This window comes from Microcebus murinus, chromosome X (assembly GCF_040939455.1).
Source record: "Microcebus murinus isolate Inina chromosome X, M.murinus_Inina_mat1.0, whole genome shotgun sequence".
Lineage (NCBI taxonomy): Eukaryota > Metazoa > Chordata > Mammalia > Primates > Cheirogaleidae > Microcebus > Microcebus murinus.
In genome coordinates this window covers 63220005-63364183 of record NC_134136.1, presented here as the reverse complement: position 1 = coordinate 63364183, position 144179 = coordinate 63220005, and the positions used below count along the sequence as shown (strand labels likewise).

The 144179-nt window shown below is 39.9% G+C and overlaps 1 protein-coding gene across 2 annotated transcripts; it reads right to left on the bottom strand.

Annotated features, from left to right (window-relative positions):
• Nucleotides 1–80079: 80079 nt before the first annotated feature.
• On the bottom strand, nucleotides 80080–141575 carry SLC9A6 (solute carrier family 9 member A6). 2 transcript variants are annotated; one of them, XM_012752329.2, is made up of 17 exons: nucleotides 141226–141575; nucleotides 130803–131002; nucleotides 129351–129428; nucleotides 128991–129067; nucleotides 128571–128683; nucleotides 125775–125880; nucleotides 116390–116531; nucleotides 114316–114421; nucleotides 113946–114034; nucleotides 111058–111171; nucleotides 104555–104666; nucleotides 103152–103305; nucleotides 98620–98709; nucleotides 97408–97438; nucleotides 94112–94191; nucleotides 87054–87159; nucleotides 80080–82772 (listed from the first exon to the last, which is right to left on the bottom strand). In XM_012752329.2, the coding sequence occupies exons 1-17, from the start codon at nucleotides 141548–141550 to the stop codon at nucleotides 82500–82502; spliced, it is 2196 nt and encodes a 731-aa protein (XP_012607783.1). In that variant the 5' UTR covers nucleotides 141551–141575; the 3' UTR covers nucleotides 80080–82499. The 2 variants fall into 2 exon arrangements, with proteins under 2 accessions (XP_012607783.1, XP_012607784.1); XM_012752330.2 differs by lacking the exon at nucleotides 98620–98709.
• Between the last annotated feature and the right edge of the window lie 2604 nt (nucleotides 141576–144179).

Here is a 144179-nt window from a genome sequence, read left to right as displayed (position 1 = left end):
GTTTCAAGTCTTTGATCCATTTTGAGTTAATTTAAGTGTATGCTGTGAGAAAGGGTCCAATTTCACTCTCTTGTATGTGGGTATCTAGTTATTCTGGCACTATTTGTTGAAAAGACTATTTTTTTCCCATTGGATTCTCTTGGCACTCTTATAAAAAATCAATTTACCATAAATGTGAGGATTGATGTCTAGACTGTCCATTTTATTTCATTGATCTATGTCTATCTTTATACTAGCAACACACTGTTTTGGTTACTATGACATTATATTAAGTTTTGAAATTGGTAAGTGTGAGTCCTTCAACTTTGTTCTCCCTTTTCAAGACTGCTTTGGCTATTCTGAATCCCTTGAATTCCCATATGAATTTGAGGATCAGTTTATCAGTTTCTGCAAGAAAGCCAGCTGGGATTTTGATCCAGTCCGTGGATTTGGGTACCAGTCTGTGGCCTGTTAGGGACAAGGCTGCAGAGCTCTGCCGGCTCCCTCCCCTCCAGCACGCCTGCCCTTCCGTGGAAAAATTGTCTTCCATGAAACGGGTGCCAAAAAGGTTGGAGACTGCTGTTCTAATCCATGAAACCCATGCTATCTTGACAATATTAAATCATTTAACCCATAGGATGGTTTTCAATTTATTTAGGCCTTCTTTAATTTCTTTGAACAACGTTTTGTAGGTTTCAGAATATAGGTTTTACATTTTTTTGTTAAATTTATTCTTTTGATGCCATTGTGAGTGGAATTGTTTTCTTAATTTAATTATTGGATTGTTGATTGCTAATGTGTGGAATTACGATCAATCTTTACATATTGATCTTGTACTCTACAACTTGTTGAACTTCATTATTAGTTCTAAGGCTTTTGTGCGTCTATGAATTCTGTTAGATCTTCCATACACAAGATTGTGTCGTCAGCAAATAGTTCTACTTCTTTCTTTCCAATCTGAATGCCTTTTTTTCTTGCCTGATCTTACCGACTAAAACCTCCAGCATACTACTGAATAGAAGTGGTGAGAATGGACATTATTGTCTTGTGCCTGATCTTAGAGGGAAAGCTTTCAAGTTTTCACTACTAGGTATGTTAGTTGTGAATTATTTTGTAGAGGAATTTCCTCTCTGTTGCTAGTTTGTTGAGTATTTTTATTGTGAAGGGATGTTGGCTTTTGTCAAATGCTTTTTCTGAGTATATTGAGATGATTATGTGTCCTCTATTCTAGTGATATATTTCATATCAGTTCTATTGATTCTATTGATATTGTTGCAATACATTAATATCTTTTCTGATCTTAAATTAACCTCACATTCCTGGGATAAATCCTACTTAGTCATTGTTTATAATACTTTTGTTTTTTTGGTGAGACAGAGTCTTGCTTTGTTGCCCAGGCTAGAGTGAGTGCCATGGCGTCAGCCTAGCTCACAGCAACCTCAAATTCCTGGGCTCAAACAATCCTTCTGCCTCAGCCGTCCGAGTAGCTGGGACTACAGGCATGTGCCACCATGCCCGGCTAATTTTTTCTATATATACTAGTTGGCCAATTAATTTCTTTCTATTTATAGTAGAGACAGGGTCTTGCTCTTGCTCAGGCTGATTTCAAACTCCTGACCTCGAGCAATCCACGCGCCTCGGCCTCCCAGAGTGCTAGTATAATACTTTTTATATGTTGCTAGATATTGGTTTGGAATTATTTTGTTGAGAATTTTTGCATTTACATTCATAAGTAGAAATACAAAAAGAGATATTAGTGTGTAGTTTTTCTTTCTTGTGATATCTTTGTTTGGCTTTGGTATCAGGGTAATACTGGCCTCTTAGAATAACTTAAAAAGGATTTCCCTCACTCCATAAGATTTTGAAATTAAAAAAAGGATTCCCTCTTCTGTTTTTTCAAAGAGTTTGTGAAGAATTGGTATTAATTGTTTTTTAAATGTCTGGAAGAATTCACCAGTGAAACCATCTGGTCCTGGGCTTTTCTTTGTAGGAAATTCCTAAATTATTCATTCAATCTGTATTCAAATTTCCTATTTCTCCTGAGTCCGTTTCAGTAGTTTATGTCTTTCTAGGAATTTTTCCATTTCATCTAGGTTATTGAATTTGTTGGCCTATGCTTGTTTATAGTATACACATATAATTCTTTTAATTTCTGTAAGATCAGTAATAATATACCTTTTTCATTATTGATTTTAGTAATTTGAGTCTTCTCTATTTTTTCCTTGGTTAGTCTAACTAAAGGATTGTCAATTTTGTTGATATTTTCTGAGAAACTTTTTGTTTTTGTTGATTTTACTGTATTATTGTTCTATTCTTTATCCAATTGGTATTTTCTTTTTTCCAATTGATTTCTTATTGCCTGTTCTTGTTTCATAATCTATTATTATCATTTTATGTGTGCTAATTTCTTTTTTTATCCTCTGGAAAATTTGTTTGCATTTTTGTTTGTTTTTGCTCAACTTTTTATTTTGAAATATTCCAAACCTTCAGAAAAGTTGCAAGAACAGTATAATGGAAACTCATATACCCTTTACCTACATTCATGAATTATTAATATTTTTCTGCATTTGCTTTATCTGTTTTGTATGTCTATATCTATGAACTATTTGACAGCTGTAGTTTCAGACGATATGACACTTCACCTCTACTTCAGCATGTATCTCCTAAAAACAAGAGCCCTACATAATCGCACTTGGGAAATTTAACATTGATATAACAGTGTCATCACATTTACATCCATAATTGAATTTCCCCAGTCATTCCAATAATGTCCTTTATAAATGTTTTTAATCCAGAATCCAATTAAGAATTAAACATCACATTGTTTTTGTATCTCTTTAGCCTCCTTTGACCTAGAATAATTTGCCAGTCCCCCCGCCTTTTTTTTGGCTTTCATGATATTGACATTTCAAAGAGTTCAAGTCAGTTTTTTCTTTTCCCCAGAATGTCCCTCAATTTGGATTTGTTTGACTGTTCCCACTTTTGGCAGGACTACAACAGAAGTGATGTGTTTTTCTTAGTGTGTCACATCAAAAGGCACATGATGTCAGCTTGTTCCATTATTGTTAATGTGAGGTTTGATCACTGGGTTCAGGTGGTTTCTACCAGATGTCTCCATTGTAGGGGTTCCTTTACCCCATATAATTAATAAATATTCTATAAAGTGATATTTTGAGACTGTGTGGATATCTTATTTCTCAATGTGTTTTCACCTGATAGTTTTGGCATTCATGGATGATTTTGCCTGACTCAGTTATTACTATGGTGGTTATGAAATGATGATTTTCTATTTCTGTCATTTCTTCTATATTTATTAGTTGGACCTCTCCTATAAAGAATATGTTTTCGTTTCCCTCCTGTTTTTTTTAACTTTTATTTTTTAGTATCAGTATGGACTCATGGAGTCTTTCTTTATTATTATTTTTTTTTTTAAATTTTTTTTTATTATTATTAAATGTGTTACAATCTATTCCTGTCTTTATTCATTTTGATGCTCAAATTGTCCCAAATTTGGCTAGTGGGGGCCCCTTTTAGCTAGTTCCTGTATCTTTTTTACATGAGTCTATCAGGTTTTGAGCATTTCCTTGCTTTCTCACATTACCAGGTATTCCAGGCTTGTTTTGTTCTTTCCTTGCTCTGGACATGGGATCAGCCACTTCTCCAAGGAAATCTAATTTCTTTTAGCGTAACAGTGTGGTAGTCATGGAGATGTGCCATCCTGATCACCTTTTGAGAAAGAACTGGCTGCCTTGCTGTGGGGAGTGTGATCAGTGTCCAGCTGTCAGCTCATTCGGGGTCTGCTTCTGCTGCAAAACCCCTTCACCTAAGTGCATGCCCTTCCTGGGGCCTCCCACATCCAGTGACTTTTCAGCCTCATATGGGACACTGTTGGGGCAAAATACTAGGCTCCAAAGCTCCCTGCTGGGTTGGTTGAGGCATGTGACAATGTTCATCTTCTTTCTCTTCTCAGTCCTGCTTCCTTCCTCATCCTTACACATTTGTTGATCTCTAGTAAACATCTTGTACTTAAAACTCCATCAACAGCATCTGTTTCCAGAGACTCCAACCTGAGGTATGGGGCATTTAGAACACAGAAGTCACCCCTTATCCTTGGGGGTTACATTTCAAGACCCCCATTGGGTGCCTAAAACCTCAGATAGTGCTAAACCCTACACACACTATGCCAGTCGCTCTGTTAACCGAGATAGGCAGGTAGTGTCTACAGCGTGGAGACGCTGGAAAAAGGGATGATCCATGTCCTGAGTGGGACAGAGCAGGACTGTGAGAGATTTCATCATGCTACTTGAAATGGCACTCCATTTAAAACTTATTTCCAGAATTTTCCATTTAATATTTTTGGACTAACGTTGACCTCGGGTAACTGAAACCACAGAAAGTGAAAGCTCAGATAAGAGAGGACTACTGTACAAGATCTAGGTGCTATGTGCTTATTGCTATTGGGATGTCTTTGTTTTTAGGCCCTTTTAGTAGACAGATACACATTTTAAAACCACAAGTTCATGCTAACAGCTATATTCCAATGTAACCTTACATGGCTCTGCCACTCCTCCCATAATTTTTATTTCTCTTTTCCCACAATGACAATCCTGATTCTCAATGTATTTAGACATTTTCAGTGTATTTACTCATTTGCTCAATCCAATGATACACACCAAATAGCTTCAGAATTGCTACAACAATGTCATTACCAATAACAAATCACTAAGAAATGTTCAAGGATGCTTTGCTGTTATTTTTGCCTATATAATGTATCCCACTGAGTGTGCACAATAAGAGTACTATGTCAAGTTATGGGACTAATCCTTTTTATTCTATAGTGTAGTTATATTTTCAGTGTGATATGCAGCTAGGTTAATTTACTTGTTTATATTGAATTTTAGTTTTTTTCTTATATTAATTCAATTTAAAATTTTGAATTTATAAAATGTTCATGTAATTAAAAGACAAAATATACAAAAATATACACAGAGAAGTCTCACTACCCTCCCTCAAATCCCACTCACCCCCACTCCCTTTAGGTAATTAATTTTCTTAATTTCTGGTTTATCCTTCCTGCAAAAGATATTTTGCAGATATTAGCAGGTACATATATATGTTTTTCCCTTCTTTCTTACACAAAAGGTAGCATACTATATATAGTATTTTGCATCTTGCAAACACAAGATTCAAATTTAATTTAAAATTAAATCAAAATTTAAAATTTGGAGATTTTATGTGTTTATTTTTAGAGACAGTGTCCCACTCTGTCACCCAGGCTGGAGAGCAGTGGCACTATCATAGCTCACTGTAACTTTGTTTTTTTTTTTTTTGAGACAGAGTCTTGCTTTGTTGCCCAGGCTAGAGTGAGTGCCGTGGCATCAGCTTCGCTCACAGCAACCTCAAACTCCTGGGCTCAAGCAATCCTCCTGCCTCAGCCTCTCAAGTAGCTGGGACTACAGGAATGTGCCACCACGCCCGGCTAATTTTTTGTATATATATATACATATATATATATATATTTTAGTTGGCCAATTAATTTCTTTCTATTTATAGTAGAGATGGGGTCTCGCTCTTGCTCAGGCTGGTCTCCAACTCCTGACCTCGAGCAATCCACCCGCCTCGGCCTCCCAGAGTGCTAGGATTACAGGCGTGAGCCACCGTGCCCGGCCTGTAACTTTGAACTCCTGGGCTCAAATGGTCTCCCATCTCAGCCTCCCGAAGTGCTGGGATTACAGGCATGAACCACCATGCTCAGCCTAAAATTTGGAGATTTTAAACATACTTGCTTGAAAGTCCTTTTTAGGTCATTCTGTTATTTTCATTTCCTCCGATATTGGGTCTATTGGCCACTTTTTATGGTGCCCAACTTCTCCATACATTTTATAGTTTTGTTTGGTAACTAATTTTCCATGAGGATTTTCTTCTGCATGTCCAGCCCCATGGAGATGGTGTCTCAATTGCCTCAGTCATGGCCTTGCAAGTTATCAAAAGCTCAGATCAGAGTTTCTTTTTGCAAGATGTAGCAGTTCTAGTGCCCATACTCACATGCCTTAAACCAGGTACAGCTCTCATGTTAGCTAGAGTTTTCTGCCTCAGCTGCTGCCTAGGCAAGTAGGAGATTCTGACCCAATCCTGGTGGGTAGACAGGCCAGGCTGGAAGCATGGTTGTAGGCCTTGGCTTCACACTGGGATACTAGTTCCAGTCTCCTACAACATGCTGGGCAAGTTTGGCCCTATTTCCCCAATGACTTAAAGCCCAAGCTCCAATTACTCTTGGCTTACTATTGATTTTCTGTCTCTGTTCTGGCCTGTGACAATTTTCCTCTCACATTTGATAGTTATGTACTTTTAAATATATCTTAAAGACCTTGTAGCTCATTCCTATGTGTTTGAAACATTGTGGGGAGAATTACACTTATGCTCACTTCATTCATTTATTCAAAAAATAATTATCGAGACCTACTATGTGCCAAGCACTGGTCCAGCTTCTTGGGATGCCAAAATAAATTTTTAAAATTATCATAGCTAATCAAAGCTCAAGCTTCTTTCTCTTTATGCTTTATTAAGAGTGTGCAATTGGCCTTCATGATACAATAAAACTTAAAATATAATATTAATAGAATTGCTAGGCTATCTTGAAGGGGTGCCCATCTCTCCTACTTCCTCCTCTCCCCCACCTATACCTGGATATACATTCTCAGAATATTAATAAAAGAATCTTAAGAAAATAAAAGCTCACCCTGGAGAGAAGGCTTTTCTTTTATTCCTTTAATCTTTCCCTTCAATTACACTGATGATATCCTCTGAGTCCTTAAATGCTAAAGTAGATCACATAAAGCTGCTTCTAGAAAAAACCCCTGCCACCTACTCAATACTCTGTATTGGTCCCTAGGACCTCTTCCAGTGCAGATAGGAGTCTTGGATTTTTTAATGGTAAATTATTTTAAAGAATTCACTTGTAAGGATGAATTCCAGCTTCCCGGCAGACCTCTTACTTAGCTACCACCCTCCCAGCATTTTTCCTCTGACAAATGTGTACTTAGGCTGTGTGTGACATTTTTCCTGATTATTGTGTTTCACATCTTTTTATCCTCCTCTGGAAATGCTAAAATTAGATGCATTTTCAGCCTCTGGTTCAATGCTGAGACAAAAGGCCTCCTCTGCTCTTTGATATTTAACAGACTGATGTGCTGACTAATTCTGCAGCAGCCTCCTCTATTAGTTCACTTGCTAAATATAGCAGTGAACATGGTGTCTGATAAAAGCAAGTTAATTAAGCATTACTTTCATCCATTAATATTTCAGTTGTTCACTGTTTAAACACAACAATATCATTGTACAAAAAGCAATTCAAAGCAAAATTACATATACATATTCAGAATGTTTAAATGTAATATTCAACGATTTTTCTGTTACTTCAGAACTGAAAGCCACTGATAAGTGTAAAACATTTTTTTCCAAAATGAGGTCACACACACCATAGGCTAATGTTCCCTTTTTAGAATTATGGGAGCTGAGGGAGGCCAGAGAGATCCACCAAAGAACAGCCAGCTTCGGCTTTGGAGGTTTGTTCTGTTTGGGGTTAAATCATGTTGTAGTAATTATTTTCTGCATCCAAATTGTCACATTCAGACTTTTCCCCTATATGTTTATGGTGCAAATATACACACTCCTCTGAGCCTGGTATTAAATCATGTTTGGAGTTGGCTGAATATTAAGAGTAGTTGAGCTGAATTCTAAAGAGTTGGATAATTTATGCTGTTCATTGATTAATGGTTTTGGCAAAATGGGACAAAAATAGAGGAAAATGAATTCTTGACTTGTTTTCTAGACTGGAATGATTTAGGAGTGAGAGCCATTCTTAGTCAAGATTAGGCCTATATTTGGGAAACATAGAAGAGATGCTTCTCTATAAAGCTTGTTAGGAAGACAGCCACAAAGTATAAGCCAGTGACTGAAATTACTGTCACTTTTTCCCCAGAAAAGATAGCACACTATTAATTGCTGTGAATGCAATACAAATATAAACTGCCTTAATTCTTTTTTTAAAAAACAAGGCCAGACGGGCGGATTGCTCAAGGTCAGGAGTTCAAAACCAGCCTGAGCAAGAGCGAGACCCCGTCTCTACTATAAATAGAAAGAAATTAATTGGCCAACTGATATGTATATAAAAAAATTAGCCGGGCATGGTGGCGCATGCCTGTAGTCCCAGCTACTCGGGAGGCTGAGGCAGAAGGATTGCTTGAGCCCAGGAGTTTGAGGTTGCTGTGAGCTAGGCTGACGCCACGGCACTCACTCTAGCCTGGGCAACAAAGTGAGACTCTGTCTCAAAAAAAAAAAAAAAAACAAGGCCAGAATAAATAAATAAATAAATGTACTATATTATCCTGTTTTATAGATGAGGAAACCAAAGGTTCAAATGGGATTAAGCAACTTGCTGAATGTCACACAGTTATTAAAAGGGGTTACCAGTTTTTAAGCCCATTTATTCTGACTCCACTATGCTTGAATAGACAGACTTCTTTTAATATATATGTTCTTGACCACCACATCTAAATTTTTTAGAGACACTGGATAATGATTTGCCATTGATTTACATAATTATTTGGGGGGTGTTTTTGACCATAGACTGGGGAGATTCCCTTCTTCCTGCCACTTTTTATACATCAGTGAATGGAAGGCTCAGAAGTCTGAGATTGCAGCCCAAAGGAGTTCTCAGTGGAACTTTTTTAGTTTTTACTCAAGCTAATATTTGGTAACAGTCAGATACGACCCACATTGGTTTCTCTGACCTCTATTGGGAGGTTTCTTCCTTAAATGGTGACTGTTCTAAAGGTCAGAGCAGATTCCAGGGACCAACACACACACACCAGCCACTACTCACAATCCTCCGAGGGCTAGACAACAGGCTTGTTCACAGCCCAACACTGGAAGTCCCACCTGGTCACTGCTCCTCCACTTAGAGGAGACCTGTTTCTATTGCGTATATTCAAGAGGATGGACGCTGATGACACGTTTGACATCCAGTGACAACTTCTCCTTTCTCATTTGATGCGATGAGTCATAGGCTCACTTGTCTTCTTCCAGAGGTATTATAGAGTTCTCATGACACTATATAAGATGTGAAGACTAAAGTATTCCTGGCACTTGCTTCCGTTCCCCTTGTTTTATCTTAGAGAAACTGTCTCTTGCAAATGGGGCATTGCTAAGCCCTGCCATTTCAGGTCCTCCTAGTGATGGCCTGCTTCCAAAGGATTGTCCAGGGTACCTGACCCAATTATCAACTAGTCAAAGAGTTAAATATTTAATTCACTTACTACAACATGCCTAGCGCTATGCAGTCTGCTGTGGAAGACTCAGAAGAAAAACAATCAGCCCTCACTACACGAATTCAACCAATTGTGAATCAAAAAAAAAATTGTGAAAAAATCCACAATAAAAATAACAATAAAACAATAAAAAATAACAAAATTTTAAAATACAGAACAATAACCATTTATATAACATTTACATTGTATGAGGTGCTGTAAGTAATCAAGAAATGATTTAAAGTATACCAGAGAATGTGCACAGGTTCTATGCAAATAAATATTATATCAACTTATATCAAGGACTTCAGCATTTGCAGAATTTGATATCTATGAGTGGATAGTCCAGGACCCAATCCCCTAAGGATACCAAGAGAGAAACAACTGTATATATCATGGTCAATATAGCAGAAACCCCTCCAATGGCTTCTACAGTAGAATAAAATCTAAACCTATAGCTATAGCCTATAAGCCTGCATGCCTGGCCCTTGCCTCCCTCCCCCATCTCAGCTCCTACCAGTCTTCCCCTCTCTCCCTTGCTCCAGCCACACTAGCCTGCCCCTTCATTGAACACACTAAGCTTGTTTCCACTTCAGAGCCTTTGTGCTTACTTTTCTTCCTGCCTAGATTAATCTCCCCCCACATCTTTATATGACTGGCTCCTTGTCATCAAGTCTCCCCCCCCCACACTCTATCTAAATAGCAACCAACCCCAGGTCACTGTCACATTGTCCTGCTTTTACATCTCCATAGTGCCTATAACTATCAGAACTGATCTTGTTTGTTTACTTACCATTGCTTTCTCCCACTAGCAAGTAAGTGGTGCAAAGGATTTTTGTCCCTTTTGTTCGCTGTGCTATCCCAAGTTCTTAGAAAAGCACCTGGCATCTAGTAAGTTTTCAAATAAGTAATTAATTAATTAATGGACAACTAACTAACTGACTTGTTATCCAAATGTATCATCATACAGTAAATCATACAGTAAATCATAGGAGTTTGGAAGAAGAGGAGAGAAACAAAAGAAGGAGAATTTTAAAGAGGAGTTCAAGCTGGGAGAGAAGTTAAAACTGATGATTCTAAGCCGGGCGCGGTGGCTCACGCCTGTAATCCTAGCACTTTGGGAGGCTGAGGCGGGTGGATTGCTCAAGGTCAGGAGTTCGAAACCAGCCTGAGCGAGACCCCGTCTCTACCAAAAATAGAAAGAAATTAATTGACCAACTAAAAAAATATATACAAAAAATTAGCCGGGCATGGTGGCGCATGCCTGTAGTCCCAGCTACTCGGGAGGCTGAGGCAGTAGGATCGCTGAGCCCAGGAGTTTGAGGTTGCTGTGAGCTAGGCTGACGCCATGGCACTCACTCTAGCCTGGGCAACAAGTGAGACTCTGTCTCAAAAAAAAAAAAAAAAAAAAAAAAAAAAAACCTGATGATTCTGAATGCATTTTATTGTTTTTAGTTGTGATCAACCTTTGATTAACTATGGGTCCTTTAGATCCTCTGTCAGTTAATTGTATTTTATTTATTTATTTAATTTTCTTTATAATTTTTTTATTTTTATTTATTGTTTTTACTTTTTTATTCTTTTTTTTCTTCTTGATTGGGTTAAGGAATAAGTTAATTGTATTTTAAAAACCTAAATACATCAATGGCGGTGCCATTCAAGCAAGAAAATCCCTTGAGAATTTAGAATAATTAGCCCTCCTTGATCTTATCTGTTTTATAAATAATACTCTTGGCATTTGGGTCATTTGGGTCAAAACAATTATTGAGAAATTGATAACTAATTAGCTGTTGAGTAACTTTGGGCAATAATGATTTCTCCAGACCTCAGCCTCAAAAGCTCAGGAGGGTCCTAGCACTCTGGGAGGCTGAGGCGGGCAGATTGCTTGAGGTCAGGAGTTCGAAACCAGCCTGAGCAAGAGCGAGACCCCGTCTCTACTATAAATAGAAAGAAATTAATTGGCCAACTAATATATATAGAAAATTAGCCGGGCATGGTGGCGCATGCCTGTAGTCCCAGCTACTCGGGAGGCTGAGGCAGCAGGATTGCTTGAGCCCAGGAGTTTGAGGTTGCTGTGAGCTAGGCTGATGCCACGGCACTCACTCTAGCCTGGGCAACAAGCGAGACTCTGTCTCAAAAAAAAAAAAAAAAAAAAGCTCAGGAGGGGATTGAGTTAGCTCAGGTGTCATGGACAACAGAAAGAAATGACCCAGAAGAGGACCTTGACAAAGTGGAGCACACATGCTTCTAAAATGTGCCATGGCTCAGTGTGGGCCTGAGATGGTCAGGCTTACCCACTTTTCTGAGAAAAGGCAGAAATCCAGATTTTTATGTGAAACTGCCTGATTTTTAAATGTTGGCAACTAATTTAAATAGTTTTAAAATACCACAGGGGCCAAATAAAACATGTCTACAGGCTGAACTTGGCTCACAGACCCCTGCCCTGGCTTTATAAGGTTCCTTCCAACTTCTCAAATGCCTCTAGTCCATGAAATTTCTTTTTAAAAGTTGACACAAATTCTGGATAAACATTCTAAAACCCTGAGCAGCAGAGAAACTTTTTTTAAGATCAAAAGAAAATATTGTTTCAAATAAAATAAATTAATATGCACTGTATACTTGGGTTCTGGCCAATATATTAGATATTTTTATAAAGTTATTCATTATTTAATCAGGCGTAAAGCAAGGGGAACCAGCAATTTAAAGGGAGGGGACTATGCTAGCTGTCATGTTTTAATGCCAAGATGGAGAAGAAATGGAAGGACTAACTTTCTGGGTGAAGATTTCGTATAAATTTATGCCTAGGCAAAAAGCAAAATGCATCCAAACATTAACAGCAGAGACCTAATCTTGGTCCTTGAGAAAATTTTAATCTCATTGGATCTGATTTTCAGTTCATTAAAGAAAGGGAGAGACCAATGCCAACACGTAGGAATTTTCCATATTTTTTAGAGAAAGAACTATAATTATAGAAATACTTACCCAAGGAGCATATTAAATACGTTAACTATTAGTAGACATGTTTCTGGAACAAAGTAAACAGTTTCACATTAACTTTTCTCAGATAAGATGGGGTTGGCTTGCAATTTTTATGATAATATTAAATCCATTAGTGAAGTCAATTGTTTCCATATTACCAAAATATACTAATTGGATAATTTTTAAAGCTTTGTTGGTGTGAAAGCCATTATAAAACACTAGAATTCCTGAAAACAACAACCTAAAAATTTATATTAACAACCTTTGATTTTAAACTTAGGATTGATCATAGTGATTTATTTTACATCTTATTTAAAATATTACAGCAACAATCTGAAAATAAAATTAAGAAAACAATTCCATTTACAATAGCATCAAAAAGAATAAAATAGTTAGGAATAAATTTAACAAAAGAGATGCAAAACTTGTACTTTGAAAAGTACAAACATTGTGCAAAGAAATTAAAGAAGACCTAAATAAATGGAAAGATATCCCATGCTCATGGAGCAGAAGATTTAACATTGTTAAGATGGCAATACTCCTCAAACTGATCTACAATTCAGTACAATTCCAGCTGTTTTTGCAGAAATTACAAAGCCAACCCTTAAATTCATATGAAATTGCAAGGGACCCTGAATAGCCAAAACAATTTTAAAAAAGAAAAATAAAGTTGAAAAACTCATGCTTCCCAATGTCAAAACTTACCACAAAGCTACAGTAATCAAAACAATGTGCTACTGGCATAAGGATAGACATATAGACCAATGGAACAGAATTGACAGTCAAGAAATGAACACATACATCTATGACCAGCTGATTTTCAGCAAGGATGCCAAGTTCATTGAATAGGGAAAAAATAGTCTTTTGAACAAATGATGCTGGAATAACTGGATATACACACACAAAAGGATGAAGTTGGACTGCTACCTCACACCATATACAAAAATTAACTCAAAATGGATCAAAAACCTAAGTGTAAAAGCTAAAATATAAAAGTCTTAGAAGAAAATATAGAAGTGAATCTTGCTGACTTTGGGATAGACAAATCCTTCTCAGATATGACACCAAAGGAGCAAGTGACAAAAGGAAAAAAAATAGATAAATTAGTCCTCACCAAAACTAACAACTTCTATGCCTCAAAAGACACCATCAAGAAAGTGAAAACCAATCACAAAATGTGAGAAAATATTTGCAAATCATATATCTGGGAAGGTACAAACACTTACAACTCAATGATAAAAAGGTAAACAAACCAATTTGAAAATGGGCAAGGCTGGGCGTGGTGGCTCATGCCTGTAATCCTACCACTCTGGGAGGCCGAGGTGGGAGGATTGCTCAAGGTCAGGAGTTTGAGACCAGCCTGAGCAAGAGCGAGACCCCCGTCTCTACTAAAAAAATAGAAAGAAATTATCTGAACAACGAAAAATATATATAGAAAAAATTAGCTGGGCATGGTGGCACATGCCTATAGTCCCAGCTACTCAGGAGGCTGAGGCAGAAGGATTGCTTGAGCCCAGGAGTTTGAGGTTGCTGTGAGCTAGGCTGATGCCACGGCACTCTTGCCTGGGCAACAGAGCAAGGCTCTGTCTCAAAATAAATAAATAAATAAATAAAAATGGGCAAAGGACTCAGACATTTCTCCAAAGAAGGCATATGAATAGTCAACAAAGCACATGAAAAGATGCTCAACATCACTCATCATTAGGGAAATACAGACTAATACCACAATGAGATGCCATCTCATACCCAGTAGGATGTCTACTATTAAAAATTTTGAAAATAACAAGTATTAGTGAGAATGTAGAGAAATTGGAAGACTTGTCCACTGTTGGTGGAAATGTAAAATGGTTCAGCCACTATGGAAAACAGTATGGTAGCTCCTCAAAGAATTAAAAATAGGATTACTATACATTAGCCAGCAGCTCCACTTCTAAGAATACTGTATGCCCAAAAGAATTGAAAGCAGGGTCTCATAGAGATATTTGTGCACCCATGTTTGTAGCAGCATTATTTACAATAGGCAAAAGGTCAAAGCAACCCAAGTGTCATAGATAGATGAATACGAATGGCTAAACAAAATGTGGTATATATTTACAATGGAATACTATTCAGCCTTAAGAAGGAAAAAATTTCCAACACATACTACAACATGATGAACTTTGAGGACATTATGCTATGTTCAGTAAGCCAGTCATAAAAGGACAAATATTGCATGATTCCACTTATATTGAGTACCTAGAGTAGCCAAATTCAGAGGGATAAAAAGTAGAATGATAGTTTCCAGGGACTGAGAGGAAGGGAGAATGAAGAGTTACTGTTTAGTGGGTATATTGTTTCAGTTTTACAAGATGTAAAGAGTCCTGGAGATGGAAGGTGATAATGGTTGTGCAAGGATGTGAATATACTTAATGTCACTGAATTATACACTTAAAATGGTTACTATGGTAACTTTTATGTGCATTTTACCATAATTAAAAATATTTATAAATTGGTAAAGGAATAGACATTTCTCCAAAAAGATATACAAATAGCCGATAAGCATATGAAAAGATGCTCAACACTATTAGCCACTAGGAAAATGCAAATCAAAATCATAACAAGATAATTACTTCACACCTACTAGGATGGCTATAATACAAAAGACAGATAATAACAAATGTTGATGAGGATGTAGAGAAATTGGAATCTGCACATTATTGGCAGAATTGTAAAACGGTGTGGCCTCTTTGGAAAACAGTTTGGCAGTTCCTCACAAAGTTAAACAATTCTCCCAACAATTCTACCTATATGTATATACCCAAAAGAAATGAAAACATATGTCCAAAAAAGTAATGTTCATAGCAACATTATTCATAATGGCTAAAAATTGGAAACAATCAAAAGGAATGGATAAATAAAATGTGGCATATTTATACAATGAGGATGTTATTTGACAATAAAAAGGAATGAAGTACTGACACATGCTACAACATGGATGAACCTTGAAAACATTAGTGAAAGAATCCAGTTGCAAAAAAACCCACGTATTTATGGTTTTATTTATATGAAGTGTCCAGAATAGGCTAATATGTAGAGACAGAAAGTAGATTAGGGGTTATCTAGGGCTAGGGGGTTCGTAGGAAATAAGGAGTGTCTACTAATGGCTTACAGGTTTTATTTTGGAGTGATGAAAGTGTTCAAAATTGATTGTGGTAGCTGGGCATGATGGCTCACGCCTATAATCCTAGCATTTTGGGAGGCCAAGTCGGGCAGATCGCTCAAGGTCAGGAGTTCGAAACCAGCCTGAGCAAGAGCGAGACCCTGTCTCTACTATAAATAGAAAGAAATTAATTGGCCAACTAATATATATAGAAAAAATTAGCTGGGCATGGTGGCACATGCCTGTAGTCCCAGCTACTCGGGAGGCTGAAGCAGAAGGATTGCTTGAGTCCAGGAGTTTGAGGTTGCTGTGAACTAGGCTGACTCCATGGCACTCTAGCCTGGGCAACAGAGTGAGACTCTGTCTCAAAAAAAAAAAAAAAAAAATTGATTGTGGTGACAGTTACATAACTCTATAACTATACTAAAACCCATTGAACTGTACATTTTTTAAATGGGTGAATTATCTGGTATGTGAATTATTAATATATCTCAATAAAGCAATTAAAATGTGATGATATTCTTCCACACTTACAAAAATTGAAGATGTATTTATTTCACAGACATCAATACAGTACCTACTATATGCCATTCACTGTGCTAGGTGTTATTGGAGCCAAAAATGAAATTTTACATCACTGTATCAGAATTTAGAGTAGAGTATATGTGCATCAATAACTACAATACATGGAAGAAAGTGAAGACTGACCCCAAAGAGGCATCAAAAGTTATGATGAGGATAAGAGCAATTCTTTTTTTTTTCTTGTTTTGTTTTTATTTGTAGTAACTTTATTTGCAATAGAGAAACACTGGAAATTAACCTAATGCCCATAAACAGATAAATGGATAAACAAAGAGTTATATATCCATACAAGACAATGCTGTTCAGAAATAAGAATGAACTACTCATAAAGCATTGTTTATGAATCTCTTACATACCATGAAGGAAACCAGAAAACAAGTAAACACTTTATGATCCCAATCATAAAATTCTAGAAAATGCAAACCAATCTACTGTAAAGGAATATAAATCAAAAGTTGACTAAAGAAACAGGGACAGATATAAAAGTGCACAAGGAAAATACGCGGGTGAGATATGCCCATTATCCTGATTGTGATGATGATTTCATTGGTTTACAATTATGTCAAAACTTATCAAAGTGTACACTTTATCCCTAAAGAACTGAGGGTCCTGAGAATTTAACCATATCAATGCAGTCTTTTTACATTGTTAACCAAAGAAAAATCGCTGCCCTTTAAAGACTTTTTAAGATTAGGAAACCAAAAGAAGTCAGAAGAAGCCAAATTAGGACTGTAAGGTGGAAGCCTGATGATTTCCCATCGAAATTCTTGCAAAATTGCCCTTGTTTGATGAGAGGAATGAGCAGGAGCATTGTTGGAGTGGCAAAGGACTCTCTAGTGAATCTTTCCTGGGCATTTTTCTGCTAAAAAATCTTTGGCTAACTTTCTCAAAACACTTTCATAATAAGCAGATGTTACCATTTTTTGTGGCTCTCCAGAAAGTCAGCAAGCAAAATGCCTTGAGCACCCCAAACAACTGCTGCTGTGACCTTTGCTCTTGACTGGTCCACTTTTGCCGCAACTGGACCACTTCCGCCTCTTGGCAGCCATTACTTTGATTGTGATTTCCCTTCACGATCTCACCGGTAAAGCCACGTTTCATCGCTTGTTCCAATTCTCTGAAGAAAGGATCTTGATTCCATTGTTTAAAATTTCCATTGAAAGCTTTGCTCTTGTCTGTAGCTGACATGAGTGCAACAGTTTTGGCACCCATTGAGTGGAAAGTTTGCTCAACTTAAATTTTCCGTCAGAGTTGTGTACGCTGAACCAGTTGAGATGTCCGAGGTGTTGGCTATTGTTTCTGCTGTTAATTGTCAGTCCTCTTCGATTAGAGTATGACAAGGTAATCTTTTTCCTCACTAATTAATGTGGATGGTCTCCTGCTCTGGGCTTCATCTTCAACATTGTCTCATCCCTTCTTAAAATGATTTATTCATTTGTAAACTGCTGATTGCCTTGGGGCAAAAACTTTGTCCCCATAAACTTTTTGTAGAGCAGCAGTGATTTCACCATTCTTCTACCCAAGCTTTACCATAAACTTGATGTTTGTTCTTGCTTCAATTTTAGCAGAATTCACATTGCTCTGATAGGGGCTCTTTTCAAACTGATATCTTATCCTTCTTAGTGCCTCAAACTAGATCCTGTTCAGACATGTTATAACAAATTAGTATAACCTTATTTTAGTATAAAAATTTTTTGAAATCCATTTGTAGTTTATTCATAATACATACTTTCCATGAACCTTTTGAAGTTCCTTCATATAATTAAAATACAATACAACTGTATAGGGTGGGATTGCTAGATCTAGTGCTCTTCTACCATAAGAAGTCAATAATAGATGATGTCTGAAACTGATGAGTCTATAAATAACAATAAAATCATACTGTAAAGGAATATGGTCATAATAACTAGAAGAAACAGCTAGAAATATTTAAGTGTCTGCTTCTGTGGAGCAGAACTAGGGTGTTGTAAAGGGTGGGTAGGGGGACTGTGATTTTTTATTATATGACTTTTGATCCTTAATTAGTTTTTATTATATAAATATATTCTACTAATACATATTTTAAATTATCCAATTATAAAAAAAGAAATCTAACTCTGGATGTGTTGTAAAGGTTTACCTGGAGAAGGTAGAAACATAGTTAGAAGGGTACTTTCATAGTCCTGAAAGGATAAGAGTCTGAACTAGGCTGGTTAGGCAAACAAATATTTAACCAGATTATATTAGTCCATTTTGCATCACTATAAAGGAAGTACCTGAGGCTGGGTAATTTATAAAGAAAACAGATTTATTTAGCTCATGGTTCTGCAGGCTGTACAAGAAGCATTGTACATTGAACTATATCATAGTTTCTTATGAATGATCTGTGAAAATGAGTAAAAATAAAATTTAAAAAACTATATCATAGATTTATTCACTTCATATCCATGAAGACCTTTCTCAGTTAGGAGTCTTATTAGAATGTAATTTCCTGCAGAATAAAGACCTTATCTATTTTGTTCACTGCTGTATCTTCAGCATCTAACACAGTGCCTGCCACATATAGGAGCTCAATAAATATTTGTTGAAAGAATGAATGAACAAATCTTGACACATTTCTGCAAGGCCAAATTATATTCTTTCTGATTCCTAAGGTGATGCTTATTAATAAAAAGAATGCTTCCAGGCCGGGCGCTGTGGCTCACGCCTGTAATCCTAGCTCTTGGGAGGCCGAGGCGGGCGGATTGCTCGAGGTCAGGAGTTCAAAACCAGCCTGAGCAAGAGCGAGACCCCGTCTCTACTATAAACAGAAAGAAATTAATTGGCCAACTGATATATATATAAAAAAAAAAAATTAGCCGGGCATAGTGGCGCATGCCTGTAGTCCCAGCTACCCGGGAGGCTGAGGCAGGAGGATCGCTTGAGCCCAGGAGTTTGAGGTTGCTGTGAGCTAGGCTGATGCCACGGCACTCACTCTAGCCTGGGCAACAAAGTGAGACTCTGTCTCAAAAAAAAAAAAAAAAAAAAAAAAAAAGAATGCTTCCATAGATGACAACAAAATAATGATCATGCCACTCCTGTCTCTTCTTTCCTCAAACAAGACAGAAAGGGGAGGAGACCCATTTAATCTATGGAAAGCAGGGTGATATTCTCAGGAGCACAGATAAGATCTGTAGCTGTGATGTACATATTCCCAGGTAAATGGTTAGAGGGAATAGTGGGTAGGGCTTGTTTTATTTGGACCTAAGTGTTTAGTGTTTCCAAAATTCCATTCTCTTTCTCTTTAGCAAATAGACCTCGATCAAATGCATAATTGAAAAACTATAATCTGAATATTCCTCATGTAAGGTGTTTTAACAGAATTTTATACAAAATCACCACAGGCTTAGTTGGAATTTGAGAAAGTAATATTCAAGAGGCTAAGTGTCTGAGAATATATCAAGTTATACAACTGCCTATAAGCAGTGCCAAAGGAGTTCTGCATCGATATATTATCTTATTATAGAAAATAAGAAAGAGATGTTGGTTACTTTTAGCTGAAAACAACTGAACATGTGTTTAGAGTGCAAGCCCACTTCCTGAATCCTCTTGGAACTCTGAAGATTGAACTTTCAAGCAGATGTTCTACTGGTAAAGGACACAAGCAAGGCTAGATTTTTTGTATAAACCTCACCATCTCAGCAATTGCTAGGCAGATTATAAACAAAATTACCTCATTCATGTGTAGTGGTTGCACTCCCTAGACATCTAAGTTTAGGGGCTTATTGTTTTAGTATGGCACGATATTATATCCATAAAATAAAAAATATCTGTTAACTGCATAAGACAAGTTACCAAGGCAAGAAGCTGGCTGCAGGGGAGGAAGACAAGAATCATGTTAGTGGTAGTGAGGTGCAAACTGGAGACTCGACTTGGTTCCCCTCCTTCCCTCCCTCTCCACTTGCACACATCGATTTCCCAATGTCCCCAGCCAGGTCCACTCAGACACAACTCTCAGCAGCTGCTCCATCTCTGACAATACTCCTTCAAAATTTTGGACCCTCCTACTTTGCTCCAACTTGTAGCGATTAACCCTATTCATTCCTGTTAACCACTGGAATTTCTAAGCTAGTCAATGTAGCCTATGTTATGTGGTTTGGTTTCACTGCAACTTTTATAATATGAAAAAGGTTTTTTAAGTTAAGAGTTGGGAGAATGCTCAAAAATAAGAGATCATTTGTATTTTCACAGCACACACAAGGCATAAAATATGTATCTCAACATTGCAGCTGCTAAGTAACACAAATAGTTTTCCAGGCTCCTAAACATTTGCTTATGCACTTCTGCATTCCTATGATACCATTCAAAAGTTGTGCTGAAATCCTCCATGATTTAGGTGCACAACAGGAATAAGAAAGACTGTTTCTCCTTTATTCTTATGTGGAATCAGCAGTAATTCTTTGGAATTACCATCATAATTCTAGACTAAACAGTTGAAAGCAAAAGCAAATGGTGTTTATTCAGGAAGGGGGACCATGGTGTCTTGTCCTAAACGTGAAAGCAAAGGCTCTGTCATTCATCCGGTGTCAGTGCCGGGGCTGGGGACTGGGGATATGGAAGTGGACCGCATGGACCTGGTCCATGTCCTCACGGAGCTCACAATCTAGTAGGGAGAGTCAGATCATAACCAAAAACTCAAAGAAAGAGCCTTTTAGGTTGTGATCAGAGCTATAGTGGAAATAAACGGAATGGGATGGTAACAGTCACTGAGGGGTATTACTATGGAGATTTGACATTCTCCATATGCCTAGGATAGCCTTTCTCTGAGAAGGTTTCAGTCTGGTGAAGGATACAGACCAAAAACAAGTAGACAAATGAATAACCTTATTGCAGGTTATGATAAAAGAAACAAATATGAACAAAGGGTGATCATAGAAGCCCTCTCTGTGAGGAAGTGCTATGTCAGTTGAGGCCTCATAGAGCAGAAGGAACCAGCCGAGCCCAGAGCTGGAGAAAGAACATCCCAAGCAGTGGGACCAAAAAAATCTAAGATGTGGAAAAGCCAGACATTTCCAGAAAAGAGGCCAATATGGCCTATGGAACAAGACGGAGAATGGAACAAAATGAGGTTGGAGAGATGAATTAGGGCCAGCTTCCTTTTGGGCCTTCAAGCCCCACGGTGAGGAGTGGGAGTCTTATACCAAGTGCACTGAGAAAATGGAAAAATTGCCTACAGTTTCCTATTCCTTGGCCTTCTGTTCCAGAGGAGCTCCTTCTCATTGGGCAGATGGGTACCAGGTATCTGTTTAAAATGAGAAATGTCTGAAAGCATAATAAATTAGCATTGGCCTTAAAAATTTCAAAGATATTTAACTCGATATTTGAACACAGTAGTTACATGCAAGCCTATTCTTGGAGATTGTTATGGCCAAGTAACCTAGTAAGTCAAGTGGAGCCTGAGGCCATTCCCTTTTCACTCTCTCTAAAATGGTTAACAGGAATGGATGTGTCCAACACAGAGTAATATTTGTTATGTTCGTACTGCCTTCCGCTGTTAATAAGTAACTAAGGTAGTGGTTTGATCAGTTGCATGCTACCTCCTTCCAAAGAAGACGTGAGGTAAGTTACATCAACCTATATATCATATAATAGGATAAAAAAAATCAATAGCTAAAATTCATGACCAAGGGAAAATATACGTAGGAAAATAAAACGAACTGAAGGTAAAATTAAAATAGTGTGCTAGGATGCCATAAGTGGATCACAAACCTGGTTCTGGGTTTCCTGGTGGACAAAGGAAAGAAGGAAGCAAGACAAAGTTCATATCGTCTGTGAGTTAAAATATAGTTTTGCTCAGGATAAGTGCAGCTTTTCCTGGCATAGGAGCCTGAGAGAAATTTCTCTCACTGTTAGTTTGGGAACATTGTGCTCAAGTGGACCTATGTCTTTTTTCAAAACGAGCCTTATTAAGGTATATTCACATACCATAAAAGTCTCCTGTTTTAAGTGTACAATTCTCTATGTCTTCTTAAAGATTTCTACATGAGAACACCTAAGGAGGTTTTGTAATCAGAAGACAGAATTATTATCTTTTCTGCAGATAAAGTGATTCATACGAGTAATCATACTTTCTCCTAGCGAAAAGTTCTACAATTTTTCGTATTAACATATAGCTAATCTTATAGTATTAGTTCCATTTTATAACATGGCGAGCCTAAGTATCCGGAAAGTTGAGCAATTTAGCTGACGTCAGACGTTTAGCCATGGCTAAACTTCAAAACGGAAATGTTACATAAGCCATATTCTGATTCTAATTGCTTAATATGGGTTGATTTTCCCTGTTTACAGATTGCTACTCTTGGAGTGTGTTCATCTCACTCAATTAAAGTCTAGAAATGGGAAATGGGTCCAGGAATCCAAATACTCCTAAAGCCCTATTTCGGATTGCTAAACACAGATTAAGTGTAAGTAATACACTCCAATGCTATAAACCAAGAAATAAGATGTTTGCAGTTTTATTTTTGGATAAACATATGAAAAATTTGTTTTGAACCTTAAAAAAATAGGTAGAACATTCCATCACATTGATCCAGAGATCAGTTTCTCAGAACTTTGCTGATTGTTGGTTAATGATATATGGCACAACAGGAATGTATAGACAATAACTCATAAGCAGAATGTGAAATATGCAGATATTACTGCAAAAGACTTTGCTGTTTTCTCAAAGTATGTTAACAGAAGGATAATATGAAATCCAAAAGATTTGTAAATTCTTCCTCTTTGTTTATCCAGCATTTTGAGCTCCTTATAAAGTATCCTACAGAGCCAAGCAAAGATTTGACCATTCTGGAACCCGTGGTCTTGGAGAAGGATGTGTTTAGGATCACTCCAGACTCCAGCCAGCATCGATCAAGAGCTATAGAGGGATAGGGAGTCCAAAGGTGTTTGCTTGGATCATTTAAGAATCTAGCACAGTTCTGGAATCATAGTAAGTGCTCAGTGATTGGATTTTAACCTGAAGACATTGGGATGGGGACACAATGTTTTATTTTCTTATTTATTTATTTATTTTTTTTGAGACAGAGTCTCGCTTTCTTGCCCAGACTAGAGTGAGTGCCGTGGTGTCAGCCTAGCTCACAGCAACCTCAAACTCCTGGGCTCAAGCGATCCTCCTGCCTCAGCCTCCCGAGTAGCTGGGACTACAGGCACGAGCCACCATGCCCGGCTGATTTTTATATTATATATATTAGTTGGCCAATTAATTCCTTTCTATTTTTATGGTAGAGACGGGGTCTCGCTCAGGCTGGTTTTGAACTCCTGACCTTGAGCAATCCGCCCGCCTCGGCCTCCCAGAGTGCTAGGATTACAGGCGTGAGCCACTGCGCCCGTCCTATTTTCTTATTTTTTGTACTTTTTTTTTTAAAAAAACTTTTTATTCAGTGTAAGTGTAGAGCTTGGTGAAGTTTCACAACCTGACCACACCTGCGTTGCCAGTTACCCATTTCTAATGAAGTATTTTTAACAAGGGAATGAGGAAAATGAGAAAAAGACCTGCCCTGGGCTCTGGTTGTAGCCCAGGAGGGGAGACAGACAACAAACAAAAACAATGACATTATAATCAGTGTGCTGAGTTTGCTACTATAAGTATGTACAACATACCTAGGGACATGGTATAGTAAATGGCTCACTTTACCTTGGTTGTTAGTGAACTCTGCACAGAGGAGGGGATATTTGGGATGGGTTTTAAAGGATAAGAACTTGTCAGGTGGAAAAGGATGGAGACAGAACTTGGCACGTGGAAAGAACAGTGTGGGCAAAGGCAAGTTTGGGAGAACTATGAGGACTGTGGCAGGAACACTGGGGACATGAATATTCCTTAGTTGACCCCAAAGCCCTCCCCACTTGATGGTTTGCTCCTACTGCTTTCCCAGCTCAACTGCTCCAAAATCTGCTTACATTGTTTCTTCCTCCTCTCCTCCCATCCACTCCTTGACCTACTCCAATCTCTTCCAGACTCTCCACTTTGCTGAAACTGCTCTTGATTTTATGTTGGCAAGTCCAAGGAACATTCTTCTGTCCTTACATTATTTAGCTCCTAGCAATATCCAAGTCAGTCTTTCTCTCATTCTTAAGACAATCTCTATTCTTGGTTTCTGTGACATCCCACACCCTGAAGCTTCTGCTGCAATGTCTTTTACTGAATCCCCCTCTTCCTCTACTCATGCAAAGAGTAAATAAAACAATACATGCAAAGTGTTTAGAATAGTTCATGGTAAATAACAAGTACTCAATAAATAGTATCTATTATTATTTCTGGTCTCCTTGTAGCATCTTTTTCATTTTTCCAGTCTGCTATCAGTTTATATTCTTATTATAAATTATTACCCACCCTCCAAATATTGTTGCTCATCAGGGCTCGTACTTTAAATACCATCTATATAATTATGAATCACAGATTTCTATTTTTAGCCTTTATTTGTCCAATGTGCCATTTTTTCACATAGTAACCAGAATATTCTTTTTTTTTATTTTTAAAGACAGAGTCTTGCTCTGTTGCTCAGTCTAGAGTGCAGTGGCATCATCATAGCTCGCTGCAACCTCAAACTCCTGAGCTCAAGCGATCCTCCTACTTCTGCCTCCTGAGTAGCTGGGACTACAGCTGCTCACCACCATGCCCGGCTAATTTTTTAATTTTTGTAGAGATGGGGGTCTCACTCTGGTGCTCAGGCTGGTCTCGAACTCCTGGCCTCAAGCAAATCTTCCCACCTTGGCCTCCCAAAGTGCTAAGATTACAGGCATGAACCATTACACCTGTCCCCAGAATATTCTTTTTGAGACTTATGTATTATCATACTTAATGGTGAAATATTGAGCACTTTCCCCCTAAGATTGATAACAGGGCAAGGATGTCCATTCTTATCACTTTTATTCAGCATCATACTGGCAGTCCTAGCCAGTGCAATAAGGCAAGAAAAAGACAGAGTCAGAGAAAGATGTGACAAGGGAAGCAGAGGTCTGAGTGGTGCAACAACAAGCCAAGGAATGTGGGCAGTCTGTAGAAGCTGGAAAAGTCAAGGAAACAGATTCTCCCCTAGAATCTCTAGAAGGCCACAGCTCTCCTCACACGTTGATTTTAGCTCAGTGAAACTTCTGACCTTCAGAACTATAATATAATAAAATTGTTGTTTTAATTTTTTAAAAAGAAATAAAAGGCATACATATTGGAAAAAAAAGAAGTAAAACTTTTTCTTCAGACATCATAATTGTGTACAGAAAAAAATCTAAGGAATCTACAAAAAGACTATTTGAGCTAACAAGCAAATTAAGCAAGGTTATACAAGGTCAATATACAAGACTAATTGCATATTGGTAATAAACAATTGGGAGAAAATTTGAAACACATTATTATTTATGATAGTATCAAAAAACTTCAAACACTCAGAAAAATTTTAATGAAAGATGTTCAAGATCTCTATCCTGAAAAATAAAACACATTGCTAAAAGAAATTAAAGAAGACCCAAATCAATGGATAGATACATCATGTTGATGAATTGGAAGAGTTAATATTGTTAGGATGTCAAATTTTCCAGATTGATCTATGGATTTAATGTAGTCCTAGTAAATTTCTTTTGTAGAAATTGACAAGCTGATTCTAAAATTTATATGAAATGCAAAAGACCTAGACAAAACAAACTTAAAAAAGAAAAACTTTGGATGGCTCACACTACCTGAATTAAACACTTACTTTAAAGCTACTTTGTGGTACTGACATAAATAGACAAATAGGTTAATGGAACAGGATAGAGAGTCCAGAGATAACCTCATATATGTATTGCCAATTAATTTTCAACAAAGGTACAAAGGCAATTTAATGGGAGAAAGGATAATCTTTTCAACAAGTGGAGCTAGGAACAGCTAGATATCCTTATGGAAGAAAAGAAACCTTGACTTTCTACCTCACTACTTAATTAAAAATTAATTTCAGATGCATCATATACCTAAATGCAAAAGCTAAAACTCTAAAGCTTCTGAAAGAATATGTAAGTGAATATCTTCATGACCTGGGTGTAGGGCAAGGCAATGGTTTCTCAGATAAGACACATAAAGCACCGCCCATAGGCCGGGCGCGGTGGCTCAAGCCTGTAATCCTAGCTCTCTGGGAGGCCGAGGCGGGCGGATTGCTCAAGGTCAGGAGTTCAAAACCAGCCTGAGCAAGAGCGAGACCCCATCTCTACTATAATTAGAAAGAAATTCATTGGCCAACTGATATATATATATATAAAATTAGCCGGGCATGGTGGCACATGCCTGTAGTCCCAGCTACTGGGGAGGCTGAGGCAGTAGGATCGCTTGAGCCCAGGAGTTTGAGGTTGCTGTGAGCTAGACTGACGCCACGGCACTCACTCTAGCCTGGACAACAAAGCAAGACTCTGTCTCAAAAAAAAAAAAAAAAAAAAAAAAAAAAAAAAAAGCACCGCCCATAAAAGAAAAAAGTGATAAATAAAGCTTAATTAAAATTAAACATTTCTTCTTATCGATGACACCATTAAGAAAATGAACAATCATGTCATTAGGAAAAAATATTCACAGTATGCATAACCAACAAAAGACCAAAGACTTGAATAGATACTGCACAAAAGAAGATCTATAAAGGGCAAATAAACACATAAGGGTCTCAACATTAATTATCGGGAAAATGCAAACTAAAACTTCAGTGAAATACCATTTTACACCCTCTAGAATGTCTAAAATCAAAAAGACTGACAGCATAAAATATTAGCAAGGATGCAGCACAATGGAAAACCTCACATATTGCTGATGGGAATATAAAATGACAAACCACTTTGGAAAACTATTTAGCAAAGCCTTAAAAGATTAAACATTTATCTACCTTATGATGTAATAATTCCACTGCTAGGTATTTATCCAAGATAAATGTAAGCATATGTTCATGAAAAGACTCATATAAAAGTCCTCATAGCAGTCTTATTCTATAGTCAAAAACTAGGGGTAGGGGAACAAAATGTGCATACATCAACTGGAGAAAGAACAAATTGTGATAAATTAATGCAATAAAATATTACTCACCGGTAAAAGAAACCAACTATTGATACATGCAACAGCATGGATGAATCTCAAAAACATTATGTTGAACAAAAGAAGGCAGAGGTAAAAGTGTATAATGTATGATTCTATTTATATGAAGTTAAAGAAGAGACAAAACTGATATGATAGGCCAGGCTCACGCCTGTAATCCTAGCTCTCTGGGAGGCCGAGGCAGGAGGATCGCTTAAGGTCAGGAGTTCGAGACCAGCCTGAGCAAGAGCAAGACCCCGTCTTTACTATAAATAGAAAGAAATTAATTGGACAGCTGAAAATATATAGAAAAAATTAGCCGGGCATGGTAGCATATGCCTGTAGTCCCAGCTACTTGGGAGGCTGAGGCAGAAGGATTGCTTGAGTCTAGGAGTTTGAGGTTGCTGTGAGCTAGGCTGACACCACGGCACTCTAGCCTGGGCAACAGAGTGAGATTCTGTCTCAAAAAAAGAAAAAAAAATGATATGATAAAAATCATATCACTGGATGGGAGAAGGGAGTGATTGCCTGCAAAGGGGCATGAAAAACTTTTCTGGAGTGATGGAAATGTATTATGGTTTGATTTGGGTGGTGGTTACACAGGGGTATATAATTGTCTAAACTCATTGAACTGAACAATTGAGATTTATGAATTTCTATTGTGTATAAATTAAAAACCAATTAAAAAATTTAAAAAGGTGAAGCCCCCAAATCTGAAACAACAACTAAAAGACCTCCAACTGCTTAATTGACATCACTATTTGGATGATTAAGTAGATATCTCGAATAGAACTCAGATTTTTTTTTTTTTTTTTTGAGACAGAGTCTTGCTTTGTTGCCCAGGCTAGAGTGAGTGCCAGGGCGTCAGCCTAGCTCACAGCAACCTCAAACTCCTGGGCTTAAGCAATCCTACTGCCTCAGCCTCCCGAGTAGCTGGGACTACAGGCATGCACCACCATGCCTGGCTAATTTTTTTTTCTATATATTAGTTGGTCAATTAATTTCTTTCTATTTATAGTAGAGACAGGGTCTCGCTCTTGCTCCGGCTGGTTTTGAATTCCTGACCTTGAGCAATCCACCCGCCTGGGCCTCCCAGAGTGCTAGGATTACAGGCGTGAGCCACCACGCCTGGCCTAGAACTCAGATATTGAGTGGTGGTCTCAAACTCCTTTTCCAAGATGAAGAAAATAAAATAAGGTCATATGATAACAAGTTGCTAATTTAGATAGGGTAATTAGTGAGCTGAGGAAAGAATATTCCAGACAGATGGAAATCAAATGCAGACTGCAATAGGAATGAGGTTGGCATGTGCCTGGAACTTAGTGAGCAACATAAACACAGTGGGAGATGATATCAAAGGAGTAAAGAGAGGTCATATAGGGCCACACAGGCTATGGGGAGAAGCTTTGATTTTGATTGTGATGAGAAGCCACCAGAGGGGTTTAAACAAGCACATGGCATGACTTGATTTGCATTAAAAAGGATTACTCTGGGCTGGTTGTGGTGACTCACGCCTGTAATCCTAGCACTCTGGCAGGCCGAGGCAGGCGGATTGCTCGAGGTCAGGAGTTTGAAACCAGCCTGAGCAAGAGTGAGATCCCATCTCTACTAAAAATAGAAAGAAATTAATTGGCCAACTAATATATATAGAAAAACTTAGCCGTGCATGGTGGTGCATGCCTGTGGTCCCAGCTACTCGGGAGGCTGAGGCAGAAGGATTGCTTGAGCCCAGGAGTTTGAGGTTGCTGTGAGCTAGGCTGACACCACGGCACTCACTCTAGCCTGGGCAACAAAGTGAGACTCTGTCTCAAAAAAAAAAAAAAAACAAAAAACAAAACAGGATTACTCTGACTGCTCTGTGGAGAATAGATTTGGTATTGAAGGATGGGGAAGAATGAAAGCAAAGTGGCCCATCAGAAGGTGTGTTGGTTATTCCCCTTAACCTCTTTACCTCTTCTCCTATTATAGTCTCTGGCCTTCTCTAACCCTCAAGGCTGACCTTTGTAGACAGCATCTCCAGCGCTCCTTTGGTGGCTGGTTTCTGGTTAAATTTATCCAATGGAGGAACAGGCAGGAGATGAGAAGTGGGAGAAGAGAGGCCTTCCTCAACCGGGTCCTGTCTGTGCTATGTTGCTGCAGCTATAGGTCCTGTTTTGCTTGTTCCTGGTGTTTCACCATCTTTTAGTTGTTTTGTTAACCCTGTCCACACTTCACATCATTAAACTCTTTGGTTAATCTCTTTGGAGTGTGCTGTTTCCTGCTGGTTCTCTGAATAGCACATGTGGCTGTTGTAAGCAAAAAGATGATGATGGCTTGGACTGCAGTGGTAGTGTTGGAGGTGGTGAGAAGAGGGCAGATTCTAGATATATTTTGGAGGTAGGCTGGGCATGGTGGCTCATGTCTATAATCCCAGTGCTTTGAAAGGCTGAAGTGGAAGGATTGATAGCTTAAGGCCAGGAGTTTGAGATCAGCCTGGATAACATAGATCCCATCTCTACAAAATTTTTTTAAAAAAATTAGCCAGGTATCATGGCACACACCTGTAGTCCCAGCTACTTGGGAGGCTGAGGCAGGAGGATCTCTTGGGCCCAGGAGATATAGGTTACAGGGAGCTATGGTTGTTCCACTGCACTCCAGCCTGGGTGAAAGAGCAAGACACTGTCTCTAAAAAATAAAAATTAAAAGATATATTTTGGAGGTAGAAACCATAGGACATCCTTATGGATTGGATGAGGAGGATGGGGGAAAGAGAGAAATGGAGGGCAATCCCTAGCATTTGGGCTTGAGTGATTGGTGGTGCTGTTCACTGAGGCAGGAAGTCTGAGAGAGATGTAGAATTGTAGGGGAGGAGATGGAGAAATTCAAAATTCGTTGTCAGCCATGAGAACTTTGAGTTGTTGATTGGACATCCAGATGGGGGATGTCATGTTAGGTGTGTAGACATAGAAGTATGGAGCTCAGTAGAAATGTTTAGCTGGAGATAGAAATTTGGGAGCCATCAGTATGTCCTAGTATTTAAAGCCACAGGGCAGGGTGGGATCACTTAGAGAGAGTGTGTTGGGGAACCTCCATTGTGTGAGTCATCATGGGAGGCAGGGCCTGTCATCCACTGCGAAAACTAAAAAGGCCAGACACTCATTTTCCCTGACCTCTGGCAACCTGGGCAAAGGCATGTGAACTAGGCTCAGCTACCCTAGGACTCCTGTCCAAGACTTTGAATATGGAGCCAGTGTTGCAAAGACCAAGGGACAATTCCAAGTTTGTTCTGATTGTAGCAGCTGCATTATCCAGTGGTCATTGGCAGTGATTATCAGCATGGTATCCATGATCAGTGCTTGTGGTGCCAGCATCAGCATTTGGTGTCCAGTGGGAATGGTAGGGGCACCTGACTAGTCTGTTCCTGTGGTGTGAGCTTGGTTGGGACTTAGACCCTTAAGCTTCCCTCAGTCTCAGATTGTTTTCCAAGCCTGGTTCACCAGCCTTCCCGTCAATTCTGTTTGCAAACTTAACTTCCTGCCAGTGGATTTCTTTTCTTTTTAGATTAACTAGGGTTGGTTTCTGTTGATTGCAACTAAGAACCCTGTTAGTACAATGCCTTGAACTTGGTAGACATGCACCAAATATCTGTTAAATAAGTGGCTGACCTTTTCTCCCTAACTTGAAATTACTCAGTAAGAAGTCACATGTATTTTCACTATGGCTGCTGTGGTCCCCTGGGCCATGGACTGATTTCCCTCCACCTCCACCCCCAGTCTATGGAAAAATTGCCTTCCATGAAACAGGTCCCTGGTGCCAAAAAGGTTGAGGACCACTGACCTAATGGCAAGTGATCTTTTTCATTAGGTGACAGCTTTCCTTGGAGATTTTGAAGTGCAAAGAAACAAGAGGTCAGCAGCTGCAGTAACTGTCATTCCACTCCAAGAGGAATAAACATTGATTCAAGGATGAAGTCAGTTTCCTTCTGAAAATGGCATATGGGAATTGTGGTTCATGGAGAGGGATTCTTCTCTGGATCCTCTGGTATTTAATGATGCTCTACGTCAACTCACCCACTTTTTCCCATATTTCAAAGAGCAGTTAGAGAAACCTATGCACTCCTGATTTTAAGCTATGTATCCACAATGAAAGCAAGGATGCCTCTGTCCTTTGCAACTAGAATAAAGAGCTCACGGTTCACTTTTCAAAACTTCTCAAAGTAATTCAATTCCTCCTTCCCCTCCAGCGCTTTTAAGTGAAAGTCAACCATTGTCTTTTAGGAGACTTAAAGAAATTATTGGAACAACTGGAGTCTCAATCTGCTTTGGCAAAAACAAAACAAAACAAAACAAAACAAAACAAAACATGTGGAATCATCCTACATTGTTTTCTTTTACATTTTATTGATTTTGACCTGTGTGAGGGGCCATCTGCTGGGGTTGCTGAAAGGAAACCAACTTTCTGTCTACAGATAGCTCCAGACCCAAAGAGAAGGCCAGCTTCCCAGCTGCTGTGGGAACCCAGTCCAGGAGAGTGTGAGGTCAGTTGGACCTCTACTTAACAAAAAAAAAAAAAATATATATATATATATATGGAAAAGTCAGCAGATGGAGAAATAAGGTAATTTTAAAAGGCTCAATATATCTGAGGCTAAATTCCTGTCAATTCCATCTTAGCAACTCTCCCATGTCTATATCCTCCTCTTCATCATCATTTTGCCTTGGCCAATGCTTCTCAAACTTTAACATGGACACCAGTCCACTGGGGATCTTGTTACAATGCAGATTCTGACTCAGCAGGTGTGCGGTGAGGCCATGATGCTGCTTGTTCAATAAGCTCCCAGGTGATGCGCTTTGAGTAGCCACCATAACAGCTCTTATTACCTGGGTATTGACACCAGCTTTCTGACTGGTGTTCCCGCCTCCACGCTTGATCTTATTTTCAGCTGATTCTTCACAGAGAAGACAGAAATGATTGATGTAGAAACTAATCCTGAATCTGTAACATTCCCCTCAGCCCTCTCCACTTAAAGTCCCCCTTGGCTCCCAATGTTGCTGGAATACAGTCAGGACCCCTTTCTGTGGCCTAAAGGCCTCTATGACCAGGAGCCGCCAAAGGCTGCCTCTGCTCTCTGCACCTGTGCTTCAGCCCCACGTCTCTCCCGGGTCTGTGTCTTTGCAAGTCTTGCTCGCTCCTTCCATTGGCCTGCCCCAATGTCTGTTTGCCTGCAGACCTCATAGTCAGGCCTCCAATACTCGTTGGTGGCCTTATCTTTCCCTCTACGGCTCCTGCTCTCTCCATGGAGGGAGGCCCCCTTCCTTGTGTGTCCCTCCTCCACCCTGAAAATAGCTCTACCACCAATTTCATCACTGAGTTTTAATTGCTTACATGGTTATTCCCTAGTACTAAATTGTAAGTTCCTTGAGAGCATAGATTTACTGCATGCCTGCCTGCCTACCTCCCTTCCTCCTTCCCTCCCTCCTTCCCTTCTTTTTGTTCCCTCCCTCCTCACTCTTCCTTCCCTCTCTCCTTCCCTCTTTTCTGCTTCCCTCCTTCACTTTTCTTCCTTTATTCTCTCCCTCTTTCTCCATTCCTTCATTCCTTTTTCCTTCCTTCCTCCTGCCCTCTCCCCTCTCTCCTCTTCTTTCCTCCTCCATCCCTCCCCTCCCTCTTTTCCCCATTCCCTCCTTCTCCCCTCTCTTCCCTTCCTCCTTCCCTCCCTTCCTCCTTCCTTCCATCCCTCTCCTCATCTTTCCTTCCTTCTTTCCTTCCTTTCTTCCTGTCTGTCACACTGAACTATCTAACATTTCTGAAGTCTCTGGTGTCTGGGACTTTGCTACACTGTTTTTTGTCCCTGGCATACCCTTTCCACACTTTTTAGGCCTGGAAACTCCTTATTATGCAGGATTCAGTTGGGATGTAACTTGCTCCAAATCTTCATTAATAATTATTATCCCTGCTCCACCCCTGGTCACACTGGGGGTTCCCACAGCACCCTGTCCAGACCCATCATAGCAGTGATCGCACTGCATTGTAATTGAATGTTTACTTCCCCATTCAGTTGGACTGTGCATTCATTCATTCATTCATTTATCAGGAAATATTTCTTGAACACCTACTGTTCTAGGCACCAGGGATATCACAGTTCACAAAAGAGATAAAAATCCCTGCTCCTGCTCTCTGGAAGCTCACATTCTAATAGAGGGGAGACATGCAATACACAAATACATATGTCAGGTGGTGATAAAGCCCTTAAATAAAAATGAAACAAGTCAAGGCCATAGAGAGGGATGGGGAGATGTGCTGTTTAGGGTGGAAGGAAAGGCTTCTTGGATAAGATAGTACCTTTGAGCAGAGACCTGAATGAAGTAAAGAAGCAAGCCATGCAGATATCCAGGAGTGTTCTAGACAGAGGGAACAGCAAGTGTGAAGTCCATGCACATTTTTGAGGACCAGCATGGAAGCCAGAATGGCTGGAACAATGTGAGCCAGAGGGAGAATGGTGGGAGGCATCACTGAGCCTTGGAGGTGAACCAATTTCAAACATAAAGAAGATCATGGACTTGGGAAGTCAAGAGGCTTCTCTATGTTCCATACCCACCAAATAATAAAGCCTAGTGGATATCAAGAGCTGTGATTTATTGCACCTCTTCCATGGGCTTATTATCTCTAATGCTCACAACCACCGTGTAAGGGAGGTGCTGCTAACCCGATTGCACACATGAAGCAACTGAGGCTAAATGCCTTGCCAAAGGTCACTCAGCTGGTAGGTAGTACAGGAAGTACTTGGACCTGGGTCTGTCTGCCTGCAAAGCCTGTGCCATTTTGATTTCTATAGCATTTCTGTGCTGTATTTCATTATGTATCTCTATAGTTATAAAACAGTATTGAATAATGCCAAAGCCTTTTGTAGAAGGATAAAATGAGATATTCTCATAGCTTGAATGGTTTAAAAAAAGTCATAGTATACAATTTAAAAATTAGAAGTGTAAGAAATACCAAGAGCTTAATGCTACCATGTTCTGAGCAGGATGTGGACTCCTGTAAACACACGTTCTGAGTGAGAAGTCATGGTTGGTATATTAGTTTCCTGTGGCTGCTGTACCAGTGACCACAAACCAGGTGGCTTAAAACAACAGAAATTTATCCTTTCACAGTTCTGAAGGCCAGAAGTCCAAAATCAAGGTGTCATCAGAGATGAAGCTTCTAGGGGAAAATCCTTCCTTACTCCCTCCAGTTTCTGGTGGTTTCCAAGGTTCCTTGGCTGCATAACTGCTGTCTCTGTCTCCATCTTTACATGGCTTCCTCTTCTCCCTGTGTCTGTGTCTTCTCATCTATCTCTTATAAGGATGCTTGTTGTTAGATTTAGGGGCCACCCAGATAATCCAGAATGATCTTATCTTGAGACCCTTAACTTAATTATATTTGCAAAGACTCTTTTTTTTTTCACCCCGACAGAGTCTCACTCTGTTGCCCAGGCTAGAGTGCTGTGGTGTCAGCCTAGCTCACAGCAACCTCACACTCCTGGGCTCAAGCGATCCTCTCGTCTCAGCCTCCCAGGTAGCTGGGACTACAGGCACAAACCACCACGCCTGGCTAATTTTTTTTTTTTTTTTTTTTGAGACAATCTCACTCTATTGCCCTGGCTAGAGTGCCATGGCGTCAGCCTAGCTCACAGCAACCTCAAACTCCTGGGCTCAAGTGATCCTTCTGCCTCAGCCTCTCGAGTAGCTGGGACTATAGGCATGTGCCACCATCCCCGGCTAATTTTTTTCTATATATTTTTAGTTGTCTAATTAATTTATTTCTATTTTTAGTAGAGACTGGGTCTCGCTCTTGCTCAGGCTGCTTTCAAACTCCTGACCTTGAGCAATCCTCCCGCCTCAGCCTCCCAGAGTGCTAGGATTACCTAGCCAAGCCCTGGCTAATTATATATATATATATATATATATATATATATATATATATTTTTTTTTTTTTTTTTTTTTTTAGTTGTCCAGCTAATTGCTTTCTATTATTTTAGTAGAGATGGGGTCTTGCTCTTCTTGCTCAGTCTGGCCTGGAACTCCTGAACTCAAATGATCCACCCGTCTAGGCCTCCCAGAGTCCTAGGATTACAGGTGTGAGCCACCGTGCCCAGCCTGCAAAGACCCTTTTTCCAAATAAGATAACACTCATAGGTTCTGCAGGTTAGGAGGTAGACATACATTTTAGGGGACCACCACTTAACCAACTATAGTTGGTGACATAAAATTTAGACATTCATAGTCTTCCCATGACCATGTGAATCACATTTGGGTCCCAACTCTTCTCCTGAATCCTAGTCTTTCTCAAATGCCTCAGACCACAGCTACCAATCCATCAGAATAGTGCCCACTGTGATCAACAGGCACTTTTATATTGATGTCTATTGGCAGAATATTGGTAGTAACTTACTACTAATCCCTCACATTTGGGGAGAATTTTGGTTTTCAGAGTATTTTCATATTATTTGTGATGGTTAATTTTAGGTGAACTTGACTAGGACACTGGATGCCTAGATTTAACATTATTTCTGGGTGTGCCTGTGAGAGTGTTTCTGGGTGAGATGAGCATGAATCAGTGGACTGAGTGAAGCTAAATGCCTTCCTCAGTGTGGGTGGGCATCCATCCCTTGAGGGCCTGAATAGAGCAAATACAGGGGAAGGGAGAATTCATCCCTTTTGCCTGACTGTTGAGTGGGACACTGGTCTTCTGCCCTCAGATTGAGATTTACACCATTGGTTCCCCTGTTTCTCAGGCCTTTAAACTTGGACTTAACTATACCACCAGGTTTCCTGGGTCTCCAGCTTTTAGATGGCAGATCATAGGACTTCTCAGCCTCCATAAATGCATGAGCCAAATCCTATAATAAATATCTTTATAAACATGTATAAATATATTTATGTATCATTAGACCATTTTCCCGTTGTGTGAACACCATAAAGACAAACCTAGGTGGTACAGCCTACTTCACACCTAGGCTATATGGGATAGCCTTATTGCTCCTAGGCTACAAACCTGTACTGCATGTTACTATACTGAATACTGTAGGCAACTGTTGCCTACAGTAACTTTTTGTGTATCTAAACATAGAAAGGTACAGTAAAAATACAGTATTATAATCTATGGGACTACCATCCTGTATTATTTGGCACATGACTGTATATAAATATATAGATAGATAAATACAGGCAGAGCTAAAAATAGACAGATATAAAAAGATATGTATCTCCTATTGGTTCTGTTTCTCTGGAGAACCCTGACTAACACATTTTTATTTATACTACAGGTTGAGTATCCCTTATCCAAAATGCTTGGGACCAGAAATATTTTGGATTTTGCACTTTTTTTCATATTTTAGAATATTTGCAAATACTGTGGTTGGTTGAGCATCCCTAATCTGAAAATCCAAAATCCAAAATGCTCCAATGATCATTTCCTTTGAGCATTATGTCGGTGCTCAAAGTTTTGGATTTTCAAATTGAAACAAATTATAGACCGAATGTATCTAAGACCTGAACCTATGGAACTGCTACAAGAAAACAATGGGGAAACACTTCAGGACATTAGTCTGGGCAATGATTTCTTGAGTAATACTGCCAAAAGCACAGGCAACCAAAGCAAAATTGGACAAATGGTATCACATCAAGTTTAAAAGCTTCTGCACAGCAAAGAAAACAATCATCAAAGTAAAGAGACAACCCATAGAATGGGAGAAAATATTTGCAAACTACCCATATGACAAGGGATTAATAACTGGAATATATATGAAACTCCAACAACTAAATAGGAAAAAATCAAATAATCTGATTACAAAATGAGCAAAGGATCTGAATAGACATTTCTCAAAAGAAGACATACAGATGACCAACAGGTATATGAAAAAATACTCAACATCATTAGTCATCAGAGAAATGCAAATCAATTCTACAGTGAGATAGCATATCATCCCAATTAAAATGGCTTTTATCAAAAAGACAGACAATAACATGCTGGCAAAGATGTGGAGAAAGGGGAGCACTCATATACTGTTGGTGGGAATGTAAATTAGTGCAACCACTATGGAGAACAGTATGGAGGTTCCTCAAAAAACTAAAAATAGAAGTACCATATGACCCAACAATCCCACCGCTGGGTATATATCCACAGGAGGGGAATTTAGTATATTGAAATGATATCTGTACTGCCATGTTTATTGCTGCACTATTCACAATAGCCAAGATTTGGAATCAACCTAAGTGACCATCAATGGGCGAATGAATAAAGAAATTGTGGTACAGATACACAATGGAATATTATATAGTCACAAAAAGAAGGAAATCCTACCATTTGCAACAACATGGATGGAACTGGAGAATATTATGTTAAGTGAAATAAGCAAAGCACAGCAAGACAAATCTTGCATGTTCTAACTCATATGTGGGAGCGAAATATTAAAAACAATTGATGTCATGGAGAGATCAGACAGAGAGTAGAATGACAGTTACCAGAGGGCAAGAAGGGTAGCAGGGAGGGTGGAATAAAGTGGAGATGGTTAATGGGTACAAAAATGTAGTTAGATAGTTAGATAGAATGAGCAATATTTGTAGCACAGCAAAGTGACTATAATCAAAATTAAGTTACACTTTAAAATAACTAAAAGAGTGGAATTAGAATATTCCTAACACAAAGAAACGATAAAAGCCTGAGGTGATGGATACCCCAATTACCTTGATTTGATCAATTCATGTTATATGACTGTATCAAAACATCCCACATACCCTATAAAGATATACAACTATTATATACTCATAGTATTTAAAAATAAAAAATAAAAATAAAAGTTTTGGATTTTGGAACATTTCCAATTTTGGATTTTCAGATTTGGGATACTCAACTTGTATTTGAATTCTTCAACACTCTGTGAACATAGCAGAGCATGTCATGTCACAGATGAGCAAACAAAATCAGAGGAGTTAGCAAATGCACACCTAGAACTCAGGCCTTCTGATTCCTAGTCCAGTACCCCTTCTACTTACCAGGCTAGATCTTCTAGGGTAGATGTAGTTTCTTTTGCAGTGAATATAATTAGAGTCGAACATCTCTTTAGGAGCAAGGGTAGTGGTCAAGAACCAAAGTGTCTTTAGGAGTCGGCAGTGATAATGACTGAGACCACCTCAGAGTAAAGCAGAAAGAGTGACCGAGTTTGACTGATTTGGAGAGTACGTATCTTGCCTAAAGGTGTTTAAAATAAAAAAAATTTATAGCACTGAGCCATCCAAACAAAACATGTCTACTAGCCTTATTTAGCCCACAGGACACGTGTGTGTGTATCCTCTGATAGTCTAACCATCTCAATGACAGACAAAATTGAGATTCAGAGAAGTTAAGTAATTCACCCAAGGTCTAACAGCTTGTTACTGAGCTCTTCTGACTCTCTGCCCAGTCCTTTTCCCATTCTCATCCCCAGGCTGCTTTGTCTCTGCTGCGCCCAGATAGGCCTGCCACCCCTAGGACTATGGCCATAATCCCACCTTTTACTATCCCTGTGGTCTCAGACTCCCTTGCTCCTCATAATCCAAATTCCTCAATCCTTTGCCTAGTTTCCTTTGGACCCCATTCCATGTTTGGCCTAGCCTGAGAAAGGAATTCATGCTAAGGAAGCAATGAGAGGTGATGGCTTAATGTAAATTAGTACAGCCAGTTAGGTCAGGTAATTATGCCAAGTCAAATATTAAATCTCTTTATTGCAAAGTCATTAGGAAAGTCATTAGAGAACATTGTGGCTGAGAGTTTGGGATCTCTAGTTGTAGAGACCTGGTTTCAAATCCTGGTTGTGTGGCCTTGGGAAAGTTACTAATCCTGTCTGTGCCTTGGTTTCCTTCTCTGAAAATGAGTATAATACTAGTTTCTTCCTCATAGCATTGATCTGAGGATTAGAGAGAATGTATGCAAAGTTCTTAGCACAGTGTCTGGCATGTGGTAATTAATCATAAATGATGTATTTTCAAAAAATCTTAGACAATGAAAAAAGTTACATCCCATTGTGAGCATTAAGTTACATCCACTGTGAGCATTCCTTGGCAATCTGGACTGCTTCTGTGCTCCAGGTCTGGCTGGGGTTTAGAAAACAGAGGGGTAAGGAGTGAGAAAAAAAATTCTCTAAGTCTGGCAAATATTTTCTCCAAATTCATAGGTTGCCTCTTCACTCTGTTAATTGTTTCCTCTGCTGTGCAGAAGCTTTTAAGTTTGATACAATCCCATTTGTCTATTTTTATTTTTGTTGCCTGAGCTTTTGGAGTAAAATCCAAGAAATCATTGCCCAGACTCATAAAATACAATTATTAAAATTATGTATATATACACACAGTCATGTGCTGCATAATGACATTTCAGTCAACCATGGACCACATATACGACAGTGGTCCCAGAAGATTATAATGTAGCTGAAAAATTCCTATCACCTAGTGATGTTGTCATGTCATATCACAGCACATTATTCAGGTGTTTATGATAATGCTGGTGTAAACCTATTGCACTTCTAGTCAATTATGTATAGTACATAATATTGACTAATGATAACTATTTTACGGGTTGGGTGTTTACTATACTTTTTATTGTTATTTTAGAGTATACTTCTACCTATTAAAACAAGTTAACTATAAATCAACCTCATGCAGGTCCTTCAGGAGGTATCCAGAAGAAGGCATTGTTGTCATAGGACATGACAGCTCCATGTGTGTTAGTGCCCCTGAAGACCCACCAGTGGGACGAGATGTGGAGGTGGAAGACAGATACTGGTGATCCTGACCTGTGGGGGCCTAGGCTACTGTGTGCATTTGTAGCTTAGTTTTTAACAAAAAAAAATGCTTAAAAAGTTAAAAAAATTAAAAATAGAAAAAAATCTTATAGAATAAGGAGATAAACAAAGAAAATATTTTTTGCACACCTGTACAATGTGTTGGTGTTTTTCAACTAAGTGTTATTACAAGAGTCAAAAAGTTTAAAAAAAATTTTAAAGTTTAGGCCGGGCGTGGTGGCTCACGCCTGTAATCCTAGCACTTTGGGAGGCCGAGGCGGGCGGATTGCTCAAGGTCAGGAGTTCAAAACCAGCCTGAGCGAGACCCCGTCTCTACCAAAAATAGAAATAAATTAATTGACCAACTAAAAATATATATACAAAAAATTAGCCGGGCATGGTGGCGCATGCCTGTAGTCCCAACTACTCGGGAGGCTGAGGCAGTAGGATCACTGAGCCCCGGAGATTGAGGTTGCTGTGAGCTAGGCTAACGCCACGGCACTCACTCTAGCCTGGGCAACAAAGTGAGACTCTGTCTCAAAAAAAAAAAAAAAAAATTTTAAAGTTTATAAAGTAAAAAGTTACAGTAAGCTAGTTAATTTATTATTAAAGAAAGAAAAAAATTTATGAATTTAGTGTAGCCTAAGTGTACAGTGTTTATAGAGTCTACAGTGGTGTACAGTAATGTTCTAGGCCTTCACATTTACTCACCACTCACTCACTGACTCGCACAAAGCAACTTCCAGTCCTGCAAGCTCCATTCATGGGAAGTGTTCTCTACGGGTGTTCCGTTTTTCATCTTTTGTACCATCTTGTACTATATCTTTTCTGTGTTTAGATATGTTTAGTACACAAATACTTACCAATGAGTTACAATTGCCTATAGTGCTCAATACAGTAACACACTGTACAGGTTTGTAGCCTAGGAGTGATAGGCTATACCACCTAGCCTAGATGTGTAGTAGGGTATGCCATCTAGGTTTGTGTAAGTATGGTCTATAATGTTCATGCAATGACAAAATTGCCTAATAATGCATTTCTCAGAGCATATTCCCATCTTTAAGTGATGCATGTGTGTGTGTGTGTGTGTGTGTGTGTGTGTGTGTATAAATACTCTAGGTCAAATGATACTCCCACATGTTAATGTACATAGCCACCATCACCAGATTATTTTTATGTAAACAGGAGCTCTTTCATATATTTTATCAAATGGGGGTTATTTGTCAGTGCTATTTTGTGGTAGACCAGGAATAAACTCATAGAAACAAAATGATCATGGAATAGACAAATTGGAGCCAATATGTAAAATTAGGGGTGTCAGCTGAGAAGTCAGACATAGACTGGGATTAAAGCACCAAAATGAAAGAACTTTGAGTAAAGAGGCGCAGACTACTTGTTATGCTCAACATTTCTTATCAGTAACTGCAATAAAGACTGAGGTCAAAGTAATTGAATTTGGAAGTGGCTTAAATAGCTTGCATGACAGCATCAGGTTTCAAAAAGACCCAGAAAGAAATCTGACTTCCTAGTCCTATCAAGATGAAAAATCTTTCTTACAACTAAAAATCTCTGGGCATTACACAACAAACATACAAAGAGTCTAAAAGGTGGTGCTATAGTCTGAATGTTTGTGTTCTCCCAAAATTCAAATGTTGAAATCTTAATCCTCAAATTAATGGTATTAGTAGGTGGGGCCTTTGGCAGGTGATTAGGTCATAAGGGTAGAGTCCTCATGAATAGGATCAGTGCCCTTATTTAAAGAGAATTGAGGGAACTTCTTCATTCCCTCCACCATGTGAAGATACCATGAGAAGGCATTACCTATGAACCATAAAGTGGGCTCTCATAAGACACTAAATCTGCTGGCACCTTAATCTTGGACTTCTCAGACTCCAGAACTGTTAGAAATAAATTTATATTATTTAGAAGTCACTTAGTCTATTGCATGTTGTTATAGCAGCGCAAACAAACTAAGACAGGTGGAAAGGAGAAGGTGAACTTGGCTAGGGAACTTGGGACTTTAGGAATGACATAGCACTGTGTTTTCTGGGTTTCTTTTTTGCTTCTCATGTATCCTCAACAGGGTGCTGAAGAAGCCTGCAACCTCGACTGATAGGAACAGACAAAACAAACAAACAAAAACCTCCAAGAAGAGCCTGCTCTTCCTACAGAAAGGACCAGAAAAGGGCAGCCTAATGAAACAGAAAATCTTTTTGATGATACCTGCCTTACTCCAGCTAAACACCAATTTATGTGTCTATCCTTTCACCAGTACTACACTGTCTTAATTAACTATCTAGCAAGTCTTAATGTTGGGTAGAATGATTCTTCCCACATTATTATTCTTCTTCAAAATTGTTTTAAGCGATTCTAGGTTCTTGCCTTTCCATTTCAATTTTAGAATAAGCTTGTCTGTATCTACAAAAACCTTATTGGGATGTTGATAGGAATTGGGTTAAATCTGTAGATCATTTTGTGGATAATTGACATGCTTACTGTGTTAAGTCTTACTATCCAGGAGCATCGTGTGTCTTTCCATTCATTTGTCTTCTTTGATATCTTTCATATGAATTTTAAAATCTTCAGCATACAGATCCTGCACATGTTTTGTTAGATTTATGCCTAAGAATTTTATTTTCTTGGGAGCAATTTTAATTTTTTAATTATGTGGGTTATATTTATTTATTTTTATACTTTTTTTATTTCAAAGTATTATGGGAAAAAATGTTTTTGGTTACATAGATTGCTTTTATAATGCTCAAGTCAGGGTTATAAGTGAACCCAGATAGTGTTCATTGTACCTGTTAGATAGGTTTTCACCCATCCCCTCCGCTTGATTTCCTTTGGGATTTACTTCCCTCTGTGTACATGTATGATCATCAGTTAGTTCCAACTAAATAGTGAGTACATGCGGTGTTTGTTTTTTCCATTTTTTAGATATTTCAGTTAGGACGATGGTCTCCAATTCCATCCAGATTGTTGTGAAAGGCATTAAGTCATCCTTCTTCATGGCTGAGTAGTACTCCATAGTATACGTATACCACATTTTGTTAACCCACTTATGAACTGATGGGCATTTGGGTTGATTCCACATCTTTGCAATTGTGAATTGTGCTACAATAAACATTCATGTGCAGATGTCTTTTTGATAAAATGACCTCTTTTCCTTTGGGTAAATACCCAATAGTGGGATTGCTAGATCAAATGGTAGATAAACTTTTAGTTTTTTGAGAAATCTCCATACTGTTTTCTATACAGGTTGTACTGATTTGCAGTCCCAACAACAGCGTAGAAGTGTTCCTTTCCCTCTGCATCCACACCAGCATCTATTGTTTTTGGACTTTTTAATAAAAGCCATTCTGACTGGGGAAAGGTGATATCTCACTGTGGTTTTGATTTTCATTTCCCTGATGATTAGTGACATTGAGCATTTTTTCATATGTTTATTGGCCATTTGTCTATCTTCTTTTGAAAACCTTCTGCTCATGTCTTTTGCCCCCCTTTTTAATGGGGTGGTTTGGGGTTTTTTTTCTTGCTGATTTGCTTGAGTTCTTTGTAGATTCTGGTTCTTAGTCCTTTGTCAGATGTATGGCTTGTGAATATTTTCTCCCATTCTGTAGGTTGTCTATTTGCTCTATTATTAATAATTATTTCCTTGGCTGTGGAGAAGCTTTTTCATTTAATCAAGTCCCGTTTATTTATTTTTGTTGTTGCTGTGATTGCCACTGGGGCCTTCTTCATAAATTCTTTGCCTAGTCTTACATATAAAAGAGTTTTTTCTAACATTTTCTTCTAGAATTCTTGTGGTTTTATGCCTTACATATTAAGTCCTTTATCCATCTTGAATTAATTTTGTGAGTGGTGAGAGATATGGATTCTGTTTCATTCTTCTACATATGGCTATCCAGTTTTCCCAGCACCATTTATTGAATAGAGATTCTTTTCCCCAGTGTATGTTGTTGTCTGCTTTGTCAAAAATCAGTTAGCTGTATGTGGATGGTTTTATATCTAGGTTTTCTGTTCTGTTCCATTGGTCTATGCCTCTATTTTTGTGCCAATACCATGTTGTTTGGGTTACTATAGCCTTGTAGGCCTTATAGTATAGTTTGAAGTCTGGCAATGTGATGCCTCCCAATTTGTTCCTTTTGCTTAAGATTACTTTGGCATTCGGGCTCTTTTCTGGTTCCACACCAAGTGTAGAATTATTTTTTCTAGATCTGTGAAATATGACATGGGTATTTTGATGGGGATTGCATTGAATCTCTAAATCACTTTGGGTGGTATGGACATTTTAACAATGTTGATTCTACCAATCCATGAGCATATGTTTTTCCACTCGTTTGTATCATCTGTGAATTCTTTCCTCAGTGTTTTGTAGTTCTCTTTGTAGAGATCTTTCACCTTCTTGGTTAAATATATTCCTAGGTATTTTATTTTCTTTGTAGCAATTGTGAATGGTATTGAGTCTTTGATTTGACTCTCAGCTTGACTGTTATTGGTGCATAGGAATGCTACTGATTTGAATCTTTGGAGGTTGTGTGTTTCCAGAAATTTTTCCATTTCCTCTATGTTTTCAAGTTTATATGCGTAGAGATTTTCATATTATTCACAAATTATATTTTGTATTTCTGTGGTATCAGTTGTAATATATCCTTTTTAAAAAATGGTGTTATTTTGAAATTTTGTTTTCCTCATGTTCATTGCTGATATATAGAAATGTGATTGGTTTTTATGTGCTGATCTTGCATTCTGCAACCTTGCTGAACTCACATATTGATTTCAGAACATTTTTAGATTCCTTGAGATTTTCTACATAAATAAACATGTTATCTGTAAACAAGGACAATTTTATTTCTTCCTTTCGGATATGTGTGCATTTTATTTCTTAATACTGCCTTGTTATCTTAGGTAGAACTTTTAGTACTATATAAAATAAAAATGGTAACAGTGTACATCTTTGCCTTGTTCCTAATCTTTGGAAAAAGCATTCAGTGTTTTACCATTAAGTGTGACGTTATCTATTGCATTTTCTTGTAGAAGCTTGCTGTCAAGTTGAGGGGTTTTCCCTCTATTCCTATTTTTCTGAGAGTTTTTTAAATTGAAATTTTGTCAAACATTTTTACTATGCCGATTGAGATGATCATCACAATCATGTGATTTTTTTTCTTTAGCCTATTGATATAGTGGATTACATTGGTTGATTTTCAAATGTTGAACCAGCCTTGCAAACTGGGATTAAATTTCACTTGCTCATGGTATATAATTCTTTTTATACATTGTTGAATCCAATTTGTCTATAATGAGTGATATTGATATACAGTGTTTGCGTGTGTGTGTGTGTGTGTGTGTGTGTCTACTGTCTGTCAGTTTTTGGCATCAAGTTAATATAAGCTTCTTAAAATGTATTGGATAGTGTATTATCAGGGTTCTGCAGATAAACAATAGGTATATTTAGATCATTTACATGTAATGTAATTATCGATACATTAGAATTTAAGCCTACAATTTTATCATTTGTTTTCTGTTCATTCCCTGTGTTTCTCGTTCATCTGTTTCCCTTTTCCTGCCTTCATGTGGGTCCCTTGAACATTTTTTTGAGAATTAAATTTTGATTTTTCTATATTTGAAAAATGGGGAACGTAAAGTACCTTACCAATATTTTCTTTATAATGACTTATGTTTTTTCTAAGAATATATATGCTCCTGACTTTCTTCTGAGCCCTCCCTGGCAGAAGATTTAACATCCATATTTCTATCAACAAACGGTCTACCCAAGGCAAAGCAGAATTTTTCTATCATGCTCCTTAAAATTCTTCTAGCCTCTACCCATTACCCAATTCCAAAGGCACTTCCATGTGTTTAGCTGTTTGTTACAGCAGCAACCTACTCCTGGTACCAAAATCTGTGTCATTCAGGGTTCAACCAGGAAAACAGAACCAGTATGAGACATATATTGAGACTTATTGCAAGAAATTGGTTTATGCAATTGTGGGGTTGGCTAGACAAGTCTGAAATCTATAGGATAGACTGACAGGAAGTACAGTCTAGAACTCTCAGGCATGAGCTGTATCTGCTATACGCAGGCAGAATTTCTTTTCATTTTTTTAATTTCAAGGTGTTATGAGGGTACAAACATTTTGGTTACATTTTATATCATTGCCTCTCCCTAGCAGGGGTTAGAAGCATGCCCTTCCCTGCCACAATGTTCACCGTGTCTTTTAGTTGTGATTTTACCACCCCAACCCCCCATCCCTGGAGAATATTACTATCATGTGAGCACCATAGTGTTAATCAGTCAGTACCAATTTGATGATGAGTACAAGTGGAACCTATTCTTCCGAACTTTTGTTGCCTCACTTTGGATAATGGGCTTAAGCTCAATCCAGGAAAATATAAGCAGTACTAGATCGCGGTCGTTTCTTATAATTGAGAAATATTCCATTGTATACATATATCAAATTTTAATAATCCACTCATGAATTGACGGGCACTTGGGTTGTTTCCACATCCTTGCAATAGTGAATTGTGCTGCCATAAACATTTGGGTGCAGATATCTTTATTATAGAATGTGTTTTGCTCTTTTAGGTAGATTGCAGGCAGAATTTCTTTTTCTTTTCTTTTCTTTTTTTTTTTTGAGACAGAGTCTCACTCTGTTGCCCGGGTTAGAGTGCCGTGGCGTCAGCTTAGCTCACAGCAACCTCAAACTCCTGGGCTCAAGAGATTCTTCTGCCTCAGCCTCCCGAGTAGCTGGGACTACAGGCATGCGCCACCATGCCCGGCTATTTTTTTCTATATGTGTTTAGTTGGCCAATTAATTTCTTTCTATTTATAGTAGAGACAGGGTCTCGCTCTTGCTCAGGCTGGTTTCGAACTCCTGACCTTGAGGGATCCGCCCGCCTCGGCCTCCCAGAGTGCTAGGATTACAGGCGTGAGCCACTGCGCCTGGCCCAGAATTTCTTGTTCTTCTGAGAAGCCTCAGCTCTGCTCTTAAGGCCTTTCACCTAATTGAATCAGGCACAATCAGATTTCCTAGGATAATCTTCCTGGCTTAAAGTCAACTGTTTGTGGACTTTTATCGCATCTACAAAATATTATACCTTCACAGAAACACCTAGATTAGGGTTTGATTTAATAACTGGGGACTATAGCCTAACCAAGGATACATAAAACTAAGCATCACAGAGTGTGAATTGCCACAATCACTTCTGAAATGTTTGATAATACATACTAAAGTGAAATATACATTTACTCTATGATCCAGTAAATGTCCTTCTGGGTTTTTACTTAATATAAATGCATGTATCAACAAAAGTCTGTTCATTATAGCATTATTTGTATTAGTCTGAAATTGGAAGGGACCAGAATTTCCATCATGGAGAATGGATAAACAAATTGTATTCCATCCACTCAAAGGACTATTACTTAGCAATGAAAAAGAGTAAACTACTGCTATATGCAATGGTATGAATGAATCTCAAAGATATAATCATGAATAAAAGAAGCCATCCACAAATGAGTACATCCTGTATGATTCCATTCATATAAAGTTCAAAAACAGGCAAAACCAATCCATAGTGTTAGAAATCAGGACAGTAGTTACCTTGATTCAGGAGTTACTTACTGGAAAGAGGAGCGAGGGAGGCTTCTGGTTGCTGATAATGTTCTGTTTCTTGATCTGAGTGGTGGTTACGTGCGTGTGTGTGTGTATCAAGCTGTATACTTAAAACCTATTAACTTGGCCGGGCGTGGTGGCTCATGCCTGTAATCCTAGCTCTCTGGGAGGCCGAGGCGGGCGGATTGCTCAAGGTCAGGAGTTCAAAACCAGCCTGAGCAAGAGCGAGACCCCGTCTCTACTATAAATAGAAAGAAATTAATTGGCCAACTGATATGTATATAAAAAATTAGCCGGGCATGGTGGCACATGCCTGTAGTCCCAGCTACTCGGGAGGCTGAGGCAGAAGGATCGCTGGAGCCCAGGAGTTTGAGGTTGCTGTGAGCTAGCCTGACGCCACGGCACTCACTCTAGCCTGGACAACAAAGCGAGACTCTGTCTCAAAAAAAAAAAAAAAAAAAAAAACCTATTAACTTTACATAAGTTATAGCTTAATAATATTTTAACAATTAATAAAAAGATCCAGAGAGGCCAGAAGAATGAGTTGAAACCAACAAGATGATCTGTACTGTCTAATAATTTTAAAGTAGAGCATGAGGAAGACCTGGCAGCATACAGAAAGACTTGGGAGCTTTAGTTGACCACAAGGTCTGTGTGAGTCAGCCATATGACATGGCAATTTTAAAAGTTCATGTAATTTAAGCTGCTTTAGCAGATGGAAAGTCTCTGTTATATTTCATCTTTTCAGTCCAGCCCATCATTTTCAAATCTCTTTGAATCATAATTCTGTCTTGTAGGGCAGAATGGGATTATAGAAAAAACTCTTAACTAGGAAAATAAAGTAAAGCCTTGGAACGAACTCTCTCTCTAATGCAGATAATATTTTTTAATGTTGAGCAGAAGTCCAGTGAGTTATTTTCTTTATAGCTAGACTTAGGTTTAGAGACAAGATAAAACACTCTTAAAAAGTTGCTGAAAAATTTAAGAGGATCTATTGGCGAAGAGTTAAGATGGTAATGAGAAATTTAACCCTGATGTATATGGAGGAGCTTGAGATGAAAAACTAAAAAAGGATGTAGGAAGTTTTATATTTTGAATACTAGAAGGGCTGTCATATGGAAAAGGGCATATCTGTTCACACTCAAGGACAGAGTTAAACCTACAAGTAGGTGTGATGGTGAAGCCAACTGTATTAAGAAGGAAATTGCTGCTGGGCGCAGTGGCTCATGCCTGTAATCCTAGCACTTTGGGATGCTGAGGCAGGAGGATCGCTTTGAGGTGAGGTGTTTAAGACCAGCCTGAGCAACATAGTGAGACCTCACCTATACCAAAAATAAAAATAAATTTAAAGAAGAAGGAAACTCCTAATGCACAAGGTCTTGCAAAAGAAAAAGAGCTGGCCCTCATGGAAAGAGTTAGGCAGTTGCTGAATGGTCACAGACTAGATAGTGCTCCGAGACTCCTGCTAGAGAGTGCCTCTTTCCAGAAGTGAAGAAGCAGAGAATGGCACCAAGGGGAAGAAAGGTGGACTCTCAAAAATAATAAGAAAGGAAACATGCTAACACCTATGTTCAATCATTACTCTTTATTTACAAACTCTTAAAAGCGGTCATTGGGGATGCCTGCAAACATTTTTTAACTAGAAATAAACCAGAAATACATGGTAGGATTGTTACAGCTTTCCTGAGGTGCCTTTGTAAAATGGAGCTAATACCAAGCCCTGAGGTTATACTTTCAGAAGAAACAGACCAGTTCCAAATGCTGTTTAGATTCTCCAGTCCATTTATGTGGTCACCCCATTGGTTTGGCCTCTGTCAAGCAGCATAGAGAAGGTTTTATTACTACCCTTTTAAACACATCCTCCTCAACCACACTCTCTTTGCCCCTCCAAAACTGAAGTCCAGCTATGTGGAAAACCCAGTGAATCATTATGCTCATGATAAAGTGTTTTTGTTTTAACTATATCTATAATAACTTAGTAGAGTTGACATCCAATATAAAGGATTGTGCCAGCATGTGTTGGTCAGTCTGCCCCTGTGCAGAATGCAATGCTTATTTTATTATACAGCTGTAAAAATATTATCAAAAATATTTATGACTATTAGGTACATAAAGTTATTAAAATACATTCTCTTACTAAAACAGCACAAAAATTGCATAAACAAAGCTAGAAGCAAGCATATTTCATTTGTTTAGATAACACTAAGGAAGCCACTGAAGCAAAGCTTCTGATGGGCTGGCAGGCAGTAGGGAGATAATTTCAGTGATAATACGATATGATAAATTGCGGTGTACATCATTTTTGCTCCAGAAAAAAAATTCATCTCCTGCTCCTGTCACATTGTTCTTTCGTACTGATGCATATGTCAGTTCCCTTATCTCTGGAGTCTAAGCAGGACCAAGCTTGTCCTTTTGTGGCTGTAGCTCCAAAGATGCAAAACCACTAAAGAAAAATAAACCCACAAAGCATCGCGTGCTTTTAGATAAATTTGTTAGTGGAAAAACCCCAAACTCTGTAAAATAATTTGAAGAGGTTTATTCTGAGCTGAATGTGTGTGACTGATGTCCTGAGCCCATGGCATCAAGAGGTCTTGAGAAAATGTTTCCAAGGTGGCCAGGTTACAGTTTGGTTTTATGCATTCATGGAAATAGGAATTACATGTAAAATCATAAATCAATATATGGAAGGCATACATTGGTTTGGCCCCCAAAGGCAAGACATCTTGAAACAGAGGCTTGCAGGTTATAGGTGGGTTTAAAAATTCTTTGATTTGTAATTGGTTAAAGAAATGAAGCTTTGTCTAACAGCTAAAGTAAAGATAAGAAAGTCTGTTTAAGTTAAGATAAGAAAGTCTGTTAATCAGAGACAAGCCACTGAACATTACCAAGACTCAAGTGATCTGTTAAATAAAAAACTTTGTCTTGTGTGGCTTTAGGTCCTGTTAATGATTTAGTATCTTACTGTTACAAAGGGTAACTTCAAAAAGGAGGGGGCATAATGAGATGTGTCTGACCACCATTCTCCTGATGACCAGCAACTTAGCTTTAAAGTTTTTCTAGGGTCCCATTGGCTAAGAGGAGGTCCATTCAGTCAGCTGGTGGGGGGCACTTAAGATGTTATTTTAGTTCACAACTTCTAAAATGTAAATGTTATTGTTTGGGTCCCCTATACGTGTTTGCCTTAAGAGTTTGGAGATACCCACATAATAATAATCTTTTGAGGCAAGGCACCTCAAGAAGAGACAAAAGTAGCCATACTATGACTCTATGGAAACTTGATTGGTGGTTCTGGCTCTTATCGGATGTATGAGTTTGGGAAATTCACTCTTCAGTTTCCTCATCTGTAAAATATGGATAATAATATGGAAGGTTCCTGGGGTTGTTATGAAAAGTAAGTGATATCATGAATGTAAAGTGTCTACCCACACAGTTTGTGTCTGTTAATTAGTACCTGGCATTACTATTCAGTCATTTTTTTTTTTTTTGAGACAGAGTCTCACTTTGTTGCCCAGGCTAGAGTGAGTGCCGTGGCGTCAGCCTAGCTCACAGCAACCTCAAACTCCTGGGCTCAAGCGATTCTGCTGCCTCAGCCTCCCGAGTAGCTGGGACTACAGGCATGCACCACTATACCCGGCTAATTTTTTCTATATATATTAGTTGGCCAATTAATTTCTTTCTGTTTATAGTAGAGACGGGGTCTCACTCTTGCTCAGGCTGGTTTCGAACTCCTGACCTTGAGCAATCCGCCCGCCTCGGCCTCCCATATTATTCAGTCATTTAAGAAATATTTACTGAGCACCAATTTGCAAAACACTGTTGTAGGTACCGGGAATACAGCAGTGAATAAAGTAACCAAAATCCTTTCACTAATACCCCTTAAATCTACTGAGGGGAAACAAACAATAAACAAAATAAATAAGTAAAATGTGTAGCTTGTCAGAAGGCAATAACTATGATGGAGAACAATGTGGCAGGGAAGGAGAATAGGGAGTGCTGGGATTGGAGGTGGGATGGCAGTTTGGGGTGGGATGGTCACCTAAGATGGTGACACGTGAAAGAAGTGAGCCAGGAAAAATGGGGATATCTGGAAAAAGTTTGTGTTTCAGGTAGAGAGAAGAGCAACTCAAGAGTCCTGAAGTAGAGGCATGCTGGGGAGGTATTTCAGAAGAGCAGGGAGGTCAGTGTTGAATGTAAGAATGAATGAACAAATGACAGGGAGAGTGACAGGAAACAAGGTCAAAGAAGCAATGGGGGCCATATCATGTAAGGCATTGTCATGCCTGGCATGTAGCAAGTCCTGTATACAGTATGTAATAGGTTCTATTATAACACCACCATCATCACCTGATTGAAATATTTAAAGAATCACTCTTGGCTAGGTTGAAATATACTATAAAAGGGACAAGGGTGATAGCAGGGAGATCACTGAAATAACCAGAAGAGGGATGAGGGTGGCTTGGACAAGAATAATAACAGTGGTCAGATTCTGGATATTTTTCTTCCGCTCCCCTTCCCCCCCACCCCGGATATATTTTGAAGTTAGAGCCAACAAGCTTTCCTGATTCAGTAGATGTGAGGCATGAGTAAAAGGTTTTGGTGCCTGAACGATAGAAAGGATTGAATTGCTGGAATCTGAGATGAAGGCTATACAAGTGGAGCAGGTTCTAGATGATCAGCAGCTAGTTTTGAACATATTAAGTTTGAGATGTCTATTAGACATCCATGCAGACAGGTTAAGTAGACTATTGGATATCCAAATCTAGAATTCAGGGGAGAGGTCCGTGCTGGTGTTACCAGTGTGTATACAGCCATAGAGCAGAATGAGATCACCAAGGTGTGAGGATAAAAAGGAAAAGGGACTGAGCTCTGGAGCACTCCAATGTTAAGAAGTCAGGGAGAGTAATAGGCAAATCCACAGAGGTGCAAAGTAGATTCACGGTTGTCAAGGACTAAGAGTAGGGATGGGGGGATGATTGCTAATGTGTAAGGGGTTACTTTTTGGGGTGATGACAATGTTCTGGAATTAGTGGTGATGGTTGCACAACTCTGTGAGTATACAAAAGCTGCTTAATTGTACACTACTAAAGGGTAACTTTCATAGTATGTAAATTATGTCTCAATTTAGTAGTAACATTCATCGGGTGTTAGGCAGATGGGAGGGGGAGGAGGTTTTGGGTATATTCACAGCTAATGGGTGTGATGCACACCCTCTGGGGGATGGACACTCTTGAAGCTCTGACTCAGGTGGGGCAAAGGCAATACATGTAACCTAAACATTTGTACCCCCATAATATGCTGAAATAAAATAAAAAAGGAAGTCAGGGAGAAGAGGAAAAATCAACAAAGGAGACTGAGAAGGTGTGGTCAGGAAGGTGGGAAGAAAACCAAGAGTGAATTGTCCTGGAAGGAAACTGAAAAAAACAAATGTTGCAACAAGAGTATGTCCAATGCTGCAGACATTTCACATAAGTTGAGGACAGAAGCTATATCATTGCACTTAGCACTGTGAAGATCATTGTGACCTTGACAAAAGCCATTTAGGTGAAATTCTGGGGGTAAAAGCTTGACTGGAGTGAGATGGGAAAAAATCTTACTGGTCACTGTTGGAGGATGCCAGGGAACAAACTCATTACTTTGAAAACTGGAAAATAAAGGGAATGAATCAAGCATCTCTCCTGTCTTCCTACAGAAACGAGACCATTATAAAACCATATAGTAGATGAGGGGATACTTCTCTTTATAGAAGTATTCCAGCTACTAAATGAAGATGGGATTATAGAATTCTAATATCACCACTTTGCAACTCCCAGCAGAGCACCAACAGCTATTGACGTATCATAAAGAGACATCATTGCAACTCCATGCCTCCTAATGGAAGGACACAACACCACCAACAAAGTGATCTTGCCAAAAAAAAAAAAAAAAGAAAAATCAACCCAAATCTGATTAAGCTTCTAGATCCAACTAGTAATGTATAGGAAATTCAGTTGACAGAAGAGCATGTTAAATGACACCACAGGGATGCAGTCAGTAAACTCCAGGCTGTGGGAAATTCAGTAGGATAAACAACCAGTTTTTCCAACAAATGAATTTTAAGAGAAAAAAAGAGATGAGGGGAGAACTTAGAGATTAAGAGAGACACATCAATTAATTGCAATGTATGGACTTATTTGGATCCCAATTTAAACAAACTTTTTAGAAAAAACTTATGACATTATGAGCCACTATTGTAAATTCGAAGATAGATAGATATTAAGGCTATATTTTACAGATATGTACTGAATTATGTTTAAGTTAAACTTATACAAGGTATGGGGGAAGTGGATGAGGGTACAGGTGAAAAAAATTGGGGAGGGAAGTGGGTAAGGGGACAGATGAAAAATTATTTGCCATTAGTGGATCACTTGTGAAGCTGGCAGATGAGTACCTAGGGATTGATGATACTATTGTTTCTACTTTCCACTCTATAGTCTACTTTTATATGTGTTTAAAATTCTCAATAATAAAAAATTTAAATATGTGATGCAAATATGACAAAATATTAACAGTTGCAAATCCTGGATAATAGGAACATGAGTATTTATTATTCTCTGTAGTTTTCTATATTTTTACAATTTATCACAAAACCCCAACAACTATAAATTTTAAAATGCGATAGAAGAATCTTAATGTATTGCCTTATACTTTTCTATACCTATGGTGTCTAGGAATTTTTGCTGGTACAACTGGAATTCTTATTGTAGATCATAGGAAGTCTTATAAATTTCATGTAATTACATTTCTTAGAAATTCCCGACATCAGATTTTTTTTTTCATGTTTTTCTATTTCTCTTGGACATGAGGACCGATCCACTGTTTAAGGGAGCACTCGTTTGATCTTAACTTTGCAAAGTTTCTATTCCTACTACCCTCTAGAACTCTGCACTCCTTGTTGACCATCTTTCTGCATCTTTTTCATATGAATGATACACTAATGAGAGAGAAAGGAAGAGAGAATATGAATAGGAGGAGAGAATTTGGAGGCAATGAGTATAGACAACCCTTGTAAAGGGATTTAGTGTAAAAGGAAAAAGAAAAACGGAGCAGTTGCTACAGAGGGAAGTGGACCAAGAGACATGTTTGTTCACTGATGCAAATGATCTAGCAGAGCAGGAAAAATTGATGGTTTAAAAGAAGAGGGTTGGCCAAGCCCAGTGGCTCACGCCTATAATCCTAGCACTCTGGGAGGCCGAGGCGGGCGGATTGCTCGAGGTCAGGAGTTCGAAACCAGCCTGAGCAAGAGCGAGACCCCGTCTCTACTATAAATAGAAAGAAATTAATTGGCCAACTAATATATATATAGAAAAAATCAGCTGGGCATGGTGGCGCATGCCTGTAGTCCCAGCTACTGGGGAGGCTGAGGTAGGAGGATTGCTTAAGCCCAGGAGTTTGAGGTTGCTGTGAGCTAAGCTGATGCCATGGCACTCACTCTAGCCTGGACAACAAAGTAAGACTCTGTCTCAAAAAAAAAAAAAAAAAAGAAGAAGAAGAAGAAGAAGAGGGTAGAATTGTTATAGCCATGTTCTTCAGTAGGGGAGAGGGGATGGGAATCTAGTGATTAAGTGGAAGTGTTGCCATCAGATAGGAGGCAAATAGCTCTTCCATTGTGACATATTTGTGGAAGTTCTTTTTATCTTTTGATTGCTTCTATGCTCTCAACAAAATAGGAAAGGAAATCACCTAGTGAGAGCGAAGATGGGGGGGGGGAGGGGGAGGTATTGGAGGTTTGAGGCGAGAGAAGCAGATGTGGCACAGTGTCCAAGGACAATTGGAGAGGGAATATCCAGGGAAATAGTTTTGGTCAGGCAGCTGTAATGACCCACTTGGGGTCAGCAGTCATGAATTTAAAGTGAGACCAGTCATCAGTCACCGTAGTTTTGTATTTTCCCTGAACCACATTTCAGCTGCAGGTGCAGAGCAGGCAGAGAGTTGGATTTAGGCAGGTTTGGGGTTTTGCCAAGGGAGTATACAGATGTCAGAAGGGCAAGGAGTTGGGGTGCATCAAGAAAGTGATTACAGTGATGAACATGGAGCATAAGCTCGGGAGCCGAGCGTGGTGGCTCATGCCTGTAATCCTAGCACTCTGGGAGGCCGAGGCAGGCGGATTGCTAGAGGTCAAGAGTTCAAAACCAGCCTGAGCGAGACCTCTGTCTCTACTAAAAAACAGAAAGAAATTAATTGACCAACTAAAAATATACATACAAAAAATTAGCCAGGCATGGTGGTGCATGCCTTGTAGTCCCAGCTACTCGGGAGGCTGAAGCAGCAGGATTGCTTGAACCCAGGAGATTGAGGTTGCTGTGAGCTAGGCTGATGCCATGGCACTCACTCTAGCCTGGGCAACAAAGTGAGACTCTGTCTCAAAAAAAAAAAAAAAAAAAAAAAGCTCAGAGTTTCGGGAGAGAGGGTGTCAGTGGGTTAGGGACAGTGAAAACATAGGAAGATCAATGGATTGGATGTCCCATGCAGTCAAAGGTAGTGGAGTCACTGATGGGAATGAGCTGGACAGGTAGGAGACAGTAGCCTCCTATCTAGGCTTGCAATGAGACATTGAAAGTTTGCATGGAAAAATTGGTAATGACCAGGTCTAGGCTATGATCATGCTAGTGAGTGGCTGAGTTGGGGCTGGAGCTGCACAAAGTCACTGGAGGAGAGGAGGCCAAGGAATGGAAGTGGGTAGGGGGGTCTTCCTCATGGATACTGAAGTGGCAGCAGCAGCAGATGTCATTGTTACTGTTGCTATTGTGAGGAAGGAGACAAATGCAGCTCTGTTTCCTGCAGAGAGGTCTTCTCTGACCACCCTGGTTACATAAGCCTTTCTCACACCCGTCTCTCCCTCGCCCCATCACTGTTCATTCCATTACCCTATTTTCTTTTCTTTTTCATTATTTCTTTTTTTCTTAGCAGACAGGTTCTTGCTCTGTCACTTACGCTGGAATGGAGTGGCATGATCAAAGCTCACTGCAGCCTCCAACTCCTGAGCTCAAGCGATCCTCCTGCTTTAGCCTCCAGAGTAGCTAAGACTATAGGCGTGCGCCACCACATCAGGCTAATTTTTAAAACTTTGTAGAGATGGGATCTCACTATATTGCCCAGGCTGGTCTTGATCTCCTGGCCTCAAAAGATCCTCCTTCCTCAGCCTTCCAAAGTACTGGGATTACAGGCATGAGCCAACTCGCCTGGCCCTTATTTTCTTTTCTTTAATGAACTCATCACTTTCTGAAAAATAGCATGCTTATTTAGTTGTTTTCTTCTTTATTGTCTGTCTCTTCTGTTAGAATGCACACTCCATGAATCTATCTTCTCTACTACTTTATCCTCAGGGCCCATACAGTATGCTTAATAGTAACCAGTTGAAAATGATGAAAAAAAGAATGAATGAGTTTTATAATGTTTGTGCTACATCCTTAGCATACAAGAAGACCCTCTATGAGAACTTTGGAACGTTGGGAGAACAGAGTGCATTCAGGAAAGGGCGTGCCCGTGTCAAGTAGAGCTGAGAGGCTCTGTGTGTGTGTGTGGGGGGGGGGTTGTTAAGTGTGGAAGGCCCACTTAGGATTCTCCAATTTCTGTAAAGTGTGATCATTTTTTTTTCCTCTAGGAGAGTGTTAGGTGTTACATATTGAATGAATATAAAATTTAGCTGAGCGGTTCCCCTGCACAGCCCATTGAAGATTTAATCTTAGTTTCCAGCCAAAGAACTTGTAGCAGTGCAGGAGTACTGCAACCTCGGGCCGCACCCCAACCTGCAAAATGTGGCCATTCCTTCTGGGGCTCTGTCTCCACCTTTCACATCCCATTCTCTCCTTCACTGGCTCCAATCAGGCCACTATGCCCCCTCACCTCTACAGAAATAGCTCTTGGCAAGGACACTAATGGCCTCCCTGTAGCCAATGCAGCAGTCGTTCTATTGTCTGAGTGTTGATGCTCAGCGGTAGAATTAGGGACACTGACAGCCCCCCAAAACATTTTCTTCTCTCAGCTGCTTCAAACAAACAACCTCTGGGGTCCCCACCTCACTAGCTGCTGCTCCTCTTCTGCTTGACCTCTAAATGTGGTGATTAGGGGCCTCAGGGCTCGGGCCTTGGTCTTCTCCTTTCTCCTACCTTCCTTTGCTCTCTTTCTGCCCATTTCCCCTGGCATTGCTTCTCCACTTCCATGGTCTCAACTGCCATAGTTCCCATCTGTCTATGGACAGAGCTCTTCCTAGGCCAAAACAATCCCCTGTATTTCTATCTGCCCACAGGACATCTCCTCAAACTCAAAATGTCCCCACCCCCTCACCACATCTCCCACTCTGTCTCTGCCATCTCTTTAAATGGCACCAGTATATGTTCAGTTTCTTAGGCCAGACACGTAGGAGGCACCGTGGACTCCTCTCTCACCTTCACTCACCTCCATGTACAAGTCCCTCATCAAGGCCTGTCAGCGTCACCTTCTCCTTGTCTCAGGAATGTGTCCATTTATCTTCGTCTCAATGCACCGCCCTAGTCCAAGCCAACATCATCTCTCACCAGGGGGCCTCAAAGTCGTCTCCTGGCTGATCTTCCTGCCTCCACTCTTGCTCCCCCTCCAATCCACTCTCCTGAAAGCAGCCAGAGCCATGGTCTTTTCAAAACCTAAATCGGATTAGCTATCTCCCCTAACGTAACACTGTTTAATGGCTTCTCCGTTATATTGCCAGAAGCAGAATCCCAAACCCATAGCATGCCCATGTCTACCTCTCCAGTCTTGTCTCCCACATCCTTTTTCCCCTTCCTCAAACTGAGCATTTTTGGTCCCTCAGACATGCTTCTGCACTGTGGGCATTGGCCCTTCACATTTGTTGTCCTGTCTTCTTGGAAGGGGGAGCATCCTTCTCCCCACCCCACCCTCCCCTGTTGACCTGGCTAACTTCTACTCAGCTTAAATGCTACTTCCTCCAGGAAGCCTCCTCTGACGTTTGCACTCAGCCTTCAGAGCCCTTACTTTATGTTTCCAGAGCTTTCTGTCTGCTTTTCCTGTCATAGCACTGATCTACCTGCATTGTAACTGCCTGTATCTGTCATCTCATCTACATTATCAGCTCTGGAGGGCAAAGACCTCTTCTCTTTTGTTCCCCTCTTCATGTCAAGTGACCAGTTCATGTAGGCTCTTTGCTTCAGCTCATCCCTATACCTGGAATATTCCTCACCCTCATCTTTGAAAGTCTGGCTATCTCCCTTGAGATCTCAGGTTAAAGGTCATCTTCTCATGAATGCTGTCCCTGACCATGCTATCTGAGCTAGCCACCTGGTCACTCTATCACATCACTCTGTCTTCATTCTCTGTGTTGTACTTGCCACTCTTGGATGTCTTCCTTGTTTGTGTGTTTTCTTTTTTGTTTGTTTGTTGCCTATCTTCCCCATCAGGAATGTACACCCCATGGGAACAGGGTTCTTGTCTGGTTTTGCCCCACATTTTAACACAGCATCTAGGTGAAAGCTTGGCATGCGATAGGAAGAATGTTGGATGGATACACGTTGGATAGGCTGTACGAATGAATTAGTGAATGATGAATCGATCAATTAACCAATCAATCAAAGGTAACCCTCAGAGGAAAGCAGCAGTTCTCAAGTGGAAGCAGTAAGAAGAGCCTGGGAGGCCTCAGCTGGATTCTAAGATAGCTTTCCAGTGCTTACCTAAGGGCTGTGGCCTACGTTCTCCCAGCATGAATCATCCCTGGCACTCATTAAAGGAAGACACTGTTTTTTTTAAATTTCCAAATGGGGAAAACCCTTGATATGGGAAGAAGAATAAATAGCCCCCCATGGTGGGCTAAAGAGAAAGATTGACAGAGGGCAGCTTCTTGGAACTTTTGGTGGGTGCTAGAGACTGGTTAATTGGTAGCAGATAAGGCCTGGGACACAGATGTCACATGATCACTCAAGAAAAACAGCAAATCATTCACTTAATGATGAGACCCAGGGCAGGACCGAACTATCTGGATGTTTAATGGCCCCTTTGAACAGTCTCAGCTTTTCTGGAGGGCAGTAAAGAGGAATATTGGCTAACAGTCCTCGCCCTCCATCACTGTTCTGCCTTAAGCTGTCGTCAACACCCCACCTCCCCCCACGCCACATGTCCACCACCCCCACACTACCAACAGCAACAACAGAGAGTCATCACTCTACCTCCAGTAGCTCTGCCAACAGGAATGTGTCCTAAATGGAGCTCTTCACTCCTTGAATACTAAGAAGTGACCCTAAATGGGTCCCTTGCAAAGACAACTTCTCCTCTCAGCATCAAAATTGAGAAGACTTTTCCAATGAACAGTTCTGAAGTCACCCCCTTTCTTTTTTAAAAACTTCAAACTAAAGAGTTCTCTAGCAAAATGCCCCCCCCCACCAACTCCCACCCTTTGGTGTTGAGCCATGCCAGTTTGGACCTCTCCCAAGGACCAATAATGCCAGACTTCTGACGAACAAAGCACAAGTTCCTTCAGATGCTGGCTGATTGATGGAAGTCCTGTGGGATTCAACCCTTGGAGGATTCACACCCAAAGGCCACTTGATTAAGTACAACTGGAATAGACACTAAGCTCAAAATATAAAACCAAATTCCCCATAGCCCCACTTGTTTGCTATTTCATGTATTGTTGTAGACAATTAAGGGTATTATGTGCCCTCTGGTTCAAGGTACTAGTCTCTATGTGGTGCTGCACAAGCAATACAAGACATCATTCTTACTCTTGGGAGGGTCCAGTGGGGCCAGGTCACCACATGTGCAAAAAACATATGTATTCATAAAGAAACATGATGCACAAATATGGCATGACCAGCGTTCTCTCTCTGAAACTCTCTGGTGAGTGGGCTGAGGTTCTCAGCTTTCCTTTGGGCACCAAGACACAAAGATCTGGAGCCATAACATCAGGGCCAAGTGCTACTCCTCACCCAAGGCTAGAAATAGCAAGTTTAAATTCTTGTCCTTGGAGAAAGAAAATCTCAGAACAAAAGAGCCTCCCAACTCAAACTACTCCCGAATTGATTCAGGGCTGGGGTGGGGTGCAAACCCAGGAGCACTGGGGAGGCATTTACACTTGTGGTTGGCCCTACTCCTCCTTGCTTCTGAGTAATCCACTTGATCATTCTCAATCACACCAGCACATTTAGTTTAATGGGAAGTATATATACAAACATGGACCTGAGCAATTCCCACCGGAGTCCTGCATCTGACACTCTGGCAGCGCAGTAGTCAGTGAAGCAACTGTGAGCTCATAAAATTTAGACATTTCGTGTGAGAGGCAGTGGCTCTCGATGAAAAGGAAAAAAATAAAACAAACAAACAAAAAACCCCCAAAAGAAAGTAAGGAATGACAAAAAAACAACAACAACAAAAAAAGCAATTTGCTTAACTGGTTATCTTTTTGCTTCAGGACTGACCACACCAATCCCCCCATCCCCATTGCATAATGAATTTAAGGAAAATGAGAAAGCAGAAATGTGGAGCAATAAGTAGGCATTTCATGGTTTTCTGAAACCACCAAACCCCACACCCCCTCCACCACTGCAGTCTAGACCACACAGCGGTTCGTGAGACGAGAGGGACCACCAAACGCTGACATGCCCACTGCCTCCACTCTTTCCAAACAGTGCCAGGCCCGCCCACAGCACACAGCATTCCAGATCCAAGGGGGCTCCTTCCCATCCAAACTTGGCTGTGGGGATGGAACTAAGCAAAGGGTTCCTTGGCCCTTAGTCCATGCCGCTTTGAGCCAAATGGGTACAAGGCACCGAGCCACAAAAAAAATCCACTGACATCAGCAGGCAAGAGATGGGGAAATGCGGGACAGATGGTAAAGTCATTTGAAGTGTGGACACAGCCCCAAAACAGGGAGGACAGAGCCATATGCTAAGCATTTCATTTTGTGAAAAATAAAGTGGCTCAAATGCTGAAAACATGCACCAAAATCCCAAAAGAGATCTCCAAAGTGTAACCTTGAATCTCAATTCCTAGGGTGAGGCTACCTTGCCTCTGAAGACATCGTATGTTGAGTACCTTTTGAGGAACTACCATCAGAACCTGCAGCCAATTCCTTGAAATATCCTTAGTGCTCAATTTTTGTTATTTTTTTCTTTTTTAAATAGGCCAACATCGATCCATAGTAAATAGGCAGATGTCCCAGCAGGGCTGTACTCCATTGGGTCCAAAAAGAAGGTGAAGTGGATTTTCTCAGGTGTCACACAGGTTGGCTCTGAAGAGCAGCCCCTACAATGTCTGGCACACTGGCAGCAGCATCGGAATAAGTGTGCAATCTCCCAAGGGAACTTCTTGGAAGAACAACCCTCATTTAATAAATGTGCAAGTTCTGATGTCATTTAATAAACATGAAAGCTCTTGATATGCTTGTTAAAAAATCAATCTCTACTTTTTTGTTGTATACCACGTGTTTGGGGAGGAGGGAAATGGAATGGGCAGTGATACTCAGGGCCATAGGATGTCGCTAAATTCACGAGCCCTCTTCCTAGGGTTTAGGAGGAGAGGTTTTAGTGCCGGGTTCAGCAGACTGTTTCTGGTGAGGGCTAAATAGAACAAATTCTCAGCTTTGCTGGCCATATGGGCTCTGTCACATGGCTCAACTCTGCCGTTGTAGTGTGAAAGCAGCAGTAGACAACATTCAAAAGAATGAGCATGGCTGTGTGCCAATAAAACTTTATTTGCAAAATCAGCTGGGACCGGATTTGCTCTGTGGGCCAGATTTGGACAGCAGGCCCTAGTTTGCTGACCCCTGCTCTTGTGCAAAGCAGACACCCTCTTGCAGACTTCTTGTCCAACATCTCCAAACAACTGGCTGAAAGGTAAAGGGGCGAGCAGAGGTCCCTAGGCTCCCATAATCACTTCTCTTCAATCATTCTCAGTTTAATCCCATGATGTCATTCTGAAATGCAGTGGGTCATTGACAGGGTCACATTACTCAGAGAAAAACAGGATGTTTGACACCTAAAATATTCAGAACAAGCCCAGAGCTCATCTCTGCAAAAATGCTCTTATATAATGGGAAGCAAAAGGAGGCTGGGAGGGGACAGTCACTCATGGAGAAGGCGCACTGGGCCGGGTTCAGATGGTGGGCCTGCTGCCCTGGAGAATACATCTCTGCTTGCAGCTGTCACTTCAGTGGACAGATGACTTATTTTCAGCTCCCCTCGCCCCAAATAAAGGGTCAATAATCTCTCACTTGGGACAAATACCATATGGTAGATGCTTTGGAAAGTTGTAAGAAAAGTATAAAGTACTTAGGGAGGAAAAGCCACTTCCAAAAGCATGAAATTTGTCTAGAAAAGGATCAGGAAGTTTCTTTGAAATACCATAGCTTCCTAGAAAATTGAGTCTAAACCAGCAGGATTAGGTAACAAGAGGGGCATTATGGAGGCAAGTTAACAGGCAGATCTCCTTTCTCGTGTTTACATACCTTTAGTGCTGCTCAAGTCTGCAACACTCATTCCCAAAGCTCTCTCGTGACCTGCCTCTGCTGGAATCTCAACACCCACCACTCTCTAGCTTGTATTGCAGGTTCAAAAATACAGAAGGTCTTTTAATTCCCCAAAGGCCCAGAAGCATGTGGCCTCATGCCTCTGGGCCTTTGGTCATGCAGGTTTCTTATTCTTCCAGGACCCTCTGGCCCTTCAAAATTCAGCCTCCTTTGGTTGTTTCCTGGACCTTACAAATGTGTTGAGCACCCCCTCTTCTGTGCTGCCTTGGGGTCTTGTACATATTTCTTCTGTTGTCCTTACCATACTGTCGAGTTATTTATTTGCTTATATGACTTATTTCCTTCACTAGACCATGAGCTTCTTGCTGTCTGGTTAGTGTGTCTCTGGATCTCTAGAGCCTGGGCAGTGCTGGGTCCATGAGAAGAGCTCTGTAAACATTTGCAGAATTGAATGTCCCATAGTGGGGGCACCTCGATTGTCAAGTCAAACTCCTTTGGACCAGAGCTGTATATTCCAGGGATAGCCTAGGTTAGGGCTCCAGTTTGAAGTCTCTAAGAACAAAACCATTGATAGCCTTGGGTTCCTAAGCATGGGTCCTTGGTCAACCAAGTTAGTGGTACAGCTCTCTCAATCACTTTCTTTTTCTTTTTTTTTGAGACAGAGTCTTACTCTGTTGCCTGGGCTAGAGTGCCATGGCATCAGCCTAGCTCACAGCAACCTCAAACTCCTGGGCTCAAGCAATCTTTCTGCCTCAGCAACCCGAGTAGCTGGGACTACAGGCATGTGCCACCATGCCCGGCTGATTTTTTCTATATATATTTAGTTGGCTAATTAATTTCTTTCTATTTTTACTAGAGACGAGGTCTCACTCTTGCTCAGGCTGGTTTCAAATTCCTGACCAAGAGTGATCCCCCTGCCTTGGCCTCCCAGAGTGCTAGGATTACAGGCATGAGCCACTGTGCCTGGCCTCAATCACTCTCTTAACTTAAACTCTTCTACACCAAGATTTCCAGTCCAATTACTGAGAGTCCCCCAGCCAGCTCCTTCTTATCCTTTAGGTCTGATCTTAAATGTCCCCTCTTCCGAGAGGACTTTCCTGACACCCCAGCCTTGGGTAGGTCTCCCCATTACTGTCTTGGCCTAACACAGGACTTGGCATTTAGTAGGCATTCAACAAGTACCTGTTGAATGCATGAGCAAGGGCATGCTGCAAGGTCTGAGTAAGCTAACACCCATGGAATGCCTCATACAGACCCCTTGCCTATAGGCACACAGTGAATGTTTTCTTTATTAACATCTCTTCAAACACACTAATCCCAGGAAGCAAGCAGGATAACGAACAGACATATGCCTTGCTCCAGCACTTACAAAAATGCTTCCTTCCACATACGGACGAATGTAAAAGGAGATAAATGCCAAAAAAGGAAGGCAATTGTCATCTTTGATGTACAAATAAGATGTGCACAGAAGTTGACAGCATTTATGGTCCTTCAAGGGTAGCAGAAGCTAAGTTCCCCACAGCTTGAGCAAACAGGAAGACAAGAAATGCTCACACATAACCTTAAAAGTGGATCCAGCCATGCTACAGAGTGAGACAAGCCTGGTTTAGGAGATTATGCCCATATAAGGGCCAATAGGCAGCTCCCAGTGGAGCCTGAGATAATTTGGCACCTCTCAGCAAACACCAACAGGATTGCTTTCAGGGCTTTGTTCACAAACAACCCCAAGTCTGCTGTCTACATTTTCATCTAAACATTTGATGAAAAACCTAATACCACCCTAAACATCCCAGGCCTCAAAGACTCTGAAAGAAGTGCTGAAAATAATTAAAAGGCAGCTATCATCTGAAATGCTCACTCAAGGCACCCTGGAGGTCCTCCAAGTTGCTAAGGAATTGCTGGGGTAGGGCACCGGGCTCAGGGGGACCACCTGAGCTCAGAGACGGGCTGAGATCTGCTTGTTCTTCCACCAGTAACCTACTAAGCCAGAGGTTGACAAACTCTCCCTATAAGGGCTAAATAGTAAGTATTTCCCACTTTGCTGGCAGTAGGTCTGTCACAACTACTCAGCTCAGCCATTGTAGTGGAGAAGGCTTAGGCAGGACATAATGAATGGGTGTGGCTGTGTTCCAATAAAACTTTATTGATGGACACTGAAATGTGAATTGTGTATACTTCTTGAATGTCATGAAATATACTTTTGATATTTTTTAACCATTTAAAAATGTAAAACCAGGAGGGGGGAGAAAGGGAGGGGTAAAAAAGCCCCAGCTTAAGCATTATAAAAGGTATCCATGTAACAAAAACATTTGTACCCCTTTAATATTTTGAAATTAAAAAAAATTTTAATGTAAAAACCATTCTTAGCTCCCAGGCAGCACAAACACAGGGAGTGGGGCAGATTTGCCCTGTGGGCTGCAGTTGGCTGACCCCTGCAGTAGGCAATAATAACACGCAAAGAGCACAGCCTCAGGCACTTGGACTCACTTCAATTTTTCAAGTTTACTTTTGCCACTTTCTGTGACCTCGAGCAAGTCAGTAAAATCTCTAAGCCTCAGTTTCTCCAACTGTCTGGACCTCTTTGAATGCACATTCAAAGAGATAAGTATGCTGTAATCCCAGTATTTCGGGAGGTCAAGGCAGGAGGATCACTTGAGGCCAGGAGTTCAAGACCAGCCTTGGCAACATAGCAAGACCCTGTCTCTAAAAATAAAATAAAATAAATTAGCTGGGCATCATGGTAGGAGCCTGTAACCCCAGCTACTTGGGAGGCTGAGGTGGGAAGATTGCTTACGCCCAGGAGTTTGAGGTTATAGTGAGCTGTGATCATGCCACTGCACTCCAGCCTGGGCAACAATGAGACCCTGTCTCTTAAAAAGAAAGAAAGAAAGAAGAGATAAGGAATGGAAAACTCAGCATAGTGCTTGGCTCACGTTGTAAGCACTCAATAAATGTCAGCTACTGTTATCTGAAGTTCCCTCTGATTAGAGCTGTCGTTCTCATCTCTGATGGCTCCAGTTGTCTAGCACACTATCGGGCACACAGTAGATACTCATGAATTATTGGTTGAATGAATAAGTGAAAGAATGAATGAATAAAATCTCATTGAAATGTGGCAACTGACACTTTTTGCTCACTAGTTGTCCAGGCAATGAAGTGGTAGCCTCCCTAACTTTTAAACTTTTGGTTTGGGTCTGGTGTCCTAGTTGGGTCATCACTGGGGACAAGAGGTTAGGGCCGGACTTATTGCAATTTCAGATGTGCACATAGTTAGGTGCTCAATAGTTGCTTGATGGATGAATGAATGAACAGCCATTGCCCAAGCCAAGCAATAGATTCAAGTACTTGAAGTTCAAGAAAAGAGACCCCCACCCTAGGGCTCGTGATACTGGGGGAGTCGTTAGGATGATGGGACCTTCTCTGAAAGTCTCCCCAGGGAGGTAGAAGGTAATTGTCCAGCACCACCTGTTTGTCTTCTCCTGCTTTCTTGAGCTGGCCCCACAGAAGGAAGCTGGCCTGCTCCTCACCTGCCTCTAGAAGACACAGCTCTCACACAAACAAACTGGACCCTCTTAGAGCCAAATTCCTATGTGCATACGCATCCTCACCCAGTGCTCCAGCTGCTAAGGTATAAAGGGGGTCAGCCAGTGGTTCAGGCCCATGTGCTTCATGGGGAGAAGCCATTTATTTTTGTATAAACAGCATATGATGCTCATCTACCCCTCACAAGGAGGCTGTGGGGCTTCCTGGCATGTGAGTGATTTTAAGTTTCTAAGTTTCTCCAGGATCCTAAAAAAATAAAATAAATAAAAATAAGACTGCAGAAAACACGGAAAGGAAAATCATGTTGAGCTGGACACAGCAGTCCCTAAACCACAAAGAGCATCATGGGCGGATCAGAGGCCCCAGCAGAGCTGTCCCTGGAGAAAGGCCCCTGCAAGCCCAAGCCAGGCCACCAGGGTGTTGGTTTCCCACCTGGAGAACGTGCGGGAATCCACCAGCCACTGTGCTCTGCAGCTGACCGCGGGAGGCCCCCGCCTTGGGAGATATTGGGCAGGAGGCCGTGGCCTATGTGCGCACTGCCGAGACCCTTTAAGGCTTCCAGCTCTCCTCCAGAGGAAAGCTTGACTTGGCTCCCCTACAAGCACTGTCAACCACATCAGAGCTGTTTCACAAAGGCACTCAGAGAATGGAAAATGTTAATGGAATTTGTGGGAACCAAGGAGCAGCCAAACACAAGAATGGCATCATTCTCCTCACCACCCAAGGAGCCACCTTTCCAAGTCTTTAAGAAGCAGAAAGGGAAGTCAGGGTCTTCCTACCCCTTGGCGCAGGCCTCCGGAAGCTCCAGGATGCCTCTGAGAATCTGAGTCTCACAGCCTGCTTGGGGCTATGGGGCCCGTGGGCTGCTTTGAACTGACTATTGCATCAGTGATTTCTTTTTATTTATTTATTTATTTATTTGAGACAGAGTCTCGCTTTGTTGCCCGGGCTAGAGTGCTGTGGCGTCAGCCTAGCTCACAGCAACCTCAAACTCCTGGGCTCAAGCAATCCTGCTGCCTCAGCCTCCCGAGTAGCTGGGACTACAGGCATGTGCCACCATGCCCGGGTAATTTTTTCTCTATATATTACTTGGCCAATTAATTTCTTTCTATTTATAGTAGAGACGAGGTCTTGCTCTTGCTCAGGCTGGTTTCGAACTCCTGACCTTGAGCAATCCACCCGCCTCAGCCTCCCAGAGTGCTAGGATTACAGGCGTGAGCCACTGCACTTGGCCACATCAGTGATTTCTTATGATTAACAATAGTAACAATAACCATGGCAGCTACCATCGATAGAGTGTTCGCTGTAGCCCAGGCACTGTGCGATATAGCTGTGTGACCTTGGGCATTCACCGATCCTCCCCCAGCCTCAATGTCTTCCTTATCAGGAAGAGAGGGGATAAAATAGTCCTACAGTTTCTGGGTGAAGGAATAAAACCCTGCTGAGCTCAGAGGGTCACTGTGGAGATTGAATGAGGCAATGTAGGGGAGGGGCTTTGCCCTGTGCCTGGCCAGGTCAGGTGCTTCAACAAGTGGCAACTGCTACTACCATTATTACATGTTGGAAATAGCCAGTGATTCGGATCAAAGGGGAAAATGAGAACGGCCTTAACTCTGTTGTACTTCTCCCTTCCCTCACCCTCTACTTTCTCACCGTACCCTGGGTCTTAAACACAGATTCTTTCAATTCTGTACCACCCCCAAGAAGGACAGGTAGGACAAGAGCTTGCATGGCCATTGAGACACATGCACAAATCACTCACGGGTTTGTGTGTCCATTAACAGCAACTCAGAACAGACTGCCTCTTCCTTCTCCCGGCCAGATCCATTTTTAGCACTTCACATCTCCTTGACAATCCAACTTTGGCCTGGCTCCACAGGGCAGTGCATGAGGCATGCTACAGCAGTGGGAGAGGTAGTTAGTGAGCGATCTTGCCAGGCCGTGTAGCTGTCAGTCAGACATGCCAAGGCATTTGAAGGCCAAGTTCACCCCTTCTGTGATAGCCACCAAATTAGTGCTCAAAAAGGTATTTTTTTTTCTTCTGTGGGTAAAGCAGAAGAGAAAAAAAAGGAGTAGCAGTCACTAGTCCAGTGAAGGGAATGCTTGATTTTGCTTTGTTCATTTGTTCATTCATTACATTCTTAGTAAGTACCTGTATCTACTCTTTGCTGAATAACATGCCAGGCATTGGAAAAATGAGACGAATAAGACAAGGGTACCGGCCGGGCGCGGTGGCTCACGCCTGTAATCCTAGCACTCTGGGAGGCCGAGACGGGCGGATTGCTCGAGGTCAGGAGTTCGAAACCAGCCTGAGCAAGAGCAAGACCCCGTCTCTACTATAAATAGAAAGAAATTAATTGGCCAACTAATATATATATATAAAATTAGCCGGGCGTGGTGGCGCATGCCTGTAGTCCCAGCTACTCGGGAGGCTGAGGCAGCAGGATTGCTTGAGCCAGGAGTTTGAGGTTGCTGTGAGCTAGGCTGACGCCACGGCACTCACTCTAGCCTGGGCAACAAAGCGAGACTCTGTCTCAAAAAAAAAAAAAAAAAAAAAAAAAAAAAAAGACAAGGGTACCTATGCCTGTGGGGCTACCTGTCTACTGGGGGGTGGACAAAATAAGTGAATAGTTCTAACGTGGTGAGAACTCTGCGGGAGAGGGTGCTGTCAGTCTCCAGAGGAACCAGCGAGGAACTCAACCTGGGAGTGTGTTTGTTTTAGTATGAGAAAAAGTCAGAAGAAAGAAAGAAAGAAAGAAAGAAAGAAAGAAAGAAAGAAAGAAAGAAAGAAAGAAAGAAAGAAAGAAAGAAAGAAAGAAAGAAAGAAAGAAAGAAAGAAAGAAAGAAAGAAAGAAAGAAAGAAAGAAAGAAAGAAAGAAAGAAAGAAAGAAAGAAAGAAAGAAAAGAAAGAGAGAGAGAGAGAAAGAAAGAAAGAAAGAAAGAAAGAAAGAAAGAAAGAAAGAAAGAAAGAAAGAAAGAAAGAAAGAAAGAAAGAAAGAAAGAAAGAAAGAAAGAAAGAAAGAAAGAAAGAAAGAAAGAAGGAAGGAAGGAAGGAAGGAAGGAAAGAAAGAAAGAAAGAAAGAAAGAAAGAAAGAAAGAAAGAAAGAAAGAAAGAAAGAAAGAAAGAAAGAAAGAAAGAAAGAAAGAAAGAAAGAAAGAAAGAAAGAAAGAAAGAAAGAAAGGCTTTGATTAAAACAAATGGCACTCAGCAGCCTGGGAAACCAAATGCAAAGGGCACAAAGCCTCCAAAGGCAGCTTTAGAAGTTGCGCCTCTGTGTCCCTGTGGTTCTGTGCCTGTTTCTTGTCCATCTTTGAGCCCGCTAATTAGGCTCTTGCCTCGAACCCTCAAGAAAGAGTTAATCCTTAAGAAAATTCTCCCTCAGCCAGGCTCAGTGGCTCACACCTGTAATCTCAGCTACTCAGGAGGCTGATGTGGGAGAATTGCTTGAGCTCAGGAGTTTGAGACCAGCCTGGGCAACATAGTGAAACCCCATCTCTACAAAAAATTAAAAAAATTAGCCAGGCGTGGTGGGGCACGACTGTAGTCCCAGCTACTTAGGAGGCTGAAGCAAGGGGATCGCTTGAGCCCAGGAGTTCCAGGCTGCAGTGAGCTATGACAATGCTCCTGCATTCCAGCCTGGGCAACAGAGTACGACCCTATCTCCTAAAAAAAAAATGCTAGTGATAGTTACGAAATACAAAATCCTGTAAAGAATAGGATCCCGATTTTCTAAAGTTTATGTCTGTATGTGTGAGAGCATGTGCATATAGAGTAAAAGGCCTGGAAGAAAATACACTAAAATGTTAATATCTTGTTTCTTAGTTAATGATTTTAATTTTTCTGCAATGAACTCATATTAACTTTATTATTTGAAAAAGAATGTTATTAATTTCAGAAGTGAAAGTATGTCCAAAGCTATATGCTGTATGATTCTGTTTGTATGATATTCTGGAAAAGGCAAAATGACAGGGACAGGAAACAGGTCAGTGGTTGCCAGAAGCCTAGGGTGGGGGAAGAGATTAACTACAAAGGGACACAGAGGAATTTTTTGGAGAGATGAAAATGTTCCGTATCTTGATTGTGGTGATAGTTCCATGGCTGTGTGTGTTTTTCAAAGCTCACAGAGCTGTTCACTAAAAAAGATAAATTTTGCAGTATGTAAATCGTGCTTCAATAAGCCAGAGTTAAAAAAAAAAAAAAGCGAGTCTGGGTTATTCCTCAGGTTCTATTATCTCTAGAGAATCTGATGGACCTAGGAAGATAATGAAACCTTCGGAGTGTATGATGTAAAATAAAAAAGATTAAATAAACAGATAAGGGAAATTTTCATATTCCCGTCAGTCTCTTGAAATTCAGCCTTACATGGCTGGAGCTTGGGGTTTTTTTTGTTGTTGTTCTTTGCTCCTTTATTTTTTAGAGTCACTCGAGACCAGGATTTATGTGAAAGACATAGTTTTTCTTGGTATTTAATGAGGTGATTTTACTGTGTATATGATTTACAACTCGAGTGATCTCTTTATGAAACATTTACATGTGTGACAACACTTAATAAAACTTTTTATTGGAAACACTGCTTATATGGTTAGAACAGGCTGTCAAAATAATCCCCGTTGGGCCAGACACATCGCAAATTGATCATTGACGCTGTTGCCCTTGCCAGTAACATCTAAATTCAACCTGATAGGGAATAGAGAAAAAGACAAGCCGATGACATCACTTTCTTTCTTTCTTTCTTTCTTTCTTTCTTTCTTTCTTTCTTTCTTTCTTTCTTTCTTTCTTTCTTTCTTTCTTTCTTTCTTTCTTTCTTTCTTTCTTTCTTTCTTTCTTTCCTTCCTTCCTTCCTTCCTTCCTTCCTTCCTTCCTTCCTTCCTTCCTTCCTTCCTTCCTTCCTTCCTTCCTTCTTTCTTTCTTTCTCTCTCTCTCTCTCTCTCTCTTTTTTTTTTTTTTTTTTTTTTTGAGACAGAGTCTCACTTTGTTGCCCAGGCTAGAGTGAGTGCCGTGGCGTCAGCCTAGCTCACAGCAACCTCAAACTCCTGGGCTCCAGTGATCCTTCTGCCTCAGCCTCCCGAGTAGCTGGGACTACAGGCATGCGCCACCATGCCCGGCTAATTTTTTTTTTATATATATATCAGTTGGCCAATTAATTTCTTTCTATTTATAGTAGAGACGGGGTCTCGCTCTTGCTCAGGCTGGTTTTGAACTCCTGACCTTGAGCAATCCGCCCGCCTCGGCCTCCCAAGAGCTAGGATTACAGGCGTGAGCCACAGCGCCCGGCCCTCTCTTTCTTTTTGACAGAGTCTCGCTTTGTTGCCCAGGCTAGAGTGCCGTGGCATCAGCCTCGCTCACAGCAACCTCAAACTCCTGGGCTCAAGCAATCCTTCTGCCTCAGCCTCTGGAGTAGCTGGGACTACAGGCATGTGCCACCATGCATTTTTTCTATATATATTAGTTGGCCAATTAATTTCTTTCTATTTTATAGTAGAGATAGGGTCTCGCTCTTGCTAAGGCTGGTTTTGAACTCCTGACCTCAAGCAATCCGCCCGCCTCGGCCTCCCAGAGTGCTAGGATTACAGGTGTGAGCCACCGTGCCCGGCCTGACATCAATTTCTTTATGAAGTTTGGGGTTTCCATTTACTACACGGGACACAACATAAAGACTGTCTGTCTTAGAGTAAGAGACTACATGATCTAGAAGCTGGCAACTCCTGTCCTGAACTCCCAGGGCACACATTGTTGTTTGAATTCAGTCATGTCATTTAAATATTGGAGACCTGTTTTGTGCTTTATTTAATATGGAATTTGGTCACTGCCTGTAAGTACCGACACTAGATGCTATATAACTGGGGCTCAATCTGAAGCTACTCTTTTGTTTCTTCCTTAGGTTAACAGCAAGAGAAAGTTCCATAAGATGTCAGTGTTATGGAAAGGAGGTGGCCAACTGGACTAATACAAAGAAAAGCAACATTCCAGGTACTTTTGTCTTTAATTTACCTTATAAGCTCTTCTGTTTCTCCTTAGAAGTAACTCCAAATGTGTGGTATAAAAACTACATGAACAGATGCTTCTTGTTTGAATCAAATCAGTTGAGAAATCACAGAGAAATACCAAAAATACCTAATATATAAGCTATTAATCCCGGTAAAGGGCATAATGAAAAGATGGCATGGAGTGCTCTACGGAAAAATAAATTGGCCATTTTAGTCTATTATATTTATAAACTAGGAATTTTGAGCTCTAAAAACATATCCAATTACATCTAATTGTAAGTTTGTGTCCACTACTAGACTGTGAGCATGTTGAGGGCAGGAAGCACATCTTATTCATCTCTGTATTTCCAGTACCTAGGGTAGGTAAGAGCTCAGACAAAGGAAGGAAGGCAGGATTAGTAGAATGGAGTCATTGGTCTCCTATAAAAGGTAGACTACTCTTTCTGACCCTAATGGAGCCCAGCTGGATACAGCACAGTGTAATGATAACAAAGTTGCTGGCTCCATCATCACTCAGGCCAGCCGGCTTTGTCCCAGACTACCTCAATAGTTGAAGGCCATATTGTCTGAGGTTCTGGGTTTAATATATATATTTTAGGTCAATACATCAGTCCTACAATTTCTGGGTAAAGGAATAAAATCCTGATGAGGAAGGAATGTAATCATGGTTTAACATAAAAGCAATTTAAGGAAAGACCTGTCAGGACCAAAGCTACACTTTTTCAGAAAGTGACATCTCTCTGTGAATCTTCTTTCTCTCAAGGTAGTTCTGAAGTGACTTTTCTGAACTACTCCAGAGGCAACGAAGACTTCATTTTGGAAACATTGGCTGGGTGAGCTGGTGACTCACACCTCAGACGAATTAATAAAAGTTGATAAAACAAAAACCAGATGTTTCAATCATTTTTTTTTTTTTTTTGAGACAGAGTCTCACTCTGTTGTCCGGGCTAGAGTGCCGTGCATCAGCCTAGATCACAGCTCACAGCTCAAACTCCTGGGCTCAAGCAATCCTTCTGCCTCAGCCTTCCAAGTAGCTGGGACTACAGGCATGTGCCACCATGCCCGGCTAATTTTTTTCTATATATGTTTAGTTGTCCACTTTCTATTTTTAGTAGAGATAGGGTCTCACTCTTGCTCAGGCTGGTCTCGAACTCCTGAGCTCAAATGATCCACCCACCTCGGCCTCCCAGAGTGCTAGGATTACAGGAGTGAGCCACCGCGCCCGGCCATCAATCACCTTAATATAGGCCTCCATGCTTTCTTTTTTCGGTTATATTGTCACTTGCTGATTTCCTTCTAGTGAGGCAAAAACCAATTTTCCAAATGTTGTGTATCTATGCCTATTTGATGAACTCTTTCCCAACAGTTGCTATTTGGCTCTAACTTCTACAAAGACTGCAGCTCAGGCACCGACAGTTTCAACAGGCTAGTGGCACACAGTGTTTGACAACAGCATACCAGGGGTCTGGGACACTAGACTGGGTTTGCTCAAGAACTTTTGCAACAGCCTTTGGGGAAAAGCAAAAAAGGGAAGCAGTTTCTTTGCTTGCACATAAACCTCCACAGAACCAGAAAAGGTCTTGCCAAGTAGCTGCGGCTTCCTTTCCCTGTCCAGTTTTCATTCCTTGGCCTTTGACCCTACTGGAAAATGCTAGAAAGTGCATTGTAGAGAGCCCACAACTTATATTTTCTTTCTTCTGGCCAGACCAGTGGTAGATACACTGAAATCTAGAGTGACACACTTTTAAAAGTTTCCCATTCCCTGAGAATACCTTAAGCTTTTTGCTTTTTGTAAGGAAGGAAAATAATTTTTTTTTCCCTCCATCCATCATACTTTGGTTAAAGAAATTATTTTCCCTAGACAACACCCATAGCAAAAAGCTCCAGATGTTCTTAGGTTATAGTGGGAGAATGGATTACAAACTCTGGTGTTTTTCAAACTTGTATCTTTTCCCAACCTTCTCGTTCAGGGCCCTTAGTCCCTGTCTCCCAGCCCTATTTTCCCAGTTGGGCTCCATCTTCCCTTGTCTAAGTGATCCAGAAGCAAATTTAGATTTATGCTTTGACTGCTACATCTCTCAATATTTTGGTCCTACGTAGTTTCTAAAATCATAGTTCCTACAATTCTGTCCACTTATTTGTCCAATCCAGGTTGCTGGGAATCATTGTAAACTTCCCCCTCTCACTCATTCACTCCTTTTAGTCTCCGAGTCCTGTTAAGTCTACCAACTAGATGTCTCTTGCATCTGTCTCCTCCTCTCCATCCCCACTGACGTTTGTCTAGTTTGACCACCACTCTCTCTTTCACCTGGCTAAGCCTTTTCGCCATCATCTGTGTCCACTCTTGTCCCTGTCCAAATAATCCATCCTTCCCACTGTAGCCACAATGAAAGTGATCTTTCCAAAAACCCAATATGATCATGTCTTCCTGTGCACTGCCACTCCCTGGCAATGTAGTGGGCCTGGCAGCTTGGGAAAATTCCTTACACCAGCAAGTGAAGTGAAAGTGCTGGTTAAAGCTAACTAATAGCTTAATGCCATAGCAATGGCAGGGCCTCCTCCAGCCTCCTGATCCTGCCCCCTACTGTGAACTCTGGGTCTTACTCAGTTCTGTATCTACAGCTCCATGCACAGTGCCTGGCTCAAAGCAGACACTCAGAACTAAATAGTAACAGAGACAACACTCTCTCCCTCAAAGGCACTGTGTTAGTCTCCTGTTGCTGCCATAACAAATCACCATAAACTTAGTGGCTTAAACCAATACCCACTTGTCACCTGATGCTTCTGTAGGTAGGACGACTGACAAGGATCCCACTGGCTAAAATTAAGGTGACAGTGGGGCTGTGTTCCTTTGGCAGGCTCTAGGGGAGAATCCATTCTCTCTCCTTTTTCAACTTCTAGAGGCCCCCTTCCTCTATCTTCAAAGCCAGCAATGTAGCATCTTGCTGACCCTGCTTCTATTGTCACATCTCTTTCCCTGACCACAACCAGGGAAGGTTCTTCTCCAATTTTAAGGGCCTGTGTGATTAGATTGGGTCCTCTGGTATGATCCAGGATACTCTTCCTATCTCAAGGTCATAGGATTAGCAACCTTAGTTCCCTCTACATACTTAATTATCTTTGCCATATAACCTAACATACAGGTTCCAGGGATTAGCGTGTGGACATCTTGGGGGGACCATTATTCTGCCCACAAAAGGCAGCAACAGATGAGAGACCTGAATTCCACACAGCAGCCCCATTCTAATGCTTTTTGCACAATTGCAATGCTCTTACCTACTTGGCTGCATTCTTTTTTATATTAAAACCACAATTTAGCCACCTCTGCGTCCCCATTGCCTGGCCCAGGGTTCAGCCCAGGTGAGGTTCTCAGTGTCTAATGACTGGAAGTTAGTAAGTAAAATATTGTTTGGGTGGAGTGTTTAAATATCAACCTCTTGGTTCCTCTTAGAAAATGGAACTTTGATTGTTGAGTTTCAAGAAACTGTTAAAAAAAAACAATTTTGTTGCACAATCAGGGGGTCCAATTGCCATTATCTTGCTTTCTCACACTAAACCGGTTCTAAGATTGAAAAAACAGGCAACTTCCATTATCTGACATTCATCTGTTCAGATGAAAAAAACAGCTCACATGTTTTTTGCCTCATCCACATGGGAACACAGCTGTATAAGAAATTCAAATGAACAAAAAAAAAAATCATGCAATAAAGCCTCGTGACTCCCAAAGCAAACCAAGAATTGAATATTTCTCAAGCAATTTTTGTAGGATTAGTATTTAAACACACAGTGAAGCACTTCAGTTCCAGCAAATCTGGAGAAATTAAACCTTGTTTCCAAGAAGTGCTCACAGAGCTTTCAATACATTTTTCCATCATTGCAAGAGAAATAACTTGCACCATTAAGCTGCGTCTTTTTAGTGGGACCAGTGCCTGCCAGACAGCACCAAATGGAAAATGAGCCAACCTGGTGTCCAACTGGGACACAGAGGACAGGACTCCCCAAGCTGCAATTGCAATATGGGTTCATGGTAAGGAGAAAGGTTCTTTGACTCGGCAGAATCAGCCAGAAAATGTCAGGTCTTATGGAGTTCAGGCTCCAGCCATGACAGCCCCAGCTAAGCCAGCTCTCAGAGTTCAGTTTTCACTGTGGCAACCACTTGGGGCACCTCCAACTTGCTGAACTAGAGATTCCGAAGGAAAGCAGCCCAGAGTAGCTCCATGGTCTGCAAAGAGTTTTCCATATTTTATTCAAATAGCATCTCATCAGCAAAACCTTAAAGAACACTCAACCTCCATTTGAAGGGCCTTCTGGATCCCAGTCAAAATGTCTCAATGTACATCACTTTATCTGATCCCTCTAATGGGCCTGGCAGCTACTTGGGGCTGGAACCATAATCCAGTACCTACCACAGTGCCTGTCACATGGTAATAGCTCAATAAATGTTTACTGAATCAGTGAACTGTCATCATTTTATAAAGGAACAGGCTCAGAGAGGTTTAGGTGGCTTCTGAAAAGTGCCCAGTGACAGGCAGGGCTAGGCCTCTGGCTTCTTCCATTCCTCCATGCTGGCCTTCACGATCCAAGGAAATAAAGGGCAAGAGGGTGTTCCACTCCTTTTTGACAGATGATCATTGAGCATCTACCCTAAACCAAATCTTTTCACTGCTCTTCCTGTGTTCTCTGCCTGACTGGCTTTTTCAGGTCTTGGTTTTAATGTTACCTCTTAAGCAAGGCCTCCGTACTACCCCTCCCACACAAGCCCCGCCTCCTCATGCCCATCACTCTCTATTGCATTTCCTATTTGTCACTTATCCCAACCTTTAATTAGTTTGTGTGAGTGTTTATTTATGGTCTGCCTTCCCCAACTGGAATGTAAGCTCCGCAGCGTGCTGGCCCTGACTCTCTGTGGACAGTGGGCCCAGTGATTGGGATGCGCTGGGCATGATGCAGCCACCGAAACAAAGTCAGTGTGGTCTCAGGCATATTCATAAAAGTGTCTAGAACAACGGACTTCTGGCAGACGTCCTGAAGATAGAAAGGGAAAAGGGTTGTTTAGCCTGGGGACAGACTTAGGGAAGACATACCGGCTCCTCTTTTCAAATGTCTAAAGACAGCAACACGGAGGAGGGGAGCGAACTTGCCCTAAGAGATCCAGTGGGACAGTGGGGAGGGGAAGGGAGTTGTGGAGGACAGGTTTTGGTTCAAGGTGCTGTTCGTTATGCTTGTACTTATGTAACTGTTGGCCACTTACTGTCTTCCCCACTAATGCCTAAGTGCTGCCAGGGTGACCCACATCTGTCATTCCTCACTGTACACACACAGTAGAGCACAGTACATGATGTGTCTGTCACTCAGTAACTATTTGACTGAATGAAGGTTGTGTGAATATCCATTATAGGTCAACTATTCCCTCTGCCTGGAATGCTCCTAACCTTCACTCCCCTACACCTTGCTGACCCTTGACGTACTCTTGAGGTCTAAGCTTAGCAGCACCTTACCAGGAAAACCTTCCCCAGTGCCTGTACCACCAGATCACAGCACCCTCTCATAGTGTCCTGCACGTGCTCAGCATAGAACTTATGATTACCATATTTGCTGTTATTTGTTGATTACTTAAGATAGCTATCCCTCTACTGGAAGGCAAGAAGGCAATCAGTCTTTCTCACACGATGATTCCTAAGAACCCCATGAATAGCTGTCAGTATCTCTTGTAGAATATTCTCCATGACAGCTGTGACTCTAGTTTTTTTTTTGTTTTTTTTTGAGACAGTCTCACTTTGTTGCCCAGGCTAGAGTGAGTGCCATGGCGTCAGCTACTCACAGCAACCTCAAACTCCTGGGCTCAAGCAATCCTGCTGCCTCAGCCTCCCGAGTAGCTGGGACTACAGGCATGCGCCACCATGCCCGGGTAATTTTTTTCTATATATATATATATATATTAGTTGGCCAATTAATTTCTTTCTATTTATAGTAGAGACGGGGTCTCGCTCTTGCTCAGGCTGGTTTTGAACTCCTGACATCAAGCAATCCGCCCGCCTCGGCCTCCCAGAGAGCTAGGATTACAGGCGTGAGCCACCGCGCCCTGGCCCTGTGACTCTAGTTATTTGCTGCTATCTCTGCTGTGTATACAAAGTAAGCATTCAGATATTTCTTGAATGAGTTAACTTCACAACTAAGAAAGGTTCAGCAAAGTCAAGTAACTGCCCAACATCACCCAACAAGCAAGTAGCAGAGCCTGGGTTTGAACCCGGGTCTGTGTAACTCCAAAGCCTGAGCTTTTCCTACTACACCAAACTGTGTGGACACAAAGCCATCATTCAGGACCATAGGCTGCCATGAAAGCCAGGCCCCCTTGGTGAACACGTTGGGAGGCAGAGCGTGAAGTAATGCTGCTAGCCTGGCTGCCTGCCTGTGGCCTTGACAGGACACAGGAAGGCCCTTCGCTATGAATGCTAGAACCCTCCCAACCAGGGGAACTTGTGTTTGGCAGTTCACAGTGCAGCAAATGGAGGGACAGGGCTGAGAATTCATGCTCTAGCCTGGCCTGATGACAAGCAGATGGTGGCAGCAGGCTAGAGATGTGCCATTCACTTCATCTTCCTCCTAGTTATATCAAACATGAATCAGCACACACCTGCCTTTGGAGCCAATAGAGCACCTAAGAATCTGGACTTTGGAGTCAGATTGTATTTGAGTCTCACCTCTGTCACTTACTAGCCGTGACAGTTTCCCCATCTGTGTAATGAGAATAATAGAACATACCCTCAGCATGAATAAGATTAAATAAAATTTAGATTAAAAAGACCTCATATACACATTACTTGTACCTAACAGGGGCTCGAAAAATGGGAACTACTATTGTTATCATTTCCAATGTGTTTTCAGGCCTCATACTACATCATCTGTGTGACATACTCCCTGTCAAGGACTTTCTGATTATGTCAAAACATCTATACTTTCATCTCCTTATACTCCTGCATTCAGTCAGGTTAACAAATGTACATGCTCACATCTGATATAGGGTTTTCTGTGGTGAATTAGAAAATGCAGGTTGGTTCAAAAAAAGAGCCTGAGCGTGGGCCTCCCCACTGGCGTCTCTCGCTGGGCCACAAACAGGGAAGCTGGAGTGGATGGCAACAAAATACAACAGACGGTGCAGCTAGTGCCACTGCTACACTAGACAAAGTTGCTGTCGGCAAACTCTAACCTACAAAGCTTCTCATGTACAAAAACAGAGATGTATCTTTACCCTGGAAGAAGGATTTTTGTATGATCATGCTTTCGACCAAACTTGGAATTGCTTTTCTACCTAACTGGATACAGAATTTACTCTCCCCATATAATGGAACTAACATTTTCATGGCACTATCCATCATGGAGCTAACAGGCTACAAATCAATGTAACAGAATGTGACTGCTTTGAGTCATATTTCCTAAATGGTCCAACTGTGACCATAAGCAAATACATCCATCCTTACACATAAGCACCAAAAACTTGCCACCCCATAAGTTAAGTTCTGTTGGGTTTCTGTTTGTTTCTTTTTAAAACATCAGTCTTCCCCTTTTTCCACTAGGTATATAGGTAGAAAAATAAATGAAGTCAGCACTCTTTACATTTCACTAGCATAAACTGTGACTCAAATACGATGAGTGGTTATTCGCAAGGCTATAAGTTTTTTAATGACAGATTTTCCTAAAAGAAACCACTATAACATCTGTCCAAGTACTCCAAGGGAAAACAAAAAATACATAAAGATTAAAAGTCTATTACTTTAACAGCACATTGCCAAACACAGACAACTAGGATAAATGCCAAGAAACCTTAAAAAATAACTTTAAAAGATGCAACGTTCAAGTCATTCAGACGTGTAAGTTCCACAAACAACAGAAAAACAAGTCCAAGAGCAGTTCTACTTGTGTATGACAGTAACTCAGACTGTACTTCATCAAAGTTCATTCAGGTGTCTAAAACCAAAAGGTGTCTGAGCAGAATATGTTTTCTCTTCTTTGCTTGGAGATGTGTATACAGGTTAGAGGAGAGAAAAATCTTCCAGATGCTGATGTGAGCACAGCAGGCTTGGTTCCCCTTTGATAAAGTACGAAGGCAGATTTAGTTGACTCAAACTTTATCAGTTTCCCTAATGAAAAGTCTTATGCATGCGGAAACAGACGAGTTACTGAATTTGTCATGCTAAGTATTTACATAAAGTGAGTTCAGTAACCGGGCAGAATAAAAAAGGTAGTTGTTAAATTATTGTATAACCTTTTACAACTTGAGTAACTTCGTGGGTAAATGACGCTGACATTCAAGTCCCTCAAACATACATTAACAACAAATTATTTACTGCATGAAGAGGCACACATCATATAAAATGTACACTTCACAGGAGGGATTCCTGCATAGCAGGAAAGTCGCTACCACTACATAACAAATGGCTATGCCAACAGTCAAAGCTGCCACTAAAGGGTGCAACATTAAAATTCCCTTAAAATATCAAGGAGTGTTTGCAACAGCACAGATACCTTTTGGAGAGTAAGTACATGCTTTGTTTGGAAGGATATTTTTCACTGGAAAATTTGAACATCATGTAAATAAACCAATTTTCTAATTGGGTAAGATTTAAGGCAATGCTACTCAGACCTGAGAAAAAAAATGCAAAAGAGTTTATATTTTTCTTCTGAAACATTAACAGGTCAGAATCAACATCAAAAAGTATTCCCCTTCCAAGCAGTCAATGCATCTTTAGGTTTTGTCAGCATTATAAAATAGAATCCACTTTCATACTCCAAATACAAAAAGAGAAATTGTTCTGTGCTCTTCCTTGAAAACTGTAAAAAAACACATGGCAGCTTAGGTATTTAATATTAAAAAGTAACACGAAAATGAAGACGACTACACCTGCTGCACACAAAGAAGCCACCTTACAATAAATGCTCCAGAGCGTTCTATTTCTCTTACAACCAACTTTGGTGTAGTGTGGAACAATCATGGATTCATAAATTAACTTTTAACATCAACTACAGACTAACAAAGGACAATTAGATACAGTAAGTTCAAAAATTTTACATTTTGCTCCTGTTTGGCTGCTAAAGAGCAGCGATTTAAATTGATATAAAAACTTCAGACAACAAAGCTTGCTATACAGATAAAGTACATGATCAAAAAGTAAGCAGCAATTAAATTTGTCATTTAAACTTATCTGGTATAGAATATGTACATATTTGGGAAGAGAGATCTCTGAAACCACCATTCTCTTTACCCCCTTCTTACCCTCTGACCTCTCTCTGCCCGCCCTAGCCCCTTCGAATCTATAGCAAGTACCCTGAACTATATACACCTGTACTTTGGCTAAGCCAGCTGGATGCGACTCCTTTTGTGGTTTTGGTCTGCAAGAAAAGAAATAAGGTCTTGGAAGTCATCTGCAGCCTTCCTTTCTGAACAGCAGTGTACTATAGTCAATGAATCATTCTTTCACTGCAAGGGGAAAAAAGGGCCCCCATACTTCACTCCCCAACCTGAATGGGGCAAGATCAAAATGCCATCAGTTGCTTGCACCACAACAGGCCACCAAAGAAAAGAGAAAGAAAAAGGTCAGGACAAAGGCAGCAGCAGTCAACAAAAGTTGCCCAACAAAGGAACCTCTCCTCCTGGGGTTCCCAAGGAAATAACATTTCCCTCCTCCCTCTTCCCTCCCCAACCACAAAAAAAAAAAAAAATTCACATCACAAGAACTTGGTACTCTGGTTAAGTGTCAGGTAAATATAAGAAAGAGAAAATCCGTCACTTTGTATACTTTAACTGAGACGTAAAGCTAACAGAAACACACAACATCACTGTGAAAGTAACTTTCTAAAAGAGACCCAGTCTACATAGCGCAGCCAGTAAAACTTAAAAGAATAGTTTGCTCACAATCTGCCTTGTACAGGATATTTATATTCTTTCTATGCCATATAAATAGCATTTATATAGCTTACACATTCAGAGACATGCACTGGGACTTTTAGGTAGTACAAATTTCTTCACGATCACATGTGCAAATTTTACAAATCACTAAATGAGTATTAATAAGCTTAGGCTGGCCCGTGTCTTGTATTATCTAACAAATTTAACGGGGGTTCAGAATCATCCATAGGAAGAACCAGGCGTGTTCCTCGAATGACCAGTTCGTGGTCCCCAAATGCAAGCTCCCGATCCAATGCATCTTCAGAACTGTTTCCCATAAATCTCCTGGGAGCGCTGGATGCTGCCGATTCAGTGTTCACAGTAGAATCCCCGTATGTCAAACTGATATCGCCATCATTGAGAATTAGATCAGAATCATCATCTTTCAATTGTTCCTGGTTCTAAATGCAAATAAAATAAGGTTTCAGAATTGCTAGAAAGTTTAAGAAACGTTTCCAATGGGAGAATTTTAGAGGACTCCCTATTTAAAACCCTTCAGTGGTAGCCCTCAGGATAAAGCCTAAAGTCCTTACCTGGGCTTAAAAGACACAGTGTGACTTGGCCCCTTCGACTTAATCTCCTGCCACAATCTGCCAGACTCCAGTGCTGACAGCTACCCAGATCTCTCATGCTTCCTCTTACCTCCAGGTGCTTCTTCATGCTGACACCTCCCCTTGCCCCCACTCCCGCCCCCCGCCACATGACTAGCCCCTTCACAACAAGTCTTCCCTGATCCTCCAGGACTAGGTTAGGTGTTCCTCCTGTGTGCTCTCACAGCGTCCTGTACTTGGCCCTCTCCCTGGAGTAGTCCTTAGCTTTGAACCATAACCACATGGGTATTGGTCTACCCTCAAGGGGTTCAGAGCCCAGTGGTGGGAGGAGATCGATACACACGTGCTTATGATAGAAGGGTAAGGGCTATGTTGTCCAGCCACCTAACACAGTTTGAGGCACAGAGAAATATATCAAATCCTTGCTACATGCTTGTGTCCCAGTTCCATAAGCTTCGCTTCTAATGGAAATGCTGTGGCCAAAATAGTATACTTGAATAAAGTCTATCAAAGGGAAAAGAGTCAAGAATATATAGTCCTATTTCAGTAAATAAAAAAAATGTATGTGTGCACAGAAGAGTCTGGAAGGACATTCAACAGAATGGGGAAAGTTAGCTCTGCATGATAATGTTGCTAGTAAGTTTTATTTTCTTTATGTGCTTCTGTACTATCTGAGATTTGATTATAATGAGTACATACTACTTTTAAAAATCAGAAGAAGCCATTTTGTCTAATGTAAAGGGAAAGAATCATTGTAAATATTCATACTGATTTAGCAAAAAATAAAAAAAAATCTGTGATGAATACTCCTTGAAGGAAGCAGAGTTGATAGAAACACACGTGCTGTGAACTTGATTCTCCAGATTTCTAAATCTTGTGTGTGTTTGAAAAATTTAAATTTGTCTAAGATCATCAAATAGACTAAGAAGACTATTAAACAAAATCTAAAAAACAATTTAATTTGCTGTTGGCTGGGCGCGGTGGCTCACGCCTGTAATCCTAGAACTCTGAGAGGCTGAAGTGGGTGGATGGGTCAAGGACAGGAGTCCGAAACCAGCCTGAGCAAGAGCAAGACCCCATCTCTACTAAAAATAGAAATTAATTGGCCAACTAAAAAATACATATAGAGAAAAAATTAGCTGGGCATTGTGGCGCATGCCTGTAGTTCCAGCTACTTGGGAGACTGAGGCAGGAGGATCACTTGAGCCCAGGAGTTTGAGGTTGCTGTGAGCTAGGCTGACGCCACGGCACTCTAGCTGGGGCAACAGAGTGGGACTCTGTCTCAAAAAAAAAAAAATTGCTGTTGCTAGAAATTTCCCTAAATACTCAAAGACAAAAACATGTGAATTAACAAACAAACAAACCCATAGCTACCAACCAGCCAAAACTCCTTCCTGTCTAATCCATTTATAACAGTAAGTCTAACTAGTTTGTATCACTCAATTAAACAATACAACAAAGCTCTGCGGCTCAGGGCAGCAGGGGCTCATCAGCACATCCTAATGTCTGCATGAAGTTTGAGGTTTGGGGTAATATCTATCAAATTTTAAAATGCATATGCCTTCCACCTGGCAATTTTACCTTTAAAATCTATTCTGCATACTTTTATATACCTAGGTAAATTTATATATAAAAGGATGTTCACTATGAAGTTTGTTTGTAATAGCCAAAAAAGGGGAAACAACTGAAATGTCTATCCATAAGAGACTGAATACATCAATTTTGGTATAACTATGAAATAGAATACTATATCGCCATGAAAAAGAGAAAGTAATAAATCTAACGTACTCACATGGAAAGATACCCATAATGTATCCGTAATTGAAAAGAGCAAGTAATGGGACAATATACCTATTATGATCCCATTTGTGTAAAACAATGACAGCTATATATATACACATATAAGTTTGTACAGATAAAATATAGCAGGTATCCACAGTGAACCTGTAATAAAGACTGCCTCTGAGGAATGTAGATGAGAGGAAGGTGATTTTTATTATTTACTTTGTACATTCCACTCTGTTTGAATATTTGGCCATAAGCATGTTAGTTTTATAACTTAAAAAAGTAGTTAATTTTAAAAAAGTAGTTAAAAATTATATAAAAAATTTAGTTTGGCAGTTGTTATGGGTTAAATTATACCCTCCCCCCCCACAACAATATTGAGGTCCTCACTCCCAGCACCTGTGAAGGTGAGCTTATTTGGAAATAAGGTGGGCCCTAATTCAATATGCCTGGTGTCCTTATGAGTAGGGGAAATTTGGACACAGAGATAGACACACACACAAAGGAAACATCATGTGAAGTTGAAGGCAGAGACTGGGGTGATGCATCTATAAGGAATGCCAAAGATCACCAGCAAACCAGAAGCTAAGAGAAAGGTCTGGAGCAGATTCTCCTTCATAGCCCTAGAAGGAACCAATCCTGCCAACACTTTGACCTCGGACATCTAGCCTCCAGAACTGCGAGATAATACATTTTGTTGTTTAAGCCATTCAGTTTGTGGTACTTGTTATAGCAGCTCTAGGAAACTCATACAATGGTATATTGTGTTTTGATACATTTCACAGGACACACTTGTGTACCTTTTTCAGTTTTTGGTGATGACAAGTGGGTCTCTGGAATTCAAGAGCTGAACCTCACTGCCTGAACCAACACAGCTAGCTGACTCCTCTGCACAGATTCATGTGGGATAACAGGGCATAGCAGAAATACAGATTATACTTGAGAGGGGAGCCTGGGCAATGAGGAAGGGAGAGGGAAGGCAATATGGGGTGCTTTCCCTACCTCACTGGCACAGTCTATCAGCAATGTGCACTGGCTCAACATAATACAAAGCTGTAGGGTGCTCCTCCCTGGCCCAATGCCACCCCAACTCTGCCTACTCTTTCCTGTCCATTTCTTGTAGAATCTGCTCTCACATGCCACAAAGTAGGTCATGGGGAACTGGAGGGGGTGTGCATGTCTACACTGTTTCACTACAGCTTCTCCTCTCCATCCAAGGTTCTAAGTGCTGCATCTGAGTAGTCAAAACTGGTGGGCTTTGTTAACAGGGGACCCTACCTACTTGATGCCATAGATTATTTCTGAAAGGTTGGTTTAGAAACAAAGGGTTTTAAAAAAAAAAAAAAAAAAAACTCTTGAAAACTAAAAATAAAAATCTTCACATTTAAAAATAAAGGCTGGGCCGGGCACGGTGGCTCACGCCTGCAATCCTAGCACTCTGGGAGGCCGAGGTGGGAGGATTGCTCGAGGTCAGGAGTTCCAAACCAGCCTGAGCAAGAGCGAGACCCCGTCTCTACTATAAATAGAAAGAAATTAATTGGCCAACTAATATATAGAGAAAAAAATTAGCCGGGCATGATGGCACATGCCTGTAGTCCCAGCTACTCGGGAGGCTGAGGCAGCAGGATTGCTTGAGCCCAGGAGTTTGAGGTTGCTGTGAGCTAGGCTGACACCATGGCACTCACTCTAGCCTGGGTAACAAAGCAAGATTCTGTCTCAAAAAAATAAATAAAATAAAAAAATAAAGGCTGGTTACCATGTCTGTCATTTTTTCCTTAGTTGTAATATTTACTGAATCACTAATCATATATTGGTAGCTAAGCAAAAATATGGAATTTAGATTCTATTTAGATATGCTCATGCCTCCCAGCAATGTGGAACAGAGGCAGATAAATGTCCCCTAATATCCAAAAGTTGGTAGGTGTGAAATAATAGACTATCTGTTGTACTTTAGGGGCATCAAAAATTGTTTTATAATCCTCTCAATGTAACTGTGACAACTCTAATTCATAGGTGAAAACATACACATTTAGTACTGAGCTCAGGACACATACTGCAAATAAATGAAAGCCAGCACAGAAATAAAATAATTTACTAAAATCCCCCCCAGTGAGATGAGGCACTATTCTATATGTGTTTTCAAATGCTGTTTCTAAGGCTGTGGGTTATATTTATAGATTTCAGTATATTCTCTGGTTGAGCAAAACATGCTTAAATTCCCTTTCATGGATTTTATAACTCAAAAGCAAAACATCAAACCAAAATAAAACAAAACTAGTAATCCATCCATAGAGCAGATACATTTAATTTACTGAAGAATTAAGTTTTAGGATAAAACCAACTTACTTCATAAGCCTGGGGGCTGGTTAGGCACCTGGCGATGGGGCCACAGCAGGCGGGGAGTGTTGTCGTCAGAGGAGGGCCGCTGTGAGTCAGCAGAGGCTTCAGATAGCTGCGCTGTTAAGGAAGAGCTGCGTGCCTTTCTTAACAAATTTAAAAGAATAATTCATTTGATAATAATCACTGTCACAGTGTACCAACCACTTCAGAGGACAGCAAAGGACTTTCACATATGTGGTCTCATTTCATCATTGCATTATGGCAATGAGATAGCAAAAGTTGATTTTATTATTAATATCATCTCTACTTCACAGATACAAAAACTGAGGCTCAGGGAGGTCAATGACCTGCCTAAAGTCACACAATTAAGTAAATCTGCTAACCCAGACTGGTTTGATCTCAAATCTTGTACCCTTTCCACTGCATCATATTGCGTTTCTGACTTTACTAAAGCCAAAAGGGACACAAATGACTGTAAATTTAGCACTAAAGGAGATAAGGGAGAAAGTAAACAACAATAGACTGGGCGTGAGCCGTAGTCCTAGCACTCTGGGAGGCCAAGGCAGGAGGACCGTTTGAGTTCAGGAGTTCGAGAACAGTCTGAGTAACAGCGAGACCCCATCTCTACTAAAAATAGAAAAATTAGCCAGTTGTGGTGGTGTGTGCCTATAGTCCCAACTACTCAGGAGGCTGAGGCAGGAGGATCGTTTGAGCCCAGGAGTTTGGGGTTGCTGTGAGCTAGGCTGATGCCACGGCACTCTAGCCCAGGAAACAGAGCGAGACTCTGTCTCAAAAAGAAGAAAAAAGAAAAGAAAGTAAACAATAACAATGGTCAGAGAAGAGATTAAATATTCCAGTAGTAGAATAGAGTAATAAAAACAGTTTTAATCCTTTACTGTGGAGTCAGCTGGCCTCTTGAATGCTATAAGTTGAAACTTCAGTATCAGGTTGATTCTTTTCTTACAAAGCCATAAAGAAGAAAGGAAAGTCTCTTTTCTTATAAAGCCATAAAGAGGAAAGGAAAGTGAATTCTCAAGACATTTTTAAAAACTATGTATCATGAGCTCCTCTATCACAGACCCTCATTTCAGTATTCATTTCTTCTCCAAAAAATAAAAATAGATGATATATGATACTCAGAAGAAAAAAGAGGAAATCACAAGAAAAAGCAGAGAGAAAGGTACAGGCACATTTATCATATTCCCCACTTTCTAAAATGAGAACCTAAGGTTGTTGTCATTAAAAATGAGGAAGTCAGAAAATTTCATGAATTCCCATATTAATAAATTCTAAGTACAGATTAAAGCACTTGATACAAACACACATTATAAAACATGTGGCCAAACACAAAGCCACTGAAAAACTAGAAAGATGAATTCTACTAGTGTTTTAAGTACAGAAATAACCAGGCCTTAGTCTTGTGCTACTGAATAGGGTGATATTGACGGTAACAAGTCTTGGTGTTTGACTCTATAAAAATGAATTTCTTAAAAAACAAAACTTACCAAATACTGACAAAAGAAAAAAAAATCTGAATAGTCCTATATATTGAAGAAACTCAAAACTTTCCCTTACAAAAAGCTCCAGGTCCATATGGCTTCACTGGTAAAATCTTTCTAGCATTTAAGGAAAAAACAAACCAATTTAATACAAACTCCTTCAGGGAATAGAAAATGAAGGTTTACTTCCCAACTCATTTATAAAGCCAGTGTAATCTAGTTATAGAAACCTGACAAGGACATTACAAAAAAAAAAATCACCAGCCAATTATCTCTCATGAAAATAGACACAAATATGAGACACAAAATATTAGTAAATTAAATCCAGTGACATATACAAAGGATAATACATCATGACCAAGTGTACTTTGTTCTAGTAATGCCAGACTGATTTAATATTAAAACAATCAATGAAAAAAAGTATAACAGAAAAAAAACAATAAAAAATCAAAAAAAAATAAACACATGATCATCTCAATGCAGAAAAAGCATCTTATAATAAAAACTTACAACAGATTAAAAACTCATGATAAAAACTCTCAGAAGACTAGAAATAAAAAGGAACATTCTTAACCTGCTAAAGGATATCTCCAAAAACCTATAGCTAACATTATACTTAATGGTGAAATATTGAAAAAATTTCCCCCTGAGGTCAGGAAAAAGAAAGAAGGTGGAATATCATCACTGTACTGGAGAAGTCTGGCCAGTGTAATGAAACACAAAAAAGAAATACAAGGAATTGGAAAAGAAAAAATAAAACATCATTATTCACAGATCATTTTGTGTATAAAGAAAATCAAAAAGAATCTACAATTAGAAATAGTAAGTGAACTTAGCAAGATTGCTGAACACAATACATGTAAAGAATATATAAAATCCAATTTGTGTGTGTGTGTGTAGGCTGGGGGATGTAGTTCAGTGGTAGAATGCCCACTTTATGTGTATATATACACATACACATATATACACCTACATATATATATATACACACACACACACGCCAAAGTAGAAAATAAAAACTATTTGCAGGCCGGGCGCTGTGGCTCACGCCTGTAATCCTAGCTCTTGGGAGGCCGAGGCGGGCGGATTGCTCAAGGTCAGGAGTTCAAAACCAGCCTGAGCAAGAGCGAGACCCCCGTCTCTACTATAAATAGAAAGAAATTAATTGGCCAACTGATATATATATATAAAATTAGCCGGGCATGGTGGCGCATGCCTGTAGTCCCAGCTACCCGGGAGGCTGAGGCAGAAGGATCACTCGAGCCCAGGAGTTTGAGGTTGCTGTGAGCTAGGCTGACGCCACGGCACTCACTCTAGCCTGGGCAACAAAGCGAGACTCTGTCTCAAAAAAAAAAAAAAAAAAAAAACTATTTGCAATAGCACCAAAAATATCAAATACTTAGGGATAAGTCTAATGAAAGATGTACAAGAACTGTACACTGAAAAACACAAAACATTAATGGGAGACATTTTAAAAGACCTAAATAAATGCAGTCATATACTACTGTGTTCATGAATTAGAAGTCTCAATATTATTAAGATATCATTTCTCTCCAAATTCATTTACAGATTTAATGCAAACCCAATAAAATTGCCAGCAGATACGTTTTGTGCCTGTATGTAAATTCACAAGCTGTTTCTAAAATTTAAAGGAAAATACAAAGCACCTAAAATAGCCAAGGCAATGCTGGAGAAGACCAAACCTAGAACATTTATTTACTCTACTTGATAGCAAGACTTATTATAAAGTATAATAATTAAGAGAGTTTAGTATTGATATAAAAAAGAGAAATAGAATAGAAAAGAGAGTCCAGAAACTGATCTCCACTTACATGGCCAAGTGATTCCACTGCAATTCAGTAGGGTAACAATAGTATTTTCAATAAATGGCACTCAGTCAATCAGAGATCCATATGGGAAAAAAGTAGATCTCGACCCCTACCACACACCATATGCAAAAATTAATTTACAATGGATCAAAGTCTTAAATGTGATAGCTAAAACATCACACTTCTAAAGAAAACATAAGGAAATATCTTCATGACCTTGGGACATAAAAGATTTCTTAAGACATAGAAAACACTAACTGTGAATGAAAAGATTTATAAAATAGACTTCATTAAAATGAAGAACTTCTATTCTTCAAAAGACAGGATGAAGAAAATGAAAAGGCAAGCTACAGACTGAGAGAAGATACAATACATAAAATCAACAAAAAGCCCAATTCAGGGCCGGGCGTCATGGCTCACACCAGTAATCCTAGCACTCTGGGAGGCTGAGGCGGGAGGATTGCTTGAGCTCAGGAGTTCAAGACCAGCCTGAGCAAGAGTGAGACCCTGTCTCTACTATAAATAGAAAGAAATTAGCCAAACAACTAAAAATAGAAAAAATTAGCTGGGCACAGTGGCACGTGCTTGTAGTCCCAGCTACCCGGGAGGCTGAGACAGGAGGATCGCTTGACCCCAGGAGTTTGAGGTTGCTGTGAGCCAGGCTGATGCCATGGCACCCTAGCCCAGGCAAGAGAGTGAGACTCTATCTCAAAAAAAAAAGGAATATACAAAGAACTATAAATCAACAAGAAAAAGAAATGACACCTCAGTTAAAAACAGACAAAAGACCTGAACAGACACACTTCACAAAACAGACACACTTTACAAAGGAGGACATCCAAATATCCAAAAAAACATAAAATGGGGGGGGGGGTGCTCGGCCCTACTGGTCGTCAGAGAAATGCAAATTAAACCACCTGATATACACCTATCAAAATGGCTAAAATTTAAAAGGCTGAAAAATACCAAGTTTTCGTGTAGATGTGGAACAACCAGAACTCCCTTAACTTGCTGGTAGGGGTGATGATGAATTCACTAAATTGGTTACAACAAATCAAATGGGTTACAACCACTCTGGAAAAAACTGGTTGGCAGTATCTCTTAAAGCTAAACATATACTTGCCCTAAATTCTACTCCTTGGTATATACCCAAGAGAAATGAGTGCTTATGTCCACCAAAGGATATATATTCACAAATGTTTAGCTTCATTTGTAATAGCCAAAGCAGAAAACAACCCACACGTTTATTAAGAGTAGAATGGGGCCGGGCGCTGTGGCTCACGCCTGTAATCCTAGCTCTTGGGAGGCCGAGGCGGGCGGATTGCTCAAGGTCAGGAGTTCAAAACCAGCCTGAGCAAGAGCGAGACCCCGTCTCTACTATAAATAGAAAGAAATTAATTGGCCAACTGATATATATATAAAAAAAATTAGCCAGGCATGGTGGCGCATGCCTGTAGTCCCAGCTACTCGGGAGGCTGAGGCAGAAGGATCACTCGAGCCCAGGAGTTTGAGGTTGCTGTGAGCTAGGCTGACGCCACGGCACTCACTCTAGCCTGGGCAATAAGCGAGACTCTGTCTCAAAAAAAAAAAAAAAAAAAAAAAGAGTAGAATGGTTAAAAACAAAATCCAGAGCAAGAATTCTACAAAGAATAAAAAAAAAGGCAGGTCTAGTGGTATGCACCTGTAGTCCCAGCTACTTCTGGCAGCTGTGGCAAGAAGACTGCTTAAGCCCAGGAGTTTTAGGTTGCAGTGAGCTATGATGATACCACTGCACTATAGCCTGGGTGATAGAGTGAGACTCTGCCTCAAAAAAAACAAAAACAAAAACAAAAACAAAAAAAACCCCACCTAAAACCCTGTAGTATATTCATACTGTGGAACACTCCACAGCAATAACAAAGAATGAATTACTGTTAGTTACTGACTGCAAGGGAACACAGCGCACCTTCTGGACTATAGGCACGCACCACCATACCTGGCTAATTTTTAAAATTTTTTTGTAGAGACAGGGTGTTGCTATGTTGCCCAGACTGGTCTTGAACTCATGGCCTCAAGCAATCCTCCTGCCTCTAGTTTCCCACAGCACTGGGATTACAAGTGTGAGCTATTACACTCACTAAGACCTGATTATCACGCCCGCCAAGACCTGATCATTTTAATACCTAGTGTTTGGTAGAATCAATTATTCATCATTCTAGAGTTCAGTTCTTCATGTAGCCAGATTGTTTGTTATAAGTGAGATATAACTTGAATACAATAAAGTATATGGATCTTTAGTGTACAGCTTAGTCCCAGCTACTTGGGAGGCTGAGGAGGGAGGATGGCTTGAGCCCAGGAGTTCAAGGCCGTAGCCAACTACGAATGTGCCACTGCACTCCGGCCTGGACAACAGAGTGAAACTCTGTCTCTAAAGTATGAAAATAAAAAATAAAAAACGATCAGGTTTTAGTTGAGTAGTACTTAATAGGGTAGTACTGAGTCAAATAAGTCTTGATGTTTACTTCTATTAATATAAGAATAAACTAAAAAATAAGCCATTATTCTATTCTTTCTCTACATTAGGATCATTTGTTTTATATATTATGCAAAAATGTATAAAACATTTTATGCAGAAAACACTAAAATGTTTTTGTTAAATCAGAGGAATGAAAAAGCCCCAAGGGATATGGGAATGGCTTATGTCCAAAATGCTGACAATACAGCCAAAAGTAATGACATAATCTTTAAACAATTTTAAAAAGCCAGGCTCTCTCTCCCTAATGGGAGTCTTAATACCACAGATACACTTGCATTCTTGTTTCCATATAGTAATTTAACTTTGAAGTACTTGCAAAAAGTGAATGCAAAAATATAATAAACAGAATATGGTTAAGGAGCAGCTTCTAATCCTAAGTGTCAAGTGCATTTTTCTTAAATATACAAGGCTTTGATAAGAAGGTTGAAAGCAAGGAAAGAAAATTTTACATGGTTGTCTCAAATTTGCTTCAGTAAGACATAAACCAAGTTTTTGATTCATGTACTGATATATCTTGGCCTGAAAGAACTCCATGGCTCCTTTTTCTAGTTCAATTTTCAAATAAGACATTAATCTTCATAGTGATAAGATGTTTTTTAAAAGGCATGATTTAAAGAGGTTACAGGATATCAGTATTACTCAAAGTACAGCTATGAAGAAGACTTACAACAGGACAAGAAAGAAATTTAGCAAACAATAAAAACATTAACTACTGTGGCATTCTGAATGGAGAGGAGAATCTCTCAGTCTTTGGAAAGGTCAGGGGAAAAAAGGTGTATTGCTGAACATCGTTGTATCTAACATTACTGCATTTTTATTTCATTCTCATGCTTTTCCCCAGAGCGGCCTTTCCTTTTTCACCCTAGCAAGTACACCAATAAGAACCAACAAATACCTTTTACAAGATTCACTAAATTAGCTAAAAGTCAACAAATATTAAAGTTTGCTCAATAAAAAAACTTATATAACACAGGAAGTATGTCACTTGAGTTTTTGATTCCCTCCACACAGCCAGCTTCTGTAATAACCAGTCCCTATGGTTTCATGGGTTTGCAGAGGAATTCATTTGTGTGGGTTTCCTTCTCCACAATACTGATGAGGAAAGGGAAGACAAAAGGTAGGCATTTTATTCCACTTCGTGAAGGGAGAAGTCAAAACAGTTGTTCCATTAAACTAATTATCCATGTCCACACTGTCAATTTTTTTCTCAATTAAGGATACTTATGATCAAAGTTGTACCATATCCGGAAAAGCCAAGCACTCTCTGCTTTCGTAGTTCTCCTTTCATTTTCAGGAATACCCTGTAGACAAATAATACAGAAATCAATACATACACAAGGACACAAACACATTTATTTTGAGCCATCCCTTTGTAGAATCAGAAATAGAGGCTACTATACATAAGATACTCTCCAACATGGGTAACATTAGAAATCTAATAGTTTGTATATTGCGGCTTTGGAATAAGAAATTGAAATGCTTTTCTGAACACCTCTATTACTCAGGCTGCTTGCTAATTCATGAATCTATTGTCATTTAAAAAAACCAACGTGGGATAATTGATCTCCTAAATCTGAAACACTTACACACCCAATATAATAGCACCTCAAGCAGAAAACATCACATCAACACCCCTATCTTTGGGAGTTGTCATGGTCTCAAAACTAACTGGCATCTTCAAAGCTGCTACTGTGTTCCTAGAACACTAGCAAATGAAAACAAGTAGGAAATTCCACGGCAAGCCTAACTGGCTAGGAGGGAAAACGAACATAGCAAGCAGGCATCTTCTGAAACAACTTCCAAAAATATAAACTGCGTCCTTATTTGTAATATGGTACCACTAGCAGCTGGGCAGTTGGGTGATCTGGTTCCAGTTCCGACTCACTGACATTAACTAGTTTGGGCAAGTCCCCTTCCCTCTCTGGGCCTGAATTTCTTCATGTATAAAATGTGAGGGTTGGCCGAGCATAGTGGCTCACGCCTGTAATCCTAGCACTCTGGGAGGCTGAGGCGGGTGGATCGTTTGAGCTCAGGAGTTCAAGACCAGCCTGAGCAAGAGCGAGACCTCGTCTCTAATAAAAATAGAAAGAAATTACTTGGCCAACTAAAATTATATAGAAAAAATTAGCCAGGCATGGTGGCGCATGCCTGTAGCCCCAGCTACTCGGGAGGCTAAGGCAGAAGGATCCCTCAAGCCCAGGAGTTTGAGGTTGCTATGAGCTAGGCTGACACCCGGGCAACAAAGTGAGACTTTGTCTCAAAAAAAAAAAAAAAAAAAAAAAAAAGTGAGGGTTAGAGAATCCATAAGGCCCTTTCCAGCACTAATGTTCTATGGTTCCATGGTTTTCTTTTCTAAAAGCACAGTGTTTAGATTCTGAATTTTGGTTCCTTCCTAATCCTCAAAATAAGTTACTCTTTTCCTCAACATGTACCAACACATACACAACATAAAACTGTTCAGGAATGCTGTATGGGCTTCCAAGAGCTGAGAACACCTTCTACGTTTCCTTTTATGATATTTGGCGTAGGTTTGTGTGCCTCCACTTCTTGAAGAGCAGCTCATCTCTAAATGTTACCATTCCCTCACTACATGAACACCTGTATACCTACCCCTCACACACTCCATACTTAGTATAATGTTCCTTTGTGCTTCCTAGTGGGCACTCAAAATATTAAGTAAATGGTATGACCAAGACATCCATAGATTTTGAAGTCAAGGGAAAAATGGTCTTTTGTTTTATATGTCACAACTGGTACTCACCTACCTGGCTCTCTCCCTGTCACTCCATTTCCATTTATCCTCTGAGGTGACACAGCTGGTGGAGACTTATGCTCCCAAGCATTTATCTTAGGAGCTGTATAATTAGCTTTATTCTTATTTTGACACTGAGGAGCTATTACCCCTTGAATGCTACCCCAGTAGCTTGGTATCATGGGAATTTATCCAGTCTGGTTTGTACAAATATTTCAAGCCCATGGAATTCTATTTTAAGGCTCTGGCCACAAAAGAGGCAAGTACATACTATATCATATGCATACATTTGCACTCATCACTCAATAGCTAACAAAATTAGCATTTAGGAAATGAATCTAAGAATTTTTTTTTAAACCACACCCTGAAGACAAATATACCAGGGCTTGTTTCAGATAAGAAAAATAATTGTGTTTTGGCCGGGTGTGGTGGCTCACGCCTCTAATATTAGCACTCTGGGAGGACGAGGCGGGTGGATGGCTCAAGGTCAGGAGTTCGAAACCAGCCTGAGCAAGAGTGAGACCCTGTCTCTACTAAAAATAGAAAGAAATTAATTGTCCTACTAAATATATATATGTATATATGTATATGTATGTATTTTTATATATATATATATATATATATATATATATATATATATATATAAATTAGCCGGGCATAGTGGCACATGCCTGTAGTCCCAGCTACTCAGGAGGCTGAGGCAGTAGGATTGCTTGAGCCCAGGAGTTTGAGGTTGCTGTGAGCTAGGCTGACGCCACAGCACTCTAGCCCAGGCAACACAATGAGACTCTGTCTCAAAATAAATAATAAAAAGAAAAAAAGAAAGAAAGATATTAGCTGGATAACTAAAAATATACAGAAAAAATTAGCCGGGCATGGTGGCACATGCCTATAGTCCCAGCTACTCCGGAGGCTGAGGCAGGAGGATTGCTTGAGCCCAGGAGTGTGAGGTTGCTGTGAACTAGGCTGACGCCATGGCACTCTAGCCAGAGCAATAGAGTGAGACTGTCTCCAAAAAAAAAAAAAAATTGTGTTTTGAAAGAGATGCTTTCCATTTTCAAAAACCTAATTTCTGTGATTTCTCATCTAATGTCGAGTATAGAGTATTCAGTGGTATTCAGAAACTATTGAAAAATGGATGGAAAACATCAGAAAAGGGAGGTCTATCTAGAGAAGGCAGCAAGTTACACTGCATTCAGTCCAACAGGCTCAGGTTCATAGGAACAACTGAGAAACTGACACATGGAAGGCAAAAAGTAAGAAAATGTGGCCAAGGCCCATGGACAGGGTAAGAAAGTACATTCCGCTGAACAGCAGGGAAGACTGATTGAAGATTCAAAAGCTTCTAGGCAGTTCTCAAGGGCAGCTGCTGGTCATCCAATTTGAAAGTTACACAGGAAGAGCAGCTGGAATGGGGCTTACATCATAGACAGGCCTTCATGCGCAAACCAAAGTGGAAAAAGGCTCCCTGTGCCAGAGGAGTCACTTGAAAACCCAGCAGTGCTTAAGAGCCTGCTCTCCTCTGTGGCAAAAGCCCAGGGTGGCTCACAGATATGAAAGCTGTCACCCTTGATAACCACACACTGTCAAAAACTTGCTTTTGTCTCTATGGAGCAGTGAGAAAAGCCAGGAATGATGTCAGTTAAAAGCCGAGGCAAATAAAACAGGATTTGAATAGTGGTACAAAGTCTACAGTAGATTGTTTTCTTTCCAAACGACTGCACATTCGACAGAAATGCCAGGGACAACACAAATGCATATTTACCAAATGTTCTTGGTCTGAATCAACACCAACCCTAAAGGAGAAACACAAAGAGCAAATGAGATTTCAAAGCCAAAAAAAGGTCTGTTCACATATGTACGTTGTTAGGCAACTACTTTTCTCAACACAGAAGCTATGGAACGATTCATGTTTTCTTGTTTCTTTATGATTGTTGATGTAGATTTTTGGCTCCTGCTACTTTCCTTAGCAACAGCTTGGATTCTAAGGCAAGCAGGGTATACTAATGATTCTCTTCCTGCAATCCCACTTACCCGTCTGAGAAACATAGCATTTTCTTCTCTGATGTAAGTCCACTCTAAGCATAGCCTGGGAGAGCAACACTGCCCCTGTTGCTAAATAAGAACTGCTGGGTAGTTCTAAACACAAGGCTGGCAATTCCGGGAGGGAGTTACATGTTTTTGGACCTCGCAGCTCTCATGGCAACATTCTGTTATAATGACTGAAGAAAGAGTCCAATTATAGGTTTTTTCATAGGCAAATAGATAGACATTAGCCTTGGTTCTTCACAATACTTTTTTATCTACTTAAAATTCCTGCTCTCCGTATCCCAGGGAGAAGCTTCATTAAGAAGTTCTCTTTGACTCCTCTTTATCCCCTAAACAGAAGCACTAACCAACTCTGTTCATTCTTCCTCTACATTGTCTATTAGGTCTTCACTCCTTTCTATCCCAAATGCTCAAGCACAGCCCTCATTCCGACTCACGGGGTCTGTTGTGGAAGGTTTCCCAGCTGCCAGGCTCTCCTCTAGAGTCAGCTGTCAACAGCACAGAACTCACTGGGTTATTCCCTTGACAAAAGACTCTGAGAGTGGCTTGCAACCCAGAGGGCTGAGTCTGAAGTCCTTTGTGTGGCAGGAAGTCAAGACTCTCTACAAACTAGCGCCCCCCACTCCCTGCCCCACTCCTACCTAGCTTACCACCCTCATTTGCCATCACTCTCTTCTACATACCCTATAGTAGCCATACCCACCTACCTCCCTCCCCAAATCCCTATCCTCCCCCAAGCCTCCATGCCTTTGCTCATGCTGTTGCCTCTAGCTGAAATGTGCTTGCCCTCACTTTTTTCTACTAATTTTTCAAGTTCCCAAGTAACCATTCTATGATCCCTTCAAGCAGAATCATTTTTTCCTGTGTATTTGCAGTATTGTCTTGTCCTTTATTATAATATTTAGCAGAGTAGAATATGGTTATTTACCTGTCAGTCTCCCCAAAAAGACTGTGAGCTCCTTGAGGGTAAAGGCCATGTCTCAATTCATCTCTGTATCCCCAGAGTCTAGCACTGTACCTGACACACAATAGGTGCTCAAATGTTTATCGATTAAGTTAACTACTACAGACAACACACACACAAAAAAAACAGCAGCATGAGCAGCTGTAGCAGTAGCATCCCAGAATATGAATAGCACTGAAGGGAGAAAAATGATACAAGACCACATCTGGAAGGCAAGGGATTCACGGTCAAGTACTTGAAAACAGATGGCCATGACCAGATTCATAATTCTAAGAAAGGCTTTTTTTCTTTGTTAAAATGGCCAGGAGCTGTTTAATATTTTCTCGGTCACATTAAACTCTAACCACATTTATGCATCTCAAGTGACATCTAGTGGTCTTGCAGATAGCACATTTGTAACACTCAGATGGTACATTACCAGAAGCCAATTCCATATAATAAACATTTATACAGCACTTATTATTTGCCAGGCACTGCACTAGGCACAGGGCACAGACATGAATTAAACACGACCCTTGCCCTCAAGGAGCTCACGGCCTAGTGGGGGAAACAGACACAACTAGAGCATAGTCCCTAAGGGCTTACTATTAGGGCATGCTGGCTTCTAATCTGGGCTCGGCTGCTTTCTGGCAAGTTATGTAGCCCTATGAATTGCAATTTTATCACCTGGAAAATGGAGCCAATATCCACCACACAGAGTTGTTGCAAGGATTAAATGAGAAAACGTATCGGAAGATCTTAAAAGAGTGTCTGACTCAGCTCCTCTAACAATATTACAAGGCTGAACAAATAAGTGCTATAATGGGGAGATCCAAAGTTACACAAACAGAAGAGCAGTTCCAAGAGAAAAGAACAGGGGGGAAAGGAGGAGGCACTTAGCTGTGTCATTTAATGGGAGTGAAAGAGCATTTCAGGCGGAGGGAACAGTATGAGCTAAGGCTCAGAAACAGAAAAGTACAAAACATGTGCAATAAATGATAGGGAGCCAAATGTGACTGTCACATTATGTGAAACAACACAGGAATAGCTGGTTAGTTCTAATTTACTGAGGATCCATTGTCTATACAACAGCTGGAGTGACCTTTTTACACTGTAAATCTAGTTCAATGTCACTGTAAAATCTTCCAAGATTTCCAATTGTATTTTAAAATCCAAACTCCTTACCATGTCCTACAAGACCCCATAGCAGGGATCCACAAACTACAGCCCCTGGGCCACATCTGGTATCCCTCCTGCTTTTGTAAATAAAGTTTTATTGGAACACAACCACACCAGTTAATTTATATATTATCTATAGCTGCTTTCACTCTAGAGTAGTTGAGTAGCTGAGACAGAGACTGTATGACCTGCAAAGCCTAAAAATTTACAATCTGGCCCTTTTCAGTAAAAGTCTGCAGACTCCTAACCCCCACAGAATCTTGTGCACCTCACTGCCTACCTACCCTGCAATCACTATACTCTAGCTATGTGAGCTTTTTTCCTGTTCATTAAACAAGCCAAGTCTATTCCTGCCTCAGGACCTTTGTACTTGCTCTTTCTTCTGCATGGACAGTTCTTCTTCCTGATCACTGTTTAACTAGCCATCTAGCCATATCTCGTCATTCAGGTAGACTGAGCTCAAAGGTAATCTCTTAAAGAGACCTTCCCTGACCTCCTTATAGAAAATGCACCCCCACCCCAATCACTATCACAGTACCTTACTGGATCACTAGCACAGCATTTAATACCACCTAAAACTGTCAGGTTCATTTATTTACTAGCTTATTGTCTGTCTTCTCCCACTAAAGTACAGATATTATGAGACCAGAGACCTTTTCTATCTCATTACTATCACTGTCTTTCTCTACAGCAAGGTTTCTTAATCTTAGCATTACTGACATTTTGGCCCAGATAATTCTTTCTTGGTAGGTGAGGGGAGGGGGAGAGGCTGTCTTATGCACTGTAAGGTGTTTAGCAGCATTCCTGGTCTCTACCCATTAGAGGCCAGTAGCAGCCCCTACTTCTAGTTGTGACAATTGAAAATGTCTCCAGACATTGCCAAATGTCCCCTGGGGTACAAAATTATCCCCAATTGAGAACCACTGAGTTGGAGCCTAAAACAGTGCCTGGCACATGGCTGGTGCTCAGTAAGTATCGAATGAATGAATAAAAGGCACATTTGAAATGCCATACTAAGAGCTTTACAGACATTAGCTCACTGAATCCTTGCAACAACAACCCTAGGAGGTAGGTACTATGACATGAATGTTACAGATGAGGGAACTGAGGTTTTAAAGGGTTAAAGAACTTGCCCAAGATCATAGAATTAGTAAGTGAAGGGGCAAGAACTCAAAGCCAAGTCTAAGTCTACATGAATCTTAAACTTTCGGGATTTATCAGCATCCTCAAAATTGTACTGGATAAATTTGGAGGGAGAAGAGAAACTTAAAATATAGCCTCTGTTGCAAAGAGGGACCAAAAAACCCAATAAAACAAGAAAACAACAAGAAGTAATTTAAGACTATAAAGGCAATGCTGTATATAATTAAGTGCCAAAGTATGTTACAGGACAGGCAAGATGGGGCCAAAGAGCTTTCAAAGCTGGTGATGTAGATTAAACTTTTTTTTTTTTTTTTTTTTTTTTTTTGAGACAGAGTCTCGCTTTGTTGCCCAGGCTAGAGTGAGTGCCGTGGCGTCAGCCTAGCTCACAGCAACCTCAAACTCCTGGGCTCGAGTGATCCTTCTGCCTCAGCCTCCCGGGTAGCTGGGACTACAGGCATGCGCCACCATGCCCGGCTAATTTTTTATATATATATCAGTTGGCCAATTAATTTCTTTCTATTTATAGTAGAGACGGGGTCTCGCTCTTGCTCAGGCTGGTTTTGAACTCCTGACCTTGAGCAATCCGCCCGCCTCGGCCTCCCAAGAGCTAGGATTACAGGCGTGAGCCACAGCGCCCGGCCTTAGATTAAACTTTATATGAGTAGGTGGGTTTTTGTTTTTTCTATTGAAGGGAGATAGGAAGCATGGGTATTTTGTTTGGTTTGTTCTCACATTTAATTTTGTTCTCCTTAGTAAAATGGGGAAGAGTCTTCTTCATTTACAAGCTCTTGAGAAAAGAAAGCAGCTTAATCTTTTCAAAATTTAGCATCCTAATTTCTTGATGAAACAAGGTATAGAAGAAATTAAGAAAGACCAGGGTCTCCTCTGCCCTCCATTTAATTATGTGGATGACCTTGAACAAATTAGAACCTTTCTAAGTCTCTATTTTTTCACTTGTAAAATGGAGTTATTGTGTTTAGATAAATATGTAAAATAAACTTATCACAATGCCCAGCACATAGCAGGTGCTTGATAAATGCCAGGTCCTCCTTGAAGTATTAATTAAGGTTATAAAAACATTACTTTTTGTGAATTTTAGACTATACACAATAACAGTGCAGAAATGTTAAGAAAGGGATTTGAATAGTAAAGAGAGATTAAGACAATAACAACAACATTTAAAGTTTGATTTAGGGCTGGCTGGTCTTTAGACTATTAAAAGAAAGGCACAACAGAATGAAAAAAAAGGAGGACAGAATCTATAAAGTGTAAAATACTGTTTTCTCTAATGAACCCTATGTATTCTGGAAGCTCAGTAGCTCTTAATGTCTATGAAGTTTCAGCCAAACACAGAACTAAAATCTACAAAGGCTGTAGCAACATAGGCTGCTGTATCCATGGAAACAAATGCAGAACTCTTGAGATACAAGGGAGCTTTCCAATTGAATGCATTAACTAGTATGCATTCAAGACTAAGACCTCACAATCTTGGCCTTGGATTGTTAGGTTGGAAACAGTACTGATAATAAAGATGTGAAAAAATGATAATATCTAGTACTGATTAGGGTTGGGGTAAACTGTCTCATATGCTGCAGATGGAAGAAAAATTTTTGATCTGACCTGGTGATATGAACCTTAAACATATGCATATGCTTTTGACCATATAATTCTACTTCTAGGAATGCATCCTAAGGAAATAATCAAACAACCACACAATGGAGTATACATTTAAGAACATTCACATTGTTAATGGCAATAGTATTAGCAAAATCCTCAAATGGTAATAGCAAAATCCTAGAAACAATACAAAAGTCCAGCAATAGGGATTTGGTTAAATAAATCAGGAGATATACAGCCATTAAAATAATGATGTTAATATATTTGCTAATGTAAAAGTTCATTACATTACATTTAAAAATCAGGCTACAAGAGTACCGTTAGTGTTGCCCCACTTTGTTAAAAATATATACAATGCATAGCAAAAAGTCTGTAAAGATATTCCTCAAAGTGTTAATAATGGTTTTTGTTTTTCTTTCATGTTTTCCTTTTTTCTGTACTACCTATTATATACTTTTTAAAAAGAAAAAAATAAAACATTAGAGATTCACTGAAGCTTAGAAATAAACTGAAAATAAGCAGAAAAATAAACTGAATTAAAATGTAATATTAACATGAAGTCTCCAGTTATTACTTACCTTATATGCAAGCATGACAGCATTGCAGTGGTGCCACCACCAAACACCCACACAGTAAAAAACACAATCAGAAGCGTGGTGCTGAACATCATTTGCCGTGCGTAAGTGGCAGTATCTCTAATGGCCAAGGCAAATGCCATTGCACCACGAAGCCCTACAAGGGAATGGAATAGGTATTTCTTCAATAACTTATCACTAATGCAAGCTTCATAAATTCAGAGAAATAAAGCACATTCTAAAAACTTAGAATCATGTGAACAAATATACAATAAATATTAACATACCTACACATACAAATAGAAATAGAATTTGCATATGATACTGACATACAAAGAACTTTTAACAATTCTTTATATTCATTCATTCATTTGAAATAGGGTCTCACTCTATAACCCAGGCTGGAATGCAGTGGTGTGATCATAGTTCACTAACTCCTAGGCTGAAGCAATCCTCCTGCCTCAGCCTCCTGAGTACCTGGGACTACAGGCATGTGCCACCACGCTTGCCTAATTTTTTTCTTACTTTTTTATAGATGGGTCTCACTTGTTGCCCAAGCTGGTCTTGAACTTCTGGCCTCAAGTGATCTTCCCACCTCAGCCTCTTAAAGTGCTGTAATTACAGGTGTGAGCCACCATGCCCAGCCTTATTTTTTAATTTACAGAAAGTAAAATTCACTCTTTTTGGTCTACAGCTTCATGAGTTTTGACAATGCATAGAAGTGTATGACCATGTGACCACTACCACAGTCAAGACACAGAACAGTTTCATCATCCCCTCTTCCCAAATTCCTTTGTGTTACTTCTTTTTAATCCAACCTCTTTGTCATCTCACTAAAACCCTGGCAATCACTGATACATTCTCCATCACTATAATTTTGTCTTTTTGAGAATGTCATATAAATGGAATCATACAGCATGTAACCTTTCGAGACTGGCTTCTTTAACTCAGCATAATATTAATACCTTTGAGATTCATCCATGTTGCTGTGTGGATCAATCATTTGCTCTTTTTAGTACAGAGCAGTATTCCATGGCATGGATGCACCACAGTTTGTTTAGCCATTCATCCATTGAAAGACAGACAAATGGGTTGCTTCCAAGTTTGGGCGATTATGAACGGAATTGCTAAAAAACATTCACTTACAGGTTTTTGTGTGAAAATGCATTCATCTTTACCTTCCCCATTTTGTGTGACATTTTTGAACCAAAGATTTGGAACTAGAATATGAAGAAATTCCCATAGAAGGGAATGGGACATTATGAAAAAGAAATCTATTTGAGGATACAACTTCAATGTTTAAAGGAATCTATATTACCAACATAACATTTTAGTGTGACATCAAGCTGGTATATGTGGTGTGAATGGTTGCTAATGGTGGGCAAAAGAGGAAAGTTATGACTTACCAGCAAACATCATCATATGTTGAAAATTTGATCCAATCTTACTTCTTCTACCCAAGTTAAGTAAGAGGGATAAGGGGTAAATATTGGCAGCTCTTCCCAAGAAAATAGCAATCTAAAATTATCAATAGGTTAAGGATCATTTCTTATTATTTAGATGATACATTCAAGATGGTGAAAGTCTCTTTTAGGGAGCTCAGTTTCTAACACAGTCTCTTGATTTCATCGTCTAACATAGCACTGTCAAATAGAACTTTCTGCAACGATGGAAATTTTCTATATCTGCACTGTCCAAATACAGTGAGCACCTGAAATGTGGCTAGACTAAGGAACCAAAAATTTAATTTTATTTCATTTTAATTAATTTACATTTAAATAATCACATGTGGCTAGTTGCTACAATATAGGACAGTACAGATCTAACATAGGAAATTTACTAGATGAAGAGAAACATGTTTAAAAGCAGAAGTTCTTTACTATACTTTTTTTTTTTAAGACAGAGTCTCACTTTGTTGCCCAGGCTAGAGTGAGTGCCATGGCATCAGCCTAGCTCACAGCAACCTCAATCTCCTGGGCTCAAGTGATCCTTCTGCCTCAGCCTCCCAAGTAGCGGGGACTACAGGCATGCACCACCATGCCCGGCTAATTTTTTTGTATATATATTTTTAGTTGGTCAATTAATTTCTTTCTATTTATAGTAGAGACGGGGTCTCACTCAGGCTGGTTTTAAACTCCTGTCCTTGAGCAATCTGCCCGCCTCGGCCTCCCAGAGTGCTAGGATTACAGGCGTGAGCCACCAGGCCCGGCCTACTATACTTTTAATATTAATAGAATAATTCATTTCATTGTCAGTGTTGGTAGGAAGAAAAGTAATACTGTCTAAACTTCTCCTTCCTCAGAACAAAGAAAAGGGCAACTCAACCACCTCATATGACTAACATTCCTGCTAGCCACAATATACTCCCCTGAGTCTATGCTTTCAACCTGCTTCAAAGGTAAAATTTAATGTGAATACAGACTGGTTTTAACTAAAAACCAATTTTAGTATCTTTTTCTCCAGTTTACTGTCTACAGCAATTCCTGCTGTGTAATTACAATTTTTATTATTATATAAGGGTCACAATATAGTCTCCCCCATTTCTTGAGAGGAACATAAAAGAAAATCTAAGATTAAAGACAAAACAAAGTAGGGGGAATTGTGCTGGCCTAAGTAACTTTGGAAATGAGTGGAGTCTATAAGACTAAAGGCAAAAAGAACCGTACAGAAGATATGCTGGTAGATAAAGCTGTTTCCCATGGGAGTATTAGTTAACAGTTCTGATACCATTATACAAGTATACTGGAACTGAACAATCAAGTAAATGGATGGCAGGTGGTGGGAGCCAGGTTTCTCACTGTCAGAGGGGGAGAATCCAAACAGCAAGGGGAGAAGGCCAGAATGATCCATGTGGTAATGAATTAGAGTTGGAGACATCAGTATGAACTCATGTTTAGCTTACCAGAGACACAGATGGTTACATATATATGAATAGATGTATGAATATACATGAGTTAGTATATACATATATATTTCCTTGCTCTGTCAGCTGAGAGGGCCGAGAAGCAAGGACCCCCAGTAGCACTGAGCATACCTAGTACTCAGATATTGGTTTCTAATACTATTCTCTAATAAAAGTAACCAGGGTTCCTCAGAGAACTAGACAATTCTTAGCTGAGGCAGAAAATATACAAGATGAATCTGAAACTTAGAGTTCCAGAAAGTAAGGAAGTACCCCCCAAAATAAAAATAAAACAACACAATAATGGGGTATGTCAAAGAGACACAAGAACTCACTGAAAGAGCTCCCAATGGCTAAAGTTGGAATAGTTTGAGCAACAAAATTTAAAAAGTTGTATTATAACCCAAAATATAAAATAAACATCAATGAATCAACATTGATATAAATAAATGACTTAATAAAACAATAAATGTAGGAGAATAGATAAATCTCCTGCATAAAGAATTCCAAATGATTTAGTAGATACTCTGTCCTCAGGAAGGTGGAACCTAATTCCCCACTCCCTAGTGTCTGTGCATAGTGACTTCCTTCCAAGTAGTACTACATAGAAAGGAGGAAAAAATAAGTAACTTTACAATGGAGAAACCTGACAAACACTATCTCAACCATGTGCTTACAACTAACATCAACATTATTAACCCTTTGCACTCGGATGTCGAGTGTGACTCGACACGGTTAACAAAAATCACAGAGATTAAAATTACTCTTTGGGCCGGGCGCTGTGGCTCACGCCTGTAATCCTAGCTCTTGGGAGGCCGAGGCGGGCGGATTGCTCAAGGTCAGGAGTTCAAAACCAGCCTGAGCAAGAGCGAGACCCCGTCTCTACTATAAATAGAAAGAAATTAATTGGCCAACTGATATATATATGTAAAAAATTAGCCGGGCATGGTGGCGCATGCCTGTAGTCCCAGCTACTCGGGAGGCTGAGGCAGAAGGATCACTCAAGCCCAGGAGTTTGAGGTTGCTGTGAGCTAGGCTGACGCCACGGCACTCACTCTAGCCTGGGCAACAAAGTGAGACTCTGTCTCAAAAAAAAAAAAAAAAAAAAAAAAAAATTACTCTTTGAATGTACCAATAATTTGAAATATAAAAACATCCAAATAAATAAGTTTGTATGAAAAGAAACTCCAGTTTTGTATTCTACTGCCGCGCTTTGTAAAATCTGGGGTATTTAAAAAATTAAATCCCGAGTAGAATAAAGGAATCGAGAAAAAAGCAAGCGAGTGCAAAGGGTTAAGTATGTACCCATGATATGACATAATGAGAATGGCACTTTACCTCTGTGATCTTCCTCCCACAGAACACATAACCCCAGTCTGATCATGTGAAAAATAGCAGACAAGTTACGATTGCAGGACATTCTACAAAATACTGTGTTTCCTTGAAAATAAGACTGGGTTTTATATTTATTTTTCCTCAAGAAGACACCCTAGGGCTTATTTTCAGGGGATGTGTTTTTTTTTTTTTTAAGTATAGTACAACAATCTACACTGATTCAAATATAGTTAAGTCGTCTTCTTCTGGAACATCATCATAACTCTCCAAACCCCGAATTCCATCCTGAATTTCTTGCGACTCTACTTCCTTTAGAACCATTGGTCACAATCTCTCATGTCGAGCAATAGGGCTCTCATGGGGCAGATGAGAAGGGCTGCTCCTCTTCTTTACCGCTCCGTGACAAAATGCATGGGTTGTGCAGATGCACTGTGTAGCCATGCTCATCACTAGGTCTTATTTTTGGGGTAGGGCTTCTATTGTGCAAATGCTTAGAAATTCTTCTAGGGTTTATTTTATGGGTAGGTCTTATTTTCGGGGAAACACGGTAGCTGGCTAGTACCCCTCGAAACTGTCAAGGGTCACAAAAACAAGGAACATATGTGGAACTGTCACAGTTAAGTGTAACCTAAGAAAATGTGACAATTAAATGCAATGTGGTATCCTGGATGGGACCTTGGAACATAAAAAGGATATTAGGGAAAAACTACAGAAATCTGAATAAAATATAAACTTTAATCAGCAAACCCTTCTACAGAGAGCCCAGTCCATAACAGATACTTTATGGGCTGTGGTTTTCCTGGTGTGTCCTCAAAATCTTGGCTTAATAAACCTCAATCGAGTATGAAAAAAAAGTAATAATCTATCAATATTGGTTCATTCACTGTGACAAATGTATCACACTAATATAAGATGTTAATGAGGGAAACTATGGGGTACATGATAATTTTCTGTATTATCTTCATAATTTTTCTATAAATCTCAAACTATCCTAAAATCAAACATTTATTAAAAATAGTGATTCCCTAAAAATATATATATATATACAACAACAACCAAACATGTGGGCCAATGTGGCAGTGACTGCCAGCTCGCTCCAATATCTACTTTTCCTTTCTTCTTTGGTAGTAGATACTTCTCCCTCCCATACCCAATTTTTATCTGGGTACACAGCTGCTCAGATAAAGGATGTAATTCCCAGCCTCTCTCACAGGTAGGTGTAACCAGTGATGCTAAGTGGAAGGGATGTGTGCATATTCTGGGTCGTGCCCTTCAAGGCAATTGGCAGACTCTGGGGTGAGCCACCTTGGATCACAAGAACAAAGGCAACTCCCTAAGGATGCTGGCAACAAGGCTGTTTGGGTGCCTTGATGACTTTGTGGAGCACAGCTGCCACACCAGTTCAGACTTTCAGATGAGAAAGAAAGACACTTCTATCTTGTTTAAATCTGGGTTAATTAGAGTCTTTGTCACATGAAACCAAACATATATCCTAACTAATACAGAAAGGGAACAACTCTTTCCTATTAAGAGTTAATTTTCATGGCAGGATTTATTTTATTGAAGAACTTTAATTCCTAACAGATTCAGAAACCTATAGAGAATATTTAGCCTTGTTTCCAGATTAAGTATAGTGAACCAAGCCCCTTGACTGCTCAAAAAATCTCTCCAAGACTAGCAGGATATCAAGTTACTGATTTTATGGCTATCGTTCAGCTAAGATCTTCTCTTATTGACAGGACTATCTTTTTTACCCAAAGTTCCTTTTCAGACTAAGACTCTGCAGAATGGTACTTCAGTGATATCTCACTCTCTAACAGAGATACTATGTAGAGTTTTAATTTTTAAAAAGTTTCTGCTAATCCCTTTGACACAATCTTCACTCTGAGGTGGGGTTTTTAAATAATTCTTTTGAAAACCCATTGTTAAACTTTCCCCTCTCTGACCACAATCACTCCTTATATGTTTCGTGTTCAACTATCCCAGTGTAGTAATTCTTCCACCTCACTGGGACTTCTAGTTCAAAGATCCCTCTACTTTTTCCTCAATCAGTCCTCTCCTTTCTTCACTTCCTTTCTTACCCCCATGTTAATTAACACTCTTTCCAATAACCTACATTCATTTGTCCCTCTCTGTATTCATCACACCCACCTGACAAAACCCCAAACCTGGATGCAGCCAACTATGACTTTTCTCCATACTTACAGCGAAGTATTCCTGGACAAGCTTATACAACAGGGTAGTTTAGTTCTACTGCTAATACCTACTCCTCAAACACAAATGGGTCCCTAGCACTGCTCAGCTCTGCTGCCCAGGCTGGAGTGTAGTGGCATAATTATAGCTCACTCAAGCCTTGAACTCTTGGACTCAAGAAATCTTCCTGCTTCAACCTCTCCTATTACATTTCTTTTATCAACTCATCCTCCCATCCTCTATAAAAACTATTTCACAAACCTTCTCCACCTTCCTCAAAACTCCTATGACCTGTGTAAGCCAGCTTCTAAGATGGTCCCCAACAATCCCTGCCTCTTAGTAGTCACACTTTTGTGTAGTTCCCGCCCAAACTGTACCAGATTGGTCTGTGTGACCAACAGAATACTGCAGAAGTGATGCTGGCATGTCACTTCAAAAATCAGGTTATAAAAGGTACTTCAGCTTTCATCTTGGGCCTCTCTCAGCTCACTCACTCTGGGGTAAGCCAGGGGGTGAGCTGCCCTATGGAGAGGCCCAAGTGGGGAACAAGGGAAGCCTCCTGCCAACAGTGGCATGACTTGAGTGAGCCTGGAGTAGATCCTCCAGCCTTAGTCAAGTTTTGAGAGAGTACAGTCCCAGCCAAGAGCACAAGTGCGACCTCATGAGAGATCCTGGAGCCAGAACCACTCAGCTAAACTGCTTCAGGATCCTCGACCCTCAGAAACTATGCCACAATTAGTATTTGTTGTTTTAAGCTGCTAAGTTTTAGGGTAATTCGTTACATGATAGATAACTGATACACTACCCAGTTCCCTATCTCACTTTCAGATGATCTCACTTCCTACTTTATAGATAAAAATAGAAGCTGTGAGACAGGAGCTCCATCTTACGAATGCACCTTCATCTCTACATACTATCCTTTCCCGTAGCAATGGTACGGCTGTCCCTCTTCCCAATGAAGGCCAAATTCCCTCTCCATATGCTTTGGATGTCATCTCCTGCCTTCTCATGAGGCTTATACTATTGCCTGCTTTCTTTCACATGCTCAGCTTCTTCTTTCCAACTGGTTTTTACAGACTCAATTCGAGGGAGGCAGGGAGGGAAGGAGGGAGAAGCACCTCATTCAACCTTTCCTCATCTGTGCCCTACTGCCCTGTGGCATAGACGGCTAAATGTTTCTCAGTATCCATCCTTTCCTTCTTCCCTTTATTAATAGAGAACAAACAGTTTTATCTTTTGGGGTTGGCAGAATGGTAGGAGACCTGTCTGTCATTTTAATCTGTCAACATTATTTGTGAAATAAACAAAAACAGAATAGAATAAAATAAATAGAATAGAAGAAAGCTGGAATCCTTATTTGTTTTACTCAGAGAAAATTTTTATATATTTAAACATATTCTTATCAACCACATGCCCAAAAACCACGTGAAAATCTCAGTAAAAAATAGTTTTCAAAATAGGACACATAATAAAGGATACAAATGCTCCTACTACGAATGTTGGGTTAAAGACATGGTTCTGGAAGGTGAATAGTGTCAGCCCCATGTAGGAGAAGATGAAATTCTCTGCTAAGAAATTGAGAAGCTCAAACAACTGAAACAAAATTTTAAAAGGTTAGTCCAGTAAATAAATTACATAATTTGAAAACATGAGTATTACTAAGATAATGAAACAGATACTTCAAATATGTAAAGTTCATGCATACACCCAAAAATACATGATTCAGAGGGGAGCAAATGTAGAGATGACATTTCTAGTTCCACAGAAAAAGCCAGAAATGTTGCCCTCTCACGTCTCCCAATCAGCTTCTCTTCTCCAAACTCCCATCTTCGGTCATTCCTTTCCTCCTTCTCCAAACTCTGTCAATTTTTCTTGTGGAATATTCCTTGAGTCCCTGTCATTGCCCCAACCTAGCTTTCATAACCTTCCATCCATAATGCTGCAGAAGGACCCTAACTGGTATCCCTGCCACCCCTCCCCAATCAGTGAGTCTCTCTAAAAAATGTCAGTTTCAGGATACTTTCCACTTTATAAGTTAAAAGATTCTCAGTTCAACTTCTTTTACACTGACATAGAGTATTTTGTGACAACTCTTGTATCACTGGCTTGCCATGTGACTTCACTATTTCCAGAGGTCTTAGCCCTCATTTAGGGAGTGAGCATCCTACAGACAGGGCTTCTGCCTTACGGTCTTGCACCCTGTGCCCTCACTGCCCGCCCACATCCACCCCGTTCATATCACACTTCAGCAAGTGTTACCCAGCAGGTATGTGAGTCTTGCTGAATGAAGGAAGTTAAGGCCCTTCATAATCTGGCGTCCCACCACAGTTATCTATCACTGCTCTTTACCACATGCCTCTGCCCCACAACAGGACAGAGGTGAAGAACATGGGCTTAGGAATCAAAATGCCTAGGCTGGAACTCTGCCTTCCCCACCTACTAGCTGTGTAACTTTGGGCAAGCTTGTTAATCTTTTTAATAAACCAGGGTTGCCTTATTACCAAAAAATGAGAATAAAAATTAAAATAAGTATATATTTAATTTTCTTTAAATGATTTATTATACTATTATTACTACTTATTCTTGTTTAATGTAATAGATACACTTTATCGAGTTTTGACAATGTGCCCAATACTACACTAAGGACTTTACACGCATTATCTCACTTTAATCTCACAACAACTCCATCAGGTAGGTACTATTATTATCTCCATTTTAAAGATGGCAAAACTGAAGCACAGAGAAGTTATGGAACTTGCTCCTGGTCACACAGCCAGCAACTAGTAGAACCAGAATTTGAAACAACACAGTAACTCCAGAGTCCCAGTTTTATGTCACAACACAGGGGTCTGCAAACTTTTCCTGTGAAAGGCCAGAGAGCAAATATTTGAGGCTTTGCAGGCCACAAGGTCTCTGTCACAACTACTTAACTCTGCCAGGGTAGCACAAAAGCAGCCACAGACTATACATTAAAAAGATATGGGCGTGGCTGTGCGCCAAGAAAACCTCATTGACAGATATGGAAATGAGAATTTCATATAAACATCATGGGTCATGAAATATTCTTCTTTTGATCTTTTTCCAACCATTTCAAAGTGGACAGAAAGAAAACCATTCTTAACTACGCACTGGCAAGGGCCAGATTTGGCCTGAGGGCTAGAGTTGGCCAACCCCCGCTCTATCTTTTACTGCCTTCTTTTTATTCCTGCCTTTATCTGTACTCTTTTCCCCTAGACCTTTCCAAATCTTTCCCATTCTTCTAGGCTCACCATTTTCTCTACATTTCCTCTACAACAGCGTTCCAATTCCTTAAGCCTCAAACCATTTCTCCCCTTCTCTGATATCTTCTATGACATATAATCTGAAGCACACCATCTAGGATTCCTATGAATTGTATTTTTTCATATATACAAGCTTCATATCAACAAGACTGGAAGCTCTTACCCTATTCTTGCTTTTTATTCCTTACCCTGCTACCTGGAAAAATGCCGAACTTCCCAGCTGATTTTCTCCTCTATATTTATTGCAATGAATCAATTTGTAAAAAGGATTTGTAACCCAATGCTTATGCTTGGGGAGAGAAAAGCTTAATCTCTTTTGAGGGGCTAGGGAAAAACAGGTCATAAACTAAATCTGTGGCTCCAGAAGAAAAAAAGGTGCTGTTGCTCCTGCTTTAGCATAGGTCCTTTCTAGGCTAATTTCACTGTATTCTAATCATTTGGCAAAACTTAAACCTTCTATTTCTCACTATAACCACATTCAAGTATGAACCTGTTTCTATTCTAGACATTACATTTTGTTCATGTATTTGTTCCATACACCTCATAAGATTGGAAAATGTTATGCCTATTTCCTTTATCCCCTTCAGGCACCCTGCACAACTGATCGTTCAGTACCATATGAAGCCTGATCAGTGACACAGTCCCCTGACCTCTGACGTTCCCGGAACATAGCAGATTTGCAGTGCCTGAGTGAAGACTGAAGGAATTTAATCTTCTCTCAGCAGATCTAGTCACATCAGAAGTTACTCTTATCTATATCACACAGCAGTAGTTTTCATCAAAACAGAGTGAGCTTCCAAAACATTCCTCTTAAAAAGCCATTAGATTAGGAAAACACTAAGAGAAAAGGAAGCTACTTGCTTATTGGAGCCACAATAATAGCCCTGGCTATTCTGCTGACCTATCTCTACTCTAAAAGCTGTTGCTCTTCAATTTGCCAATCCCATCTATTTCTCGAGTCAAAGGAAGAGAAGCTGAAATGAGTAGACATCATCTTGAACAGATCAAAAATTATTTTTAAGTAAAAAAGACTTGTTTTGCTGAAAGAAGGAAAAGTTTATTCACAAACTATAAAGTTTCACTTACCTGTTTAGTTCTATGCTGAGACTCCGTGGACAAATTATTGTATGTATAATGTGCTTGTGTGATGCCACAAAACAATACTGCAACCACACCTATAAAGACAATTAGTTCCAAGTTCATATAAAAGAATGGTTCCCAACTTTTATACTAAGGTTTTTATTTTACAGAAGTAGATTATATACTAAGTATTGAAATTTTCATTTGTGACTTACTTTGTTGAAACGAATCACTTTCATTGCATATCCTTTTTACGTTCTAAAGTGACAGCTTAAATGCCAACCACAATAAGTATGTTCAAATACTAAAGGAGGTGATCCATGCATAGAAGTCACTCCTTTTAAGAGCTTACCATCAAAAGGAGAAAGTGACCTACCTGTGAAACCCCATGCTTCAGCCAAGAGGAAGGTACTCCAGGACATTAAGAAGAACAAGCCTGTCTCCAACAACTGGAACTCCCGTAATTTGGTGAACTTTGTCACGTGAGACTGTTAAGGTTGGTAACAAGATCTTGTAATATACAAGTGCGACTAAAAAAGTCTAAGCAAAGCAACTGTGAAAGCAAAAGAAGGGTTCTCCAGCCTCTCTAACACAAAAGTCACACAATAAGGAGGCACCAAAATGAAGAAACTCTTAAAATGGGCATCTTACTGAGGAGTCAACTGCCTTCCCTTCAGTGAGGAAGTCTTGCAGCTTAACCATTCCAATTGTTTTACGGTTATCACATATCTTGCTAGAAACCATGCAGTAAAGGAAAGGTAGAGACAGGAGCAACAGATCAGATACATAACATGTCAACTCTGACTAGTAACTTAAAATCTAAAGCAAGACAGCTTCCCTAATTATAGCAATTTACATTTATAAAAACATAAAATTTCCATGAGATTTCACATTTATTTGATCCTCTATCACCTCTGTGATATACAGCATTCATTCCATGATGAAGAAAAACTGAGGCACTTCACTCACTTATACAAGTCTAACAAGTATTTGTTAGCTGACAGTGGAAGGGCTTGTGCCAAGTTGTTACAAATCTCAGGCTAGGATCTAGAGTCACTTCAACCAGGTACTAACAAAATGATTAACAAGATATACTTCCTACCCTAGAGAAACTTACAATAGGAAAGAGATACTATCTGTACTGGCTCATTCTTCAGAACTCTTTTTATTGCCCCTTTATTCCTCAGTTCACCTATAAAAAGCCATAAAACCAGCCTCTTCCAGCACAAGGCTGATGCGTATCAAACTAAGAGATGCTTGAAAAAGAATAATGTATCTGTTTTGTAGAATAGTATCATAGAAGTTTTAGAGCTGGAAACTACAGATCATCTAGTCTCACTCATCTTTCTCACCATCCTCACCCTCCACTTTCCTGCATTGAGATCCAAAGAAGTGAAGCGCCAAAGCTTCTATCACACGTATGTCTGCCACTATGCCACAAGGTCCAGGGAGGCAGGGGCCAATGTTTGTCTTGCTTAGCTTTGATACCCAGGGAACAGCATCTGGCATGTAGCAGGTAATCAAGAAATGTCTTTTGAATGAACACAAGAATAACATGTCCAATATTTCTAATCACTAACTAGTAGAAAAGAACCTGGGACTACAACCTAGGTTCTTTGGGATCTCAGCCCAGGACTCTAGAGCACAAAGTTTAAACTGAGGAGAGCTGAAATTGACTCATATATCCTAACCCAGGAACCATATTTTGCTCATTTGGCATCATGGTTGTACACTTTCTCTTTGTCCTGTTAAACAAAGAGCAAAAGAACGCCAGACTGACCAGCAGCAAAGAACACCCAGAAACTCTTTGGAATGTATCTACCTTTACATCGATTTAATCTGCAACCTTAAAATTCATCCTCAGAGGGATACTGTGTCTAATGATACTTTTGTATTAAAAGTTTTAGAGGCCGGGCGCGGTGGCTCACGCCTGTAATCCTAGCTCTCTGGGAGGTCGAGGTGGGCGGATTGCTCGAGGTCAGGAGTTCGAAATCAGCCTGAGCAAGAGCAAGACCCCGTCTCTACTATAAATAGAAAAAAATTAATTGGCCAACTAATATATATAGAAAAAATTAGCCGGGCCTGGTGGCGCATGCCTGTAGTCCCAGCTACTTGGGAGGCTGAGGCAGAAGGATTGTTTGAGCCCAGGAGTTTGAGGTTGCTGTGAGCTAGGCTGACGCCACAGCACTCACTCTAGCCTAGGCAACAAAGCAAGACTCTGTCTCAAAAAAAAAAAAAAAAAAAGTTTTAGAGCACTGAGCCCTATGCCAAACAATGAAATTATTTATTTATTTATTGGCAAAGATTATTGCTCAATGTTTTCCAACCAAGTGATTAGTTATAAGGTTAGTAATTCTAACACAATTCTAATCGTGGAACTAGCAGAAACCATGGAATATGGCATTCAACTACTTTGTTAGGGTAACAAGATAAATATAACAAAAGGATATTAAAGCTGTCACCACTCCAGTAGCAGCACCCATCGCAAATGATCCACTGAAGATCCCAAGGAAGATCCCGATAGACTTGAACATGGCTGTGACATCAAAGGTGTGACTGTTGTCTCCAGCTGGCTGGTATGCCACGATTGAGCTACAGAAGAGAGATTGCTCTTACTTCTAGAAGCAACTTTTACTTTAAAAACATTATCTAGTATAGGGCTTGAAAGATGAAATCAGAGGGAGAAAGAAAAAAAAAAAAAAACAAACCTAAAACCTTTGGATTTGAACTAACAGAATAAAGACAAAAAGTTATCAAAAACCCATGCAGTATGTCCAGCTACCAAGAAAACTTGGCTTTTCCTTAAATGACAATTTCAGGAGGTAGAACATTTTTAAAGTCATCTATATGAACGCTGTACCAAGCCTTTTCCTCCATCCTTAAGATAATGTGCAGTATTATTCTTTTGTGATTCTGTTTAAGAATTACTAGTACTGAGTGTCTGAAAGCCCTAACGTACTAACAAGAACAAACTAATGAAAAGTCCCATTTGTTTCCAACAGAAGCATAAGAATATAAAGAATATTGTTCAATACTCCACCCGGTCACATTTTGTTTTTCCTATGGGAAAAAAAGGTGACTGAAGGACCCCTCCAACTTTTAGAATACCAGAATGGGCCAAATGCCTAATATCTATTCACTCACTGAAATGGACTTTTATAGAAAAAAGGGCTCAAAAGGCCTTCTAAGGAATTAGAATCCACTCGACAGCACTTTTAGCATAACCAGCTGGATCCTCTACCCCAAACTTCTGAAAGAAAGTCACTCTATACCAGGCCAAGACAGGCAATTACAGGAGACACTCTCCACCGTGAACTCACAGTCCAAACCTGGTCTGAAAAAGCCTCTTTTATAACAGTCACCCCAGGATATAGAAATGGCTGAGAAAATCGCTGTTGCCAGCAGGTCTCTGGCAACAGTGCTTACCATTATTAAATCAGTTCTCATCTCAGTTAATTGATGGACCAGTGTTATAAAAAGTCCAGATTCAAAAGACATCATACAAGTCACGTCAAAGAAAAGGAGAAAAAAAACCACATTCTTAAGAATATAATGAATTCTCCCTGTGGTTACTGCAATGCTTTTTTCTGATTCAAAGCTAAAAAATGTGCTTGCTATACCATGTAAAACAAGTTCTTTTCATACCTCCCAGGTTAAAAAAAATCTAATACCAAACTAAAATTTTCTAATTTGTATCTATTTTATTGAAGTATAGCACTAACATTAATTTCTGGTAATGGCACCTAGAAATTTGAGACTCAATTTGAGTTATAAATTTTAAACAGTTGCGTTTAAATGTGCAATGTAACCGGATCATTTTAGGACTAGTAGATTTGATATTGTTTCGATCGATATGAAATAGCCTTTAATATCATGCTGCCTTACCTACATATAAAGGGTCCTACCACCATAAATGAGATTTGATCACATTATAACATTAAAATATAGTAGCTGGCTAGAGAAAAGAAAGGATATGGCTACAACAACCTTTTTTCTCTATGGTGATATTTTTCAAAATGCTGGTTGGAACAAAATATCTGTGCTGTGTCTCCTGAGGTTGTGTTCCCTGGATTAGCTCATGCAAATCATTATTTTATTCTTTAATCACTAAAATGTACAAGAACACACGTACATTTTACATGGGCTGAGAACAGATGAGAGGTTTGTTTTCTTCTTTTTGAGGCAAACACTGGCCTCTGAATTGAAATCTTAACTCATCTTTTGCACATCAATCAACATTTTAGCTTGAGGCAGCAACATTTTTATGAATATATCTTTTAAAAAATCCTGTAAGTGGCCGGGCGCGGTGGCTCACGCCTGTAATCCTAGCTCTCTGGGAGGCCGAGGCGGGCGGATTGCTTGAGGTCAGGAGTTCGAAACCAGCCTGAGCAAGAGCGAGACCTCGTCTCTACTATAAATAGAAAGAAATTAATTGGCCAACTAATATATATACAAAAAATTAGCCGGGCATGGTGGTGAATGCCTGTAGTCCCAGCTACTTGGGAGGCTGAGGCAAGAGGATTGCTTGAGCCAGGAGTTTGAGGTTGCTGTGAGCTAGGCTGACGCCACGGCACTCACTCTAGCCTGGGCAACAAAGCGAGACTCTGTCTCAAAAAAAAAAAAAAATCCTGTAAGTAATATAATATACAGTTTAAGGGAGAAAAAAATGACCCCATCATTCCATTGCCCTGACAGATCTATTTTATTTTCCTTCTATATTTCTTTCTCCTCTTTTTGTTACATGCACACTAATTCAAATTTAGTCATAATCATAGTGAACATAGAGTTCTGAATTCTGTTACTTCAACTGATGATGACATAAGAATTATCATGGTCTTTATAAGCACAGTTTTTAAGATCTATAAATGATCCAGATGGATATAGTACAATTTATCCATTTCCCCATTGTTAGACATTTAAAAGTTGCTTCTAATATTTTTGCTACTATGAATAACAGTATGAAAGAATATCTTTGTGCTTTTTACATACTTTGGACTATTTCCTAGCACCACCATTCTAAATTGGGGGCAACAGAATATTACTACACCTATGGCTCTTTTTACATGTTGCTCAACTGCTTTCAAAAAGGTCTTTATTATATTTCTGGAGGGAAATATGACAATATCTCTCAATTTTTTAATGATCATGCTTGTTGGCCTAGAAATTCTACTTCTAAAAAATATCCTAAGGCCAGGCGAGGTGGCTGATGCCTGTAATCCTAGCACTCTGGGAGGCTGAGGCGGGCGGATTGCTCAAGGTCAGGAGTTTGAAACCAGCCTGAGCAAGAGGGAGACCCCATCTCTACTATAAATAGAAAGAAATTAATTGGCCAACTAATATATATAGAAAAAATTAGCCGGGCATGGTGGCACATGCCTATAGTCCCAGCTACTCGGGAGGCTGAGGCAGCAGGATTGCTTGAGCCCAGGAGTTTGAGGTTGCTGTGAGCTAGGCTGATGCTACGGCACTTCACTCTAGCCTGGGCAACAGAACAAGACTCTGTCTCAAAGAAAATAAAAATTAAAAAAAATAAAAAATAAAAAATATCCTACAGAAACACTCTCAAGGATTCACAGAGATTTACCCATAAATATGTTCACTGCCATGCTAGTCATAATAATACAATATTAGAAAATGCCAAATAGAGGCCGGGCGCTGTGGCTCACGCCTGTAATCCTAGCTCTTGGGAGGCCGAGGCGGGCGGATTGCTCAAGGTCAGGAGTTCGAAACCAGCCTGAGCAAGAGCGAGACCCCGTCTCTACTATAAATAGAAAGAAATTAATTGGCCAACTGATATATATATAAAAAAAAAATTAGCCGGGCATGGTGGCGCATGCCTGTAGTCCCAGCTACCCGGGAGGCTGAGGCAGAAGGATCACTCGAGCCCAGGAGTTTGAGGTTGCTGTGAGCTAGGCTGACGCCACGGCACTCACTCTAGCCTGGGCAACAAAGCGAGACTCTGTCTCAAAAAAAAAAAAAAAAAAAAAAAAAAGAAAATGCCAAATAGTAATCAATCAATAGGGAATTGGAGAGGTAAATTTGTAATGCATTCATCCAATGGGATAATAGAAGTATTAATATACTACAATGTCCAAGTATAAAAAAGCAAGTTACATACATGTGTAATACTATGCCTTTTATTATTTAAACATTAATATATTTATATGTATATTAATATCTTGATGGAAAAAGTCTGGATGAAAACCTTAATAGTGGTTATTTCTTAGCTGAAATTTCAGGAATTTTTTACTTTCTGAGTCAAATACTTTAAACTTCTGTCACAAGTATATGTTAATATTATCATAAATAATGATAAATATCATACCAATTTCAATGTTAACAGCAATGTGCGAGTGGTCTAGTTTTACTAGACTAGGGTTTCTCAATTCCAGCATTACTGATATTTGGGGCCAGATAATTTTTGTTGGGTGGGGGTGGCTGTCCTGCCCACTGAAGGTCTCTACCCACTAGATGCCAGTAGCAACCCTCTCCCATTCATGACAACCAACCAACCAAAATGTACCCAGACATTGTCAAATGTTCTGGAGGAGCCAAAATTTCCCCCAGTTCAGAATGGATGCACTATACTATTACCACTAGTAACTATTATCATTAACAATTTTGTCTTGTTAACTGAATAGGTAAAAATGCCCACTTATTTTAACACATATAACTCTGGTAATTAGTGAAGTTAAATAGTTTGTCATGTTTGTTTCCTCACTCTACTTTCTCTTATAAAATATAAATGAGTGTAAAAAACATATTTGAAACTAGTGTGAATTTAGGTCTTCAGGCTAATCATCATATATCCACTCAGCAGAATACTATGCAACTTATACTTTATCTCTAACCAGATGTACTATATATACCATACTATATCAGTATATATCGCACTACCTCGTACAGCAATGTATGAGGGAATCTGTTTCACTTCACTCTCACCAGATTAAAAGCAGTAACATTTTTTTTTTAAAAAAAGGACTGTTAATCTAATAGGTTAAAAAAACAGAAACAAAAACAACCTCCAATATAAATTTCAAGAAGAGTTGCCTTAACCTGTTAATTGTCAAACAGAATTTCAGAAAGGGGTCCACCCCCTCCCCTTAGATGCAAGGCTGCTTAAACAGAATATATGCAATAGATAATCATCAAACTAAGAGAATTCAACACAAAATAGACCATTTTTATCTAACATACTTAAAAACAAATGAAAAATGATGGCAAATGAAAAATGATGATCAACATGCCACTAGGCATTCTAGCAAGTAACCTCCCAATAGCCAGCAATGCTACTGGTTTCTCTTTAGCTTTTGGGCAGGGACTCATTTGCTTAACTCCATTAAGATACTTACACAGCTAACAACTTCCCTGTTATGATACGCTACAGATATTGGCCTTCTCCACCAGAGTTCCAACAGAGGATGTAATGAGTCAACCTATCTCTTTTCAATTAGGTTATTAAGTATGAAATGTCCGATTTCCTTAAGTACTAAGTTAGACAGTTGCTATCTGACATTTCTTGTTTTATTTTTATTGTGAAGGTACATCCTCAGTCTTTCAAATGCATGTTTGTCTTGTGATTATCTTTCAAAAAGTTTTTAGAGCAATTTCTGTGAAACCATGGATAAGTCCAAAATTTGTATTATTTTCAAATATGAGTTCCATCATATTGAACCAATGCAGCACATACAGCTCAAAATATCAATGAAATGTTTGGGAAGGATGTGGCTAATGAACACACAGTATATCAATGGTTTGAAAAGTTCTGTTCTGGTGATTCTAATCTTGAAAATGAGCCAGATGGGTAACCTGAGAACAAGGTGGATAAAGAGGAGCTAGAAGCTGTAGCAGAAGCGAATCCATCTCAACCTACACATGAATTAGCAGCAAGATTTGACCTTATTATTCCAACAATATTGGACCATTTGAAACAAATGGGCAAGGTAAAGAAATCAGTTAGATGGGTACTGCATGAATTAAATGAGCATCAGAAGAGAAATTGTTTCGAAGCTTGACTTTCTTTGCTGTTACAACATAAAGGTGAACCATTTCTACACTTTATTGTTATGTGTGATGAAAAATAGATTCTTTTTGACAATTCCAAGTGTTTGGCACCATGGCTGCATAAAGATGAAGTGCTGAAACACAGTCCAAGACCGAATATTCATCAAAAAAAGCCAATGGTGTCTGTTTGGCAGTCCAGCGCTGGTATTATCCACTATGGCCTCATGAAACCTGGTCAGTCGACTATAGCATATGTCTACTGCAACCAATTGGATGAAATGATGAGCATGCTTGCGATTAGGCAGCAAGATTGGTCAACAGAGACAGGCCAATCCTCTTGCAAGGCAATACTCGACCACATGTCGCACAAACAACTCTGCTCAAACTACAGAGGCTGGACTTGGAAACTCTCTATCATTCACTGTATTCACCAGACCCTGCACCAACTGACTACCACTTCTTACAGGCTTTGGACCACTTCTTGCAAGTGAAAATAATCAATTCTCAAAAAGCTGTGGAAAATACCTTTTGCTATTTCATCACCACTCACTCTCTAGGCTTCTTTGCTGCTGGCATAAACAAGCTACCGTTAAGATGGCAAAACTGTGTCACTAGTTTAAGCACATACTTTGATTAATTGTACTGCTTCTTGTTTGAGATATAATAAACTAAACTTTTGATTAGATATTGGACATTTCATATTTAATGACCTAATAGAATGGTATGGGATATGGACTATCCTTAAGAGAATTGAGAAAAGAGTTACTCAAATCATTTCCTATAAGGCTTTAAGCTCTCACAAAACTCTGAGAAAGGCTGAAAGAGAAGGACGAGCATGGCCCTTTGTAAGAAGTGCTATGAAAAGGGCTTTATCTTTTTAACACATTTATTCTTCACCAAAACTGATATGTACACCCCCAAGCCTAAAATTTTGCATTGAGCTTTCTTTTCCCCCTTTAACACTATTCAACGGTTCCTAAAATTGCAGGGGATAGGTTACTTTATTAATGGGAAAAACTAAGGCACAGGGCATATCAGTTTAAGATAGGACCGGAACAGAGATTTTCTGACTCTTAATCCATTAGGGCACTTCCTAAACATAACACTTCCTAAAGATAAAGTAACACTTACTAGTAAGATGATTAAACAGTAGAAGAATTATCTAGGATAGGGAATTGATACTAAAAGTAACTGTATCTTATTCTCTTCACTTGGCAGTGGTGGTGACCTCACATGTACCTACATGCTTCAACAATCTTCATAGTGCTATTTTTTTTTTATAACATATAAGTTACAACCATACTATCCATTTCTCCCTCCCTTCAAATAATATAAATACTTACTTTGCACCTATCAACATTAAAAGTGCTTACATTCGGTATTGATACCAGTTACAGCCTTTAGGTTTTATTTCTCAGGTAAAATTTATATTAGTTGTAGATAGCTGTAAAAAATTCTGGAAATAAATATGGTGGGTAATGTTTACATTATGTTGCATTCACAAAAAAGGATTTGACCTTTTGTATATCTTCATACTCAACATTTTAGGGATCAGTGTTACATCTCAGAAAGGATGATTTCCAACTTTGCAGTAAGGCAATGGGGGCAATCAGGCTGTGCAAACCAGAGCCAGTGACTTATTACTCCTGTATAATTAACAAAGTGGAAATTAAGGAGAGATATAAAAATAAAGAGAAAATGTGAAAGGCTTTTACTTTTCTCTCACAGAAAGTTCTAGTATAAAGTAAAGGCACTATCTATAGGGTTAGATTTTTGCTTAGTAAGAGTAGGTAGACAGGACTGAGTTCTTCAGAGGTTCATACCCTCCTACAAACACTTTGTAATAATATGGCCGGGCGCGGTGGCTCAAGCCTGTAATCCTAGCTCTCTGGGAGGCCGAGGCGGGCGGATTGCTCGAGGTCAGGAGTTCGAGACCAGCCTGAGCAAGAGCGAGACCCCGTCTCTACTATAAATAGAAAGAAATTAATTGGCCAACTAATACAGAAAAAAAAAAAATTAGCCGGGCATGGTGGCACATGCCTGTAGTCCCAGCTACTCGGGAGGCTGAGGCAGGAGGATTGCTTGAGCCCAGGAGTTTGAGGTTGCTGTGAGCTAGGCTGACGCCACGGCACTCACTCTAGCCTGGGCAACAAAGTGAGACTCTGTCTCAAAAAACAAAACAAAACAAAAAAAAAAACACTTTGTAATAATATGTACAGTACTTTCTATACTTGGATAAAAATATTGTTCACTCAATAATTGTCTTTAATAAAAAGTATATTATTTTGGGCTGGGTATAGTGGCTTGATGCCTGTAATCCTAGCACTCTGGGAGGCCGAGGCGGGAGGACAGCTCAAGGTCAGGAGTTCAAGACCAGCCTGAGCAAGAGTGAGACCCCATCTTTACTAAAAATAGAAAGAAATTAGCTGGACAACTAAAAATATATAGAAAAAATTAGCCGGGCATGGTGGAACGTGCCTGTAGTCCCAGCTACTCGGCAGGCTGAGGCAGAAGGATCACTTGAGCCCAGGAGTTTGAGGTTGCTATGAGCTAAGCTGACACCAGGGCACTCTAGCCCAGGCAACAGAGCAAGACTCTGTCTCAAAAAAAAAAAAAAAAAAAAAGTATATTATTTTTGTCTCCCATCCAAATATTAACCAGGCCCAATCCTTCCTAAACATTTGTACCTCCATAATAGGCTGAAATAAAAAAAAAAGAGAGAGAGAGAAAGTACATTATTTAACACTTCTAAAGATTAACAATGTTTCTGAAATGATTATGTTAAATAAGATAAATATAAATTAAACTACAATGAAATATTTATCAATTATCAAGTTGGCAAAAATATAAAAGTTTGTCAAATATTCTGTTGGTGAAGCTGTGAGGAAACAGACACTCCCATAATTTAGTGGTTAAAATGTGAAGTGGTATAATCCCTTTGATAGGCAATTTAGTAATGTCTAACAAAATTACAAATGTGTTTACCCTTTAACCTACCAATCTCACTTCTAGGCATTCACTCTACCAATATACCTATGCATATACAAAACTAGGTAAGTTCATCATTGCAGCGCCATTTGGGGCAACAAAGAATTGAAAACCCTTCAATTGTCCAGCAATATGAGACTAAGCAAATAAACCATAGTATAGTTCATATATAGAATACTATGTAGCTGCAAACAAAGAATGAAAAAACTTTCTTTTGATATGGAAAGTTCTCCAGAATAGGCTTATATGAGAGAACACACATAGTATGCTACTTTTGAATTAAGAAATGAGAGGTAAACAGATTATTTATTCTTATTTGTGCTTGCATTTGAATAAAGAAATACAAGGGTACACAAGAAGCTAATAAAAATGATCACCTATAAGGGGCTAGGAGGACAGATAGATAAGGGCAGCAGTAAGAATGTGACTTTTCTGTGTATAACTTTTTATATAGTTTTGATTTTTGAACCGTGTAAATATATTATCTGCTCAAAAAATTAAATCTAATTTAAAAAATAAAATTTTCATGTTATAATGTTAAAACAGAACACAAAACTATAGACACTACAATCAACACTATGTAAAAATATCACACACAGAAAAAGGGGAAAGGGAAATGTCCTAGAATGTTTACAGTAATTGTCTTTAGATGGTAGGAGTACATATTTTTTTCTTCCCTGAATTTTCCAAGTTATCTATAAAGTATGTATTTCTTCAAGAGGAAAAAATGTCTTGTTCTTCCAAGTGTTTCTATTCATATTACACTTTATTCAGTAAGTGACTTTCAGTTCCTAGTACCCTCATGTTTAATACTCAGAATATAATAAGAAAGCAGACACTTACGAGGACAGCACTATGGCAACAGCATCATTGAGGACACTTTCACCAAAAAGAAGTGCATAGAGTTCAACATCAACTTGAAGCTCGTGGAATATGGCAAGAACAGTCACTAGCAAGTAGAAAGAGTCAGAAGAATATTTAGACATTACAAAAATAACTTATTCTCCTCAACAGATGATTAGAAGAGTTATACAGAAATTCATTTCTTCCTCTTAGAATTAAATCCTCTATTCTCTTACCATATTAAAGATTCAGTGATTTTATATCAATATTTTTTTATTTTTCTAATTGTGTACATGCAACATCTCCTTTCTCTCTCTTAAAAACAGTTGAAAATAACCTTGGAGGACTGAGTTGGCCTTCATTATCCACACAAATGTCAATAATCTTTTCTTGTACATTTCTTTTCCATGCAGAATATATTCAGAATTTCTTACAAAGTAGTCATTAATCTTTAATGAAGAAAAATATTATGAAAAATATCTCCTGCTGCAAACTTCATTTTTTTTCCTTGGAGCGTTATACCTCACTTCTATTTGACTTACATATTGCAAGCACACCAGTTTAGCAAAGACAGTACAAAATGAAAACAGAAGTTTAGTTTTTTGCTGGGGTAAAATTTATGACCAGAACTACAGCTGTTATATTTGACAAATTAAGAAGCCAACTATCAGGATATTACAGCTTGAGAAGGAAAAAAAAAACAAGAAATCCTTCTTTTAGGAAAGCAATTGTATGAGAATTCTTAGAAAATCAGATGAGACTAAAGTCGCATTAAAACTTTAATTGCTGGGTCATATACAGCTTACTTACCAAATAAACCCAAGCAGACATGAAATATTAATATAACCAGAGATGGGAAAGCCTTTTCAAATACCAACCATAAAAACAGGAAACTTGCATTTTATAAGATATAGTTTCTCCTGTAAAGCATTACAGCTGGAATATACTGATACCAAAGCTTACTAAGAGAGGGGGAAAAGGAGGATGGAGCAATGGTGTAGAATTTTGAAAAGAGAACCACCACTAAAAGGGCTCACCCTTCTAGTGCAAGTTAACAATTGCAAAATAATAGAACTGGGGCAACTGCCTATAAAATTCAGAAAATAATACAAATGTCCAGCTTTATATAAGCAAAAGATTTCTGCTTGAGCTGTTCAGGCAATAGTTCTACCAAAACAAAACCAGAAGGTTGAAGTAATGTAGCCAGTCCAATCAACTTAGATTTCTCAAAGGCTTTGAAAAGTCAAGGAGCTTGCTTTTACTGAGAAGACACAGACACTAGAGACCACTGGCTCCTTGCTAACCACATCCTACCTTCATGTTGATAATGGAAGCAACTGCAAACAATAAGCGGACAGCCTGGGCAGTCTTCAAGGAAGCAATTTGATTTCTACTTTTAAAAATACTAACCTACACAATTGTCTCTCTAAAAGGGCCCTCTGACTAATCTTTTAAAATATCTCTTTTAAAGTATAGAACACATTTTTTTTTCCTTCCATAATGTCCCGTGTTATCAGAGTTAACACAGGAATTCAGAGATAACCTTAGGATCCTACCTTTAATTGTGCTGTGTGACAATTAAAGAAGATGATTAACTTACAAGATCAAAAGGTAAAACAGAACAAACTTCAATCAAAGTCCTAAAGCATAGTAAAAGAAAACTTGCATCCTTAGTTCATAAATGTCAGTCTATGTTCCTACCACAACATCCTACATTTTCTCCAAATTCCTAATTTGAATGTAGCTGTTAAACTTATCAGTACTATGTTAGGTAAACTAAAACCTAATGCATTACCATTAAATTCATTTTATAATACAACTTTTAAAAGATCTGACACTAAAAGCACAAGGGAACAAACTGTGTTAATATCAAAACAATTTTATAACCATAAGGCTAATTTTATAAAAAAACAATTATTTAATGTATATCAAAATTCACCAATGGGCCGGGCGCGGTGGCTCACGCCTGTAATCCTAGCTCTTGGGAGGCTGAGGCGGGCGGATTGCTCAAGGTCAGGAGTTCAAAACCAGCCTGAGCAAGAGCGAGACCCCATCTCTACTATAAATAGAAAGAAATTAATTGGCCAACTGATATATATATATAAAAAATTAGCCGGGCATGGTGGCGCATGCCTGTAGTCCCAGCTACTTGGGAGGCTGAGGCAGAAAGATCGCTCGAGCCCAGGAGTTTGAGGTTGCTGTGAGCTAGGCTGACGCCACGGCACTCACTCTAGCCTGGACAACAAAGTGAGACTCTGTCTCAAAAAAAAAAAAAAAAATTCACCAATGATCCCAAACCCTATCTGTATTAGCACAACTGCCTTCTAACAATCATTTAAAACCTTTTTTTTAAATGTTAAATGCATACAGCTGAATATAAACAGAATATTTTTTTAGGGAATCAGTTTTCAAGAAGTTTGAAAGGAAGTGTATAATTATTACCCATTTTAACTAATCTGTAATCTAGTTCATCTTCTCCTACCCAATTCCACTAGGGATAGAGACCAACCTGAATTTCTGAAGAAAATACCTTATAGCCCTTATCTAAACAGCATCAATTTGTGGACCAGTAATAGGCAAATATACTAAAGTAGTAAAAAAAAAAAGAGAGAAACAAATGTGTGCTTAAGCCAAAAGGAATCATGAATTTTGTTTTTTCCTGCACAACTGGAAAGCATACTACTAGAGAAGTACTTAATCATGAATTCTGCACTTCAAAGAAAGAAATACCCACAGGTGCTTTTACTATAAAACACCGTACCTGATATACTTAAGCTCTGCTCATGTAAAACATACCTGGATCAGTTGCTGATACAATGGCGCCAAACAGCAGGCAATCTGTAAAGTAGAAATCTCCTGCAAGTTGTCCGGTGACCTTCATCAGCGTTACACAGCCATACATTATTGACCTGTTCAATAAACATATTCCTACTTTAGAAGAAAACATCAACTGCTAAAGAAGCTAGAATAAAGTAAGAACAGGAAGATGCATTTACAGTAGTACTTTGTGACTAATCCCAAATTTTATTCATATCATTTAAATATGGTAATACCCTGGCCTTAAGGAAAATTCAAAGAATTTATTACCTACATGAATACATTTTACTACAAAAGTCCTTAGAGACATTCAGGAATACAACACCAAATAAATAAAAATATGTTATTTTAAAACTATAATTTGAAGGCTAAAGAGTATTTTAAACTTCAAATACTTACCCAATAACAAAACAAGAAATTGCTGTTCCAAGAAAAGCATATGCCAGGATAGACCCAAGGTTTCGAAAGAAATGTCTCTGGCAAAAAAAAAAAAAAAAAAAATTATGCCGTGTTAGAATACTTACCAACTATTTGAAAAAGAAAAGGTTTTCTATTCTAGTGTGCTACGCTAATATTAAATTCATTATTCACTATGAGAAATAAGTAAGAGAAAGCATTCTTATACAGGCAGAAATTACAGCATAAAAAAGGATAAGGAGAGGAGAAAGGAGGAAATTCTGGAAAGAACTGCCTGTTTCTGAAGTGTCAAGCACTTCAGTTTAAGGTTGTTGAAAATATATGAAATACAAGAGCACTTACCCTTTTCAGGCTATAACCTGCATAAAATATGATAGGAGGAAGTAATATGTTGAAAAATACTTCTGGATCAAAAGTAACCTGTTAAAATAAAGAGTTCTTTTAGATGAATTTCCTAGAAGACCTCATGCTACATTATCAAGTTACCAAAAAGAAAAAAGATTAAATGTTAAACTCATCAAAGGCAAGAACATGACTGTGGTAACTTAAAAATATTTCATATAGGATAGCTATTCTACTTTCCAACCAAACAACAAAGAGATAGTGTTGGAACAATCAGTTTAGCCATATCTGTGGAAAGTCTGTTAAAAATTGATATTAAAAATCTTAAAAATAGGAGAAAGCATGAACATATCTTTGCTTTAAATAAGAGACCTAAAGCTGGTAACAAAACTTAGGGGTATGGTATTATTGTTGGCAAGAGGAAGCAGACATTTTACATAACATCTTTAAAGGTATATAATACAACATTATAGTAAATATTTCTGTGCAACTCAGATTTCTAGTTCTGATAGTCCACTCATTTTAAGACTTATTCTCTACAAAAATGCAGATGCCCCCTTCTGTTCATAAGGCTGCATTAGAATTTGACACAAACACAAAGTAGCTACACATAATCCCATGCTAAATCTTAGCTTACTAGAACTTGTAAGGAATTGGAATTTTCCACAGGTGAAAAAAACTCTTGCTGCAAAATAAACTTGAAGTTCTTATGAAATTTTAAAAGCATTAAAGATGGTTAAGAACACAATCAAGTAGACATAAAAGTCCTGCCAATGTAAAGCATGGGAGAAGTGGAGGCAAACGGCCAAGAGTGGGCAAAAACAAAGATATGAGCAAAGTGGAACTGAGAAACCTCATGATAGAAACTATGAGAGGGACACGAGAAGGCAGCTAGCTCCAGGAATGTCTGGGAGCCAGTACCATCGCAACCCAACCTCCTCCTTTGTGCACAGCATGGTACAATAACCAAGACTCACACTAAGGCCCCAGAAGTTGTACCAGATTGTGAATCAAAGAAAGATGAAATTGTGCTCAGTATAGAACACAATCAAGGCAAGAAAAAATTCAAAGAAATATTAATGGACTTATTTAGGTAGTATCAAATAAACCCAATGTACTAAAGCGCTATAAAACTATAAGGACCATCTGTACACTGAAAGAAATGCTTATAAATTCTGCTTAACTCGATATTGGTCACCGTTTATCACAATTGTAAATAACACAGAGTGAAACAGAAAGGATTACAGTACTTAGAAAATTAGAAAATGAGATAGATAGACATATCTATTTTGTTATATTATTACATTTGTTACTTGAGGTTTTACCCCATTTGATTATAAAAGACTAATTATTTAAATATCATTAAAAATTCATCACTTATTTTTATTCTGAATCATTTTGCTGCTAGTTATACACATAAAAAACCCTTAAAGATTCCCTTTAGGAACTTACCTTTCTCAGCATTTCATTATCTTGAACGTTATTGAGTTCATGTGAACTAATCTCTCCTTTCAGCGTATACTCATAAAATTTTCCACTAACATTTACCAATAAGGTAGTTGGGCTTGACTGTACTTCACAGCTCAGGGTCACATTATTTACGTCGCTTGGAACATGAATGCCGTACCGAAGAACAAGGCCCACTAAAAGACCTAGAAACAAAGCAACAACATAAGTTTTTCTTGCACAGAGACCACTCCTTTTGCACCCCACACATAACTCTGGATTGATAACAGAAAATCTCTTATTATAGTTTGGTGTGGTGCAGAACCAATTTTTAGACCAAATGCAGTTACATTTTAATATAGTGAGATCCTATCTCTAAAACAAAAATGAAAAATTTAGCTGGGAGCTGATGGCATGTGCTTGTAGTCCCAGCTATTCAGGAGGCTGAGGCAGGATTGCTTGAGCCCACGAGTTCAAGGCTGCAGTGAGCTATGATTGTGCCACTGCACTATAGCCTGGGAGACAAGGCAAGACCCCATCTCTTAAAGAAAAAAAAAAAACAATGAAGTATTACTAAATTCACACATCCAAGAGCTCAATCTTCATATAATCTAGTAGAACAGGAGAAAAAACATTCCATTCCCTAGGGTAACAGTGCAGATCACTGCATTTCTAGATCAATATATAAATAAGTGTTGAGGAAGATAACAAAATGAGAAAAAAAACCTTCAAATCATCTGTACACAGAATATGCTCCAAGGTGTTTCAACCTGACAGCGCAATCTGTTAAAAATATGTTTTCCACCTCCATCCATCAATTCACAAGACTCAAACACATACATTTTCTATGTTTATTCCCAAAGTACATAGCTGGCCAAATAATACACATTTTAACAAATTGGAAAGTCAATAATATTTATAGATTGATTGAATTTTTCTACAACTAAAACGTCAAATTTTAATTTTAAAATATCTGCTTCAAAATCAAAACACAGAGTAGAAGTCCTGAATCTGGCATTAAGAGAGCAACATACTACTAAGATTTTACCTGGATCATTGCTGATATTCAAATATATACAATGTTCTAGGTACTGTAAAACAATATTGATCAACTTCAATTGTTTAATAACAGCTTTATTGATATCTAAATCACATACCATAAAGTTTATCCTTTTAAACTGTACAATTCAGTGGTCTTTAGTACATTCACAAAGTCGTATATCATTCACCACTATTTAATTCTAGAACACTTTCATCACCTGTCCCCCAACTCCTCCCCCTTCCCAGAAAAAAAGCCCTATACCTATTAGCAGTCATTCCCCATTCCCCAGCCCCTGGCAACCACTCATCTACTTTCTGTCTCTATGCATTTGCCTATTCTGGACATTTCATATAAATGGAATCCTATAATACATGGCCTTTTGTGTCTGGCTTCTTTTACTTAGTGTAAGGCTGGTGGTGGGCCCCCTCCCTTCCCTAGATCAAAAAAGAAAAGGTTCATGAGACCATACCCGCCAAGGACCTGCCAAGGACGACTGCCCAGCTGAAAACTACCACACCCGGATAAGAAAGTTTTAGCTCCTGGATTCCGCAAATACCGCCAGCCTCTCCCATTTCTCAATGACCACCAAAGGTCAACCCAGCTCTTCCCGCTAAAAGTCCCTAGCCCACCCCAAATGGTATAAAAGGGCCTCACCCCCTTCAAACGAATGTGACTTCTGCCCCCCCCCCAGACCACAGAACCTCATCCAGGAGGTCATAATAAAGCCACGTTGTTTGGCCCCACTCTTTCTCTTTGTCTGTTTCTTTCACCGCCAAAAAACCTTATATCTAGCATAATGTTTTGAAGGTTTATCCATGTTATAGCATGTATTAGAACTTCATCCACTTTTATGGGCACAAAATATTCCACTGTATGGATAGACCTAAACTACCAATTGAACCTAAACTTCTGGAACTTTCCTTAACTCCAAAATGCACAGTATACCACTACTAGCTACATTTTATCTTCCTATTTATTGCCTTTCATTCTAACTAGCCAGCCACTCTTTTAACATTTGAATGGAATGCTATGGTAGGAAGACCTCCAGGGTTCAGAGATGAAAACAAGGTCCCTCCTTCAAGGAACATTCAGTCTAATTAGTGAAAAAAGACGAAAAAAAAAATCATAGGGCCAGGCAGAGTGATTCACACCTATAATCCTAGCACTCTGGGAGGCCAAGGTGGGAGGATCACTTTGCTCAGGAGTTTGAGACCAGCCTGAGCAAGAGCAAGCCCATCTCTACTAAGAATAGAAAAATTAGCGAGGCAATGTGGCGCTCACCTGTAATCCCAGCTACTCAGGAGGCTGAGGCAGGAGGATCGCTTGAGCCCAGGAGTCTGAGATTGAAGTGAGCTATGATGTCACCACTGTACTCTATCTCAGGTGACAGAGGGAGACTCTGTCTCAAAAAAAAAATCATAATGCAATATATATGTATACAAAGTATTATAAAAACAGAAGAGATACCTAACCAAGCCTGAGGGAGTGGAACATTAGGGAAGTCTTTCCAGAGACGTCATCTTTCCAGGTAACAAAAAGGAAGAAAGAGTATATTTCAGGTAGGGGAATAGTAGTATATATCCAGTCAAGGAAGGAGTGAACACAGCTCATTCAGGGAATCACAAGAAGTTCAGTAAAGCTGGCTTATAAAGTGGCAAAAGTTGTTTAAAAGATCAGCAGGAGCTGAATCATAAAAGACCTTACATGTTGGGGAAGGGAGTTTGGACCTTATCCCAAAAGCAAAAGGAAGTCATAGCAGGGTTCTAAGCAGGGATTTGACATCAGATTTCTATTTTAGAAAGACTGGTCTAGACTATAGGGGGTCTAAAAAGCTAGATATATGGCCGTTGCAGTCATTCAGGCAGTAAGAGCTTAGGACCTAATCTAAGAAAATAGTGACAGGAAGGGAGAAAGATTCTTAGAAGCTATCATATTTTAGAAAGATTTAGTGACTGAGTAGAATAGACTGGGGGAAAGGGAGATGACAGACTAAGAAGAAGCCTTAATTGACTTGGTAACAAGGTGGATAAATTGGCCTGAGCACCTAGTTGGATAGCAGGGCCATTCGTTGAGGTAGAGGACACAGGCAGAAGAATAGATTTACAGAGGAAAAGGCTAAGTTCAATTTTGCATGTGTTGAATTCAATGTACTGGTGACACATGCACAGTAGAGTATGTGGGAGCTGGAGCTCAAGGGGTGGGTCTCAACTGGAGATATTTTTATGACTTGGCAGTCATAAGACGGTTGAAGTCAGTTGCAAATGAGATCACAAGGGGAGCAAATAAAATGGGAAGAGGACATGCATATAGACCAGGGGTTTTATCCATTAAGAGCTAACATTAGGGGCTGGTAGAGGAGAAGGAACTGATGAAAGAGTCTAAGAAGGAAAAGCCACAGGAGTAGAAAGAAAAAAAGAACTGGTGGTGGCAAAGAATTTAGGAAGTGAAAATTTCATTTTCAAGAAGGAGGAACTGATGAAAACTATTAGATACTGCAACAAAGTCAAGTAAGGCAGGCACTGGAAGTATCCTTTGGGTTAGGCAATAAGGAGGTCATGAGCAACCTTGATAAGACCAGTTTTAGTGGAGTAGTGGGGCTAGAAGCCAGACCCAAGTGAGAAGTGATGAAGCAGAAACAAGGGGTTGTAAGGGCAGTAGTTAGCCAGGAAGAGGGGACGGTGCAGGGGTGAGGAATCCTTCCAGCCCTGCAGTCCCCAACCCCTGGCCAGTACCAGCCTGTTAGCAACCAGCTACACATCACCACCTGAGCTCTGCCAAGCTTCATCAGTATTTACAGCAGCTCCCCATTGCATCACGACCTGAGCTCCGCCCCTGCCACTGCCCCCACCCCACCATGGAAAAACTGTCTTCCATGAAATCGGTCCCTGGTGCCAAAAAGGTTGGGAACCAGACTACTGTATAGTCAATTTATAGTCATGCACATTTTTAGAGTAGTAATGATTAATTGATAAACAGTAAAATGACACCAATTTTAAAAATATTTTAACAAAGCTTCAAATTTGAAATAAGTGAAGGGCCCAGCATGGTGGCTCACGCCTGTAATCCTAGCACTCTGGGAGGCCGAGGCAGGGGATCATTTGAGCTCAGGAGTTCGAGACCAGCCTCAGCAAGAGCGAGACCCCATCTCTACTAAAAATAGAAAGAAATTAGTTGGACAACTAAAAATACATAGAAAAAATTAGCCGGGCATGGTGGCACATGCCTGTAGCCCCAGCTACTCGGGTGGCTGAGGCAGAAGGATTGCTTGAGTCTAGGAGTTTGAGATTGCTGTGAGCTAGTCTGACACCACAGCACTCTAGCCTGGGCAACAGAGTGAGACTCTCAAATAAATAAACAAAATAAAATAAAATAAAATAAGTGAAAAATACACTTTGAAAATATCTCACCTCCAAAAAACAAAATAAAAAAGTGACTGTTGCGTATCAACTGTGTTTGACAGACCTGGGAGAGAAAAGGCTATAGATCAGTCATTCTGCCTATTTGATATAGAAACAGCTCTTTCCTCTACTATTCCACAAGACCTAATTAAGAGGCTCAGTAAAAGCTGTCCTCTTATAACATGCAAAAATCACAGATAAGCTACTACAAATACTAATAACAGCAGCATAAATTCTTTCCACGTCCCCAAGCCTAGCTATGTAGGAATGGTATCCACTGGTTCTAGTACTTGCCTAACCCTATGCTCAAGTGCCCTGGGGAAGGCTCAGCACTTGCACAAGTTTGAAACAAATACCTTGGTAGATAAAACATCATCATGAAGAATAATTATTTAGGGTGGAAAAAAATCAGCATCAGGCATTTGAAAAATTGGAATTTCTTTGAAAAAGCTGACAGATCCAGTTAACATGGGTTCTCTAAAAGGTCAAATCCTAATCATGGAGTTAAAGCAATTCTCAGTAAAGTGAAAGGACACAAAAAGAATGCTTTGTTAAGAGGATAAAGCAGAAACTTACAGCCCCCTACATAGAGAGAAGGGCAGAAAATATCGATATTCTGAAATTTAAAATTACTACTAACAGGCAACAAAGAACACAACCACACAGAGATATCTTTCACAAAACAGAGAAGTCCTACCCCTCCTCCACATTCCTGACCCACTTGTGCTGGAAACTGTCCCAGTGATAAGGAACTCAGCATCATCCAAAGCCCCACCATTGTGTGATTCTCCCAGTTAGCAGAAACTGGTTTTCTCATAGATTCCAGCCCATTCTTCTAGCCTATCATACCTGAAGCCTCCGACAGTCAAAAGTATGGAAGGAATATCACTGGGACATTGAGTGTGGTCAAAACTGATCAAATTTCTACAGATTAAAAAGTAAGTGTGTATAAACTTTTATTACTTGCTTGAAGAATGCTGTTAGATTCTGTGTTAAAAGCTAATTCAACTTCAAGATAGCCAAGAAAGCAAAGGCTTTTCCTGACCTCTGGTTAGTTTTATTAATACATGCATGTATTCATCTGTCTCCTAGCACATTCTCAACAGTGGCTCTTCAAGCCTTTACCCTCCTTTTCAAGTCCTTAACCCCACCGTCCACTTTTCTGATAATCTGGGGGCCATTTTATATAGGCTGCCTTAATTCCAAGCCCCTCCCTGTCAAGATAAACTCATTTGTCTTCAGCTCCCCTCTCAGGAAAAACCTCTTTCCCAAGGAAAATCTTTTACCTAGGACCTGAACCAATGCCTATCTTGTTTCTGCATATGTTATTTTATCCTTATAACTTTATGACATGGATACTACTATAAATCTCTCATTCATTGCTTCCTCATCTATAAAATGGGGATAAATGACTTGCCCAACATTGTCATCAAGTGACAAAGCCAGAATTGAAATCTAGATTTTCTAATTCCAACATCTCTGTATAGTCATCCCTCAGTATCTGTGGGAAGTTGGTTCCAGTACCCAAAATCCTCAGATGTTCAAGTGCCTGATATAAAATGGCATAGCATTTGCATATAACCTAAGCACATCTTCCCGTATACTGTAAATCATCTCTAGATTACTTAAAATACCTAATCCAATGTAAAGAGTTATGTTGTGTTGTTTTAAAATTTTTATATTATTTATTGTTGTTATTATTTATTTATTTATTTATTATTTTTTTTTTTTTTGAGACAGAGTCTCGCTTTGTTGTCCAGGCTAGAGTGAGTGCCGTGGCGTCAGCCTAGCTCACAGCAACCTCAAACTCCTGGGCTCGAGCAATCCTACTGCCTCAGCCTCCCGAGTAGCTGGGACTACAGGCATGCGCCACCATGCCCGGCTAATTTTTTATATACATATCAGTTGGCCAATTAATTTCTTTCTATTTTATAGTAGAGACGGGGTCTCACTCAGGCTGGTTTTGAACTCCTGACCTTGAGCAATCCGCCCGCCTCGGCCTCCCAGAGAGCTAGGATTACAGGCGTGAGCCACCGCGCCCGGCCTTGTTGTTATTATTTATTTTTATCTTTTCAAATATTTTCAATCTGTGATTGGTTAAATCCAGGGATGTGTAATGTGTGGATGTGGAACCTAGGGACAGGGAGGGTCAACTGTAATTTTCTAATTATCTCTTTGCTCTCACATCACCACTAGCTGGAGAACCTCTGGAGAACCAGAATGCTTTAGGTCTCCATTCTCACAATCCACCACCAAAACACCTACAACTTTAAGTATTATCACCTTATATATTTGGTATTTTGAGACTGAGTACAGTACAGTGTGGGAGAAAAAGCACAAGTTTGGAAGTCAGACAGATGTATGAATTCTGGCTTTCCAACAAGTTCTAGTCTGTCACTTTAGGGTAGATAACCTCTCATTGAACTTCAGTTTTCTCATATGGGGTGATGACAATAATAACCCACTTTGTCTACATAGTTATGTTTTACCTTTCAAAATGAGGCAATATAGTTTAAAAGCTAAGAGAATGTGGCTTTTGAGCCAGACTGACTGGATTTGAATCCTGGCTCAATACTTACAAGTTACATGACTTCAGGCAAGTCTTCTAACTTCTCTAAGCCCCAATTTCCTTATTCATAAAACTGAAAAGATAATAACACCCATCTCACAGGGTTGTTATGAGGTTTAAATAAAATGACACTTGTAAAGTGCCTAGCACAGTGTATAACACACCGTAATGCTCAATAAACATTATCTATTAAGTCATCAGATTGTAAGTGCTTTGTGGGCAGAGGCTATGGCTCATATCTGTATTTCTCAACATAGCCCATACATCATACACATCTAATAAATGTTTATTGAGGAAAAGACTCTGGATGCCTAGAGTTTAAGGCAAAACAAGTATTTTCTCCATCTTTTGCTTTTTATACCCTCTGTAGGCATCCTGCAGTGAGTGATCACTTTTCAGACTTAATTAACTACCTGGACAATTTTTACTAACAGTGACTCACTTTTAAGCTTCTTAAGAAAGCTAGCCCTGTGAACCAAACACGTGGGTGCTTTGAGATTGTATGTTTGTAACTGGAGCAATTAGTTTATATTACAATCTAGAAACTGATCACATTGGCAATTTAAACATTTTTTATACCCTTGCTTCTCAAAAAGATAGATGAAAAGCTTATTTTTAATAACATTTTTCCAGAATTTAAGCAGCTAAACCAACATCACAGGAATAAGATCACCAGTGATCTAAATCTTGGAGGTCGAGGCATTCCCTTTTCACCTAGAAGTCATGCTGAAAAATAAAGGTCTTAAAATAATACAGTAATGCAATAGTTGTGATGATGCGAGAGTCATAAGAAGAGATAGATGACAGATAGTAATTAGGATTAGAAAACTTCAATTTCCATACTATTGAAAATACTTTGGCCCAATGCCATCTATTCTTGAACTGGATTTAGGAGTTAGTTAGGAGGCTGTTTAGTCCACAGTATGCTTTTCCCATACTGAGAAAATGGGACAGGTGAAGGAATGCCATGTCAACCCCAGATTTAACTCCCAGACTTGTACTTTATTTCCATAAGAGATACCCTTGTTTTTGCTTCACAAAATACTAACACTAAGGTACTCCCTCATTTTTTATTAACTTAGAAACTTCATGAAATGCAATCAGTAATACTACTGTTCTACTTTAGTGCAAGAGTTAGATGAAGTTGATGATATCAGCTATCAAAAAACAAATATTTTCAGGGCAATTTAAAGTCCCTATATGATTTTTTTAATAAAAAAAAATACTGTTTGTCTCTCAACTTACAAGACTGAGCAGTTAGGACTGTTCTGAGCCTAACCCAAGAAAATGCAGTTGTAATAGTAATAATTATAATAGCACCGCTATCATTTATTCAGCATTTACTTAGGGGTCAGATACTAGGCTAAAACATTTTTTCCTCACGGTAATCTTACTATCTTCACTCCAAAAATATAGGTGAGGGTAAAAGAGAGTAAGGAACTTGCCTAAGACCACATATAGCTATTGGCACAGTGAGACAGGAATCCAGGTCTGACTCTAAAACAGGGGTTGGCAAATTACAGTCCTTGGTCCGTTTTTGTATGGCCCAAGAGCTAAGAATGGTTTTCACATTTAAAGGTTTGTAAAATAAAAAAATAAAAAGAATAAAGACTAAAATGCAACAGAGACATGGAGATCTGTGTGCCTGCAAAGTTAAAAATCTTTACTATCTGGCTGTTTACAGAAAAAAATTCCCTGACCTCCGGTCTAAAGCCTTGTACCTTTAACCACATCACACTATCCGTCTCTACAAGGAAGAATTATATGTGATCAGTTCCTTATTTTACCTCTATAATAGTTATCTGGCATTTAACCAAATTTAAAATGCCAATATTTTCTTTACATGACCTATCTATAAATTCCTTGACATCAAGGGTCTTATACCTCTTTGTATTTTCTGTGCATAATTCATAGTAGGTTGATTGATAAATGTTTGTTGGGAATATTAAATAAATCACTGTTATACAGAAAATTATACAGAAATGTATAGTTTATCTGGCCAATATGGCTTAAGGTGCACTGCAAATGAAATGCAAAACATATTAAATATAAAAACCACCTAATATGTCTAAAAACTAGGAATTCTAGTGAGCAGAAACATTTTACACAAAGGCTTAGAATTGTATTACCTTACAAATGAAAAACAAATGCCAGTTCGTGCATTTTCCTAAGGTACATGACCACTTTTCCTTAATATCCTTGAGATGCACATTCCAGAAGTCTGGCTGGGGGGACTGGGAGTGCATGGAGAAATGTCTTTTTGTGACAAAGCTTCCTCTACCTCTCTGCTAGTCTGAGAGGCAAACCTCAACGAGCTCCTCAGTTTCAGATCGTTTCAAATGAAGACAATCTTCACACATGTACTGCACTGAAAGGATTGTTTGTCCTCGGCAATACCTTCACAGTCAGATTAAGACAGTCAGCAATATGTATCTTTTCCCCTCCCCAGCACAGTTCAACATGCTTCTGAGCCCATGCTTTGATTTACTCTACTCGCCTCATCACCAACAAATAATAAATAAATAAACCTCAAAAAGAAAGACACAAGAACCGAAGCCATTTATTCAACAATCGGTCAAAAACCTGATGCCAACAGCAAGACACCCATACTGCATATGCGTGGTGTTTGTAATTACTGTTTGTCTGAACTGTCCTGATCATCGTATAGTACACCACACTGCTGGAAGAATCTTAACTCTTCCTCGTCCTCACTTCTGTATGCCTGAATTGGAAGGGTCAACCGTGCGCATCCATATCGGATGTTATAGGCATAGTACAATAAACAGGACGTCATTAAAATGCCCTAAGCCTTCTGCAGCCTATCTCACGCTCAGGTTTTTACTCCAGCTCCACAAGAGTAAGGTTTTCATTTTCAACCTCTAAAGGACAGGGCGTAGCAAGAGCTGGGTGATGAGTAAAGGTCGACTCTGGCTCCAAAAGAACGCCAGATTCTGGGCACTAGAGATACCACTGCAGCTTCAGTGAACCTTAAACAAACTGACACCCCAGAGAAATGATCGCAATGGTGTCCTCCCCTCCCCCACAGCCCCCAGACCAATCCGAGACACCGCACCCACTCCCTCCCCAGCCCCAGCCCCAGGTCCCGAGCTTGGTAGGCAGAGAAAGGGGGGGAGGGTGCTGAGGAAAAAGGGGGTGGGGTCGGAGGCGAAAAAGGTGGAGAGGCAGAGAAAATAGGGGGGCGAGGCTGAGGAGGAAAGGGGGTGAGGCAGAGGAAAGGGGGCGTAGCAGGAAAAAGGGGGTGAGGGAGAGAAACGGGGGAGGAGGAAGGCGAGGCAGAAAATGGAAGGAATTAGAAGGAGAGCCGAACATAGGCCAAGCAGGGCTGAGAGACGAGGCGAAGCAGCGGGAGGGCAGAGAAAGGGGCAGCGCCGGGAGGCTGACAGGGGTTGAGGCACTTGCCATAAATCATAGCCAGGCCGGTTTCGTGCAGGAAGCGGGCCCGGCGGTGTTTGAAGAGCCAGATCGTTAGAATAGTGAGGGTGAGCAGCAGGATGAAGATGAGCAGATTGGCGCTGTCCTGCCGGTGGCTCTCCTCGGCTTGCTTCTCTGACACGATCTCCTCGTCCATGGCTCTCGCCCCTCCGCTGGCGCCGTCCGAAGCCCCTGCCCAGTCAAAGACGCTCACTGCGAGGAGCAACCAGACGGGCCGCATGAGCGGGCGGGCCCGGAGGCCGCCGCTGACGCCGCGGCGGAGGGGTGCCCGTAGCCAGCAGCGCCGAGCCATGTCTCCCCCCGCCCCCCGCCCCTATCCTCACCCGCAGCCGCCCGCGGTCGGACCACTCCCCGAGGGCTCACGGGAAAGGGGCGGGGCCCAAGGGAAGCCGTCGGAGCGCGCGCCGCTGCCGCCGCCGCTCTTAAAGGGGACGTGGCATCCCCAACTCACTCTTCCCCTCTCCTTTGCCCTTCTGTACCCAGCATGCACAGTCTGGCGCGGCCCTGGACTGAAAGGCCGTCGAATCTAGTACATTGCGTTCTGCTAAAGAAACATCCACTCAGTGTAATCAAGCAGAGGTAGATTGCACTCTTGTCTACTTTGATCCTATTCTTACACCTCTCAGGGGAATAGATCTTTCATAACCCTTCTCAACATCGTCCCCCAGTGTTTCTTAACAGCATAAGAAGTTGTCCCCTTGGGAGTGGCCTCAATCTCCATCTCTATAATTTAAATCGAATTCTCCTTGTTCTGTCCTCATTGGAATAAAACAACAACACTGTATAAATTCATAAAAGAATTGACTCAAAGGAGTGGATTGTGTGTGTGTGCCTGTGCGTGTGTGTGTGTGTGTGTGTGTGTGTGTAGTCGGTTTTCTTTATATGTAAACACCTGACATAAGTCATCTCTCAAGCTCAAGAAGAGAGGAGAGAATTTGCCCTTCCTCACGTCAAGAACCTGTACAGAGAAACTCAACAGCCTCTCAAGATGATTCTATTGGTTTGTGCTCAGATCTACCGAGGCTCCACTTGCTCCATTGTACTATTATTTTAAAACAAATACACCCAGCCCGGAAGTTACCTTTGACCCCTATCTCTCATCTCTCTTCCTCAGTACTCCTCGGAATAGTATTTTTTTGTTTCTCAGCCTCTCAACATGTCACATCAGAATTTTCACAGTTCTCACCTCCATACTCCAGCTTTGGCTTTGAGAACCGTGGATTCCTATTTTTTCCATACTTCTCAGATTACTCTTTAGTTTGTGTGAGCTCCCTGTTTTCCCTAGACTTTCACCTCTACATGAATGAGCTACAAATCTCAAGCCCTGGCCTGCCTCCCTACCTTCAGGCCTCTACCTGTTGGACTCTGATCATATCCTGTTGAGGATCCTACCACCCTCAACAACTAAAAATATTTTGAAATGACCTCATTTTCCCTCTACAAATACATATTCTTTCTCAAATTCTTCATGCCATCAGTGGTACTACTATCAATCCAATTCCTATCATTCTGCCTAGAATTCATGATTCTCAAATGTTCTCATTTCATGGCCATATAACTTCCTGCTAAAACAACACTCAGGCAACACCAAGCTGCCCCAGTGTGCATTCACCTCCACTAATCAGCTCTTTAAGCTCCAAGGATGGTAAGCTAAATGGGGGATGGGGGGGAAGCACAAGGATTGTGTTCAACTCCAAGTCCTGTTCCTGTCTGGTCAGAAACTGTCCTAGACCACAGACAGTGACTGTGTGCCTATTCTCTCCTATTAGCTGTCTGTATCTTCCCAAGAAATCTTGTGGCTGCCTGTCCCCTATACCCTGACTCCAGCCTAACCACACTGCCATGTTCACACAGGGCTGGGCTTTGTGGAGGCAAGAAGCCCAGGTGAGGATCCTTCCCGGGCTCTCCATGATTTCCACCCCTAGACCTCTCTTGGTCACCCTAGAAGACCTAGCAAATGAACTTACCTGCTTCTTCAGGCCTAACCACTCATTCTGAGGCTGTTTTGCCTAAGCACAAAACCACTTTTCACCCTGAGTGTTTGGAACTGAAAAAAAAAAACAAAGTCATAGATTGCTTCCCTGACCACAGTTAGTTAGCAAATGTCTTCAAGCCCCAGCCTCTGTTTATGTGGCACCAGCAACTTAGTATGCTCCCTCAGCAACCTCTTTGTATTGAGTTCCGGGAAGAATCTTGAGATGCCAATAACTCTACCAGGCAGCCAATCCCCATGGGCCGTTGGCTCGCCTCAGAATGTACTTCTCTCTCAACCTAGCACTGCTCTATACTTCTGACTCCCACCCCCCAGTTTCTCCTGTCACTACTGTCCTCCCTGCCAGTCCTCGTCAGTGTGCTGTCTGGAATGCCCTCCCTTGTGAACAAACTAACCCAACACTCTTGGTTGCTGCACTGTTGGCCCCTCCATCTCCTCCCTTTGCCAGTACCAGAATCTCTCCCAGCATATCATGTGCTCTGAAGCTGTTCATTTTGTCCCAACCCCACTGTCCTACACATACGTACACACAACTCACACCCTGTACCATGTGGTCTAAAGGAGGAGTTGGCCCTTGCTCACTCCTCGTTATTACTCCAAGCCCATTATTCCTCCACCCTTCATTGCAGCTCTAACACCTACCTCCTTTCTTTTTTGTCTTCATCCAATGACGCCCTGGTTACTCCCACACATTCACAGAGTACTTGGGCATCTGGTTTACAGGCTTCCTCTCTCCCCCACCCCCAGCCCTACCACCATCCTGAGTGACTTCAGTGCTCCTACAGGCAACTCATCTGGAATTTCAGCCTTGCCTCCTTTGTCACTGGGAAAATCAAGGCATTCTGGGAAAATCCTACCCTGCAATCTACTTAAATATCCTATCAGTGCCCATCCTTTCTTCCTCCCCTCCAGCCTCAGTGGAAGAGGT

What these genes read in the sequence shown, in the direction of transcription:
- SLC9A6 (XM_012752329.2), bottom strand. Translation starts at nt 141,550, where the DNA reads ATGGCTCGGCGCTGCTGGCTACGGGCACCCCTCCGCCGCGGCGTCAGC. An exon ending in CGGCCTGGCTATGATTTATG is followed by an intron (nt 131,003 to 141,225) that starts GCAAGTGCCTCA and finishes CTTTGTTTCTAG; the next exon opens with GTCTTTTAGTGGGCCTTGTT. An exon ending in ACATATGATGATGTTTGCTG is followed by an intron (nt 103,306 to 104,554) that starts GTAAGTCATAAC and finishes ATTCCCTTGTAG; the next exon opens with GGCTTCGTGGTGCAATGGCA.